The 121,896-nt window shown below is 37.1% G+C and overlaps 1 long non-coding RNA gene across 1 annotated transcript; it reads left to right on the forward strand.

Moving 5' to 3' along the window:
* The first annotated feature begins 50,483 nt into the window (after window positions 1-50,483).
* On the forward strand, window positions 50,484-121,595 carry LOC309806271. The gene is made up of 4 exons (XR_014294362.1): window positions 50,484-50,570; window positions 67,502-67,620; window positions 81,621-81,728; window positions 121,484-121,595. It is a non-coding gene; the product is annotated as an uncharacterized lncRNA (long non-coding RNA).
* The last annotated feature ends 301 nt before the right edge of the window (window positions 121,596-121,896 follow it).

Here is a 121,896-nt window from a genome sequence, read left to right on the forward strand (position 1 = left end):
ATACTGCTTTGGAATTAATGGATTTTAATATTCATATCTAAAGAATGTGATGACAGTTCTTTCATCTGACTTAAACCCACAAAATATTCTTTTGATGGTTTTTGTTTCTTGCAGGTTCTTTTCTTTCTGTGGTTTTTAATATTACATTGTGGCCAATCTGTGAACTGACCATATTAAACTCTCAGAGGACAGTTTAAATACAGATTTTACAATTAAATACAGTAAAAATTTATTTGAAAATTTGAGATAAGTGTGAGAATTAATACACATGGCCTACATGTTATTTGTAAAATAAATAAATGAATGAATAAATGCATGAGTAATTATACCTATGAAGAGTCTGTAACGCTTCTGAGTCTGGAGTATATACACCTTTATTATTAAGAATTTTATACACATTTTACTTTTCAGAGTCAAAGTTATTTTTAAAGAAAAATTTATGTTCCGTGTAGTCTGCCTTTGTGAAATTTAGGAGGTCTTCATGCTTGGGAATTTTAGTTAAAATAGGACATAAAGTTTTTTGAGTATTGAACTGCCTATTGGAATGTGACAATTCCCTTTAATATCTGTATTTATTTACACTTGATGCCTCAATTTACATACATAGTAGTGTTCTTTGGGAGTTCTGTAGCTTTTGGCTTTAAGAATTGATGACTATTTTTGCAAACTGGAAGTCATATTCTGGATGCCAGAATAACTGAAATTACTGCCCAGGACTTCTGGAAATTGTTAAAATACTTTAAAGATGCTTTTCATTGTGTTTATGAAACCATGAATATTAAAATGATAAAAATAAAATCTTACATAATTTAAAATTTTCAAAAAGTTTTCCTGCTTTGGTTTGCTCAGTCCTGGATCTTAGAAGCATTTTGGAACTTACACATATACACCACAATAAAGAGTAGAATTTAGCTTGAATAGAGCTTATGTTAACATTAAATCCCTAGATCATTTCTGACCTCAGGTATCTTCTTCTACTGACTCTTTATATGGCTTCATCAGCATTCAGATTCCTGCTACTTGTTATCAATCATTTCTCACTACTATGTCCACTTTAACTACTAACTTTCTCTATGCCCCTTGACCCAAGTATTGAAGCAAATCATTCTTTTTCATCAAGCACAGTATCTTAAAATGCTAGATTTTGCTAACGATTTAGGGAAAAAACACTTAAAATTCAATATCAGACCTCACGCCTCCTAAATTTCCTCAATCTTTAATCTTTTTTTAACCATTAATCTTGATTTGGAATTTTAAAAATATGATCACAATGCTGAGTGCATCATTTATCTTTCCCCAGCAGCAGAGGAAAGAAGATTTGTGAAATGACAGCTGTAATTTCTTTGACTTCCTTAGAAGAAAGCTTCAACTTAATTTAAAGGTACAATATAAATAATATTACCAGTGATCAATGAGTTATTTATCTGTAATTTATATGTCTCTGAGGCCTCCCGTGTCCTGAGGAGACTCTTTAGGGTTGCACTATTACTCACCTAAAGACAAATGTAATTATTTTTTCTTCTTCCTTTTCTTCCTCTTCCTCATTTTCTTCTTCTCTTCTTTCTTTTTAAAGCAACTTAATCTAAAGCTATTAGATATAGCTGATAAGTGTCTTCACAGGTGCCATGGGTGGGGATGAGGAATGCCCCAAAAAGGAGTATTCTGTTTGGGATACCTAAGCCCAAGCAGGGTAAGGAGGGCACCTTTCCCTGAGAAGAGCCAAGCATAAGGTGTCATAACTCAAGAAAGTAAAACAGTGTTCCACATAGGAGACAAGAGCCAAGCATAAGGTATCATAACTCAAGAAAGTAAAACAGTGTTCCACATAGGAGACAGTCTGGCATGAAAGGTCTAACAAGGTGAGGAGGGTATTTGTACAGAAGAAAAGAAGACAGTGGTGCTGGAAGATTGATGATATAAAGGGAGATTGATCAAATAATTAATATATTTAAGATAATAGGAGTCAGCTTCCTCATTGTCACAGAAGGCAGTTTAAATGCAGACAGGGAAAAAGTAGAATTATGGGAATTAGTGATATCAATACGAAATAATGGTTTTCAATATGTAAAGAGGGCTTCCCTGGTGGCGCAGTGGTTGAGAGTCCGCCTGCCGATGCAGGGGACACGGGTTCGTGCCCCGATCCCGGAAGATCCCACATGCCGCGGAGCGGCTGGGCCCGCGAGCCATGGCCGCGGAGCCTGTGTGTCCGGAGCCTGTGCTCCGCAACGGGAGAGGCCACAGCAGTGAGAGGCCCGCGTACAGCAAAACAAAAAAAAAAAAAAAAAAAAATATGTAAAGAAAGACAAGAATAAGTATAGATATAAACATGTGTATCACGTATATAGGTATTTTAAGCATGTGTATATATGTGTGTAAATACATATACACACATATATACTCTAGTTCTGTCCACTGAGAGGTCTGGGAGTAGTGACACACTAATAGTCATGAGCACACCTCACATGCAGATCTAAATACCATTTTCCTCTAACAGGAGATAGGGATTGTTGGAGTAAGGACTAATTTTTGGCCTGGGCCAGGGCAATAAAAGATATATGTAGACTATCCTTTTGGTCCAGAAAGTAAGGAAGTGCTCAAAGAATAATGAAGGTATGTCAAAAGAGCACAGTAGGAACCTTGAAGGGTATTTATTGACCAAACTAAGGAAAAGTTATGCTTTTGGCCAGTGGAACAAATAGAGAGTCCAGAAATACATACACATGGTGGATTGTTTTTAGACAATGGCACAAGATAATTCAGTGTGGAAAGTATAACCTTCTCAGTCAAGATGCCAGAACAATTTTATATATGCAAAAAAGGAAAAGAAAAAGAAAAAAAGAACCTCAACCCTTACTTCACACACTGTATTAAAAAGAAAATAATGCAAATGTACATAGACTTAAATGTAGGAGCAAAACCTATCAAACTTCTAGAAGAAAATATAAGATAAACTGTCAGTGAACTTCAGTTTAGTGAAGATTTTAAAAAATACAAAGCAAAGCACAGTAATCATTTAAAATTTTTGAAAAAGTTGGACTTCATAAAAAATTTTCTTCAACGTTTTGAATAGAACTTGTATCTAGAATATATAAAGCACTCCTACAACATAATAATAAGAAGACAACCCAAATGGGAAAAAATGTGGACAGACATTTCACCAATGAAGATATATGGATGGTGAATGAAAACCATAAATAAAAACTACTACAAGATAACACTACACACTCAATAGAATAGCTAAAATTTTAAATTTTAAATACTGACCATACTCAAGTATCAGTGAGTTTCAGAAGCAATCAGAACTTTTATACACTTCTGGTAGAAATGCAAATTGGTACAGTTACTTTGAAAATGAGTTTGGTATATTTTTTAAAGTTAATGGGATCCAGCCATTTCACTCCTAGGTATTTACTCCCCCAAAATAAAAGCATATATCCATACAAAGACCTGAATACAGATTTTCACAGCAGCTTTATTTGTAATTGCCTAAAACTGGGAACAACTCAAATATCCACCAGCAGGTGAATGGATAGACAAATTGGGTATAGCCATATAATGGAGCACTGTTCAATAATAAAAAGTAATGAATTAACAAAATATCTGCTTAAGTTCTTCTACTTGTACCATTCCTTCAAATAATTTGGTACTCCCTGCTAATAAAGTAATGGATTACTGATATATGCAACAAAATGGATAAATCTCAAAATTATTATGGTGAGTGAAAGAAGCCAGGCAAAGAAAGAATACATAATGCATAATTTCATTCATATAAAATCCTAGTAAATACTAATATCAAAGGATGCAATGAGAACGCAATATTATTTCAGTGATGTTCCTACCAAAAATACATAATCAGGTCCAATCATGGGAAGCTATCTGACAAACCCAAATAGAGAGGTATTCTATTTTTTAAAAATCCTATAGTCTTCAAAAGTGCATTGAAAGACAAAGAGAGACCAAGGAACTATTTGAAAGACACTGAACTGGGTATATTTTCTATAAAGGCATTATTGAGACAATTTGGAAATTTGAATGGGGAGTGAGGATTAGATTAGACTCAAGAATCTTAGAGTGTATTAGAACTGTTAGAACAATTGACAATACTTGAATGGAATCTGATTAGATGTAATAAGATGTCAAAAAAATATTTTCTGGTTTTAATCTTGTAGTTATGTTGAAAAATGTCCTGGTTTATAGGAAATGCTAAAATATTAGGGGTGATGGGGCCATCAGGTTGGCCACTTACTCTCAGATGCTTCAGGAAAAATGAAATTGTTCTTTGCACCATACTTGCTGTTTTCTATACATTTCAAAAGATGGATAGGTAGATATAGATATACAACAATTGTTTGTTTGTTATTTCTATACATTCTGTTCACTTTGATCCTATACAGCAATTCAGAGAGTCCTTTCATATAATTTTCAGATTCTTCTGGTAGAAATTCTCAGATTTCTACCATACTGCTCCTACTTGCTTCTCTCCAAGACTATATCTAGGTGTGTAAAAGGAGAAAGACTTAGGTAGTGTAACCACCAAATTAAAGTGTGCCCAGACAACAGACATCCTGAGTCATCCTGAGAAAACAAGGGAGGATGGTCAATTTAGGTTTGTGATGTTGGAGATTGATATCATTTCAAGCCTGTGTCCATCTTTTGTTCTCAAAGTCAGTGACACTCTTCTGCAGCTTGCAGTTGTGCTGGCAGTAACAACTGGGCAACCCATAATCGGCTCTCTCTGAATCATTTCAGGGCCTCATGTTCTCTCCTTTATTTGGATCCTGCCCTACTTTGGCTTTCACAGGCATTACAGAAACTCCTGAGATCTGCCTGGCTATGACTCCCATTTGGACCAGTATCATGAGGTTCCTCCTGAAATGACTCAGCCCTGACAAGCTCCCCAAACAATTTCTACCCCCTAGGGGTTCTGCCCATAACACAAGAGAACATGGAGTGGTCCAGAAAGCTAAATATTGGGTCCTTCTCTGCTTTCTTCTTCTCACAAAATCTCTGGACTTTTGTCACATCAGCGAAGACATAGTCTCTTTCTTTTGGACATCAGCCTCTCGGCTAAACTTTAATAACGCACATGGGTATTTTCTCGGTGTTAAGGGAGAAGATCTAAGATTTAATTATTGCACATGGTCTTTAATGTTGTTATATATGAACTAAAGGGATTTGGAGATTACTTCCTTTCAAAAAACCTCCCTTTTGTGATGTTTCAAAATCCTATTTTAAATGCCAGATGTTGAATATTAACCCTTGCTTTTTCATTGTAATCTTTCTGTAACAATCCTAATATGACTCTTCTCTTAAGCTGGTCTGAGGAAAGCACATTTCAGAAAGAAAAAAGAAAAAGACACAATAATATTTTTCTTTCTTTTTTTAAATTAATTTTTATTGGAGTATATTTGCTTTACAATGTTGTGTTAGTTTCTGCTGTACAGCAAAGTGAATCAGCTCTATGTATACATATATCTGCCCTTTTTTGGATTTCCTTCCCATTTAGGTAGAAAACACAATAATATTTTTCTAGTGTTTCTTTCATGATACATTTAAGTTATGTAACGTGTCTTGTGCCATGTAACTACTGGAAGTCCAGTAACCTCTTTTAACTTTCTGAGGATCCCAGGGATGTGTGAGGGATGGACATGCACTGTTGATATTCATGTCATGTCTATGAATAAACATTTCTGTTACTGATTCAATTATCAACCTTCCTTACCATCTTGTCTTCTAAACATTGTACTTTCTCTATACTCCACCGCAAGCACTGGCCCTGACCATTCTCTTTCATTATGCAAAACATCTCATATGATTGTTGTGTGTAATAGATGCTTTCTGTACCTATCTGTGGTTCCATAGTTGCTCCCCTTCTAGCTTTCCAACACTTGTTTGGGAAACCCTTAGCCCTTCTAGCCCCTTTCCCACTGTATCCAAGAACTCAAAATCTTTGTGATTCTTGTTACTTTGTTATTCAAAGAAACTCCTCCCTCTTTTTGCATCAAAAATTTCCCAATCAAAATGGATAACTAATAAGAACCTGCTATGTTAAAAAAATTAAATTAAATTAAAAAAATTCTCAATCAAACAGGCTCTCGAGACTTCCCTTACATAACAACATGTCTTATTAAGATCTCCGCTCCTCCCACCACCAAATGTACAAATTTCTCCCTAGAGGAACCCTACCATCCTCCTCCAGCAGAGGTCTACAACCAGGTAGCCCAAGACTTTAATCTGGCCAAGAGACATATTTTATTCATCTGCAGAATTTGTGTCTTCATTTTACTTCTATACCTGTTTCACCATTGAATTTTGGAAGCAGACAGTTTACTTTATAGTTTGATAGGTCCAGAGATGGAAAGAGGTTTTGCTCCATGATGGATCATACACAGAGTCACATTCATATATGATTTAGATGATTTAGATGATGATACCTGGGATTTGAGGGCTCATGAGATTTAGATGAGATTTTAGCCTTGAGCTGATGCTAATAGGCTGTGAACTTGGGGGATGCTGGGATGGGGTAAATGTCCACGTGGGATGAATGTGAGCCTTTGGGGCCAGAGGGCGGACTGTGGTAGTCTGAAAAATGACCCTCCCCACCTCAAAAAAAAAGATATTTACATAAAGTCCCTGGAAACTACAAATGTTACCGTATTTGAAAAAAGAGGCTTGTCAGATGTGATTAACTTAAGGATCTTGAAATGAGGAGGTAATCCTGAATTATCTCGGTGGGCCCTAAATCCAGTGTCAAGTTTCCTTTTCAGGGAAAGGCAGAGAGATATTTGAGACAGACAGAAGGGGAGAAGATACCAACACAGAGTAGAGAATGCAATGTAAAGACAGATTCAGAGATGGAGTGATATGGCCACAGCTCAGGAATGCCAGGATAGCTAATAGAAGCTGGAAGAGAAAAGAGACATGTTGTCCCTTAAAGCTCCCAGAGGAAGTATAGCCCTAGAGATTTCAGACTTCCAGACTCCAGAACTGTGAGAGGATACAAAAAAAAAAAAAAAGCAAATCCTTGTTATTCCAGCTGTAAGAACATCTCTGGAGAAAGACTTTAAATTAACAGGAGAATGGGTATATGGTGTTTTAGACTATCTTACCATGCTACATGAAAATATTTCTACAAAAAGAAAAAAAGCCATTATCATAACATGGTGAAATATAATAAAAGTAGAGTTTATTATTGGAAATGGCTCTATTATGGACCAAACTAATTCTCTAAAATTTGAGCAGTCTGCTTTTTGCCTTTCATTCAGTTTATTCTATAATAGCTTTAGGAGAGGTTGTTGACCAAAAGGATATCAGATATAGCTAAAATTAATAATTTAAAATCTTTGGCAGTATAAGTGATTAAGAGCACTTCTTTTTTTTCTTTTTAGTTAGTAGCATCTGGTTTTAAATCCTGAGTGAATACTTACTAGCTGTGTGACCTCAGACAAATTGCCTAATCACTATAAGTCTGTATAAAATATTTAATAAGAAGACAACAAAGAAAATTTGAGGCTATTGCTAGACTTCTTTGATGTATAAAAGTGAGTAGTAGAGGGAGAACCAAACTAGTCACCTGTAACCAGTATCCTCCAAGGACTACCCGGAAGACATGTATAATATCACTCTAAGATGTAGTTTATTGTGGGCCCAGTGATTGGGCTTGCTTCATGAAGCCTCTAAGGTACAATTTAATAGAGTTTCACAAGTCTATTTTCTTGGGTAATTTCCACATTCTCTTGGGTTATTTTCACATTTCTCAGAAAACTCAGCTATAAATAAAATTGAGGGAGTTTCTTGACAAAACAGAAGAAAATCAAGGTCTAGACAACTAGCTTTTAAAGAAATAAAGAAACCCTAGGCTAAGAAATTATGCCAATAGTTAAGAATGGTGCCACTTGAAACCAAAAAATTGAGACTAAACTTGAAGTTTCCAGATTTCCCAAGGAACAAAAAGTTAAGGAAAGGCCAGGGAACTTTTGTTATGACTATGGGAAAAGATAGAAGGCAGAATCCTAGATGTAAGACATGAGAGAAGAAACAATGTTTACTCCACACAGCAGGCAATTAGAGCCATCAATGGACCATCATGGATGACAGAATACACTGAAGGAAGAAGAGGACAGAAATGAATGCTTATTTAATGTCTAATGTGGGCCTCAAAACTTTGCATTTAAGATTTAGAGAAGCACTTTTATTTAATCCTCACAATACTTCTTTAAATAACTAATATTATCTGTGAAGTCATGCTAATCTATCTCACTTCCAAATCCATGACCTTTCTAGACAATTTAAAAGGAGAGTGGGTATCATATGGTCCCTAGACATGAGCTGTGAACTGCACCCAGAAGGTTAGGAACAAACTCCTGAAGAATTTGCAAAAGAGCATCAGGATGAGAAAGGTCTTCTAACACTATGGCTACCAGCTCTGGTCATTTCAATTATTTGAAAGCAAGGAAGGAAATATCGATTGCTTTAACCCCTCTAAGAGTATCTTCATGATTAGGATAAAACTTCATAATATTCCACAAAACAAAGAAAATAATAATGTCTTAACAGATGACCAAGTCAATTTCATATTCCAGAAACTGCATGAGAGAGGTCCTGCTAAGTGACCATGTTAGAATCCTGGTTCTCAAGAAAGGTGAAGTGGTGAAAACTTTGAAGCCAGAGGTAATTTCAGAGGAAATAATGATTGTGAAAATATGCTCCACTTTGGTTTGGTTTGGTTTGGTTTTGAAGTGAAATTACTGCAACAAAGAATCTGGTGTAAACCACAAAAGAAACCTTAATTTTTAAATTTAGGTGGACTGTTTGTGTAATATAGATATGCATCTTGGTTTTTGGCTTGGTTTGTTTTGTTTCCGCTTTTTAGTCAAAGGTGTACTACTGACATTTACAAATAATAGGTCTTTGGGATATGTTTGATTGTTTGGAAATTTAAAAGTGACTGTATTTGGGGCTTTTGTTATTGCTGGTTTTCTGTTTTTTGTTTGTTTGTTTTTTGCTATTTTTCATCACTGATAAATGCATACAGAAAAATGAGTGACATCAAGGTCTAAATATCCTTTGGTAAAATTTCTTCAACTGTGTCCAATAACAATATATCAGTTATCTCAACAAGCACAATGGAGCAAAGGGAAGTGGTTTCTTTTCAGACATTTTGTCTGCGAAATTTCTCTGATGGGTTTTCTTTGTATTTTAGTCTGGCAATAAATTTCCTGATGACATAAATTTTATCACCTTATTTTACTTTGTAGTGGTCCGGGCCAGCCTCATATTCATATGTTAATTGAATTTAGAAAAACAAAAGGTGATTATTTGGATTTCTATTAACCAAAAACAAAAGAAAGAAAGAAACAGCTTTTATAGGTTAAACTGTATAAAATTACTGATATTAAACTTTTTTGCTTCTAAATTGTAATTTTTCATATGCTTCAATCTAATGTATTCTTAGTACTTTTACTGGGAATAAGTGATTCCCTTACTAATATCTCTATATAGCTCAGTAGGATTCTGGAATATATTCTTGATTATAAGAGAGATAAGATACAATTATGGTCTGAGAGACTATCATCTAAATTTTTAGAAGTGGTAGTATTTGTAAAGCATAGCATTCTATTAACCACATACTTTATTAATTTTTGTTTGTTTCTTCAACAACATGTAATATGGTGGTTTTAACATATAGGTGTCAAAATTCATGGATTTCAATCCTGGTAGTCCCCATATTTTAGTGTGTAACACTCTCCATATTCATGAATATCTTCAAGTCAAATGTTTCTTTTCTATAAATGGGGAGAAGAATGATGACATCTGGCTCACAGAATTGTATGAATTAAGTGAAATAATAACTGTGCTTCACAGTACCTGGCTCATAATAACCACTCAGTACAAGGGAGAAAAATAGGTAATCCTGTTGTCATGGAGCTTACAATCTAGTAAGGGATACAGACATAAATTATCACAACTGTCATAAGTTTTATAAAGGAGAAGTACATAGTCCTACACAGGTGTGAGTAAGAGTACTCTGTGCCAATCAGGGAAAGCTTTCTTTGGAAAATCAGAATTGAGCTGAGATCTGAAGATAAACACTAATAAATCAGGTAAAATTTTGATGGAAAGCATTCCAGGCAGAGGAAAATCCATGCCCTATATTTTGCAAGAGTATGGCATTTTGGGGGAACTGAATAAGGCCAGCAAGGCTGAGGTGTCAAACTTCTGCAGGTGAGGCAGAAGTGGGAGCCCAGTCTCATGGGGTCTGTTAAGCCATGTAAATTCCTTTAAATAGAGAAGTGAAGTCATTGCCCAACTTTGCTGCTTAATAGAAACCTTATTCTTTTTTAAATATCTGGTGTGACTCACTTTTTTTGTAGTATTTATAAAAAATAATTTGATGTGCCCTGGCTTCCTGTAATCATTACAATTATTTTTAAATGATATACATGTGGACAGATTTTTGGGGGGTCCATTTTTCTCTATTTTAAATACAGATATAATTTCCAAAATTCCCTAAAATGTGAGGTTTGAGGGCACAGTCCTCTGGGCTATCAAGTTTTCCCAAGACTTCTGACACCAAGTACAAGTTGGGCGGGGGAGGGGAGAGTCCCAAAACCACCCTCAGTTTTGATAATTCACTAGAAGGACTCACAGGACTCACTGAGAGCTATTATACATGTGTACATGAGAGCCATGGTTTATTATAGGGAAAGGATAATGAAAATCAGCCAAGGATGAGATGCATAGGGCAGAGTCTGGGAAAATTCTACAGTGAAACATCTGCTGTCCTCAAGATGCATTACTCTCCCCACAATGGTGTATGACATTATACACTGAGTATTGCCAACCTGGGAAAATCATCCGAGCTTTCATGTCCAGAGTTTTTATTGGGGCTTCATTACATGGACATAATTGATTGATTGCCCATGTGGTTGTACTCAGTCTCTAGCCCCCTACTTCTTAGAGGTTAGGCTGAAACCATGAAGCCCAGGGGGCCCACCATAAGTCCCCTCATTAGCATAAAGTATCAGATGTGGTCCAGGAGGCCCACCATGAATAACAAAGACACGTCTATCACTCAAGAATTTCAAAGAGTTTAGAAGTTACCTCCCAGTTGCTGTGGACAAAGACCACATCTTTCGTTTGACCAGGTCAAATGATTTACTACAAAGGCTACCCTCTGGCTTTGGGGCAAGTCTCTCTTACAGCAAAACTTAATCATATTTGTCTGGGCATCTACTTTTAGTATAGCTTTTATATGATAGACACAGCAACGGTATCATTAGGAATTTTGGAAGAGCCACGGTGGGGTAGAGATACGTTTTAAAAAGCCTACTAATCTGTCCCATAAAGTTATTACAACATTTTCACATTCTTGTTTCTTGATTTACCATTATTTCTAGCTTAGGATAAACTTGTGCAGTTATTTAGCATGGAAATTAGTTGATTATTGACTAAATCCAGTTCTTCTTCCTCAGGTCAATTATTTTCCATCAGTATTACATCTTAAGGAGGCTTTAACTAGTTTTCCCAATTTGACCACCAATATTAGCATTATAACCTCACCAACAGTGTCTGTGTTATACCATCACAGTATGGCAGTAGAAGTGACTTTTTTTTATTAGTTTCTGCTTTATAACAAAGTGAATCAGTCATACATATACATCTGTTCCCCCATCCCTTCCCTCTTGCGTCTCCCTCCCTCCCACCCTCCCCATCCCACCCCTCCAGGCGGTCACAAAGCACCGAGCTGATCTCCCTGTGCTATGCAGCTGCTTCCCAATATCTATCTACCTTACGTTTGGTAGTGTATATATGTCCATGCCTCTCTTTCGCTTTGTCACAGCTTACCCTTCCCCCTCCCCATATCCTCAAGTCCATTCTCAAGTAGGTCTGTGTCTTTATTCCTGCTTTACCCCTAGGTTCTTCATGACATTTTTTTTTCTTAAATTCCATATATATGTGTTAGCATACGGTATTTGTCTTTCGCTTTCTGAGTTACTTCACTCTGTATGACAGACTCTAGGTCTATCCACCTAATTACAAATAGCTCAGTTTCGTTTCTTTTTATGACTGAGTAATATTCCATTGTATATATGTGCCACATCTTCTTTATCCATTCATCCGATGATGGACACTTAGGTTGTTTCCATCTCCAGGCTATTGTGAATAGAGCTGCAATGAACATTTTGGTACATGTCTCTTTTTGAATTACGGTTTTCTCAGGGTATATGCCTAGTAGTGGGATTGCTGGGTCATATGGTAGTTCTATTTTTAGTTTTTTAAGGAACCTCCATACTGTTCTCCATAGTGGCTGTATCAATTTACATTCCCACCAGCAGTGCAAGAGTGTTCCCTTTTCTCCACACCCTCTCCAGCATTTATTGTTTCTAGATTTCTTGATGATGGCCATTCTGACTGGTGTGAGATGATATCTCATTGTAGTTTTGATTTGCATTTCTCTAATGATTAATGATGTTGAGCATTCTTTCATGTGTTTGCTGGCAGTCTGTATATCTTCTTTGGAGAAATGCCTATTTAAGTCTTCTGCCCATTTTTGGATTGGGTTGTTTGTTTTTTTGCTATTGAGCTGCATGAGCTGCTTATAAATTTTGGAGATTAATCCTTTGTCAGTTGCTTCATTTGCAAATATTTTCTCCCATTCTGAGGGTTGTCTTTTCATCTTGTTTATGGTTTCCTTTGCTGTGCAAAAGCTTTGAAGTTTCATTAGGTCCCATTTGTTTATCTTTGTTTTTATTTCCATTTCTCTAGGAGGTGGGTCCAAAAGGATCTTGCTGTGATTTATGTCAAAGAGTGTTCTGCCTATGTTTTCCTCTAAGAGCTTGATAGTTTCTGGCCTTACATTTAGGTCTTTAATCCATTTTGAGCTTATTTTTGTGTATGGTGTTGGGGAATGATCTAATCTCATACTTTTACATGTCCCTGTCCAGTTTTCCCAGCACCACTTATTGAAGAGGCTGTCCTTTCTCCACTGTACATTCCTGCCTCCTTTATCAAAGATAAGTTGACCATATGTGCGTGGGTTTATCTCTGGGCTTTCTATCCTGTTCCATTAATCTACCTTTCTGTTTTTGTGCCAGTACCACACTGTCTTGATTACTGTAGCTTTGCAGTATAGTCTGAAGTCAGGGAGCCTGATTCCTCCAGCTCCGTTTTTCGTTCTCAAGATTGCTTTGGCTATTCGGGGTCTTTTGTTTTTCCAAATTTTGAAATTTTTTGTTCTAGTTCTGTGAAAAATGCCAGTGGTAGTTTGATAGGGATTGCATTGAATCTGTAGATTTCTTTGGGTAGTAGAGTCATTTTCACAATATTGATTCTTCCAATCCAGGAGCATGGTATATCTCTCCATCTATTTGTATCATCTTTAATTTCTTTCATCAGTGTCTTATAATTTTCTGCATACAGGTCTTTTGTCTCCTTAGGTAGGTTTATTCCTAGATATTTTATTCTTTTTGTTGCAATGGTAAATGGGAGTGTTTTCTTGATTTCACTTTCAGATTTTTCATCATTAGTGTACAGGAATGCCAGAGATTTCTGTGCATTAATTTTGTATCCTGCTACTTTACCAAATTCATTGATTAGCTCTAGTAGTTTTCTGGTAGCATCTTTAGGATTCTCTATGTATAGTATCATGTCATCTGCAAACAGTGACAGTTTTACTTCTTCTTTTCCAATTTGGATTCCTTTTATTTCCTTTTCTTCTCTGATTGCTGTGCCTAAAACTTCCAAAACTATGTTGAATAAGAATGGTGAGAGTGGGCAGCCTTGTCTTGTTCCTGATCTTAGCGGAAATGGTTTCAGTTTTTCACCATTGAGGACAATGTTGGCTGTGGGGTTGTCATATATGGCCTCTATTTTGTTGAGGAAAGTTCCCTCTATGCCTACTTTCTGGAGGGTTTTTATCATAAATGGGTGTTGAATTTTGTCGAAAGCTTTCTCTGCATCTATTGAGATGATCATATGGTTTTTCTTCTTCCATTTGTTAATATGGTGTATCACATTGATTGATTTGCGTATATTGAAGAATCCTTGCATTCCTGGAATAAACCCCACTTGATCATGGTGTATGATCCTTTTAATGTGCTGTTGGATTCTGTTTGCTAGTATTTGGTTGAGGATTTTTGCATCTATGTTCACCAGTGATATTGGCCTGTAGTTTTCTTTCTTTGTGACATCCTTGCCTGGTTTTGGTATCAAGGTGATGGTGGCCTCGTAGAATGAGTTTGGGAGTGTTCCTCCCTCTGCTATATTTTGGAAGAGTTTGAGAAGGATAGGTGTTAGCTCTTCTCTAAATGTTTGATAGAATTCGCCCGTGAAGCCATCTGGTCCTGGGCTCTTGTTTGTTGGAAGATTTTTAATCACAGTTTCCATTTCAGTGCTTGTGATTGGTCTATTCATATTTTCTATTTCTTCCTGATTCAGTCTTGGCAGGTTGTGCATTTCTAAGAATTTGTCCATTTCTTCCAGGTTGTCCATTTTATTGGCATAGAGTTGCTTGTAGTAATCTCTCATGATCTTTTGTATTTCTGCAGTGTCAGTTGTTACTTCTCCTTTTTCATTTGTAATTCTATTGATTTGAGTCTTCTCCCTTTTTTTCTTGATGAGTCTGGCTAATGGTTTATCAATTTTGTTTATCTTCTCAAACAACCAGCTTTTAGTTTTATTGATCTTTGCTATCGTTTCCTTCATTTCTTTTTCATTTATTTCTGATCTGATCTTTATGATTTCTTTCCTTCTGCTAATTTTGGGGGATTTTTGTTCTTCTTTCTCTAATTGCTGTAGGTGCAGGGTCAGGTTGTTTACTCGAGATGTTTCCTGTTTCTTAAGGTGGGATTGTATTGCTATAAACTTCCCCCTTAGAACTGCTTTTGCTGCGTCCCATAGGTTTTGGGTTGTCATGTCTCCATTGTCATTTGTTTCTAGGTATTTTTTAATTTCCTCTTTGATTTCTTCAGTGATCACCTCGTTATTGAGTAGTGTATTGTTTAGCCTCCATGTGTTTGTATTTTTTACAGATCTTTTCCTGTAATTGATGTCTAGTCTCATAGCGTTGTGGTCAGAAAAGATACTTGATACAATTTCAATTTTCTTAAATTTACCAAGGCTTGATTTGTGACCCAAGATATGATCTATCCTGGAGAATGTTCCATGAGCACTGGAGAAAAATGTGTATTCTGTTGTTTTTGGATGGAATGTCCTATAAATATCAATTAAGTCCATCTTGTTTAATGTATCATTTAAAGCTTGTGTTTCCTTATTTATTTTCATTTTGGATGATCTGTCCATTGGTGAAAGTGGGGTGTTAAAGTCACCTACTATGAGTGTGTTACTGTCGATTTTCCCTTTTGTGGCTGTTAGTATTTGCCTTATGTATTGAGGTGCTCCTATGTTGGGTGCATAAATATTTACAATTGTTATATCTTGTTCTTGGATCGATCCCTTTATCATTATGTAGTGTCCTTCTTTGTCTCTTCTAATAGTCTTTATTTTAAAGTCTATTTTGTCTGATATAAGAATTGCTACTCCAGCTTTCTTTTGCTTTCCATTTGCATGGAATATCTTTTTCCATCCCCTTACTTTCAATCTGTATGTGTCTCTAGATCTGAAGTGGGTCTCTTGTAGACAGCATATATATGGGTCTTGTTTTTGTATCCATTCAGCCAATCTGTGTCTTTTGGTGGGAGCATTTAGTCCATTTACATTTAAGGTAATTATTGATATGTATGTTCCTATTCCCATTTCCTTAATTGATTTGGGTTCGTTATTGTAGGTATTTTCCTTCTGTTGTGTTTCTTGCCTAGAGAAGTTCCTTTAGCATTTGTTGTAAAGCTGGTTTGGTGGTGCTGAACTCTCTCAGCTTTTGCTTGTCTGTAAACGTTTTAATTTCTCCATCAAATCTGAATGAGATCCTTGCTGGGTAGAGTAGTCTTGGTTGCAGGTTTTTCTCCTTCATCACTTTAATTATGTCCTGCCACTCCCTTCTGGCTTGTAGAGTTTCTGCTGAGAGATCAGCTGTTAACCTGATGGGGATTCCCTTGTGTGTTATTTGTTGTTTTTCCCTTGCTGCTTTTAATATGATTTCTTTGTGTTTAATTTTTGACAGTTTGATTAATATGTGTCTTGGCATATTTCTCCTTGGATTTATTCTGTATGGACTCTCTTTGCATCCTGGACTTGATTAACTATTTCCTTTCCTATATTAGGGAAGTTTTCAACTATAATCTCTTCAAATATTTTCTCAGTCCCTTTCTTTTTCTCTTTTTCTTCTGGAACTCCTATAATTCGAATGTTGGTGCATTTAATGTTGTCCCAGAGGTCTCTGAGACTGTCCTCTGTTCTTTTCATTCTGTTTTCTTTATTTTGCTCTGCATCAGTTATTTCCACTATTTTATCTTCCACCTCACTTATCCGTTCTTCTGCCTCAGTTATTCTGCTATTGATCCCATCTAGAGTATTTTTCATTTCATTTATTGTGTTTTTAATCGATGCTTGATTCATCTTTAGTTCTTCTAGGTCCTTGTTAACTGTTTCTTGCATTTTTTCTATTCTTTTTCCAAGATTTTGGATCTTGGAAATAGAATCTTGGATCATCTTTACTATCATTATTCTGAATTCTTTTTCAGGTAGACTGCCTATTACCTCTTCATTTGTTAGGTCTGGTGGGTTTTTATCTTGCTCCTTCTCCTACTGTGTGTTTTTCTGTCTTCGCATTTTGCTTATCTTACTGTGTTTGGGGGTCTCCTTTTTGCAGGCTGCAGGTTCGTAGTTCCCGTTGTTTTTGGTGTCTGTCCCCAGTGGCTAAGGTTGGTTCAGTGGGTTGTGTAGGCTTCCTGGTGGAGGGGACTAGTGCCTGTGTTCTGGTGGATGATGCTGGATCTTGTCTTTCTGGTGGACAGGTCAACGTCTGGTGGTGTATTTTGGGGTGTCTGTGGACTTTTTATGATTTTAGGCAGCCTCTCTGCTAATGGGTGGGGTTGTGTTCCTGTCTTGCTAGTTGTTTGGCATAGGGTGTCCAGCACTGTAGCTTGCTGGTAGTTGAGTGAAGCTGGGTGCTGGTATTGAGATGGAGATCTCTGGAAGATTTTCGCCATTTGATATTATGTGGAGCTGGGAGGTCTCTTGTGGACCAGTGTCTTGAAGTTGGCTCTCCCACCTCAGAGGCACAGCACTGACTCCTGGCTCCTCAATTTGGGATGATGTGTTGTCTATTCATGTATTCCACAGATGCAGGGTACATCAAGTTGATTGTGGAGCTTTAATCCACTGCTTCTGAGGCTGCTGGGAGAGATTTCCCTTTCTCTTCTTTGTTCTCACAGCTCCTGGGTCTCAGCTTTGGATTTGGCCCCACCTCTCCATGTAGGTCACCGGAGGGCGTCTGTTCTTCGCTCAGACAGGACAGGGTTAAAGGAGCAGCCGCTTCGGGGACTGTGGCTCACTCAGGCCGGGGAGGAGGGAGGGGCACGGAGTGCGGGTGGAGCCTGCAGCGGCAGAGGCCTGCGTGACGTTGCACCAGCCTGAGGCGCGCCGTGCGTTCTCCCAGGGAAGCCGTCCCTGGATCCCGGGACCCCGGCAGTGACAGGCTGCACAGGCTCCCCGGAAGGGGGGCGTGGACCATGACCTGCGCTTGCACACAGGCCTCACAGCGGCAGCAGCAGCCCCAGCGTCCCACGCCCGTCTCTGGGATCCGCGCTTTCAGCTGTGGCTCGTACCCGTCTCTGGAGCTCCTCCAAGCAGCGCTCTTAATCCCCTGTCCTCGCACACCAGGAAACAAAGAGGGAAGAAAAAGTCTCTTGCCTCTTCGGCAGGTCCAAACTTTTTCCCAGACTCCCTCCCGGCTAGCTGTGGCGCATTAGCCCCTTCAGGCTGTGCTCACGCCGCCAACCCCAGTCCTCTCCCTGCGCTCCGACTGAAGCCCAAGCCTCAGCTCCCAGCGCCGCCCGCCCCGGCCGGCGAGCAGACAAGCCTCTCGGGCTGGTGAGTGCTGGTTGGCACCGATCCTCTGTTCGGGAATCTCTCCGCTTTGCCCTACCCAGGTACGTGGGGAGTTTTTTGCCTTTTGGGAGGTCTGAGGTCTTCTGCCAGCGTACAGTAGGTGTTGTGTAGGAGTTGTTCCACGTGTAGCTGTATTTCTGGTGTATCTGTGGGGAGGAATGTGATCTCCACATCTTACTCTTCCGCCATCTTCCCCGGAAGTCCTTCCCTAGTAGATGTGACTTTAAAAATAAGAACAAAAGATACAGGCACATTACTAGAGTCCCAGTAAGTCATCAACAATTAGTCCAGTCCACCATCATATTGTAGAACCAAAGCGTCTCCTAGAGTGATGACACTCAGGTTTGCAGTTTTCCATACAACCATGTCAGTTTGCAAAAGCAGAAGCGATCTTCACCCTTTCAAGCATCTGGTAAAATTGAGTTAAGAGACAATATCATCTCTTCTTCTGAGTCTTCCTCAAAGTATTAATGTAATATTTGATTTCCCTCATTACATAACCCATTTATTCATTCCCTTACCTTCAGCTGCTATTCCTGCCCTAGCTGTATTAACTGTTTAGCTTTACCCAAACTTTCCACCTTTGGAAAAGGTATGATGTTTGGCCACTGAGCAGGTCCAGGTTGCTGGTAGTAATACTGGTCTAGCGAGCACTTCCCCCTCAGTCCACTCCCATTACACTGGGCAGAAGTATATAGTGCATAACTAGTAGGCTATCTCAAGCACTAGGCAACTAATTTTACATTTTCCATGAACCCCAATTATGCCAGATTAAGTAAAGGCACAATACGACCCATCAGCCCCTTGGGAATCCTGATGTAAAGGTTTAAAGATACAACTACAGTTTTTTGTTTAGGGATTATGCGTGCTTCTGGCACCAACAGTTGCAAGCCTGGTCCTTGGACCACTGCAGTAAGTAAGAAAAGAAAAAGGTTGAGGTGATATGAGAAAAAAAGAAAACAATATAGTTATACCACCATCCTCCCTCTGTGGGAAAAAAATTGTATAGTCCTACCAGAATACTCCCCTATTTCCTTCTCCCCAGATTACCCAGAAAAGTGAAGGAACCTGTCTAGTCATCACCCTCCCTTGGCCCCCCTCATGTTGAATGTGAGAACACACACATGGAGGTGTATAAACCAACCCTTCTTGCTTCTATCTCCCCCATTTTAAACAACAAATGTACTAATTGTCCATTGTAATTCTCTATCAAACCATTCCTCTGAGGACAGGACCTCCCTGCCCATTGTTGGGCATGTGACCTATAAAGTACTTTCCTTGGTCTGATGGAATGTGACTTGGTAGTCCAAACGAGTGTTTCTGAAAACCACCTCAGTTTCCATAATTTCCTAGAAGGACTCATAGACCTCTCTGAGAGCCATTATAATCACAGTCATGATTTATTACAGGGAAATGACACATTAAAATCAGCCCAAAGAAGAGACAGTGCAAAGTCTGGGAGGGATCCAAACACAAGATTTCCATTGTCCTCAGGACACATTACCCTCCTAGCGTCCATGTGTGACAGTATGTGTGGAGTATTGGCAACCGAGGGAGCTCATCTGAGCTTCAGTGTCAAGACTCTTCACCAGAGTTTCATTACTTGGGTATGACTGGTTGATTGATTGCCCCTGTGGTGGTCTCAGTCTCTTGCCCCTACTCTCCAGAACTCAGGCTGATGACACATGGTCCAAGAGGCCCACCATGGGTCATCTTGTTAGCATAAACTCTCAGACATGATCAGGGGGACCCACCATGAGCCATTTCTCTAGTATAGCTGGCAGATGTGGTTCACAAGACCTACCATGAACAACGAAGACACTCCTGTCACTGGGGATGTTCCTTAGAGTTTAGAGATTACCTTCCTGGAGCCAGGGACAAGGCTAGACCCCTCTTTTGTCAAGGCCAAATTCTTTGCTACAAAATATATCATTTAAAAATAAATAATGCCTAGAATTTCCCTTTGGAAGTTGTACTTTTATGAAATTTTGCACTTTTCCTTAGCTCTCTAGGGAACATAAGTGCAGTTTCCAGGTGGGTGTGGGACATGCTGCTAGCTGACCATGAGATATACCTTCTACCATTCATCCTTACTAACAGATTAGGAAATGGGGGAAATAAAATAGAAAACAAAGGGGTCAGCAAAGTTCAAATGAATTACCATTTCTTTGAAAACATGATGGCAAGGTTGATGAAGAAGGAGGAGAGAAAGACGGAGGGGGTAGTGAGGAGATAGAAATAGGGGCGCTTAAAGAATTAACATTAGAAATATAAGGGAGACATGACAGATGCAAATTGTTAAACAGCTAATATAAGGATATTATGAACAACTTTATGCCAATAAATTTGAATACATACATAAGATGGTCAAATCCCTAGAAAACAAATCAAAAAGAAAAATACCATAGCTCCATAAACATTAAAGTGTTTGAATTGTGAGTGAAAAAATCTTCCCACAAACCAAAAACAAAAGTAAAACAGAGCCAGGTATGGCTTTTCCTAAAGTCCTACCAAACACTCAAAAAACAAACAAACAAAAGAACACACACACACTTCAATCTTCCATACACTATTCCAAAGTATATAGAACAAGAGGAAAGATTTCACTAAAGCCAGCCCAGATTCAAAGCCAGGGCAATTAGACTCTCTTGTGAAGGAATAGCAAAGAATTTGCAGCTCATCTTTAATCTACCACAAAGTGGTTTTCTAAAATATTGTAATAAGGAGGAGAGTGTCACTGGATCTCTGCATTTCTTTCTAAGAAAACAGCAAAGTAGAAGTAAGCTTACACAGAGTAGTAGTAATATAAGCTAAACTTGTAGTAAAATTTATTTTATTTGCGGTGTTTTAAAATGAAATATTCAAACAAGTGAAATTGCTAATACTACTGTATAGATCATGGAGAGTAAGGGGCAAACTGCATGTGTATTAGAGGGAATTAGCTCTTTCATATTATATGTCTTAACTTGTACTGGCATAAATTCTTTTTTTTTTTCCTTTTGGCCATGCCATGTGGCTTGTGGGACTTTAGCTCCCTGACCAGGGATTGAAACCAGGCCCTCGGCAGTGAGAGTGCAGAGTCCTAACCACTGGACCACCAGGGAATTCCCTAAATTGATTCTTTCTGTGCTTTGCAATCTTTGCCTTTCTACATTTGGGGAATGTAGCAAATTCTTTCTACAAAAAAAATGAATGTGTTTCCACTTAAGTGTACTTTTTATTTGTGTCTTTAATACATTTACACATATTTTTATCATCTCTTATAGACATTGTCTTGCACACAATAGGCATTCAGTATTGAAATTCTTGAAAAGAAAGATGAGCATAAAAAGCTCTGAAAGACAATAATCTGCTTTGTAACTTATAGGAAGGAATTATGTCAAACAGTTATAACGAAAATGAGGAAGAACAATACCTAAGCTTGCCTAAAACCTTATGAAGGCTACTTACCAGTTTCCCTTGCTACTTCTACAGCATTTGATCTCTAGAGAATTATTTCACTGCAACTACCTATTATGTTTCATCTGCTATATTTTAGTCAAAGTTTAAAAAAATTACAAGACCATTTTGCCTTAAATTCTGCTTTTAGTTCTATGGTGTGAATATGATTTTTGTTACTTCTTGTATGTAGGAACCAGGAGGGTCGAAACTATGTTAATGACAGAAGTCTAGTATAATATTTTTGTCAATAACTCTGTCAAAGTCTTTTATATATGAGCTTGATGAATTGTTCCTTGTTTCTTAAATTTTATTTTAAGAAATTCTGGGAGGGGACTTCCCTGGTGGAGCAGTGGTTAAGAATCTGCCTGGCAATGCAGGGGACACGGGTTTGAGCCCTGGTCCGGGAAGATCCCACGTGCCGTGGAGCAACTAAGCCCGTGCCCCATAACTACTGAGCCTGCGCTCTAGAGCCCACGTACCACAACTCCTGAAACCCGTGCACCTAGAGCCCGTGCTCTGCAACAAGAGAAGCCACTGCAGTGAGAAGCTCACTCGCCGCAACTAGAGAAAGCCCGCGCTCAGCAATGAAGACCCAATGCAGCCAAAAATAAATTAATTAATTAATTTTTTTCAAAAAGATATTTTGGGCAGGGGTTGGATTTAAGTATACAAATAACGCATTCTTATATATTGGCAGCTATCTAAAATTTTATGGTACTTTTCTGCCTTCCTACAATCTTTCATTCACCCATTCAAGAAATTTTAATTGAACTCTGATGATGTTCCTAACACTATGATAGGTATTGAAGGTCAAACTGTGACTAGAGAACATTGCCAGATAAAAGGCAGGATTCCCAGTTAAACTTGAATGTTAGATAAACAACATACTTATACTAAAAATTATTGTTTATCTGAAATTCAAATATAACTTGGTGTCCTGTAATCTTTTTAAATTTTATTTATTTATGCATGCATGTTATATATGACAGCCCTAGTAAAAACAAAGACTGTTCTTGATCTGTTATAACTTAAAGTCCATTGGGCAAGGCAGATACTAATCATATAATCTTGCAGGTAAACAAAAATTATAACTGAGATAAGTGTTGCCAAGGATAGGTATAGGGTTATAGAAGGAGAAAATAGGGCTTCCCTGGTGGCGCAGTGGTTGAGAGTCCGCCTGCCAATGCAGGGAACACGGGTTCGTGCCCCGGTCCGGGAGGATCCCACATGCCGCGGAGCGGCTGGGCCCGTGAGCCATGGCCGCTGGGCCTGCGCGTCCGGAGCCTGTGCTCCGCAACGGGAGAGGCCACAACAGTGAGAGGCCCACGTAACGCCAAAAAAAAAAAAAAAAAAAAAAAAAAAAAAGAAGGAGAAAATAATTGAGTGAGAAACAAGGTCAGGAAGGGGACACCAGGGAAGACTTCACTGTGACAGAGGCAATGGACCAGAGACCCTATGGGGAAGGAAACAGAGATGCTCTAACACTGCTACTTTACATGAAAATTTTATATTAAAAAGGGGTGTGTCTAACTTTTATGGTACAGCAGTAGAAAGCCTGACTGCACACTCTGATGCAGAAACAAAGCCTTGTTTTTTAGGGGTGACCCAGTGTCTTTCCTATCTGGCATCTGACTGATAACAAAGCCAGAGACTACAAGTTTTAGCCCTGTGTGTAAAGGTGGTACAGGAGAGTTCAATTTCGATATTCAACCCCTGAAACTATGGGCATTTTCTTGGATCAGAGAAGACAAGTTGCTTGTCCCATCAGGCCTCTGGCTCTTGCTCCTGCCAGAAGTGAGCGAGAAACATGCCTGGTTGTAACTAGGAGGGGAGACTATTCAGCACAGGCTGGTGGGAAAGACAAATCTGTGATGCACTCACATGGGAGCTGCCAGGCAGGAGTGTTGCAAGTGAGCACACCCAGCAGTGCCTCTGGCAGGATTTAGGCTCTCAGACTTTCCCAGCAGCCCAGCTTGAGATTCCTCCCCACCTTCCAAGTTTCTCTTTGCATGCAGTGTAAAAAAAAATGGTCTTGTGTAATTTGTATTAATTATTCAGCTTTTGAATATGATCATTGTTCATCATGATCATAATAACGAGAACAATCCTGCCTCAGATCTATATATTTATTCCCATACGTTCAAGTTCCTTTAATTATATTATTTATCTTTATGATGTGTGCTAAATCAGCGGTCCCCAGCATTTTTGGCACCAGGGACCGGTTTCGTGAAAGACAATTTTTCCACGGACCGGGCGGGGTGTGGAGGGGGTTCAGGTGGTAATGTGAGCGATGATTCAGGTAGTAATGCGAGCGATGGGGTCCATGACTCAGGGGGTAATGCGAGCGCTGGGGAGCGGCAGAAGAAGCTTTGTGCTCGCTTGCCCGCAGCTCACCTCCTGCTGTGCGGCCCGGGTCCTAACAGGCCATGGACCTGGGGTTGGAGAACCCTGTGCTAAATAAAAGGAGTGACTGTTGTTTACATCCATTTTTAGGGATGGGGGAACCTGAGTGTAGTCTCTCTAGGTGAGTTGCCCAAGTTCTTTTTCTGACACAATCCACAGCAGCCTCCACTGTTGACCTCTTCTCCTCACTTTGTCTGGAGCTATATCAAGCTAGTTAGAAGGGCAAAGCACAAATCAACTGACTGAAAAATGATTATCTTGAAAAAAATTAGTAAATATAATGTTAAATCACAAAGTACTTAGGTGATTTGTTAAAACTTATCAAAAATAAACTGACATATATAACAATGTCAAAAATGCCACCTGTTAAATTATACAATGATATACATGATTTTATTATCATGGCAAACAGCATTGTTAGTGATTGCAACATTTTAAATTCCCAAAGTAGCAAATGCTCTAAATTTCTCTAATAAATTAGCATAGGGCTTCCCTGGTGGTGCAGTGTTTGAGAGTCCGCCTACCGATGCAGGGGACACGGGTTCGTGCCCCGGTCCGGGAAGATCCCACATGCCGTGGAGCGGCTGGGCCCGTGAGCCATGGCCACTGAGCCTGCGCGTCCGGAGCCTGTGCTCTGCAACGGGAGAGGCCACAACAGTGAGAGGCCCGCATACCGCAAAAAATAAATAAATTAGCATATTAGAAAGCTGTAAATGTGGGAATATTTAAGCTTTTTCTCTAAAATTATGAAGTATTTTTGAATTATAATAGAATAATGTATCCCTTTATAAAAACCAGGGCTTTTGGGGGGAAATTGAAGAAATCTGTTTTTTTAATATCTCAACCTCTTTGTATAGCACTTGTTTTCTGAATAACAATATTTTTCATAATTAGTCTATATCTTAATTTTATGTACATTTGACTCTAAATGGGTATAAATATGAAATGTATAAACGATCTATGGGTTCTGTAGTTATATAATGCTTTTTTTTTCATGCAAAGACTTTATTTTCCTAGGAAAGTTTTAGAAACCAGAATACATGTATTTTTTTTGAAAGAGCCAGTTTTTGTTTACTCAACTTTTAAAAACTAGAGCATTCCCTGCATAAAACTAGAAACTCTACTATTGAAATCCTGCCTTTTTGTGTTGGTTTCTGTCTTGTTTCTGTGAAAAGTGGACAGGTAGATTTCAAAAAAGAATGACTATTTCCAGATCAGACCTCAAAAATGATTTTATTTTATTTTTTCATTTTTATTTTTTGATAGGCAAAGAGTGAGTTTATTAGCATAGGATGCTTGTGAGAGCTACAAGGGGACAGGCAAGGGACCACAGCCCCGAGAACAAAGAGGGCTACATTTTTATAATCAAAGAAAAAGTGGGGAGGGAAGAAGACCATCTTCTTCCTCATTTTTGGGTAGACACCAAGGCTTACATCATTAGTTCCTCCTTTGACCCTGTATGGTCTAATGGAGATGGTCATGATGCTATTTAAATATGTATATTAGCAGAAGGGTGGTGACATATACTAATATATGATAATTCATCTCAGGTTTTAGTATAATGTCCCCTTTCACCTATTTCTTTCCCTTTTCACCTATATTTCTGTCTTGCAGAAATGCTACTCTTCAAGGACTATTAACTCCCTGACTTCATGTAACAAGATTCAGACTGCATATCTATTGTGTTTTTTGGTTTTTTTAACATCTTTATTGGAGTATAATTGCTTTACAATGGTGTGTTAGTTTCTGCTTTATAGCAAAGTGAATCAGTTATACATATACATATGTTCCCATATCTCTTCCCTCTTGCATCTCCCTCCCTCCCACGCTCCCTATCCCACCCCTCTAGGTGGACACAAAGCACCGAGCTGATCTCCCTGTGCTATGTGGCTGCTTCCCACTAGCTATCTATTTTACGTTTGGTAGTGTATATATGTCCATGCCACTCTGTCACTTTGTCACAGCTTACCCTTCCCCCTTCCCATATCCACAAGTCCATTCTCTAGTAAGTCTGTGTCTTTATTCCTGTCTTGCCCCTAGGTTCTTCATGACCTTTTTTTTTTCTTCTTAGATTCCATATATATGTGTTAGCATACGGTATTTGTTTTTCTCCTTCTGACTTACTTCACTCTGTATGACAGACTCTAGGTCCAACCACCTCACGACAAGTAACTCAATTTCGTTTCTTTTTATGGCTGAGTAGTATTCCATTGTATATATGTGCCACATCTTCTTTATCCATTCATCTGTTGATGGACACTTAGATTGCTTCCATGTCCTGGCTGTTGTAAATAGAGCTGCTATGAACATTTTGGTACATGACTCTTTTTGAATTATGGTTTTCTCAGGGTATATGCCCAGTAGCGGGATTGCTGGGTCGTATGGTAGTTCTATTTTTAGTTTTTTTAAGGAACCTCCATACTGTTCTCCATAGTGGCTGTATCAATTTACATTCCCACCAACAGTGCAAGAGGGTTCCCTTTTCTCCACACCCTCTCCAGCATTTATTGTTTGTAGATTTTTTGATGATGCCCATTCTGACCAGTGAGAGATGATATCTCATTGTAGTATTTTTTTTTTTTTTTTTTTTTTTTTGCGGTACACGGGCCTCTCACTGTCGTGACCTCTCCCGTTGTGGAGCACAGGCTCCGGATGCGCAGGCTCAGCAGCCATGGCTCACGGGCCCAGCCGCTCCACGGCATGTGGGATCCTTCTGGACCAGGGCACGAACCCGTGTCCCCTGCATCGGCAGGCGGACTCAACCACTGCGCCACCAGGGAAGCCCCTCATTGTAGTTTTGATTTGCATTTCTCTAATGATTAATGATGTTGAGCATTCTTTCATGTGTTTTTTGGCAATCTGTATATCTTCTTTGGAGAAATATCTATTTAGGTCTTCTGCCCATTTTTGGAATGGGTTGTTTGTTTTTTTGTTATTTAGCTGCATGAACTGCTTGTAAATTTTGGAGATTAATCCTTTGTCAGTTGCTTCATTTGCAAATATTTTCTCCCATTCTGAGGGTTGTTTTTTGGTCTCGTTTATGGCTTCCTTTGCTGTTCAAAAGCTTTTAAGTTTCATTAGGTCCCATTTGTTTATTTTTGTTTTTATTTTCATTTCTCTAGGAGGTGGGTCAAGAAGGATCTTGCTGTGATTTATGTCATAGAGTGTTCTGCCTATGTTTTCCTCTAAGAGTTTGATAGTTTCTGGCCTTACATTTAGGTCGTTAATCCATTTTGAGTTTATTTTTGTGTATGGTGTTAGGGAGTGTTCTAATTTCATTCTTTTACATGTAGCTGTCCTGTTTTCCCAGCACCACTTATTGAAGAGGCTGTCTGTTCTCCACTTTATATTCTTGCCTCCTTTATCAAAGATAAGTTGACCATATGTGCGTGGGTTTACCTCTGGGCTTTCTATCCTGTTCCATTGATCTATCTTTCTGTTTTTGTGCCAGTACCATACTGTCTTGATTATTGTGTTTTAACAATCAGAGTTTGTGGCTTGAGTGTGCCTGGTGCTTAGATGCACCTGGTCTTTCATCAAGGTAGTGTAGATTGTTGCTAGGTTACTAGATTCTTTTCTTGAGTGGTCAATAGTTTACAACAGTCTCCCCAAACTCCCTTAAAATTCCCTTTCTGTCTTTAATCCCCTAGTGGGATTTCTAAACTAACTAATTATCCTACTCTATCCCTATCAGAATGATCTTTTTAAGAACACAATCTAATCACATTCTCCCTGCTCAAAGCCCTCCAATGGATTTGCCTTGCTCTTAAGATAAAGACGAAAATCTTTATGTAATGATTTGCCCTGAGGCCTACCTCTATTTGTCTACATCAAAAACAAACAAACAAACAAACAACACTTCACCTCCAGCAGCCTTGAAGAATAATATAGATGTTTATATCGTCTTGGCCTGCTGGTGAATTCTAACTACAAACTCAAGTCTCTAAAGTGAGTCACATCCAAACAATTCTACTTCTACCACCTGGTAGATTAGCGTTTCTCAGTCTTGAATGAACATTAACATAGTCTGGTATACCTTTTATTTTTATTTTTGGCTGTGTTGGGTCTTCGTTGCTGCACGCGGGCTTTCTCTAGTTGCGGTGAACAGGGCTACTTTTTGTTGCAGTGCACCAGCTTCTTATTGCGGTGGCTTCTCTTGTTGCAGAGCACAGGCTCTAGGCGCATGGCACCTATTCGTGGTAGTCGTGGCACGCGTGCTCAGTAGTTGTGGCTCACGGGCTCTAGAGTGCAGGCTCAGTAGCTGTGGCGCACGGGCTTCATTGCTCCGAGGCACGTGGGATCTTCCTAGACCAGGGCTCAAACCCGTGTCCCCTGCATTGGCAGGTGGATTCTTTTTTTTTTTAACATCTTTATTAGAGTATAATTGCTTTACAGTGTTGTGCTAGTTTCTGCTGTATAACAAAGCAAAAATGATTTTATACTTTTTTCAAATTGCATATGTTCTTTGACATGGCCTTGGATACTGTAGAGCAGAAGAGGCTCCAGATTCTCCTTAGTCCCTCTCTCTGCAGTCAAAGTAACCCCACTTTTATCTGTATTGGGGAAGGTTTCAAATAAAAAGTGTTCCTGCTTAAGCAGTGACATTAGGAATTGCAGAGCAGAAGTACATCTCGTAGATGTACCAGACCAGCTGTATGGCTTTTCGATCTGCATGTGAGATATTCCCACCAGGTTTTGAAATTAGTTACCTGAACTTTGAGGATTATTTTATAGTGAACTACATGTGACTGATGAGAATGTGGTGTATTTCAGATGGACTAGGATTTTTAAAAGGAAGGAAGGAAGGAGGGAGGGAGGGAGGAAAGCTACTTCACACCAGCTGGCAGACTGTACAGGATTCCCTTCTTAGTAGCACTATGTGGAAGATGAAGGGCACCCCAGCCCAAATTTTGTGCCAAGTTCTGGGGTGCCAGAAACTCTATTTCCAGTGAATCCTTATCACAATCCAGTGACATTGGTATATTAGTTCTACTTTACTGATGACAAGTCTAAAACTCAGAGAGAAACTGAAAGAAAGGGATCTTCCAGCTAAGCCAAAACAAAGGCTTTATAATGCTTTCCTATTTCCCACACAGATCTATCAGACAGATTTCAGACTGAGAAATGTTGAGGGGGTTGGGGAGTGGTATTTAGTTGAGAAGGACAACGAAAAGTCTTTGGAAGCAAAAGTTGACCTAATGGCAGTCTTCTGGGTTGAGGTACATGGAATGGATACTTAGTTGAATGGTGGTGGCTAAGGAAAAGTGCCCAAAGCAGAAAATTTTAAAGGAATTTGAGAAACTGCCATACTCTTTTCCTTTTACCCAATTCAACGCTATCCCAGTCCCCACCCACCAAATGTAGGAATGAAAAACAATTGGTCAGTGCCAAAGCCAGAATCTACCTACTTCGCAATTTCATGTAAAGCTGGCACTGTAGTGCTCTTGAACTCTGGTTTATCTGGAGCACACCAGTACTGGATTTCCAAACCCTGCCTAATTTCATTACTTTCATATGCTTTCATTTCCCAAATTTCTAAGGACTCAAAAAAGTCCTTCTGTGATTTGTCCTGTTGCTATTTGGTTTCTTACTGTTGTCATTGCTTCACTTGAATATTTTCTCAGAGTCTTAGCAAAGTTAAATTTTTATTATGCTCCTTTTTGCATTGCAAGAAGGAAAGATCACCTAAATGATATGAGTGCAGACTCACTGTTGACTCTTTATAATAATTACATTCTCAGCAATCAGCAGTAGTGCCACATTTCAAAAGCCTTGGAATTATTCTGCTTGTTATGATTCAGATTCATTTTTTTTGGAATCTTATCTAAAGTTAAACCACTTCCATGATAGTACGGTCTTATAATCTGTCATAATTAACACTACCTTCTCTCTTTATATCATTTAAACTTACTACAACTAACTAACAGAGAGAGTGACTAGATTCTGAATAATTAGTTCCTTATAAGACGTCATCATCTGGGAAGAAAAATATTTTAGACATTCTTACTAGTCCTTAAGATGTTATTTCTAAATGGAAGTACTGGAGTAATACTGCTTACCAAATTCCTATTTTGTTTTACCTGAAGAAAGTAATTTGATCTTTTAATTTTTTAATCATCCATGACAGGTGTCTCAGTTTTTCTTCCTAAAGGCTGTCATTATAGCACTTACATTCCGAGAATATTTTAACCAATAGAATGTAAAGGGAAAAAAATGGCTTTTAACAGAGCATCACCTGACAGTCAATAAAGATGTTTTGAAACATTAATTCCTACAATGGAACAGAACCCAATGCAGCACTACGGATTGCTATCTGGAATAATTCTTTCCACCAGACCTGCAGGTCACCAAGAGTAGAAGTCTGTCTCACACCCAAACCTCTTTTCAGCTAGCTTAGTTTTTTATCTCCTTTTACCAATGCCAACAGATTTCGTAGGAATTTGTTGTGTATCACACTTCATCTCATAAGCAAAGTGTTGTTGTATCTTTGGATAAACAGCAAAGAGACTATAAGAACATATGAAATAGCTTCTATCAAGAAATGTGCTTTGTAATTATGAATCGTTTTGATATATTGTATGCTATAAACATCTGAACACATTCTAAGGTTGTAAGATACGAATTTCTTGTCAGGTATATGATGCTACCATACACCCTATAACAATAATCCTGTAAATGTTAATATTTTACTCTATTGCATTGACAATTACTTTTATCATGGGTGTGTTTTCTGTCTGAGAACAAACCAAATTAACAAAATAAATACTTTCATTTCACATAAAATCATAATGTTAAAGTGAATCAATCAAGATATTATTTATAAAACTTCTGATTTGTTCAGATGAATGGATCCCAAATAATAAGACTTGTCATGAAAATAATTAATATTAATAAATTAATATTCTGAGGCCCAAAGAGAATTGACTCAGATGTTTAAAAAAATTAAACTAAAACAATGCTCTTTGTTACATTTCTGTGTCTGTTGGGTTCAGTTTTTGCCAAAAGTATCTATCAGAGGCAACTCTTTATCCTCTTAGTTTAGTGACTTGGAGCAGGAAGGAGGTGAAAGTAGTGGGAGATGAGAACAACACTGGTAAGAAATTCTGAAATCTAATAGATAGAAACCTAATAGTTTTTGAAAATCATGCCCAAGACCAAAACGTTTTCATTGTGAAAGAAAGAAACAACTTTAGTCAAGCTTCGTGTAGTATTCAAAATATTTCCATGATGCAGTTTGTTTCATGGCATTTTTTTTTTACTTTTTTTTTTAGTTAATTTTTGAACCTAGGATTATATGTTGAATCTCAACAATGGTAAACCACGTGATTTGGAGAGCCATGTCAAGAGCCATCTGGTTCAGCTAACTTCTAAGATGTTTGCCTCTTTGCTAATAGACTTCCAGACACTGAAGTTTAACCTAATTCCAATTATGCAAATAGAAATCATTCTTAGCCTAAGAATTACATCTTGATGTCATGTCATACTGGAGGTAAACATACAAACTTCAAATTGTCAAAGAGATTGGAAACCTTTAGCTAAAAATAACCATTATACATTCCAATGTAGAAAGATAAGCTTGGATATTGAAATATTCAATAGTGGGGGAACATCAAAAACACCCCAAACAGCCCCTAAAACAGACCACTATTTCCAGTTTCTCAATTTCCCTGTCATTGCTGTCAATATTCCACCAGTTAGCCAGGATCACAAAATGAAGGGTTAATTCCATCCTTTGCTCGGCCTCCTAAGCCAGCAGGCACCTTTCTTTTTCAGCTGTTTCCAAACTAGCCTGATCTTTATCACTTCTTTCTAAGGGTATTTGAATAGGTTAATTGTGTTCCCTGTATACATTCCTTTTCGCCAAGGCAAAAATGTTACTGGTTGATGCTACATTGATATTTCTAAAAGATAGATAGATAGATGGATAGATGGATAGGTGATAGATGATAGTAATGGGGTTCAGGCAGAAGGCCCCAAGATGTGCCACTCTGACATGTGGATTATTTTGAGCTGAAAACAATCAAGGCCCAAAAGACTCAGAAAGAACCTTTGACCTTCCTCCTTACTGCCTAAAAGAATTTAAGATAGGAGGCCTGCCCCAGGAAGGAGCTATCACCTTAGATGACTAAGTATGAATTAGGTGTGGTAGACAGGGAGGAACCTAGCAAGGCCCATCTGATCAAAGTCCTCTCTCTGTCCCACTGTCTTTGAATGCCCCCCCGCCCCCACAAACATTTATTTACCAAACATTAACTCTTTTTATCTTCCTGTGAATTACCTTTCTTCCCTTTGAAGTCTCAGAACCCTATCTCCTTCTCCTTGGTACAGAATAACGTATATACCTCACTTTGCCCTGCCATCTTTGGAATTCATACTGATGTGGATTCCATGTGCACATGCAATAAATTTGATTTTCTCCTGTTAATCTGCCTTATGTCATTTTAATTGCTAGTCAAAAAAACCAAGAAGAAGAGGGAAAATTTCCCTTTCCCCACAGCTGATTAGAGAGAGAGAGATGATAGATAGATAGATATCTATCTATCAGGGAGATAGACATTTGTATTTTGCACCCAAATGTAAAATGTATTTTTACTGTGGATCATAAATGTTTTATAAAATTTACCAAAATCACATTTATACTCATTCAAATGTAGAGTTATTCATTTATTCAACATGTTAAGTACACTGATAATATATAAAACAATAATAAAATGATCTTTATCTTAGAGGACTTCGCATTCTCTTAAGAGAAATTGATATGTATAAAAACAATTTGACATACATAAATTCTGGAATGTAGAATACAGATAATTCTCTGGGAACATAGAGGAGGAAGTAGTAGCAGTTCCTTAAGACTCTCTTGTTGATTCACATTCTTCATTCTTCTAGTGAGAAATCAGCCTGCTAAGGTTTAATTAAAATATTTTTAAGCTGCTAGTTCCATGCTCGTTTATTCTCTTCTTTTAGTAGCATATGGTTATTGGCAAATAATGGAGCTATAATATAAAATTCTGTGTGGTGAGGTTGTAAAATTAATAAATTCTTTCAACAAGCTTGAGCTATTTTCAAATGGTATTTAGCCTCATACTTCAGAAAAACTTTATCTTTTTAGAGGAAGAAATTGCTGGAAAAAAAATTTACCTACATAAATTCTCCTTTATATGAAATGAGAAAACGTGGTCACAGTAATCTTTTCTCATATTAATATTAAAATAATATGCAAATGTACTGCAGCATAATATAAAATTTTAACAGTAGTGTACACAAAAAATTTCATATTGATAAATATTTTTAAAAGGACAAGGAACTAATATTTATTAAGCACTTAATGTATACTAAATACCAACATTATACTTTAAATTTTTTAAATTTTATTATAGTAAGAACACAACATGAGATCTAACCTTTTAAATTTTGAGGCAATTTTTAAGTTGGACGTACTGTTCTTTTTTTTTTTTTAACATCTTTATTGGGGTATAATTGCTTTACAATGGTGTGTTAGTTTCTGTTGTATAGCAAAGTGAAATGGCTATACATAAACATATATCCCCGTATCTCCTCCCTCTTGCATCTCCCTCCCACCCTCCCTATCCCACTCCTCTAGGTGGACACAAAGCACCGAACTGATCTCCCTGTGCTGTGTGGCTGCTTCCCACTAGCTGTCTGTTTTACATTTGGTAGTGTATATATGTCCACGCCACTCTCTCCCTTTGTCCCAGCTTACCCTCCCCCTTCCCTATGTCCTCAAGTCCATTCTCTACATCTGAGTCTTTATTCCTGTCCTGACCTTAGGTTCTTCAGAACTTTTTTTTTTTTTTAGATTCCATATCTATATGTGTTAGCGTATGGTATTTGTTTTTCTCTTTCTGACTTACTTCACTCTGTATGACAGACTCTAGGTCCATCCACCTCACTACAAATAACTCAGTTTCGTTTCTTTTTATGGCTGAGTAATATTTCATTGTATATATGTGCCACATATGCTTTATCCATTCGTCTGTCAATGGACATTTAGGTTGCTTCTGTGTCCTGGCTATTGTAAATAGAGCTGCAATGAACATCTTTTTTTGAATTATGGTTTTCTCAGGGTATATGCCCAATAGTGGGATTGCTGGGTCATATGGTAGTTCTGTTTTTAGACTTTTAAGGAACCTCCATACTGTTCTCCATAGTGGCTGTATCAATTTACATTCCCACCAACAGTGCAAGAGGGTTCCCTTTTCTTCACACCCTCTCCAGCATTTATTGTTTCTAGATTTTTTGATGATGGCCATTCTGACCAGTGTGAGGTGATACCTCATTATAGTTTTGATTTGCATTTCTCTAATGATTAGTGATGTTGAGCGTCCTTTTATGTTGGCAATCTGTATATCTTCTTTGGAGAAATGTCTATTTAGATCTTCTGCCCATTTTTGGATTGGGTTGTTTGTTTTTTTGGTATTGAGCTGTATGAGCTGCCTGTATATTTTGGAGATTAATCCTTTGTCAGTTGCTTCATTTGCAAATATTTTCTCCCATCTGAGGGCTGTCTTCTCGTCTTGTTTATGGTTTTCTTTGCTGTGCAAAAGCTTTTAAGTTTCATTAGGTCCCATTTGTTTATTTTTGTTTTTATTTCCATTTCTCTAGGAGGTGGGTCCAAAAGGATCTTGCTGTGATTTATGTCATAGAGTGTTCTGCCTATGTTTTCCTCTAAGAGTTTTATAGTGTGTGGTCTTACATTTAGGTCTTTAATCCATTTTGAGTTTATTTTTGTGTATGGTGTTAGGGAGTGTTCTAATTTCATTCTTTTACATGTAGCTGTCCTGTTTTCCCAGCACCACTTACTGAAGAGGCTGTCTTTTCTCCATTGTATATTCTTGCCTCCTTTATCAAAAATAAGGTGACCATATGTGTGTGGGTTTATCTCTGAGCTTTCTATCCTGTTCCATTGAAATATTGATGCCTAAAAAATATATCAATAAGTGAAAAGTATTTGGTAAATATAGCAGATTTAAAATATTAGAGACTAGAACTAGGTTTTAATTTTTCTTTCCCCGAAATGCGATGTACTTTTGGTTGACTGGATCTACATTAAGTGCCAAATAGAGAAATATTTTTATAAGAGGATTTAAAAAACATTTGAGCGTCTCTTTGACATAGCAAAAATTAGAATTCCAGTCAGATTGAAAAAGAAAACAGCAGAGTGTCCTTCTTCAAGTGTAACCAAATCATGCTACCAATCTTTAAATAGAGTGCTTTCTTGAAACTTCATTAAACGTATCCTGAATGAGTAACGTATCTGTTTCCTTGGATTCTTAGTACATGCTTTTTGAAGAAATAGTACTTATTCTTTCTCCATCTCTAATTTCTGTCATTAGTCTTCTTTGGAGTCCATTAGAAGTTTCTATATGGTCTGGTTCCATGCATAATTTTAAAGTTAAGGAGCTTCTCTGGATAGTTAAATGTATATGCATGCTGTCCTTCCCTACACTGTTGCATCAACTAGAGCATGTTTGCTCTGCTGTGCTGCATGAAGCTTTTTGTGCAACCTATTTCCAATGGCTGAATCATGTTATAAAGTCATGGGAAACTTTGCTTTATTTTGAGGAATCAAGGTCCAAAGTCCAATCCTCTGAGGTTTATGTCCGTATTAGGAGGCTAACTGAATGACCTAAAAAAAGGGATTTTGTATTTTATTTAACTTTCTGAAACAGCTTAAAATTTTATTACTTAAAATTTCAATACATTACATTTATAGTAATAACAAGTATAAACCATGGTAATAAAATCTCCAGGTCACTAGTTTTTCTAGTGAAACAGTCTAGGATTTTTGCTGAGAAGCCCTGGGTTTCTCATAATGAAGAGAGTATGTTTGTGTGTGTGTGTGTGTGTGTGTGTGTGTGTGTGTGTTATAAATCTATGAGAATTTTTATATGGCCAACATAAACTGGTTTATATTTTGAAAATATCTATTTCCTTGAGAATTTTTCCCTTGAAGATTATGTAACATTTTAAAATATAATCAATTTGTCTTAATTCTTATATCTCCTTGGTGTATGATATATGGTTAATTTATCCAGACCAAGAAATAATAGCTAACAACATGTATAAGAATTTATACTTTCAAAGACGTATCTCATACACTAATTACATATGAATCTCTTAATAATCATTTGAACTAAACATAGCATAAAATATTTTTTTGCCAATTTACAGATGAGAAAACTGAGGCCTAAATAGGTGAAGATATTTGCTTAAGAATGTCGACCTTAGAAACAAAACGGTCAGTTTTTTTACTGACAAAAATGGGTTTGTTTAGGAATAGCAGAGAATAGTGGTTCATGACAAGCAAGCTAAGACAAAAAACAATGGGAAAGTCCAAGAAACAAAGAAGAGGAACATTATTTTATAAAGAAAAAGGAGGAAGTTGAGAGGGATTGTTTTGAACAAAATCCATTGGAGAAAAATGAGAGTTCAACATGATGACAGTTTCTCATTGGCAGAGTTGCTGAGGTAGTTGATTTCTCATAGGAGATGCAGTGTGCGTCTTTTCCTCTTGAGATGTAAAATTGATGATTCTTTCCTGATGATTCTTTTTTGGATCTGTAACTAACAATTCTTGCTATAATTGACTTCAAATGGTACTACATGAGAGCTCCCCCTTCTGGCTTCCCACCTCCATTTTAGTGAGTTTCCTTTCTTTATTAATTTTCACAAGAACATGGTAGTAAGAGGTGGAGGTAGAGCATAAATCCATATTTTCTGACTGTAAATTCTGTGTTTTGCATATAACCTGAATATAAAAAAAAAAAACCAAAAACCCAGCTGTGTTAGTCAGGATTCTCCAGAGAAACAGAACCAGTAACTGATAAATAGATATATATAAAAGAAGATGTATTATAAGAAAAGGTTCACGTGATTATAGAGGTTTAGAAATCCCATGATCTGCCATTTGTAAGCTGGAGAACCAGGAAAGCCAGTGACGATGTGATTCAGTTCTTTTCCAAAGGCCCGAGAATGGGAGGCTTATGGTACAAGACCTTGTCTGAGTCAGAAGGTCTAAGAACCAGGAGCACCAAAGTTTGAGGGCAGGAGAATGTGATTGTTTTCAGTTCAAAGAGAGAGAAAATTCACCCTTCCTTCTCTTTGTTCTATTCAGCCACTAAATGGATTGGAAGATGTCCACCCACATTGGAGAAGGCCATCTTTTTTACTCAGTCTGTTGATTCAAATACTTATCTCATCCTGAGACCGGTTTCTGTTCACCCAGGAAACCCTTAACCCAGTCAAGTTGACACGTAAAATTAACCATCACACCAGTATTCTTAGCATAGTCCATGATTGCTGACAGTATGCTGAGATTCATTTTTTGAAAGCTCCATGAAGCCCTATTTCTGCCCAGAGAGTTAAACCCTCCTTACCCCTCTATTTCTTCCCCACCCAGGCTGTCTGCCTTAGTGTTCCTCTGTCCTGAGTCCTATTTTAGTAGAATTTGAGAATGTACAGTAGTGGAAAAACCCTGTGAAACTCAGTGGTAAGTTAAAACCTAGGGAGGCTAATTTGGTCAGGGAATGACTTATCTAGAATTTAAGGGCCCGGCTATTGCTTGCACTGTGCCAGGTGCTTTCTATATTGTAATTCTCCTGTTACATATAACAATCTATGACTTGGCATTTGCAACCCCACTCTAGGATGAGCTGAGGTATGGAAGAGTTAAATTCATTGTTGCCAAAATTCCCTTGATAGGCAGGTGGGAGTCTGGGATTCAATCCAACATCCATGTGGCCTGAAGTCTAGGATCTTTCCATTATACCAGTCTCTAGGAATATGCTTGCAAAAGTGCTTTTTCTGAGATGTGAGTTTTCTGAAGAAAGTTGTTGAGTTGTTGTTAATTTGTTGTTTTATTGACCTTTGTTCAAAGACATAGGAACATCTGCTGTTTTTTAAACAAGGACTTTGCATCAGCTATTATTTTCACTTACCTAAATAGAAGACCTGACATATACAATGAGCCTAAAACTTCCTCACTCAGATCATAGGAAAGGATTTGCTCTGAGAAGCAATACAAACTATGATTATCAAACAGGACTGGATTGAAACCAAAAGCAATTTTTATGACAACTGTCAAAGAAAGTCAAGGTTAAGCTGCATTACATGATGTTGGTTTATAGATTAGCTATACTCCATAGGCAACATATTTAATTCATGACAGTGTTTGCAACCCAAGCAATAAGGAGAGAGCTTGCAAATCATGTACTGCTGGATAAGGGCAATCAGGAAAAAAAAAAAAAAAAAAAAAAAACAGAGTGAGAACTACTTGTTAAAATTTTAAATAGGTATCCATCCCTTGAAAGAAATTGTTCAGAATTTCACACATAGTCACCAAAATAATATAATTTCTAAGCTCACACTAACAGTTCATAATTCATCTTTTTTAAAAATGCAAATTATCTCACCGATCTAGTAAAATTCTTTAACTCTGTATTTATTTGTTTGTTTGTAGTACATGATAACTCAGTCAGATATGTTGAATCTAAAACAATGCAGATATTTTAGAAATAGACTAGTGTGAAATCAGGGAGATGGACTGGTCTGTAACCAGTAGTGTTCACAAAATAAATCAATATTCCCAAATTTACAGAGAAACATATACAAGTAAATCTCATCTTAAATGTTCAATTTACAAGATAGACCAATTATGCTTTTTTTCATTGTAGAAGGACCAATTGCAGTCCTTCTAATACAGCTAAAACAGATTTCAGTTTGTCAAGACAGCAGGAATATTTATAGTCAAATTTTCTGGGTTATAGTGTTAAATTTGAAGAACATTTATATTTGACTATTAATTTCATTTTTCCAATTGCTTTAAAAGAATCCCCCTTAATCCCTCTCTCCCAAAATGTCATTCTCCTGCCTAAATTTCTAAGTAAATTTGAAAGATATTTCTATATATGCAGCATTAAATTATGTGTTGATCAAACTTAAAGTATCAGAGAAAATGTTTTCTTCCACAGAGCAACTGGCTTAAAAAGCAGGCTAGGTTGAGTACCAATCTTCAGAATGCTTGGAACTTGTATAGGACCCCTGAGGAATTTCCCTGGGTCAGACAGCTCCTCTTGTTTAGTTAATTCCCTGGGAATTATAAACCTTCTTTTTTCTATAGTGGAAAATATTAACCTTTAATGGGATGCTCTTAAGTCAGGTAATAAAACTATGCTGACTCTTTGTGTTTTGTGATTAACCTTCATTTTTCAAGTGGCTAAAGGAATTGAATAAATCCTTGAGATAAAGTATTTTCCATCAAACATCTTAATCTGCTGACAGATAGGAAATAAAAATAACTCTGGCATAAAATTTCTAGTGGAAAAGCCAAATAGAGAGGCATGTTCACCAACCACTTGAGAATCCCCCAAAAGGCAATACACCTCCCATAAAGGAACAACCCTAATGTTTAAAACTACTGATGAAACAGAATTTTCCATAAACTAAGGAAAGAATACAAATATTTTAATGATAAAACTACCAAAATATGTTTTCCAGCTTCAGGTTTATATGTAAATGAAATATGATTGTAATGTTTTGGTGCAAAAAATCCTATAGTAAAAGATCATAAGAAATGTTTTATGTAGACAAAAAAAAATTATTTTTATATTTTGTTTAAAAAGTTATGGGGTTGACAACTTCAAAAATAATGTTGGGAAAATCAGTTAAATGTTTGTAAAAAATAAAGTTAGATTTCTGCCTCACATAATATATACAAAACAATTCCAAGGAGATAAAAGAACTAAATGTTAAACCCACATAATAACCACATATTAACAACCATAAAAGCAAAATGCACTGTAGTTATACACATCTATAACTTTGATTGGGGAAGATTTTTCTAAGAAAACATAAATGCAAGCATTCATCATAAAAATATTCAATATTTTCTGTAGAAAAGTTTCCTTAAAGTTAAGAGAAATTATAAATTGGGCAACAATAAATAAAGGAAATATGAAGAGGGATTAACACTCAGAATATATAGAGAGCCCTTATAATCAATATGAAAGGACAACCAAATAGAAAAATGAATGAAAGAACAAAAAATGCATATGGTAGATAAACGTATGAAAAGATAGTTTACTTCCTTGATAATAAGGGAGATAAAAATAAAACATATCTTTTTCTGACCCATTAGATTAGCAAAATATTTATAAGATTTTTAATATCCAGCATTGGAGAGAAAATGGATACATAAACTGTTGGTGAGAGTATTGTGTGGTAATGCCTTTTTAGAAGGCAATTTAGCTAGAACATTCTTATTTTAAACATTAATATCAGTATAAATTCCAGTAGTTACGATTCTAGGAATCTATTCTAAAAATCTAGTTTCTCATTATGCATAAAAGTATATGTGTTAAGAACTCAAATATGATATTACCCCTAATAGGGAGCAAAATGTTGAGGTAATTTAGATTCTGGGTTCTATAGTTGGACAGAACCCAAATCCACTTAGATGAGTAATGTTCAATAAATTCTAATTCCAAAGAATTATAATTAAAATATTTTAAAAATGAAACCTAAGTGTTCATCAGTAGGGGAGTGTTTTAAAGAAATAAGGTGATCCACATTATGAAATATTTTGCAGCCATTAAAGAAAAACATAAAGAATATACATAACAACTAACAAGTAAAAGTTTCTAAGAGCTATTGTGAAGTGAAAAAAATGAAGTTGCAGAAAACAGATGCATTTATTTTTGAATTATACATAAGTATGTATGCATACAAATGCGTTAAAGTTCTATGGGGATACAGAAGTGCATTATTTAAGCATTTAATAATAAATATATATTAATGCATTATAAATATAATAAAAAGGGAAATATATTTCGTGAAATTAGTCAAATTACCATCTTTCCTTGCAGATCTTTACAGTTTGTACACAACGCTTCAATTAAAATTTTTGAATTACAAAACTCAAACCATAACTTAAATCGCTAATTTACCAAAAAAAAAGACACCAATTTTACTATAAATACCCAAAGCTTTGACTTTGTTGGGGAAGATGCCACAGACCAATTTATAATAAGTACTTATGAACAAATTCATAATTCAAATTGGTTCTCTGTGAAGGGATAAATCTGCTTTCTGAAGAGTTTAACAAGTTATAAATGTTATATTAAAATTATATTTAAGGAGAATTCCACTTACAGTATGATAGTGTGAGGAGCATTGCTGACCCCATCTCCAGGGAACCTGGTAAAAAAATATTTTTAAAGAAACAACCATTTAAAGTCTTTGGAAATGGCCTTAAAGGCATACAGCAAATGAAGAAACACTTATTCAAGAAAATCTACTAAAACTCACTAAGAACAGTGAGAATCTGTGGCATTTGAAACAAGATGGGTTTCCTCTCCCCTCCCCCAAGTCAGTGAAAGAGAGATGCACCTGAGAATACAGGGCTTCCTTCCCTCCCCAGCTTCCAGTTAGAAGTTTATCTTCGTAACAGGGACAAGATGTCAGCATTTCACATCCTACCTCCACTTACCTGTTGCTGAGGCAATCTCTATCAAAACCCCAATGCCGGTTTTTTGCAGAAATGGACAAATGCTAAAATTCACATGGAATTCCAAGGGAACCCTGAATAGTAATAACATATTTGAAAAAGAACAAAGCTGAAGGACTTACACTTCCTGATTTCAAAATGTACTAAAAAGTTAAAGTAATCAAAACTTGTGGTTCTGGCATAAGAATAGACAAATAGACCAATAGAATAGAATTGAGAACATAAAAATAAACTCGCGGGCCTCCCTGGTGGCGCAGTGGTTGAGAGTCCGCCTGCCGATGCAGGGGATACGGGTTCGTGCCCCGGTCTGGGAGGATCCCATATGCCGCGGAGCGGCTGGGCCCGTGAGCCATGGCCGCTGGGCCTGCGCGTCCGGAGCCTGTGCTCCGCGACGGGAGAGGCCACAACAGTGAGAGGCCCGCGTACCGCAAAAAGAAAAAAAAAAATAATAATAAAAAAAAATAAACTCGCCTCTATGGTCAACTGATTTTTGACAAGGATGAGGAGACCATTCAATGGGGAAAGAACAGTCCTTGAACAAATTTTTCCAGAAAATGGTAAATCAACATGTAAAAGAATGAAACTGGACCCTTACCATGCACATATACAAAGATTTTTAAAAAAGAAAACAGAAACTGGACTTGATTAAAATTTAAACCTTTGGTTCATCAAAGGGCACTATCAAGAGAGTGAAAAGACAACCCATTCAACAAATAGTGCGGAAACAACTGGACAAACACATGGAAAATAATGAATCTAAACAAAGACCTTACACCCTTCACAAAACTTAACTCAAAATGGATCACAAACCTAAATGTAAAAAAATGCAAAACTATGTAAAATTCCTAGAAGATAACGTAGGAGAAAACCTAGATGACCTTTGTTATGGTAATGACTTTTTAAGTACGACACCAATGGTACCATCCATGAAAAAAATAATTGACAAGCCAAACTTCATTAAAATTAAAAACTTCTGCTCTTCAAAAGACAATGTCAAGAGAATAAGACAAGCCACACAGACTGGGAGAGAATAATTGCAAAAAAATATACCTGATAAAGGACTGTTATCCAAAACATACAAAACTCTTAAAACTCAACACTAATTAAACTCAGTAGTAAGAAAACAAACAACCCGATTTAAAAATGGACCTTAACAGTCCAAAGAAGAAATGCAGATAACATATAAGCATGTGAAAAGGTACTCCATATTATATGTCAACAGGGAAATGCAAATTAAAACAATGATATATCATTACACATCTATTAGAATGGTCAAAATCCAGAACACCGACTACAACAAATGCTGGCAAGAATGTAGAGCAATAAGAATTCTCATTCATTGCTAGTCGGATGCAAAATGTTACAGCCACTTTGAAAGACTGTTTGGTTGTCTCTTACAGAATTAAACATACTCTGACCAAATTATCCAGCCCTGCACTCCTAGGTTTTATCCAAACAAGTTGAAAACTTCTGTCTGCACAGAACCTGCATACAGATGCTTATATTCATAATTGACAAAACTTGAAAGCAATCAAATGTCCTCCAGTAGGTGAATGTACAGATAAACTGTTCCATCCAGAGAGTGGAATATTATCCAGCACTGCAAATAAGTGAGCTATCAAGCCATGAAAAGACATGGAGGAAGCTTGAATGCATATTACTAAGTGAAAGAAGTCAACCTGAAAAGGCTGTGTACTACATGGTTCCAACCATATTACATTCTGGAAAAGGCAAAGCTATGGAAACAAAAAGATCAGGGGGTGCCAGAGGTTATGGGGAGGGTGGGATGAATAGGTACAGCGTTAGGATTTTTAGGACAGTGAAAATACTTTGTATGATACCATAATGATGGATACGTGTTGTTATAGATTTGTCCAAATCCAAAGAAGGTACAACAAGAAGAGTGAATTGCAGAATAAACTATGATCTTTAGGTCTAGACTATGATGTATTAATGCAGGTTCACCCATTGTCACTAATGTACCACTCTCATGGGGGACATTGATAATGAGGGAGGCTGTGCATGTGTGGGGACAGGGAATACATGGAAAAATCTCTGTACCTTCCCCTCAATTTTGCTGTCAACCTAAAACTGCTCTAAAAAAAAGAAGGTCTAAATTAAAAAAAAAAAAAAAAGACAACCTACAGAATGGGAGAAAATATTTGTAAATCATACCTCTAATATGGGATTAATATCCAAAAGATGTGACAGCTGTGACAACTCAATAACAGAAAGACCAAAATAAATAGAAAGAGTTTGAGGGCTTGAATAAGATATTTTCCAAAAAGATATACAAACACACAAATGGCAAATAAGCACATGAAAAGATGCTCAATGTAATTAGTCTTGAGTAAAATGCAAGTCAAAACTACCATGAGATATATATCACACCCATTAGGATGTCTATTATTTTTTAAAAAACTAACAGCAAATAACAAATGTTGGTGAGAATCTGGAGAAATTGGAAACATCATGCACTGCTGGTGGGAATACATAATAAATGGTGCAGCCATTGTGGAAAACAGTGGTTTCTCCTCAAAAAGTTAAACCTAGAAGTACCATGTGACCTAGTAATTACACTTCCAGGTATATATCCAAAAGAATTGAAAACTGGGGCTGAAACAAAGACTTGTATGCCAATGTTCATAGCAATATTACTCACAAAAGCCAAAAGATGAAAACACAGTGCCCATCAACAGATGAATGGATAAACAAAATGTGGTATGTAGATACAATGGAATATGCTCAGCCATTAAGAGAAATTAAGCTCTGATACATGCGACAACCTTGGAAACATTTTGCTAAATGAAATAAGCCAGACACAAAAGGACAAATATTGTATTTGTATGACTCCATTTATATGAAATATCTTGAATAGGCAAATTTATAGAGACAGAAAGTGGATTCGAGTTTACCAGAGGTTGGGGGTAGGGCAGACTGAGGGGTGAGGTATTTCTTAATGGATACAATATTACTGTTTGGAGTGATGAAAATCTTTGGAAATTGAGTGGTGATGGTTGCACAATGTTGAGGATGTAATTCATGCCACTGACTTGTCCACTTAAAAGTGACTAAAATAGAAAATTTTGTTATAGATATTTTAGCATAATAAAAATAGTTTTTAAAAAATCAAAAACTGTACTATAGAAAACACTATTTAAAGAATGGAAAGACAACCCACAGGCTGGGAGAAATTCTTTGTAAAACATATATCTGGGCTTCCCTGGTGGCGCAGTGGTTGAGAGTCCACCTGCCGATGCAGGGGACACGGGTTCGTGCCCCGGTCCGGGAAGATCCCACATGCCACGGAGCGCTGGGCCCGTGAGCCATGCCGCTGAGCCTGGGCGTCCGGAGCCTGTGCTCCGCAACGGGAGAGGCCACAACAGTGAGAGGCCCGGGTACCGCAAAAAAACCCAAAAAACAAAAAACATATATCTGATAAATGATATATATCCAAAATACACAAGTAACACTTAAAACTCAACCAAAAGAAAACAAATAGCCAAATTTTAAAATAGACAAAAGATCTGAACAGACACTTCAACAAAGAAAGTATGCAAATGGAAAATAAGCAAGTGAAAAGATGATCAGCATTATTTATCACTAAGGAATTACAAATTAAAACAATAATGAAATATCACTATACACTTATTAAAATGGAAAAAATCCAAAACACTGACAACACGAAATGTTTGTGATGATGTGGAGCAACAGAAACTCTTATTCATTGCTGGTGGTAATGCAAAATGGTACAGCCACTTCAGATGATACTTTGACAGTTTCTTGCAAAGCTAAACATAGGCTTACCATGAGATTCACCAATTGCTCTCCTAGGTATTTCCTCAAATAACTTGAAAACATACTCACATAAAAACATACACACAAACATTTAGAAGGACTTTATTTATGGTCATCAAAAACTGAGCACAGGGCTTCCCTGGCGGCGCAGTGGTTGAGGGTCCACCAGCCGATGCAGGGGACACGGGTTCGTGCCCCCTTCTGGGAAGATCCCACATGCCGCGGAATGGTTAGGCCCGGGAGCCGTGGCCTCTGAGCCTGCGTGTCCGGAGCCTGTGCTCTGCAACGGGAGAAGGGAGAGGCCACAACAGTGAGAGGCCCGCGTACCACAAAAAAACCCAAAAAACTGAGCACAACCAAGATTTCCTTCAGTTGGTGACAGGATAAACAAACTTGGCACATCATTAAAAGGAATATTATCCAGCTATGAAAAGAAATGAGCTAATAAGCCATGAAAAGACATGGAGGAAACTTAAATGCCTATTGCTAAGTGAAAGAAGCCAGCGTGACAAAGCTTCATATTGTATGCTTCCATAAGAATATGACATTTGGAAAATGCAAAACTGTAATGATGGTAAGCAGATCAGTATGTTGCCAGGAGTTCTGTGGGTGGCAGAGGAGAGCTGGTTGAATAGGCAAAACATAGGAATTTTCAGGACAGTGAAACTAATTTTGTACGATACAGCAGTGGTGAATACAAGATGTTCAGCATCTGTCAAAATCCACAGACTTTTATAGCACAAAGGATAAATCTTAATGTATACAAATTTAAAAAAATCATTTAGGAGTTTGGGGGAATCCCAGAATGGAATGCAGAAACTGAGAAAAGAATTTAAATGTATTATAAATCCCAGTTGTGGGACATTCTGCAAAATGTCTGACCAATAATCTGCAAAACTGTCAAGGTCATCGAAAACAAGAGTCTGAGAGACTGTGAAAAACCAAGAGAAGCCTAAGGAAACATGACCATTAAATGTGATGTGGTATCACTGATGAGATCCTAGAACAGGGAAAGGAAATTAGAACACAGTTAAGAAAAATAAAAGACAAACCAAGAACTGGGAGAAAATATGTGCCAGACACATTTCTGATAAAGAACTTCTATCTAAAATTATACAAATAACTCTTAAAACTCAACAACAACAAACAAGAACTAAATTTAAAAACTGGGCAGGGGTACATTAAAACTCTCTGTACTATATTTGCAATAACTCTATAAATCTAAAACTGTTCTAAAATAAAAGTTTATTTTTAAAGAATTCTTAATAGTTTCATATCCACTTAAAAAACAATCCAAATATAAGGTTTCATTTCATGTTAGAATAGACAGGTTGGGACAAAGCAATGAAGTCCATTTATGTTGCATTATTCCCAAAGAATGAGTGATAGGCTCCTGCTTGTTTTATTTTTCCCTAAAGCCAAGGGATATGTGTGTGTTTGGGGGTGGGGAGAGGACAGTGGAGGAGATAATATATAACATTTTTTTCGATTTTATTATGCTGTTTTTTCACTTTTTAAAATTCTAAAGCCAGAATGTATTCTACAATAGATGGGAAGATTTAATATGGTAGAGTTTTTGTTTAGTTTGCTTTGTTTTCCTTTCTGAAAAGCAGTTACTAAATCAGTTGTGTATCTTAAACAATCCGTGCTATTTTATAATTGAAGAAAGATGGTATATGAACTCCATACAGGTGTAAAGAAAAATAATGTCCTTCCGAAAAGAATCTTTTGTTTCCTCTTTCAGTTCATATGACAGGCTAGCTCTTCCCCGAGGAGGAAGTTTCATTTGTTTATTTTTATACTCACAATGGTACTTTGTGAGTGCACAGGTCAAGGTTTGCTGAACACAGTTTTCCACTTTACCTTTAAATACTGTTTTACATGCATGTGCCCAAGGCCTTCTAACTGTCACCAGCCAAGTTAAAAATACTTCAACCTGGTGGTAGCTCAGTGGCTTATACTTTTTGGTTACATATCAATCCCGTAGATAACTGAGTGTGATAGTTGGATAATACCAATACTGAAACCTGTCCCAAACCTCAGCAAAAGTGCAAAATAGTTGAAATTTGCATTATTCGCTAGGCACACTCTCTTATACATGAAGATAACCATCCATTCTCTCCTCCTTAAAGCCCTTAGCTGTCCATGTGACTCCTTGAAGTGGGTAGCCTTCTACTCCCCTCAGGGAAAGATTTTAATCTTCAGATTTCCTCTCTGAGTTCTCTCATCTATAGTTATTCTTTTAGAGACTCCTCCATACCTTCAGAACTTACAGATATGATCGTTGACAATGTACTAATACTAATATATTAATATAGGGGTCAGCAAATTACTGCTATGGTCCAAACCAGCTTGCTGCCTGTTTTTTTAAATAAAGTTTTATTGGAATGCACCCACACTTATTTGTTTAACATTGTCTATGGTTGCTTTTGCTCTGCAGTGGCAAGCAAAGGTGAGTATTTGCAACAGAGACCACACAGCCCAAAAAGTCTCTCTGGCCTCTTACATAAAAAGTTTCCTGACTCATGTTTTAATCTATCATTTGTGTTGGGATATAGGAAAAGGGCCTTGTAGAAACAACCCATTAAGCAAAAGTTGTGATAATAATGTTGAGATAGAGTTTATGAAATGGAGAATCTGAAAGTAAAGTCAGCCAGTATTTTGACAAGATACCTTACCCAAATCATGCTATACTTAGGACTGAGATTGAGAAATATTGGTCAGATTGAAGCAAGATTCGGTGAATTTCATAAATGTTATTTTCTAAACAGTTCATGTGAATCCAGATAATGATCATTTAGTGGTGTACTTTTTTTTCTTTCTTTCACTTTTTTTTCATTTTTAATGACATTTATTTGTTTTCTTTCTAATTTTACAAAAAATGCATGTTCATTGCAGACAACTAGAAATACATAAAAGCATAAAGTAAAAATTAACAATCATCCATTATCCCCACCTGCCAGAGATAACTGTCATTAGTGTTTTGATGCATTTCCTCCCAGTATTTACGTTTTGGGGGGTGTTTTTTTGTTTTTTTGTTTTTGCGGTATGCGGGCCTCTCACTGTTGTGGCCTCTCCTGTTGCGGAGCACAGGCTTTGGATGCGCAGGCTCAGCGGCCATGGCTCCCGGGCCCAGCCGCTCCGCGGCATGTGGGATCTTCCCAGACCGGGGCACGAACCCGTGTCTCCTGCATCAGCAGGTGGACTCTCAACCACTGCGCCACCAGGGAAGCCCGTATTTTTTTAATTGCAGTATAATTGACCATGATATATCTAGTTACCATATGTCACAATACAAAAGTATTACAATATAACTGACTCTATCCCCCATGCTGTCCATTTCATCCCTGTGACTCCTTTATTTTGTAACTGGAAGTTTGTACCTCTTAATCTCCCTCACCTATTTCACTTATCCCCCCAATCCTCTTTCCTCTGGCAACCACCTGTTTGTTCTTTGCATCTATGAGTCTGTCCTGTTTTGTTATGTTTGTTAATTTGTTTTGTTTTTCAGATTCAACATACAAGTGAAATCATATGGTATTTGTTTTTCTCTGTCTGACTTATTTCACTTAGCATAATACCCTCTAGGTCCATCCATGTTGTCACAAATGGCAAGATTTCATTCTTTTTTATGGCTGAGTAGTATTCCATTGTATATATACCACATTTTCTTTATTCATTCATCTATTGACAGGCACTTAGCTGAATATAATATCCACATAGTGTGTTGTGCTGTGTTGTGCTGAATGTTGAACTTTCAGAGAAGCTCACAAATTGGAGCATGTCTAAAGGAAACCAACCAGAATGGTGAAGAGCTTGAAACTGTCACAAAAATAAAAGCAATAGGAAAGGGACTATTTAATCAGGTGTCTTCAAATGTTTGAAGGGATGACCTAAAGTTTTATCCTTGCCTGTAGCACTAGTCTTTGGTTCAAGATTAAATAAACAAGCAAACACACAAACAAAGGAATAAAGAAACAAACAAACCATTATAGTTGACTCAAAAGAGAATTAGCTGAATTAGGTGTACATTCATTATCATCAGGATGATAAAAGCAAGACAATGAACAGTCATTCAAGGGTTGGAAGTTAAACTAAGTTTTTCCTAAGATCCCTTCCCTAGAAAATTCTAAGATTCATAATTCTTTAGATTTCAGATGCTGTGCTGTTGATGTGGTTTAAAGAAAATGCCTCACTACAAGCATCTTTCCATAACATTCCCAATTCCTTCATAATCTGGCTCCTACCCACATATCTACCTTTGTCTTCTACTATACCAGACTTGCATCTCACAAAACTGGGGACACTTGATCATTTCTTACCTACAAAAATAACAATTTCATAGTGTTAAATCTAATAATATAAATTTTCTCCAAGCATGATATAAGTTTTCTCCAAGCATGCTTTGAATACTCTAGCAAATAGGCCTATATGGTTCCATTTCTTTAACATGAGGTAATTCTCCAAGACATTCTCTCTTCACTTCTGCTCATCTAAAGACTACCTTTCTTTTAAAGTTCTGTTTGTTCATTTATCCATGAAGACTTCTTTAGTGTCTCCAACAATCTGATTGTATCTACTTCTGCACAGCTTTAGGATTTTTCACCCAAGACAAATGATAGTATTCTATATGGTTATTTGCCTTTTCCTATAAAAGCCCTTGTTCTTATGAGTGTCGTAACCCAGCTTACACCTTGCTACTGTGTGCCTTCCCACACATTAGGGGATCAGCATATAGCTGCTGATGATAAAGCCAAAAAGTCCCAACCACAGTGCCTCTGAATCGAACTGATTCTGAATGAAACAATATAATGAGATAATTCCTCACAGATTCTCTGACCCATGGCTCACTATGAAATGTGATTATTATACAGTTCTCATACTTTGCAGTTACCAGAGACAAAGCTGAGCATTTGTAGGTACATGCATATTAGGAAGGCTTTTGGCAGTGCTGTTACTGAGGTTGTTTGTGCAGAATTATGAATTAAGTAGTTGTGCCAAGGCAGATCTAATATTCTTTTCTGTGCAATGAAGTAAATCTTCAGTTTCTACATTCACTTCCTTTTTCATCCCTTTCTCTCTCCGAAATTTGTTTTGCAAGAACACTTTAATGCATTTATCTTTTTCCCTCAGCTTGTGAAATTAGTCATCCCTGGGATGCATAATTGAGAGGTGTCCTATTACACCCATGGGATTACAGGCTTTATGAATCACTCTGACATGAGAAAAATGTTTGTATAAGGAACACTAGATTTATGTGAAAAGGGTACAAAGACTTTTTAATAACCCTGGCTCTCGGTTTGGGCAGGTCTACAAGGGAGAATTTTTATACATGCAGCCTGAAAATTACATATCGCTGGCAACATTTAAATGTGAAAATACCCTCATGCAGGTAGGTGCTTTTTAACTGAGAATTTACAATGTACATTTTCATTGGTTTCTCCCCTCAGAAACATAAGACTTTAACATGTTGGAAGAGAATGTCTTTAAATCTCAGATCAGTGCATGGCAGACCTTTAAAACTGGAATTACAATTTCCTCAAGCATAGGGACATATGTGGTGTAGAAAAGAAATAATTTTCTTTAAAGAAAAACTAGTAGGATGAGTTGCCCGAGAGTGAATATGAAATGCTCTGCACATCTTTCAGAATGCCACAGCAACTTTCTAAAACTTGGATGGTTAGCTATATTCTACTTGAAATCAGGGGTTTTGTTTTATTAGCCAGAAGTTCTAGAGTTCTAAATTCATTATGGTCAAGACATTATGTATGTGTGTATTTGTCTGTGTGTGTGGTGTTTATAATTTAATTTACATTCACTAAAATTAGTTTTAGTCTATTAAGAAAAAAATTTGAGAACACTGGCGGCTCCTTGTTAGTCAGGAACCACTGGAATTTCACTAAATGATTTTTAGTCTAGTGAGGTGCTTTCTTAAATGAAGTGGCCAATACTGGTGACTTGGAGTTTTGGACCTAAGAAAAGTGTGGTTTGTGGTTAAAAACCCTAAGACTTCTAGTTCTCTAAAAGGTCCTCTTTGGTGCTCCTTTTCTCTCCATCTTACTTTTGAAGTGTTCTAACATATTTACTTTTCAGAAACCGCTTTCATGAAAATATCTGAAGCTCTTTCACATAAATGGAAATGAATCATTGAATAAAATAACTGAGCTGCAATGGGGATTTGAATCCCATCAAATCCAACTCCTTTATAATTCTAGAGAAACAAGACATAGTCCAAAGAAGTTGTATGCAACCAAATTATTGAATATCTAGATTCATGAAAAGTATGTCATTCCTTCTCACCACTGCCCTCTTAACTCTGTTGTATCAAATACTTCTTCCCTGTTCTGGGATAAAATCTTAGGTTGAAAGTATTGCTTTTCCAGCTCCTATTAGATATTAATGATTAGTGTGAGTGAATAGTATAATTTTTCAGCCATTAAAAAGCTTAATGTTTGTTTCTCACAGTTCTGGAGGCTGAGACATCTAGGATCAGGGTGCCAGTCAATTTGGTTCCTGGGTAGGATACTCTTCCTGGCTTGCAGATCGGCACCTTCTTGATGTGTCTACACCTGGCAGAGAGAAAAAAAGAGAGAGCCCGCTCTGTCTCTTCCTCTTCTTGTAAGATCCCCAATCCAAATGAATTAAACGCCTCTCTATGACTTCATTTAACCTTAATACCTCCTAGAAGCCCTGTCTTCAAATAAGCCCCATTGTCACTTTGGGGGTTACTGCTTCAACAGGTGAATTTGTGGGCCTGCTGGGGATGGGAGGCATAATGCAGTTCATATCAATTCCAAAGCTTCACTCTTTTGTCTAATTCATCACTAAAGTTTTGGGAAGGGATCACCTTTGCTCAGGTCTATTTGATTATTCTTCCTGGTTTTTGCATTCCTCTCCCATCACAAAACTGTTCCTTTTATCTGGGGGAGGGGGTACAGATAGAAAAAAAAAAAAGAAGGGGAAGTGGTATCATGTAGTTCTCTCTTAGCTGTCCATGCATGTGGGCAGATCTTCAAAAGTTAGTCATTTTTAGGGTGTCTTTGAGGATTCTTCAAAGACACCTGCCATTATCAAGAGATCCCGCTGCAGACTCCATGTGGCATGATGTCTCCTCTAGTTGACTGTGTATGACACCTTCCTCAGTCCCTGCTTCCAGATGTCCCATAGAGACTCTCCCTGCTGTGTCCCTTGCCCCTCTAATGACCTTCTTATTCCTGCTCCCTTTTCAGATAACTCAAATCCAACTTTCTCTGTGTCCTCAGAAATATCTACCTAGCTTGTGAGAAAGAAACAATAATCCTGTTCCAAGCACTTAAGGAACTCCAATTTATTTTATTATCACACAACTTATTTGAATTATTTCCACAGAACCACAGAAAAATTAGTCACACACAATGAACACTCAGTAAGTGGTAGAGGTGAGATTTGATCTAAAGCAGAAGCACTTCAGAACATACATGCCTAACCGTCCTACCACGCTGAGGGAGCAACCAGGGGTGTTTCTTTCCCTCTAAGTCTGTCCTCACTCTGTCATCTGAGGCAGCTCTAGTCTCAGTTACCTTTCCAGGCATAAGTCAGGAAACCCAACCCAAGGAGCTATGCCACAATTCTAGGCTCTGCAAGGATTCCCTAGGAGCCTGCCTCACCAGATTTGTGTGAAAAGTACCACCTGCTCTCCCTTGTGAGGAAGAGGAGAAAACCAGGATCATAATGTCTCTGAAGAAATTCTCCTTGATGAATTCTCATAGGGTCCACATAGTTTTGCTGAGCTAAAGATCAAGGAAGAAATTTGAGAACCCCTCATTTGTAAATCCTATTCAGATGGCCTAGAACCTCCCATTAGAACATCAGGGTCCTTGGTACCTGACATTTTCAGCTTTGAGGTCTCAGCTGAAACTGCCAAGAGGGGAAACATCCCATTTTAACGTTCTATTTAGCAAATTGCTCAGTATCATACAAACAACTATTGCAAAGCCAGAAAGTTGTCACCTGTCTCGAAACACGTTAAATTATTAAATCTTTTTTATTAGAAAAAAATTTTTTTCAGGGATCAAACCTAAAGGGTAAAATAGCAATGTATGTGGGTATATTCCTGTGGGGTGTTTATGTGTATGTGTTTAATGTCTGCTATCGTTTCTCCCTTTTTCTAATAACAGAAGCCTGATTTTCTTCTAAGGAACTTCTCTGCCCATACCTTGGGCTATGTAATTCAGGCAAGGTTTTCCCACTTCCCATAGTTCTAGGGATGGATATGTGAACTCAGTCCAGCCAATCATCAAATTCTATTTCTCTGACAGCAATAACTGGCTGAGGGATTTACAAGTGACATGATTTAGTTCAGTGAGAACTTCCTTAGACTTATTCTGGAATTTTTGGAAAACAAGTGCTTTATTTATTCTGGGCTTACTAAACTGGTTGAATCTAATTGGTAGTCAATTTTACCACCAATGGAGATGACCTACCTAAGTACGAAGCCAAAACACAGAAAACAGTCCAAAAAGAGAAAAAGAATCATGATAGTGTAATCAGAAACACTAGATCCAGTCATGTCAGATGCAAAAGACCTGAAATTTTCAATTGTATTGAATTAATACATTCATTTATCAATCAACTCGCAGCTAAAAGATCATAATCAAGTATTGTTTTCAACATTAGTGAAAGATAAACAGTTTTCACAGGGGCTATCATTAAGTGTTGATTGATCTTCCTGACCCTCCTGAAATCACATTTCACGTGCAGTTGATTTCCCTATGCCTATGCCCCAGACACCATCAATGCCCTATCTACATCTCTTTGGTAATCTCATTTGTTCAGAACGATTGGCTTCCACCTTCAAGGGCCCAAGACTCTTTGCTTGAGGGTTTCAAGCCATGGAAGATTTTTCTGCTCATTTGTCGATACGTCAGGATTTCTGGGCAGTTTATGCCTCCTGGGAGCAGTCCCCAACAAATGACTGTCAGAAGGTAGTAGACAAATACCCTAGTTCCCTGAGATGACACACAGCCTACCAGAGGTCCCTAGCTAGATTGAGCCACTATACTCACAGAGGTAGCCTGCTCAATAATAAACTATTATTATTGGCTTCCTTTTTTATCCTAATTCACCAGTTGCCACTTCCATATTGGTTTCTTGAGATCACCTCCCAAATAAACTACATGCACTCAGGGTCTATTTGGGGGAAATTCAATCAGAGACACTTTGCCCTGGCTATATGTCCTCCAACACACATACATGTGTAGTGGTGATATTTCATACTATCACCGTACATAGACAGACATCACTACCCTTGGGTTTCAAAAGCACCTCAAGTACCACTTCATCCCTGATCTATCTCACTGGGGCAAGTGAAAGGCAGAGAGGATCTCTTTAGTTGTATCCTTTTCATTTTTGAGGCTCTTAACCACTCTATACATAGGAGGACCTTATCCCAAGACAACATCTTATCCTGTCTCCCATAATTGTCCTAACCTAGACAGACACTGAGACAGAGGAGTGAGACAGGTAGCCCTCTTAGAGAAAGGAATCACAGACTTTATCCTGAATCTCTGAAAATCAGAGACTCTTCCTTCCTACCTAAAGGAAATGGGACAAGAAGAGATTTTCCATACAATTTATCATGCATTCTGGGATAATTATTTTTAATTCTCCAGTTCTTTTTTTTAATTGAGATATAATTGACATGTAACACTGTGTAAGTTTAAGATGTACAATGTGTGGATTTGATACATTTATATATTGTAATATGATTAGCATCATAGCATTATTTAACACATCTTTCACATCGCATAATCATCATTTCCTTTTTTGTAGTGAGAACAATTAAGATCTAGTCTCTTAGCCACTTTGAAATTTATAATACAGTATGGTTGACTATTATCACTATGCTGTGCATTAGATCTCCAGGACTTATTCATCTACTAATTGCAAGTTTGTACCCTTTATATTTTTCAGGCTTTATCCCACTATTAAATTACCAGAAAGCAAGTTACCTAGGTCCTGACTAGATCCTATGATCAATTACATTCTAGGATAATTTTGAAAGTAAAATAAGAAAAAAAGCGAGTGTGATATCATAAGTAAACAACAAATCTCTCTTAAAACTTTGTCTAATATGACTGGTTTCATGGTGGGCCTCTGCTGACATTCATAGGTCATGTCCCATGCTAACATTCATGCCCAGTCCCTGATGTTCTGCTATCTAGATGTCTTGCTGGCTCCCAGGGCCAAAGCTTGTAGCTGTTGAACTCATGGTGCATTTTTTGGCTACAGTGAGGCATGCTATCTCTCTTCCTTCTTGATTCAGTTTCCTCTCAGTTCCTGATGGATATAGAACAGTATGCCATCTCTCCATCTTAAACATAACCTCCTACTTGGCAACCCACCAATCACCTGTGCTCTCAACTCACCGTCCACACTACATGGGACATCAAAGAGGCTCTGAAGTGACCCTAGAAATTCTGTGTCTGACCATGTCACTCTGTCCTCCTAAATGAACCAGGCTGCCCCATGGTGGTGTGGATATCTCACACAGCAATCTCCTCCTTGGTACACAGCTACAAAGAAGGGGAGTAGGGCAAGAATACACTGCCTTTGGTATTACCATCATTTACCAAGCATACTGCCTTTCTCTGGGTCAAAGCTGGAAGAGGAAAGTCTGGATATAGCATCTGACCTCTTGGAAACATTAATATATTTTCCATTTTTACCTTTCTAAATACATGAACTAATAATCTTGGCACTAATAGACTTAAAGTATCCATCTGCTGAAGGAAGATTAGAATTTATTACAAAAGGAAACCATTTATTACATTGAGAATAAAAGGAAGAATGAGATATTCTGCTTCTGATATGCAAATTAGATAATGCAGTAAGAAAAGTGCCTTGTAAGCCAGGACATTGTCTTGAAAAATGATCTCCTAAACTTTTTTCATCTGTTTTCTTCACACTTTTGCATTTCAATAACCAAGCCTGAAGGATCAGAGTTTCCATTCAGTGTAGAGAAAATACCCCTGTCTATTAAGATTTGAGAGGAGATCAGAGACACAAAAGAGGATGAGACAGAGGGGAAAGCTCCCAGCTGATGGCAAAAGAAGGGGAGGTGGGAAGATAACAGAAGAGGAGAGAGAAGAGATATTGATTGACTAGAGAGCAAGACTGTCAGACAAGTCTTGAGCTTTGATCATCCATACCAACCCATGATCTTGCCAGGCAGAAGGGGACCCTGAGATTAAGCTATTCTCATCACCTTTGGTTTCTATGTGGCATAAAAAGGACTTGGACATGATTGAGAATCTGGTATGGAGTTTGGCAGTTGGAATAGCTTGGACAGAGACAGATGGCTTTAAAGAAAGAGCTACAGAACAGACCACCAGATGGAGCCCAAGTGAGCATCACAACTTGACAGCAAAGGGGTCGATAGTACCATCAGGGACTGAGGTGAGGCTGGGCCCCCATTTCTTTATCCCACCCACTGGACTTTTTTTCCAAGCTCTCAGAAAGAACACCCCACCCCAGCTGCAGATTGGTACAAATTGCTAAGTGGATAAGCAGCAACAAGGTAGAAAGAGAACATTGCCCCAGACACAGGGGTGGAGGACATGAGGTGGGGTGGGAGCAGAGGTAGCTGTGTCCAAAGATAGCAATGCTTCCCTCTCTCACCCCTCACCCCAGAAACTTAGTCACCACTTTGGAATAAAAGCAAAGGAGAAGAGGTGACTCAAACTGAGCTTTTCTTTTTTCCAGAAAAACTGAGTATTGATTTACCTAAAGGAATTATATACATTATCTAATTGGGTTAAGTTTTAAATTGGATTGGGTATTTAGTAATTTCTTTTCCCAGTCTCTGGTGGATGAGGGTTATCTTTGCCCATATGAGTTATAGCAAGAATTCAATTTTTGAATCCTATTACATTAGGATTCTCTCTCATATGTATTAGACTCAAAATCCCATCCAATCACTTGCTCCTCCATTTCAACAGCCTAGATAAAGAAATAAAACAGGACACATACTGCAGTAAGTCTAGTTTGGGCTGTTTTTTAGGAATAACGAAATCTGCCTCCAAATCCTCATTAGCTGCTTGATGAGCTGAACCAAGCAATGGGGAAATCTTCACAGTTAAACATTTAGCCTGAGGCCCACAAGGCCAAGTTCTTCTTCTTTTTGTCCTGACAGCCTCCTCTTCCCTTACCCTATTGATATCTTTAAGTAGTGGGCTATATAAACCTTTATAAGACACATAGCACAATCCAATCCCTGTGTTGGAGGAAAGAAAAGAGAGGTACTCATATAGGTCTAATTATATCATATATCCTATTTATCCTTCCTATTAAAGATTCAGTCAATTTTGTCCCCCCAAGTCCTTATAACGAGTGAGGGCATGACATGTACACTAGGTAGCAGTGGCTCCGCTCCCTTCCTCTCCTTTCTGCTTTTTCTTTCAGACATAACCAAGAGTCCTCCCTGAAGATTTTGGTTGCTAGAGCAGTGTGGTAACACGATCCTCTGCTCACTACCTAAGAATATTTGCAGGCAAGTTGCATAAAAGTTGAGTCCTACATGTGATTTTACTTCAGTCGTGAAAGACTCCATGAAGCAAACTTTGTGCACACTTTTTTCCATGCTTCTCAACTGGGGTATGAGTTTTTTCATGTGTGAGAGTGAGCCAGCAAGGGTGAGAAATCACCAACTAACATTTTCCCAAAGAATCAATTATACTTAAAGACTTGAATAAAAATCATTATTAAATTCACATGAATTTATGCTGAAGCAGCACTTCCAAGTAATTTCAAACTTGAAGTGGGCAACTTCAAGCTAAAGTCCCAAGCCATCCCACACTCTCTCCCACCCCCTCCCACCGCCCTCCATTCCTCAGAGACACAGGCTGTGCCCATCCCCTGCCAAACGTGCTCATTTTGTAGAGATTAGAAGCTTTGGATTTCTTTGAATAGGCCCAGACTCAAGAGTGGACATATTTAGGAGTAGAGTTGCTTTAGAGAAATTTTCTACTACTATAGCCCAACAGTGAAGCTGTGTCAGAATTTGGGGCAGCATATTATTGTGTATACACTCAAGACAATCCGACGTGCAGGTTCTTGATACAAATTCTCAGAGGCAGACTTCTTGAATATTTAGATACAAATTATCCATATTCAGTGAGCTAAGCAATACCAATTAGGTTTTGAAAGGAAGAAGATTAGAAATTATACTCATATAAACTATGTTATTATTTGGGCCTGACTCTGTGTGTGTGTGTGTCCATTTTCTACTCCAGAGTGGAGTTTGTTCTTCAAGCTACCGGCTTGGTTAAAAAGCTTTGGAAACATGAGTGCAGCTCCAGTCATAACATTTAGACCTTCATTTCAATCCCATAATAGTTAGCTTAAGTAATGTCTAAATATTTCTTTAAGCCACAATATCCTATTTTCAGCAATGGACTCTAAATCATAATACACTGTATTTGACTATATTCTGACTTGGAATAAGGCCCTGTGTGGAATGGTTGTGAGCTCCTTTGAGATTTGTTAACTACACCAAGGTATAAAGTAAGACTGGCAAAAGGAAATATGTTTGAATCCTTGCTCTGACAGAATAATTTAGAAAAAAAAATGTTATCCGTATGCTCTGCATCTGATCTGGTTCTATCTTCATATCTGCTTCACAATGAGCAGAAGCACCTCTGTGCCTATTAAAAGGCCAAGAGCTATCTTTGAATTTACAATGATGTGCAATTAAGGAGAAGTTATTTCAGTTATCAAAAAAATACAGTAACTCAACTGGTCATAGTTAAGAAAGTGTATAAATTCCAAAGACATTCAAAACATATGGCTTTGGATGCTTCTCCCTTCCCATAATTGATGTGTTAGCTGTTCATGGGTGAAAGTACATACAGCACATCTTAGTAACATCTGTTTCAAGTTAGGGTTAATTGATTTCCATTTGTGTGTGTGTGTGTGTCTCTCTCCCCTTTTTTTTCCCCCCGAAATATATTAGAAGATACAGATCGGGGGAAAAAGTGTATTTGCAGACAAGATGTTCAATTTCTATGCATGCTTTAAAAGAGAAATATACAACAAATAAGAAACTTCCTGGAATTTTTCACTATACCATTACTCAGTTGTGAAAATTTTCTCTGAAATCATAACTGAGACTTAGTGAGTGATTAGTATGTTCTAGTCACTCTGTTAAGTACTTTGCACTCATTATCTTTATTAATCACAACAACAACAACCTCATAGGGTCAGCTTTTTTCATAGACGTGATTTTTGAATGTGAAAATAACTTGCCTAAGGGCAAAACTCTAGCCAAAAGAACAGCCAGGATTCTCACATAAGTGGTTGAAAGTGGTTGATACCAAAGCCTGCCTTGTATAATTGTACTAATGAATTATAAAATGCCATAGTGACCAAGCTATGGCCTTGATAGTGCTGTGTGTGGTGTCTTACACAAGGTACTTACAGGTTTAGAGAAAACTTACAAAACCAGCTGCCACAGTCCAAAGGCCGTCTCACAATATTTGACAACTTACTGGGACTGAATTTTTATTCCAGTAGTCTACGTGACTTTTCACAAGTCTCTAAAGCTCTCAGAATCTGGGTGTCCTAAGGTAAATTGGTTATACCTGGCTGACGTATCCAGTAGGATTGTTACAAAGGTCCAGGGAGTTAATCTGTATTGAAATGTTTTGCATACTCTAAAGGATAATTTTACAAAGTGTTAAGTCAAAAATTTGCTTTCCAGAAATGGTAACAGATGTTCTGAGTGGAAATGGTTCCCGGGCAAATTTGTTTGGGAAACTCGGCATACTGTGGTAAATATCCCCTGTGTAGAGGACATGTGTTGTCTTATTTAGAATCTCTGCCAATTCTTTTCTGGTCATGAGACCTATGCTATTGGGGCATTTCTCCCTCCTCCCAGTACATGGTGCTGGTGGAGTTGCTATTCACCCAGGGAAAACAGCAGGACACACAACCTTCATTTTTAGCCTCTGCAAGAATTGTGGCATAGCAAGGTCTAAGGATGTGAACCCAGAGCTGCTGGCAGCCATACCCTGCATGGTAGAATCAGCCTGCAGTATAGACAACACCATCCAACTGCCTTTTAAGCTACTTCAATTTGGAATTCTGCTTAATATACTGTTCATAGAAATTCACTATGAGAAATACTAGAAAATACTAGCAGATTTCAATGAAACATGGTTTGAAAATTCAAACATATGAAATGGATTTCTGTTTATTAATTTAAGTCATAGTCACCAAGGAGCCACAAAAAATGCTACTTATATACTAATAAATTGTGAAACTAAATAGGATACTTATTGGGCTGGAATTACTTGCAGTGTTGTTGAAGAGAGAAACTAAGCATTAATAAAGAAATTGACAAAGTACTTTAGAATATTCCTTTTAATTTTGATATTCTGAGGATTTTTTCCCCAAAATGCTCTAGCCAAGAGTTCTTTTTTTGATTCTCATGGCAATATTCTCAGAAGATCATTGATATATGACTACCAACTGCATTTTCTGTATATTCAGGGCCTAATAAAATGGTCAGAACTGTGTAAGTCCCCTAAAAATCTATAGTGTTGTTGGTACATTTTTCAGCCATCACATCATGATGATTTTGTTGTCTCAATATGATAATGGATCAAAATGTTTCAGATTCACTTTATAATAATCTATTGGGCAAAAACAAACAGAGAGAGAGAAAGGAAGTTTTCAAAATGTAAATGATGTTCTAAAGGTAAGGCCATAGCAGCTTAACTCTGTGACAATGTAATCTTAAATGTTAAAATATTTTCAAAAATGTAGATATTTGGAATTATGGAGCTTTAGCCTAAGCCTAACTTGGTCTTCATCTAATATCCTAAGTATCAAATTATAGACCTTAATTGGCTGAATCTGCACATTCAGTAAAAAATTATTGAATTAAATGGCATCTTCTGGTGTGAAATCATAGCCCCACTTCCAGGAGAAGCCATGAGTCTCCAAAAACCGTGACATATCTGTTAGCATGTTTTCAATAAGTAACAGAGCATGCTATTTAAAGTGGCTTAAAACATAAGACAACTTATTAATGCACAAAGATTTTATCATTGACCCAGGATCTGTCCATCTTTTCTTTCTAATTCCTTAGCTTCACCTTCAGGCTTATCTCTTCCACATAACTGCAAGTTGGCTATAGTAGCTGTAAATATTGCATCGTCACCCAGAAAGATTACAAAAGTCCATATATTTTCTTTGGGTCTCTTATTAATGAAAATAACAATTTTCCTAGTTGCTTCCAACAGACCTTCCCTTGGCTTGAATTGCATCATGGGACCGTCTTTCCACTGGAAAGATGAATAGTTGTCTTAAACTAACCAATATTTACCTTCCTATGGTAGAGAGAATGGTCTCCTGATATCGCAAAAAAAAAAAAAGTCATGCTTCTGTGTGAGCATGGAAGGATGGAGGAGAGGGACAGCAGTGTTTACCACAAGTCCCTTGAAAATAAAATTTTCTAGTACACAATTTAAAAAAGAAAAGAACAGTTAAAAAGAAGAAAATGTAAATTTAAAATAATCTGAGGAAAATTAAAATAAAATAGATATTACTTTTAAAATTGTCAATAAATAAATAATAGTGCATTTTATATTATGATTGGAAATTATGTTCAGAGAAAACTAGTGGAACCAAAATTAAAAGGAAAAACTTACTTGAAAAAAATAGCCTCCCACAACTAAATTAGGGCAAAAGAGAGCTATATAAATTATTACAATTTTGTTAACGTTCTTTTATCCTGCCCTATGAAATGTCTCCAATTGGCATCTAGACAATATACTTAATCAGGTTCACAGATTGAAGTTTTCTACTACAATTAATTTGACTGCTTTATAAGTAGATTTTTTAATATATGTGTACATATACTCTTTTTTTAAGAGCTGATACTGGTTCTGTAGAAGGAGAGAAGCAGAGCTCAACCTAGATTGCTATTGTTTACAAAAAACATTCTCTACAAGATGGCTTTTATATACACCTGTGAAATATTTATCTCTCTGTAAATGAATGTGTTGGCACTCTGCCCCACAGAATTTAACAAATTTGAAATGTAAGTGTAGAAATTAACCCTTCCTAATCCCTTTCATTAAATCAGATGTTTCTATCATCTGACAAAAAAATGTTTGATCGGGGCTCTAATTATGCTTCCCCATCCTCCCACTAGAGCCTATATTTTGGGGGCAGAAGTTAAAAATGAGTGCCTCCTTTCAGATGTTAGAACACCAGCCAAGCACTTCAGAGAGTAACTCACCCCAAAGGTGAGGATGTGGTTTACTGTGAGCAGAGGCATCAAAGCAGGCCTTGTGCTGCTTGCTCTCTTCTGAATGCTGCCTCCCTCTGCCACTTGAGCTAGACAGTCTTGCCTCCAGGATAGAAAGCACTCTGCTTTCCAGAGCTTCCTCTACCATTACACATGGGTACATTTTCATATGACCTTACAGCTTCTGGGCCTCGTGTAAATTTCCTATTGCTTCAGACTGTCTTTCATCAGCTTTATTGTTATCTAAGTGTCAGGACTAAGGAGATACAGATACCCATGGTATAACTGAAAAGAAGAGTAATCCACACATTCTTTCACTGTTCATTTAATAAGCATTTATTACCTGCCAGGAACTGTGGATAAAGATACCAAACTTATCCCTACACTCAAAGACTGGTCCCTACACTCAAGGAGCTTTCAGCTAGGATGGAAAAAGATTTCCATGAAAATGGAAATCAAAAGAAAGCTGGAGTAGGAATAATAATAACAGAGAAGATAGACCTTAAAATAAAGACTATTACAAGAGACAAGGAAGGACACTACATAATGATCAAGGGATCAATCCAAGAAGATATTACAGTTGTAAATATTTATGCACCCAACATAGGAGCACCTCAATACATGAGGCAAATGCTAATAGCCATAAAAGTGGAAATCAACAGTAACACAATAATAGTGTGGGACTTTTAACACCCCACTTACACAAATGGACAGATCATCCAGACAGAAAATAAACAGGGAAACACAAGCTTTAAATGACACAATAAGCCAAATAGACTTAACGGATATTTATAGGATATTCTACCTGAAAGTGGCAGAATACACTTTCTTCTCAAGTGCTCACGGAACATTCTCCAGGATAGATCACATGTTGGGTCACAAATCAAGCCTCGATAAATTTAAGAATATTGAAATTGTATCAAGCATCTTTTCTGACCACAGTGCTATGAGATTAGAAATCAATTAGAGGAAAAAAAATTGTAAAAAATACAAACACATGCAGGCTAAAGAATATGCTACTAAATAACCAAGAGATCACTGAAGAAATCAAAGAGGAAATCAAAAAATACCTAGAAACAAATGACAACGAAAACACGACAACCCAAAATCTATGGAATGCAACAAAAGCAGTTCTAAGAAGGAAGTTTATAGCAATACAATCCTACCTCAAGAAACAAGAAAAATCTCAAATAAACAACCTAACCTTACACAGAGAGAACAACAAACAAAACACAAAGTTAGTAGAAGGAAAGAAAGCATAGAGATCAGAGCAGAAATAAATGAAAGAGAAACAAAGAAAATAATAGCAAAGATCAAAAAAACTAAAAGCTGGTTCTCTGAGAAGATAAACAAAATCGATAAACCTTTAGCCAGACTCATCAAGAAAGAAAGGGAGAGGACTCAATAAAATAAGAAATGAAAAAAGAGAAGTTACAACTGACACCACAGAAATACAAAGGATCATAAGAGACTACTTCAAGCAACTATATGCCAATAAAATGGACAACCTGGAAGAAATGGACAAATTCTTAGAAAAGCACAACCTTCTGAGACTGAACCAGGAGGAAATAGAAAATATGATCAGACCAATCACAAGCAATGAAATTGAAACTGTGATTAAAAATCTTCCAGCAAACAAAAGCCCAGGACCAGATGGCTTCACAGATGAATTCTATCACACATTTAGAGAAGAGCTAACACCTATACTTCTCAAACTCTTCCAAAAAATTGCAGAGGGAGGAACACCCCCAAACTTGATCAACGAGGCCACCAACACCCTGATACCAAAACCAGACAAAGATATCACAAAAAAGTAAAATTACAGACCAATATCACTGATGAACATAGACGCAAAAATCCTCAACAAAATACTAGCAAACCTAATCCAACAACACATTAAACGGATCATACACCATGATCAAGTGGGATTTATACTGGGGATGCAAGGATTCTTCAATATATGCAAATCAATCAATGTGATACACCATATTAACAAATTGAAGAATAAAAACCATATGATTATCTCAATAGATTCAGAAAAAGCTTTTGACAAAATTCAACACCCACTTACAATAAAAACTCTCCAGAAAATGGGCACAGAGGGAACCTACCTTAACATAATAATGGCCATATATGACAAACCCACAGCAAACATTATTCTGAATGGTGAAAAACTGAAAGCATTTCCTCTAAAATCAGGAACAAGACAAGGGTGTCCACTCTTGCCACCATTATTCAACATAGTCTTGGAAGTCCTAGCCATGGCAATTAGAGAAGAAAAAGAAATAAAAGGAATCCAAATTGTAAAAGAAGTAAAACTGTCACTGTTTGCAGATGACATAATACTATACATAGAAAGTCCTAAAGATGCCAGCAAAAAACTGCTAGAGTTAATCAATGAATTTAACAAAGTTGCAGGATACAAAATTAATACACAGAAATCTCTTGCATACCTATACACTAACAATGAAAGACCAGAAAGAGAAATTAAGGAAACAATCCCATTTACCATTACAACAAAAAGAATAAAATACCTAGGAATAAACTTACCTAAGGAGGCAAAAGACCAGGACACAGAAAACTATAAGACACTGATGAAAGAAATCAAAGACAACACTAACAGATGGAGAGATATACCATGTTCTTGGTTTGGAAGAATCAATATTGTGAAAAAGACTCTATTACCCAAAGCAATCTACAGAGTCAATGCAATGCCTATCAAATTACCAATGGAATTTTTCACAGAACTAGAACAAAATATTTTACAATTTGTATGGAAACACAAAAAACCCCAAATAGCGAAAGCAATCTTGAGAAAGAAAAACAGAACTGGAGGAATCAGGCTCCCTGGCTTCAGACTATACTACAAAGCTACAGTAATCAAGACAATATGGTACTGGCACAAAACAGAAACATAGATCAGTGGAACTGGATAGAAAGCCCAGAGATAAACCCATGCACTTATGGTCACCTAATATATGACAAAGGAGGCAAGAATACACAATGGAGAAAAGACGGTCTTTTCAATAAGTGGTCTGGGAAAACTGGACAGCTACATGTAAAAGAATGAAATTGGAACACTCCGTAACATCATACACAATAATAAACTCAAAATGGATTAAAGACCTGAATTTAAGGCACTATAAAGCTTAGAGGAAAACATAGGCAGAACACACTTTGACAAAAATTGCAGCAGGATCTTTGTTGACCCACCTCCTAGAGTAATGAAAATAAAAACAAAAATAAACAAATGGGACCTAATTAAACTTAAAAGCTTTTGTGCAGCAAAGGAAACCATAAAGGAGACAAAAAGACAACCCTCAGAATGGGGGAAAATATTTTCAAATGAAGCAACTGATAACGGATTAGTCTCCAATTTATACAAGCAGCTCATGCAGCTCAATATCAAAAAAACAAACAACCCAATCCAAAACTGGGCAGAAGACCTAAATAGACATTTCTCCAAAGAAGACATGCAGATGGCCAAAAAACACATGAAAAGATGCTCAACATCACTAATTATTAGAGTAATGCAAATCAAAACTACAATGAGGTATCACCTCACACTGGTCAGAATGGCCATTACCAAAAAATGTACAAACAATAAATGCTAGAGAGGGTGTGGAGAAAAGGGAAGCCTCATGCACTGTTGGTTGGAGCGTAAATTGATGCAGCCACTATGGAGAACAGTATAGAGGTTCCTTATAAACTAAACATAGAACTACCATATGATCCAGCAATCCCACTACTGGGCATATACCCAGAGAAAACCATAATTCAAAAAGACACATGCACCCCAATGTTCACTGCAGCACTATTTACAATAGCCAGGACATGGAAGCAACCTAAATGTCCATCAACAGAGGAATGGATAAAGAAGATCTGGTACATATATACAATGGAATATTACTTGGCCATAAAAAGGAATGAAATTGGGTCACTTGTAGAGATGTGGTTGGACCTAGAGAATGTCATACAGAGTGAAGTAAGAAAGAGCAAAACAAATATTGTATATTAACACATATATGTGGAATCTAGAAAAATGGTATAGATGATCCTATTTGCCAAGCAGAAATAGAGACACAGACATAGAGAACAAACGTATGGATACCAAGGGGGTAGGAGGGGAGAGTGGGAGAAATTGGGAGATTGGGATTGACACATATACACTATTGATACTATGTATATAATAGATAGCTAATGAGAACATACTGTATAGCACAGGGGACTCTACTTAATACACTGTGGTGAACTGAATGGGAAGAAAGTCCAAAAGGGAGGGGATATATGTATATGTATGGCTAATTCATTTTACTGTACAGTAGAAACTAACACAACATAGTAAAGTAACTATACTCCAATAAAAATTAATTAAAAATAAAATAAAAAAGCTTTCAGCTAGAGAGAAAGAGATAAAATGATAAAAATCAATAAGTTGAGGGCTTCCCTGGTGGCGCAGTGGTTGAGAGTCCGCCTGCCGATGCAGGGGACACGGGTTCATGCCCTGGTCCGGGAAGATCCCACATGCCGCGGAGTGGCTAGGCCGGTGAGCCACAGCCGCTGAGCCTGGGCGTCCGGAGCCTGTGCTCCACAACGGGAGAGGCCACAGCAGTGAGAGGCCCGCATACCAAAAAAATAATAATAATAATAAGTTGAGGAAGATTAAGAAGTGACAGGAAAGATGTACAATGTACAAGTAGGCTACCAAGGAGGAACACTTCCTGAGGGATTCAGAAAAAAAAAAATGTAGAGGGATGATATTTTGTTCATATAAATAGATTCACTCTATTCCACCATTACAAAATGAATGCATTCTCTTAGCAAGTGGATAACTCCATGTCTCCAAATAATCACCAAGTAGACTTAATACTGGATTTACCCAGTCCTGCTTGGTGGCATAGGTTTAAATTTCACCTTCTCTCAAAACAATATTTATAGTCACTAATTTTACAATATGTTCTTCTGAAAGATGATAAAGTATGGCAATCATTATTGAAAATATTCACTGTCATTATTTGTTTAACAAACAGAGACAGCAACCTAAGCTTAAGCTCAGTACGTGCATGAGATTGCCCACTGGGATCCTTAAAATCTTACAAGAAATAGACTTGGAATCTGTACACCATGTCACCAGGCGATGAATTGAAAGGTATGTTGTTTAAGTTCTGTTTACTCTGCAGGCACTTTTTTGACTCACTGCTTAGAAGTAACTATAAAAACTCCTCATGAGCTAAGATAGTTTAAGTTGTCAACTTCACGAAAGAGGCCATAATCCATGGATCATTGACCAGACAGATAGTGAGAGGTAGCCTGTCATATCAAAGCTTAGTAATAATGTTGATTGTAGCTTGGTAAACTGGAGGATGAGCTAAAAATCCTTCAGTATTCTCCAAGGGGCTTCTCAACTGGAAAGAGCAATTCAGTCAGTTACTCAATATTTATCCCAGGTTCTCACAAATCCTTTCCAGCACTGTGCTTGTCTAGACTAAAAACTCAATTAGTTCCTTCAGGCCCCCAAACTTAACAAGCCTTCAGCTCTAAAATGTCCAGTCTCAGTCACTGCCAGGCACAAATAATGTGATTAATCCTTCCTAACTGAAGGTCTTTGCTGCTTCTGCTTTTTCTGAAAACTTCCATAGACTCATCAGCAGGGACCTGAATGACATAATATTTTTCCACATTGGTATCTCTCATTCGTACTTGTGATAGCTGAAGGGGAAAAAAAATTCACATAATGCAAAGAGATGAATGACCTCATAAACAACGCCTGGGACTTTGACTTACCCATCTCCTAGTGTAGATTCTAAAAGTGCTGATCATGAGAGAATATGCTTCAAGTGAGAGGGTTCTAGGAAGACCTAAATAAGTCACGGTGGCCAAGTCAATATGGAGTTCAATTTACTATTTAAGGAATAGCACCCTGGAGGATTAAGGACTTGCCCATTTCTTAGCCATCCATCACACAACCAAGAGTCATGTGGTGTTCCTGGAATAAGGTTGACCCTAAAAGAAAAAAATACCTTGCAGAATACTCCAATTAGATTCCTTTAACCCTTGAACAACTCAGCCACCCAGAACCTTTGTATTCATTCAAGACTGACTAAATAATATTGGGGGTTCAGTGAAAAATGAAAATGCAGGGCCCTTTCTTCAAAATGTATTGAGAGGGCTTCCCTGGTGGCGTAGTGATTAAGAATCCGCCTGCCAATGCAGGGGACACGGGTTCAAGCCCTGGTCCGGGAAGATCCCACATGCGGCAGAGCAACTAAGCCCCTGTGCCACAACTACTGAGCCTGCACTCTAGAGACCCCAAGCCACAACTACTGAGCCCACATGCCACAACTACTACCTGAGTGCCTAGAGCCTGTGCTCCGCAACAAGAGAAGCCACCACAGTGAGAAGCCCGTGCACCGCAATGAAGAGTAGCCCCTGCTCACCTCAACTAGAGAAAGCCCACGTGCAGCAACGAAGACCCAAAGCACCCAATAAATAAATAAAAATAAAAACAAAAAGTATTGAGAAATGGAAGATGGTGACAGCAGAGAATTAAAGCAACAGTGGGTCCTTCTCAGTCCTGCACTTAGGAAGTCAGCCTCATAGTCACTGCCCACGGGGCATTATGCATGATACAGAGGACAGAAATAGGAATAAGAAATAATTTTGCCTTCAAGGAGCTTGCAGTCTAGTAGGGGAGATAAGACATTTACAAAATCCATAAGTCAAGGATGGATAATTACATTAAAAATGTTCAATAGTCAGGTTAGAAGAAGGAATGGAGGAGCAGGTCTGCTTTTGCTACCTGGGAAGGGTGTTCCACCTAGGTACAATTCCCTCTCTCATGTTACTCAGTGGTCACGCTGGTCTTCTTCAGAAAGTTCTTCAACGCATATGAAAATTCTGTTCCTTCTGACTGAGCAGATTTCCACCTAATCTTTACTTAGCTAATCCTGCCTGTACTTTGGATCTCACAGTATTACTAACTGAGGGACCCCCAAATTTAAATTGGGTCTCTTTGATTTGCTCTTATGGCTCTCTGGATCTTTCCCTCCAAGTGTATTTTTTTTTTTTTTTTTTTTTTTTTTTTTGCTGTACGCGGGCCTCTCACCGTTGTGGCCTCTCCCGTTGCGGAGCACAGGCTCCGGACACACAGGCTCAGCGGCCATGGCTCACGGGCCCAGCCGCTCCGCGGCATATGGGATCCTCCCAGACCGGGGCACGAACCCGTATCCCCTGCATCGGCAGGCGGACTCTCAACCACTGCGCCACCAGGGAGGCCCCAAGTGTATTTTTTTAATAAACATTTAGTTTTATATTTAATTTGGTGATTTTGGTTTTATTTACTGTAAGCTCTGTAAGTGCAGGGACAATTCTTCAGTTGTTCACTGCCATCTTTCCACTTCCTAGCTTGGAGCCAGGGACATGGTGACACTTAGAAGGGATCTGTTAAGTAAATACCTATTAAATATAAATCCTGACAGAGGTGGATGTAGGGGATAGGAAGCTGAGAGGGAGATAACATAAATAAAAAGATTGAACAAACCTACAAGTTATAATTGGAAAATAATAAAGTGGGGTTTGATTCGTGGTAAGAAATAGAAGTAATCAACGTGCTTGAGGAGATGAATGGGATCCCGTTGTAGAAATTCATGAGACCCTAACTGAAGAGTTTATATGTAAGAGTAGAAAACGGGGAAGGGCTGAAGGTTATTGTTGGATTTTTTTTTAACCCAATACCTCTTTTTTTAAGCAGAATATAAGAAAATACAAAATAGAGTAGTATTTTAACAAAAGTGCTTCTAAGCAAGTTAAGGGTTTTTTTGGAACTGTTGATGGTCTAAAGAGCAGATTCAAAGAAAGTTAAGGCATGAATTTGAACAAAGGGAAAGGATTTGAGGAGGATACATGGAAACAAATATGAAGGCAAGAAAAAAACACAACATTTTGTTAATAGAGTGATTGAATTTAGTCATTTAACTTATCAATCTTGGGAAACACTTTTTAAATCATCCATTCTCCTTTTTTCTAATCCCTTGTTGAATTAATAGAGAAACTATTAACTACAGTACATTTGCCTAAAATAAGGAACTTAAGTTGAGAAACATGTGTAACTTCAGTCTACACTAACCACATACAAAGTTTCATTTTCAGTCATTTTAACTTACAGAACTACAGAGAGACTGAATCTTCAACACTGTTGCTTTTCTCAGAGTGATTCTTAAATGGATTGTGAAAAAAAATGCATCCACTAGAATTCATATTATTCAGAAGCATCTGAAGATGTTCTGAAATTTAAGTGTTAAAAGTGAAAAAAAAAATCTTCCCCCCAAATTCAGGACCTAACAAAAAAAAATTACAAAAATAAAATGTATCCATCCTTGGAAAAGACTTTTTATGTAAATTAGATTATGAAACAGAAACCAAATAAACCATTTATAACATACACAAAGAATGTTGCCTATTCAATCAGTATTTATCAAACATGTTTATTAAAGTGCTTTTAAATGTTGATGTAAGGCAAAAGTGCAACCACATACCTGTAGTAAAAGAAAACGAAACGCTAGATTAAAGTAGAAGAGAAACTATATCTCTGCACTCTCCATGATAGGCTGGTCATGGCACATCTTGACATATTGCTACTGAACATAGCATGTGAAGTTGGATGATAGTGAAAGAATTGTTGAAATTTAATGATTGCAACACATGCTTTAAAACTCAAAGCTTCTATTACTAGGTTTATGACTCAGATGTCATTCCTAATAGGGTTATTTTCTGTTGCTATTCAGCTTTTAAACTCCTACTAGTTAATCTATGAAGATGAATCATAGCCTGCTTTGTTCCTTCATCCATTTTGAGACTTTTTTTTCCCAACTACCCAAATTATTAATCAAGCCAATGAATATTAGTAATTATTCACTCATGATTTCAACATGCATTCATTGTCTATAATGTACGAGGAACTGTGCCAAGTGCTGATGATACAAAGAATAATAAGATAATGTACCCCCAAAATAGTAATTTTCAGTGTTCTACCTTTTACTTTGTTAATTGTCAAGGAGAATACTGAACATACATATGGTTGGTCTCACTATGTAAAGTAACAGTGATACAAAACTATTTTGTTTCTCACACCAAGAAGTTCATAGATTCTATTCCTGAGGTTTGAATAAAGCAAAATATGCACCACAGGTAATGTAAACAATATTCCTGGGTATCTTTTCATAGCTCTGGAGGGAAAAGATTGGCTTTGCTGCAAGCTAGTGAGGAGAGAGAGGAAGAATAAACCTCCTTCTGCAAAGAGATTCTCTGTCTGTCTTAGTAATTGCCTTGCATTCACTTTTTTATACTTAATTTTTGTTATTTATATAAAAAATCATTGTAAAATGTTCCTAAATTTCCCCCTCATTTTCTTTTTTTTCTCTCTTTTTTTTCTTTTTTTTTTTTTCTCTTGTAAATCCCCCTCATTTTCTGATAAAAGCATTGAGGCACAGAAAGCATATGGTCTGTTTGACCTTAGAATAATTATTCATGGTTAGGTAAAGGAGAAAGTCCATTGAAAGGGATTTCATTGTGTGCGAGGAGTAAGCACTCACAAATTGTAGCTGGCACAAACAATAGTACCATCAAACTGTAGACAAGGTGAGACAATTTAGTTTTTGACTGCCTAGTCCATGGTTTGACTACTGTTTCCCACATCTTGAAGGAGCACACAGGGTTTTTAAGCAGTAATGTTAGCAGCTTCCCTGACTTGATAAAAAATTGTGGAAGAAAAACAAAATCAAGTGAAACAAAGCAATATTTATCAATATAAATCAAAATGAAAGTTAGCTCTCTTTTCATTTTCTATTGTTTTATGGGCATATTCATATTTATTTCGCCTTCACAAGTTATGTCAGAAATTGAAGAAGCTCAGGCCCCACTTTGTACTTACGCTGATGTTATAAATAGGTGGAAGAGACAAAACTCTGCTCTGTAATCCAAAAAGTTGCCAACATCAAATATGCCTGTGTGATATCGGATGTCCTTCAACGATCTTAAGCGTTTACATACTGCTTAAATTTTCTGTTACTTTAAGGACTTGGTTTGGGGAGGTTTCTGTTTGTTTTGATTGTTTGGGTTATGTTTTTTGCTTTTGTTTTTGTTTTGTGTTTAGTTCTTCATCTATAAAGTGAGTCACAACTTCCTAAGAGAAGAAGATTACATTGTTAACGTTTAAAAAGAACACTAAAGTACCCTGCTCACCTCCATGGAAGTCTTAACAGTGTGGTAAACAGGGAATGGATTAGGGGAAGGTCAGAAATGCATAAGGACGTGCTTTGAGTGTCACATTGTGAGACTGTTGCAAAAATGAACCCTCCCTGCATAGGCTAACCTGAGACATTGCAAGGTTGCTGAAAGTGCCCCCAAAGAAAGCAAAGATGTCAAACATGCAGTGAACAAGAGCTGAGGCTGGGGGGTTGGACCTGAGTGCTAGTATTGATTCAGCTGTAACCATCTAGAACACAAATTTTCAAAATGGAGCAAGTATTCCTGGATAAACATTTTAGCATAGACTGCTGGGCCTCATCTACAGAGTCTCTTATTCAGCAGGTCTGGTGAGTCCCAAGAATTTCTAATGGATCTTCTAGTGATGCCAGTGCTTCTGACGAGACCATTGAAAGAGGGGTATGAATGAAATCCAGGACCACATAAGGAAAGTAAACGTGAGAAGCTACCGCAATAGAAAGTGACAGAGCTTGCAAGAGACAGAGAGATGTGCTGTCCGGAGCATTCAATTTGGAAAGAAAATAACAACAACGACGGCAGTAGTAGTAGTACTACTAGTAGTAGTAGTAACAGTAGTACTAGTAGTACTAGTAGTAGTAGTAACAGTAGTAGCAGCAGTAGTAGTAGTACTAGTAGTAGTAGTAACAGTAGTAACGGTAGTAGTAGTAGTAGTAGTAGTAGTAGTAGTAGTAACAGTAGTAACAGTAGTAGTAGTAGTAGTAGTAGTAGTAACAGTAGTAGTAGTAGTACTAGTAGTAGTAACAGTAGTAACAGTAGTAGTAGTAGTAGTACTACTAGTAGTAGTAACAGTAGTAACAGTAGTAGTAGTAGTAGTAGTAGTAGTAGTAGTAAAACTAAGACGCTCACACATCACAATGAAGATCCTACATGCTGCAACTAAGACCCAGCACAGCCTAAATAAATAAATAAATAAATAAAATTTTTAAAGATACACAGTTAAAAAAAAAAAAAGCTGTTCTAGCTAAAACTAAAAGAATATGAGCCTGATTCATCCTGTTTGCTTCTTGAACTTAAAGATCTCTTAGGGTCCTTCAGTATAATATTGAGATTGTAAATACTCCAAATACAAACTTGATTATCACTTTATTAAATTTAGTCTGTATATTTTGTTAGCAGAAAACTGAAGTTCATGGAGAAAATTAGAAAATGGTAATGGGAAAACCACAGTGAAACATCTCAAGACGTAGTATTTAAAAATAATTACATGCACTTAGGAATTTATAGGTAGGCTGCCACCTGCTAATGGAAGCTCAGGAACAACTAATAAATGTCTTGGGCAATGAGCACCTTGCTGTAATTTGTCTCCAATGGCTAGGATGCAAGGAAAACATAACCAGCATTTATTGGGTGTCTACTTTGTTCTATGATCTCTTCTAGGTACTCTTTGGATGCTTTTCTCATATATCCTTACAACCACTCTGTAAGATGGTATCACTTAATCATTTTACAGCTGAGAAATATGAGACTCAGAAAAATTAGGAAATTTGCCCAATGTCACATAAGGTCTGTCTTACTCTGATGGCCATTTTGTGTTTTATTTTATCACTGGCTTCCTCTCAGCTGGAGAATTGAGAACATTGAGAAGTTTGTCTCTACATTAAACCCCTCCCTGGTTGTACTTTCCTATGTGAAAGTAAAGTTACCAATTTCCCCTTTTTCTTACAGTCAAATACCACAGTCACTAACGTCCTAGAAAACAGACTATCCGTTTAGTTATTTCACCAAAATACTCTGGAGAAAGTGGGGTAAAATGCAAAGAGCAGAAGTTTTAGGGGCCAACTAACTTAGATTTAAATCCTGGTTTTCTTTTGTCATTCTGCTTTTCTGGGTAACACACCAGGGTGAGGTAAATTATATTTAATTTATATGAGAATCAGACCGATGGGACACAACTAAGAATTAAATGACAGAAACATAATTCCTGCCATAATGCAGATGTTACAGAAATATTAATTTCTTCTACTTTTCTCTGAGTAATGTTATAAGCCAAAACACTAAGCAAATGTTTTTACTACTTGTTACAGACTCTCTTGTTTTTCTCAGCAACCCCTTATCTTAACTCTTTTACTTTTGTTTCCTGTACCACTGGACTCTTCCGCTTTGCAAGGCTGCTAATCTTTTACTGAACAAAAAATGCCTTTTGTCTCATTACCTCCTTAGGGAATACATACTCACAAAGATCCTAACATTCTCTGGAGAAAAATGCTGTCTGAATGCAAACTTTAATCAGCCTGAATTGCACATACATAATTAAACTCCATAATTTAGTTTTTTATGTTTATATTCTTTTGAAATTAGTTCCTGATTATAAAAATAAATCAGCTAATTGTAGAAAATACTAAAAATACAGACATTTATTTTAAAAAGAAAACGTCCTCCAAAATCCTGCAATCCAAGGGAAAAAACCTACATTATTAATATTCTCAAATATTTTCTTACAGACTTGCACTGTGTGTGTGTGTTTATAAATGGGATTTTATGGCTTATTTCACTTAAATTTTATCACTTAAATTATTTCACTTAAATTATATATATTGTTTTCCTTTGCCATTATAAGATGATTTAATAACATAGTTTTTAAGGGTTGCATGTTTCATTTTATAGCTATCCCAGTCTTTTTTGTTTGTTTATAACCCCCCTATGAAAGGAGCCAAAATAAAAATTTCTATTCAAATTACCATTGCTTGAAAAGTGGGACTAATGAGAGAAGACAAGGTATAACGAATGTTAATCTTATAATGGTTTACTTAATAATTTGGAGAAAGTGTAGAGTGTACAGCTGGGATTTGGCAACAGAATAATTAATTATAATATCAAAATTTCAGTATTAATGAGGGACTCAGGTATGATTTTATAATTTCATGTTATATATTGCTATTATGAAAGTGTTCATAATATTTTGAATTGACATACCATTTTTGTGATTGTTTGGAAAGCAGTCATTTTCTATAAATATCTGTTGAAACAAATGGGAATAAAAATGACTTTGTGGGCTTCCCTGGTGGCGCAGTGGTTGAGAGTCCGCCTGCCGATGCAGGGGACACGGGTTCGTGCCCCGGTCCGGGAAGATGCCACATGCCGCGGAGCGGCTGGGCCCGTGAGCCATGGCAGCTGAGCCTGCACGTCCGGAGCCTGTGCTCCGCAACGGGAGGGGCCATGACAGTGAGAGGCCTGCGTACCGCAAAAAAAAAAAAAAAAAAAAAAAAAAAAAAAAAAAAGACTTTGTTATCTTTATATTTCTATGATATAAAGAGTATTTTTCAAAAAGGGAAATACTGGCTCCTAATCTTATGCAAAATGCATATGGTAGATGGATAGGGGTTTATATACTCACTAAAAGAAGAAAATTTCAGATTTTTAGATTGTAGTTATTTTATTTCATATTCAGATTGCTCCATCTACTCTTAATCACACCTGCTATATGAATCCAGGCAATTTTTTTCATTCAGTGACTCTTAAGTTTTCTAATCTGCAAAATGAAGGCAGTTGAACTGGAAAATTTCTAAGGTTCGTAACAGCCCTAAAGTCATGAATTTCTGTATTCTAAAAGGTTAACTAGCATGTTTTTTTAAGAAAATCAAAACCTAATCAAATCATATTAGTTGCCTTATTTCTGAGAATGGGAAAGAATGTGCTTAAAAAGCTTTATTCATTTTTTTGAGACATACTATTATGTAACAGTTATATTAAAACATAAGAAATTAGAAAATTTCATCAAATATCATGATTAATTATAGCCACTGATTACATAGAACTATACTGTGGGTGTTTCCATACTTCTTTATAATGATCATTATTAAATATTTGAGTTCTAACAAAAAGGTCTATAAAGAGTATAAATCCAACGGCCAGTGACCAAAGTCTAACTAAATAGACTAACAGTCTAACACACTGTTGTACAAACATGTGTAGGCACCAAACATGCATCAAAAAAAAAAAAAAAAAAGGAGAGAGAGAGAAAACCTGCTTAATTTAAAAAAAAATCCTATTATCAGAGTACTATTGGTTTTGACAAGACAGCCATTTCATTAAGGGATAATGAATGAAAATATTCGTTCATCTTGTAAGATAAAGGATTACATAAGAAAGGATGCATTATTCAGAATTTCAATAGTTTAAAATATTTGATAGTATAGATTATTTTGGTTGGCCCAATAAATACATTCCATCAAAAGTTATTTTTCAGGAGTGTTTTAGGAGTTACAGTCTTATCATATGAAAGCACATTATAATGTGCATTCTTGTTAGCAGTGCCTCTTTGGCTTCTTTTTGACCCTTTTACCCAAATCAATTTTCACATTCTTTAGTTATATCTAAACAACGCCAATATATTTGGTCACAACCTAGGAGAAAAGTGGTCAGAGGTTTTGTTGGGATCCTGTAGATGAGGACGTCACTTACTGCTTCCATTTGTCACATATGCACACAGCTGGGGCCTCGGGGCGTGGTCAGGGTGGCCACAGAGATCACCAGAGGGTCACTTCAAACATGACTGTGACCCATATGGCTTCTACTCTTCACTCCTATTTTTAAAATTGCTCAGACTTTTTCAAGAAATGTGTAGGAACATGTTTGAGGCGTAGCTTCACTTATTTTACTGATAAAGAGTCTCTGGCATTAGCCAAACAGACTTCTTGGAACAGTAACTGTTTTTAATGGCAAGCTACCACGTCCTCTAACAAAAACCTCTTCCCTTCACATTTTTCTGTAAGCAGTTTGCTTATTTCCACGTTAGTGTTTACATCTTTCTTCTAAAAGCCTAAAATGCCTTGCATTTTGGCCAAGTGAACTATTATCATTTTTTTGGCTTCTAAATTATTTTAAACAAACAAAAATATTGATTGCATGAACTTTCATTTTCAGTCAATATTCCAGATCTGTTAATAGGAACTAATGTTTCTGAAGGTGTAAAGAGGCCACCATTAGAGCACTAAAAATAAATAAGACAAAAGCATGGTCATTGACTGTTTTCAACTACCAAAATTTGTGGCAAAGAATCAAAATGTGGGTATTTCAACCTGCAAAATAGCTGTAGTTAAAATATAAGCTGTTTAACATTAACTTTAATGTTAGCAACCTCGCAAATGCCTTCTCTACAAGCCAGGACCTTGTAGAAAGCCATAAAAGGGAAGGAATATAATTTCGTTTGCTGGCACTTACTGAAAGGCTAAAATAGAAGAGTAACAGAAATCATATTTGCCAGCTCTAACTGAAGGAGTTGTGAAACATCATCTCAGAAGATTGTAAGTTATTGTAAAAATGTTGTCATTACCATGTTATGAACTATGTTTTATAGGAGTTGAAACTTTTATTTAGCTGAAAATTATTTGAAGCAACAAGCAGCAATTAAGTAACAGAAAGATCTAACTATGTTTTTCAAAATGTATTCGATACAGTGATATGGAACATTTTAAAATTAGTTTTGAGTTGAAATATGGTAATTTTTTACTCCCTGGTGAGAATTGGAATTTTCCTGGTGATAGTTTCCAACTATGATAATATAGTTTTCAAGTAATGTCTTTGAAGTAATTCACTTCTTTTTCTAGTTGATGGACTAGAAAAAACAATAAGACTATGTTGTTTATTTCATAAATTCTGAATATTTTTTGCCTTGATTTTTAAAATTTTATTGAAGTTGATTTTATATTTTAAATATAAATTATATATATATTTATATAAGTATATATTTTATATATAGTTGATTAACAGCATTGTGTTAATTTCTGCTGTATAGCACAGTGATTCAGTTATATATATATATATTCTTTTTCATATTCTTTTCCATTATGGTTTACACAGGATATTGAATATAGTTCCCTGTGCTGTACAGTAGGACCTTGTTGTTTATCCATCCTATATATAATAGTTTGCACATGCTAGTCCCAAACTCCCAATCCATCCCCCTCCCACCCCCTCCCCTTGGCAATCACAAGTCTGTTCTGTCTGTGAGTCTGTTTCTGTTTCATGGATGTGTTCATTTGTGTCGTATTTTAGATTCCACATACAAGTGATGTCATATGGTATTTGTCTTTCTCTTTCTGACTTACTTTGCTTAGTATGATAATCTCTAGGTCCATCCATGTTGCTGTAAATGGCATTATTTCATTTTTCTTTTATGGCTGAATAGTATTCCATTGCATATATATACCACATCTTCTTTATCCATTTATCTGTCGATGGACATTTAGGTTGTTTCCATGTCTTGGTTATTGTGAATAGTGCTGCTGTGAACATAGAGGTGCATGTATCTTTTTGAATTATAGTTTTGTCTGGATACATGCCCAGGAGTGGGATTGCTGGGTCATATGGCAACTCTATTTTTTGTTTTTTGAGGAACAACCATACTGTTTTCCATAGTGGCTGCACCAATTTACATTCTCACCAACAGTCTATAAGAGTTTCCTTTGCTCCACACCCTCTCCAGCATTTATTATTTGTAGACTTTTTCATGATCACCCTTCTGGCTGGTGTGAGGTGATATCTCATTGCAGTTTTGATTTGCATTTCTCTAATAATTAACGATGATGAGCATTTTTCATGTGCCTATTAGCCATCTGTCTGTCTTCTTTGGAGAAATGTTGATAAATTCTGAATTTTTTAAAGCAAATTTTGGCATATGAAAGTTAGCTAAAGCACACTTATTGTAAGAACTGGCTTGATTCTTACAGTGAGTTATTGCTCTCTTTTAAAATGGCTTATTGTCTATGGCTTAAGTAACATAACCCTTACAAGTATGTGTATGTTTCTATAGAGATTGCACAGATTTTGCAAAATTCATAAGTTTAGAATTACACATATGTATATGGAATTGTGAGTTACATAGAGAAAGTTTGAATAACATGCCACTCTATCAGAACTCCCCCAAATAAGTGTCAGCTATGGAGTCTTTTTGCTGTTGCTGCAATAATGCACACTTCAGTTCACCTGAAAAAATGACTCCCTATATTGACTGCTGAAATATGCCATTACATTCTCCTGGATTTTCAAATGTAAGTGTGAATGCTTTATGGAATTATTTTTCATTCCTTTTCTAATTACAGTTTTTCAATCTATGTAATACCCAAGGGAATATAACAGGAACATATATCAATTTATATCTCTGTGGGGTTTTTTTTGAATAAAAAGAAAATAAACTTTTCTGACTTTTTTTCTGAGATTGCTTTTTTATACTGTCTGAAAAACAAATTTATCTTAAAATTTATATTCAATATAAAGCCCCTTGCCAAATATGGATTTAGCTTTTTTTTTTTCTTTCAGAGAACTTTGTTCCCTTTAAGAACAATTTCTACTCTTGAGGCTCTAAGTCCCAAAATAGTTTTAAAGTGGAAAAAGTGTTTTTTAAGGAACCTAAATACTCATTTGCTATCTTAACTGAATTTACGAATGACTCTCTCCTTCCCTGCCTGCCTTCACTCACATAGACTTCAATAAGCCCACCACACACTATTTCCTCCCTGGATCAAGTGCTTTGCCGGTGCCTTATGTGCTGTCCATGGCCAAGGCAATGCAAATGTTATGCAAATGAGCCCCTGGGATACATGTTAATAAAAGGTAAACAATGCAATACTATGAACTGGCTGGCTTCTTTGTCTCCAAATACTGAGCTATTACATATTTGCAGAACAGATTGAGGCAATGGATGAATTTACATACAGCTTCATGCTCTGTACAGAAATATAGTTGCTTCAGTATCAGATCAGCAAAACATGACTCCTCTGAACCTAGAAGAGAAAATCTTGACTTTGCCTCCTTCCTTATTTTAGTGGTTTGGCTCACCAAAGACAAAGACCCTTAAACTATTTGGGGAAGTAGGTTCTTTCATCGGTTTGGGGACTTCTCTAGACTTCTGTTTTATATGCTCTCCAGCTCTGGCTGTGATATTTCCTGGTGTCTTCAAACACTTGAAAAGACAAAATCTCTGCTTTCAATTCTGCATTTGCTTCTTATCACACTAGGAATTCTCTCCCAATCTCAGCTGCCTATGCATTTTTTTTTCTTTTCTTGGCTTTCTACCCATGATATTCCTTAACCTAATTTACTGCTTTGAATTTCTATGTTGAGGGCCATCCATTTTCTGTTTACTTCCCTCCTCACTCTTCACTGCATCTATCAGTGCTCTGATGCCCACTCTTCTTAAAAAGATGAGAGAATAAAATATAAGTAGAAATTGAGGGGTTGTTTTAAATCTCAAACAAGAAAATTATTGATGTTACACCTAGTTGGTATGAATTATGGTATTACACCTCGCTGGTATAAACACGCAAGCATTCAAGAAATTGCATATTCTTTTACAACAATAATTTTTACAATGTAATTCTGACCCTGAGACCCCTTCCCATTGGGATGACAGGAAGTTCAACCCCAGGCATCTTCAGTCCTCCCTCCCTCCCTTCCCCTCACCCCATCCCAGCCCCAGAATTATGTTAGGGGAAAGAAATCAAGTGAGATGCAAAAGCAATAGCAAGTGGTACCGATATAAGCATTTGTTTCTCCTCTACTTAGGACTGATTGTTGATTCTGCTTTGACAGATTGTGTTTTCAACAGAAACCATAAATTTTTATTTTTGTGTGAATTGTCCCAAATTGTAAATGTTTATTTAAATGCTGCAGTTTATATAAAATACAGCTTTGAGCCAATTCAGCCCAATGGCCACCATTTTACGATTCCTGCCTTGGACTTGATAAATACCATAGGGCACTTGCCAGTAGGATGCTTCTGCTTTCTGCCCTGCCTAACGGCAAGAGGTCAGCACAATGCCTCTGAGATAGCAGGTGCTCAACAAAGGTTTAGTAAAAGGAAAGAAAGCCTTCTCATATCAGATAGACCTGGAAAAAGTATTTGACATATTGGTTTATTCTTTGCAGACATTCCATAACGCCAATACTATGGGGAGTATATTAGTAAAAGGAGAGACCTAGAGGCTGGGACTCCAGTGCATGATGTGCTTCAAAAGTCCAGGCAAGAGCTAACAGGTGAGGTTTGAATCTGGACATGGAGGATGGGAGGAATGGAAATCCAAGGTGCAAGAGATGATGTAGAGTAAAATGGATAGAGTTTGGTATCAAAGATACAGAGAGTGATTGGGGGAGGGCAGACTAGACATAGATGTCTAAGTTTTAAAGAGTGAATGGTTAGAAGGGTGAAGTTTCCCTTAATCAAAATTTTGGTAAATGAAGAGTTAGTTTCAGAGGCTCTGTAATCTGTTCTGTTTTGGATAAATCACATCACAAAGCTCTACATCTTAAAAGTCTCCATTGGCTCCCTAGTACCAATGGGACAGATTTTAACTTCTCCTACCTGGTCTAAAAAGGCCTTTAACATATGACCTCAAACTGCTTCACTAAGCCCTATATAGCACCCTGAATGCTTGATGTTCTACATCTACTCGCATACACTAAATTTTTCCAAAACATGCCAGGCAAGTGCCTCAGGCATGTTGTCTCTGTCTTCAATGCCTGCTTTCCTCTTCTCCACCCAGAAAACACATCCTAGTCCTAGCACCAGCACTGAAGATGTCACATTGGTGAAGCTGTTCCCAGCTCTCCCTGGCAGAGCCGATCACTCTTGTTTTTCTCTGTCATGATAGCTCTTGTTCATAACTTCAGTAGTGTGTTCCATCTCTAGTCTATGGGCTTCTAGTCTATGGAAAGGGACCGTATAATATTTATCTTTGTATTGCATTACTGCATGTAGTTGCAATTTAAATATTTGTTAGAAAGATGATTTAAACGTGTGAGAAGAAGAATGGGCTGCAGTGTTAGATTAAGAGTATTTTAGGGAGAGACACTGGATATGGGGGATTTGTATGGTAATCTGGGAGAAAACTGTTCCAATAGACCAGGGCGAGGAAGTCTAGACTCTCAGTTGCTAAAGACAATGCCAAGGAAGGAAGAGGGAGCAGAAAGAACAGACTACCTTTTAAAGAAGTCTAGTTATGAAGTAAGTGAAAAAGAGGATGGCTTTTTTAAAGTTGAAAGCAATAATGAGAAAAGCTTAACTTAAGTTTGGTAACAACTTGGGCCTTGATTTACCAAGGAAAAGAGGGATTAACTGAAAAAAAAAAACAAATGAGGGAAAATTAAAGGAACTAGAAGAAGGTGTGTTCAGAGGATGGGAAAATTTTGGAGAGATCTCTCTAAAACAAGAGCAAGAAAGGAAAGGATAGTTTAGATGAGTTATGAAGAGAAGGAGTGAAGTGGGGAATTCATATTAAATGGCCTAAATCTTCTCCCTGTTGAGAGGGAGACAATCAGAAGTAAGTTTTAGATAGATAACAAATAATAGTGAAGTCAACAGAAAATAAACCAATAAAATCAGAAAAATATTGTTGAGAAACACTGAAAACCCAGCTGAGGTCAGGGACCATAAATTTATGGTCCCTGTAATACACATCACTTTGCAACATCTTTCAGCAATATGCAGCCATGGAATAGGAGTGGAGAAAATAGATTGTGTCCAGGATTGGGGAATAGAGTGAAGGTGCTAATGAAAGGAAAGTCTAATTGATTCAACATGGGATCTTTAAGTAGGTAATGAGGCCAAGGAGGTAGTCGGTCTTTCTCATACCTGAGGACAGTACAAAGGGGTTAAAAACCAAGAGTCACGATGGGCACAAACAACAGATTCCATAGAGGCATGGGAGCTCATGATGTGAGGAGAAGGATGCTGTGGACTGAGAAACGGATTTCAGACTTTGATATCTTGAAGGACCAGTTCTAGGTAATGACCAGGATGTCTCTGCCTGAGTTGGACAGTTGGGCCGAGGGGGTTGGAAGGATCACTGATGATCGTGGTGGTGGGGCATGGAATGAAGAGACAGAGTTGGATCCAGGTGTTGAAGTTGTAGACACTGAATCTCCTGGAAGTCAGTAAATAGAAGCTTTAAAGAAAGCAATAACAAATAAGAGTTACAAAGGAGAAGGGCTTGATGAGCAATGGTTGCAGATCCTTGGAGCCTGAAGGAGAGTGGGCAGTAAGAATAATCTCATCCCCTTGTTCTGCTTTGGGGGAGCAGGACAAGTAGACATGTCCTTTTGAGAAGGCAGAAGGGAAGTGGTATCATGAAGGGAAACCAGAAAAGATAAAAAGAAGGAGGGAATGTCCTAGGCAAAGAATGAATTTGTTCACAATAGACATGTTAAATATGTACTAAGGTAAATATAACTAACACTAAAATAAATTGCCATTCAGAGGTTATCAGTTTAAGACATAAAATGTTTAGCAACCAAAGGATTTTGTAGCTAAATGTATTGCTGCTATTCATGAAATACTTTAAAATAAACTTACATCTCAAAATATCCTATAACCAATAGACCCTAGCCTAGGATTAATTTCATTATTGATTTACACTTTATTTTAGATCATAATTTTTGGATGCTTAAAATTTCCTGGATTTCCTCCAATATACAATATAAAATTTTAAAAGATAATAAAATAATTCACAGTAGTTCACTAAATTTTGTAGTTTACTAAAGTTTACTGAGTATAAAATATATACCAGTTATTGTGCTATGAACCAAAAATGCTCAGAGGGGTCATCAAAGAGTATTTCCGTTTTTAAGAATGCTGAGATTTCAAATGATTTTTCATTTAGTATAAGTATGCAAATAATATTTAAATATAATCAGAAAATTGGGTGGCATTTTAAAAATAGATTATTTTGAACTTTAACCTTATTATTAATAGATATATTTAAATGGTTCAAACATGAAAACAATTCTAAAAGATTATAATGCTGTTTTAGAACATTAAATATAATGAAACTAGGTTGTTTATGACTTCTTACACATAAGTCTTACACCTAAAACACTTCATCTTAATGTAAGTATTTATACTCTGAGAAGATTTGGAAAATGTAGGTTTGTGTCTGTCATGTCTGCAATTATATCTGTTTTATAAACTAAATAAATATTCAGAAATTAGTTCCTTTGGGTAGAAAGTAGAGCATAACTCTAATGTCTTATGTGAAACTTCTAAGTTTTGTGGTTTTTATATTATCTGAAGATTTACTTTATTAAAAGTAAAGTAAATTAAAAAACAAAGTCATTGAACCATCAAAGAGAAATGGTTTTGAAATATAGTCCTTCGTTGTGGTGTATATGAAAAGCAATTTTTGCTTATCATATAATTTTCCTATTGGGTAAAAAGCAGGAAAACTGTTTCATGATTAAACAGTAACCAAACTGCTCATTTACCCTTTCTGCCTTTTTGTAAAGTCACAGGTATATGGCTGCCAAATCAAAAGGAGCCAAGAAAGGGTATAGGACTCCATGAACTGAGTCACTGTAAATTGAATCCACCATGTCTAAAGATTCTGTTTTATAAACCAATATTTCTCCACACACTGAAAGAAAATTGCTAAACTAAAATGCTAATATTTTACTTTCTCTAATTATTTTACTACCAAAGCTCCTCTAGTTCCAGGTATTTATTTTCAAATTGGTATAATAAGTCTATTCAAATCAGTTTATATGTCCCCAAAACAGCTCTAAGTTTTAACTCTAGCCTATACTTCCCCTACCTTTGAAAATAACTTGAGGGAGTGTACAGAATTAGTATCATTCAGTAAGGTTTTTTTTAAGCTGATGATTTATTTCAGAGAAAACGAAAACTCTCTACTATTTTAACTAGTGACTTTGAACAAGTGGCTAAAAATCTTTTAAAAAAATATTGGAATGCTTATTGTGAGCATTAAATTAGACCATGTTTGTACTCAATAAATATTAGATTCAAATTAACTGACTGATATTTGGCCGAAAGAAAGAAAGAAAGAAAGGGAGGGAGGGAGGAAGGAAGGAAGGGAGGGAGGGAGGGAGGAAAGAAAATACAGAAAGTTGCATCCCACCAACCAAATTCCTTCAGATGCCTTTTACTCAGAGAATTAAATAGGCTCTTCCCAGAATATTTTAAATGTATGTTTGTTAATTTAGAAAGTGCTAGGAATATATCTATTTATTTAATAAAATACTACTTCAGTGGCAGAATTTGGATAGCCCTATGGATGCATTATAAGATTTGAGTCTCATATTCCATTGTGTTGGAAATCTTTAAAAGAAGTATTTTTCCATGTCAAAATCACACCTAATGCTGTATTTTTGCATAAAAATATTTTTTTATTCCTGACAACAGATGGGGGTGTAATAAACATGCTTGAATTTCTGTGCTTCCCGAAAGACTTCTCAAAGGTGAACTGTGAATGAGGACCATTTTTTCCATTGGCTGTGAACTGGGGTTTGAGAAAACAGGAGGGAATAAGCTTGGCCAGGAAAATGAGCCCTATACCTCTAATACCCTGGAAGGAAGGAAAAAAGGAAGGAAGGAAGGAGGAAGGGAGGGAGGGGAGAAATCTGGATTTGTCAGGATTTTCAGCCACAATTCCAGCCTTATATTTGCTAACCACCTGTTTCTTGTCCTCCAGCTTAGTTCTTTTGCTGTCCTGACCATGTATGGCTAGATACATCTTGATTCTCACGTACATCTCTGCCTTCAAACTTGACTCGAACCTGCCCTACTCTATTCTCTTTTCCCCAAAGGTATTATGTGCTCACTTCCAGCCAATGATTGTTTTGTGCCCAAGGTCATCCACCTACTGAAGCTTCCCCACCTCAACTCGAGAAAGTTCAATTCACACATCCTCCCACTTACACCTTTATCACTACTGCACAACCCCTCATTCTTTCCGTAAAACTGCACACTCATAAGGAGAGTATCTTTAGGAAAGGTTCTCGATGGCTATGGAAAGTTCAGAGCTCTCTCTCTGCCTCAAAGCAGGAGTTAATTTAAATCATCTCAAACAGATTAAGTCTCTCTCTCTCCCTCTCTATCTCTCTTTCCCCACCCCACACTCCTGAAAAATCATGTCTAAAAGTGATTTGTGATTCAGCTCTTGAAGCAAGGTGGGCAGTTTTAGTTGCAAGTTAGGTTAATCAGTTGTCTTTGTTTTAAAAACCTTGGGATGAGGAGGTGCTTCCACTGACAGACCAGTCAAGATAAGCTCTTCAAAGGGTCTGTCAGGAGGAGACAAATTACAGTGGAGATTACTAATGAGGGTAGTTAATTTGTTCCTGCTCTTCTCCTGTCCTATGACTTTCCAGAAAGGTTCAGAGAGAAAAAGTCACACAGCTTTACTGCAATTCATTCCAGTGGCTCTCCTAGGCTTGTGGCTAAAAAGTTTAACTATTTTAGGGCTTCCCTGGTGGCGCAGTGGTTGAGAGTCTGCCTGCCAATACAGGGGACACAGGTTCGTGCCCCGGTCCGGGAAGATCCCACATGCCGCAGAGCGGCTGGGCCTGTGAGCCATGGCCTGTGAGCCATGGCCGCTGAGCCTGTGCTTCCGGAGCCTGTGCTTCCGGAGCCTGTGCTCCGCAACGGGAGAGGCCACAACAGTGAGAGGCCCGCGTACCGCAAAAAAAAAAAAAAAAGTTTAACTATTTTAAATATCCATCTCCTTTCTTCCTATAGCTATTTATGTCCACTTACCTTTTTGCTGAATTCATGGCAGCTGTTCAGTCTCCCAGAGCTCCTGCCTAATGGTCTCTCATAGTATTTGATGTATTCATGATGTCTAACTTATATCAACCCTGTTTCTTCTGCCTTGCTGCCTTACACACAGTCTCAAGGTTTCCATCATTATTCAGTGTTTAAGATTTTCACCATAGTTACCTGTGTCCTTGTCTGTATAAGTTAAGGACTGAGACCACATAACAATCTTAACAGAGGCATAGAAAAAAATAATGTTTTTTTTTTCTCTTTCTCATGAAACAAAAAATCTGGAGAGAGTTACTGATGCTGGTTCATCAGCTCAAAAAATGTTAGGACTTAGGTCTTTCTGATCTTCTTGACATTTGTGATCACAGGGTGTCTGTTGTAGCTTCAGTCCTCAGGTCCAAATTCCAGGCAAGACGAAGGAGAATGGGGAAAAGGCCAAGGGACCACATACCAGCTAAATCAGCTCATCTCTTTAAAGAGATTTCCCAAAACTACACCCAGTCACCTTTCCTTACATTTCACTGGTCAAAAATAACTCTAGGAAAAATTACAAAGTTTAATATTCTAGGTAGGCTCATTGGCCTTCACACAAAAATTTTAGGTTTTGTTAGGAAGGGGAAGAGGAGAATGAGTGTTAGATAAGCAACAGGCAGCATATGCTACACTGTCCTTTCTCTTCTGTTGGATCGTAAACCGTTACTCATAATGAAAAGAGCATACAGTTTTGAACTAAGGACCTTGAGTGTGACGGTTAATTTTATGTGTCGACTTGGCTAGGCCACGATACCCACATATTTGGTCAAACACCAGTCTGGATGTCACTGTGAAGGTACTTTTTAGATGTGATTAACATTTAAATCAGAAGACTTTGAGTGGATACTTTCCATAATGTGGGTGGACTTCCTTCAATCAGTTGAAGGCCTTAATAGAAAAAGATTGAAGTCCCCCGAGGAAGAGGGAATTCTGCCTCCAGATAGCCTTCAGACTTGAGCTGCAAAAGCAGCTCTTCCCTGGGTCTCCAGTTTACTGACCTGCCTTGCAAATTTCAGACGTGCCAGTCCCCCCAGTTAATACACACACGCATACGTACATATATACACACACATCCTATCGTTTTTGTTTCTCTTGAGAACCTTGACTAATACACTGGTTTTGAGTTTTAGGTCCTAGACTTACTAGTTGGTTACTAGTTGGGTGACTTCAGACAAGATGCCTAGGACTCAGGATTAGTTGGACTAAATCAGGAATGTTAAGGCTGTGCTCTAAACATCTTGAGTAGGTGGGTTTATGGTGGGTGAGGAGGGAGGAATCTTGGACCTTCTCATTTCTGTACTCTTATTTCAACTGCACCTTGAGTTCTGTTTAGTTGTTTTTTTAATTGAGCTTCTCCATTAAATTCCACTTGAAGAAGTGGATCTATTGATTAAAATAAAACACCAAATGTAAATCAACTATACTTCAATTAAAAAAAAAAACACCAAGGGATCTTTAAGTCTCATTCCAGCTCTAACAAATGTGTCATAATTAAATGGATTCAGCTTGAGACATGCTGGCATCTCTGACTGGTGGGACCAGTTGGGATTGTGGCTAAGGGAACTGATCCTCAAAGTAGATGAGCTGCCCCCAAATATCAATGCCCCAAATGACCATGCCCTAAGAAGAGTTGTGAACCTAGACTAGATTAGTGTAGATATACAGGAGGTTCAGTCTAGTGTATAGGGAACAGCAGTAGGCATTTGCAGATGGTGATGATAGTTGAAGTCAGGTAGATTACGGTGTCATAGGTTAAAACCATTGTTTAGTTTGATCTGAGGCTACCCAAGTAATTGTCTGCTTCTCCACCTGAGGTGAGGGAGATGCTCCTGGTATACTCACTCCTGATCAGCTTGCTTCAAGAACAGAGGGGTTGGGGCTTCCCTGGTGGCACAGTGGTTAAGCATCCACCTGCCAATTCAGGGGACACAGGTTCAAGCCCTGGTCCGGGAAGATCCCACATGCCGCGGAGCAGCTAAGCCCGTGCACCACAACTACTGAGCCTGCACGCCTAGAGCCGGTGCTCCGCAAAAAGAGAAGCCACTGCAATGAGAATTCCACGCACCACAACAAAGAGTAGCCCCCGCTCGCTGCAACTAGAGAAAGCCCGCGCGCAGCCAAAAATAATATATAAATAAAATAAATTTTAAAAAGAACAGAGGGGTTTATCTTGATATGCGAATCTCTTTTATCATGGTGAGCCTGGCTCCTGCAAGTAAGGTCTAACACCGGTAGCCTTTTTATTGTCTGAGATGCTTTTTTCACAGGAGATACTCAATAAAACTATGTTAAATAAGTAAATCCTCTGTAACACTGCAGCTCCAAATATGAGCCCAAAGGTTGGCACAGTACTGTATGTAAAAACATCATTTCCGGGCTTCCCTGGTGGCGCAGTGGTTGAGAGTCCGCCTGCCGATGCAGGGGACACGAGTTCGTGCCCTGGTCCGGGAAGATCCCACATGCCACGGAGCGGCTGGGCCCGTGAGCCATGGCCGCTGAGCCTGCGCGTCTGGAGCCTGTGCTCCGCAACGGGAGAGGCCACAACAGCGAGAGGCCCACGTACCGCAAAAAAAAAAAAAAAAAAAAAAAAAAAAAAATCATTTCCACGTTCTTAAGGACATGTCCTCATTAAAGTTTATACCCCACCAAAAAAAATAAAAGCAAATCTTTGTTATCCAGTTGCAAGAACATTTCTGGCGAAAGACTTAAATTAACAGGAGAATTGACATATGTTGTTATAGACCATCTCACCATGCTATCTGAAAATACTTCTACAAAAAGAAAAAAAAGGCATTTTTATCATAATATGGTGAAATATAATACAAGTGGAGTTTATTGTTGGAACTCTTTTATTGACCCAAACTAATTCTCTGTGAAATTTGACCAGTCTGCTTTTTGCCTTTCATTCATTATATTCTATAACAGCTTTAGGAAAGGTGGTTTTGACCAAAAGGGTATCAGATATAGCTTAAAATTAATAATTTAAAATCTTTGGCAGTATAAGTGATTGAGAGCACTTATTTTTTTCTTTTTAATTAGTAGTATCTGGTTTCAAATCCTGAGTCTAAATACTTACTAGCTGTGTGACCTTGAACAAACTGCTTAATCTCTGTAAGTCTCAATTCCCTCACTTGTTAAGTAGGGATAATATTAGTACCTATTGCTTGATAGGGATTGATTTTAAAGATTTTATGAGAAAGTTTGTAGAGAATACTTAGTTAATACTTATCCCTGGCACATAATGAGAATTTGATAAATGTTAGCTATAATTATTCCACTTTGAAACAAAATGATGGCTGCATTTAATAGATATAAATCACCTTTAATTTCTAAATAGAAGTGGCATCTTGTAAGTGGCAGCAATTACAGTGCTCTTCTATTTACAGAGTTTCTTGTTTGCACATTAAAAATATTATCTTGATAGTATCATGGTCTAAAATGGCTCTGCTCACTCTGACTTTGGAGAAAGGTTCTCACGAAATGAAAAGTCATACTTTAGATCATCAGTATAGGATCAGAGAGGAGATGAGGTCAGGAAAATCAGTGATGAAGGATGAGGAGGGAGGAGAGGGATGGAGGAGCAAGGGAGGGAGGCAGGTGGAAAAAGAAGGAGGGAGAGGGAGGCTTTGTAAACAGCTTAGGGCAACTGGCTTCTGGGTAATTGGAGCTGAACCCTCAGGCACTGGGGCTGATTAACTACTGAACCTCGGCTCTCCCCTCCTTAGAGACCACCTCCACTGAGCACCCCTGCTGTTCACACTTTTTTCTTCCTAGTAATAATCTCAGGGTTGTCTCAAGGTGATAGTCTCAGGAGCTACTCTCAAAATACCTGCAGCTAGTGTTAATAAATTGCAGCTAGTGTTATTTTACTACTTATAATTTAGGAATTCGAACACTGTAAGATCACAATTAAGGAAAAACTATGGGGAAAGTTATGAAAGATACTAAGTTTACTTAGGAATCACCAACGTAAAATTTAGCTCAATGACCTAAGGATAAGTTTGGAATTGCTGAGTATTGTGAAATGAGGAAACTAGTTTTTAGCCAGTCAATGGGCTTAAAGCTAAGACTGAAATCAGAAAGACTGGCAACTGGCAAGAGAAGTTAAAAACAGGGCTGACTGAGGATACCTGGTTGCATTAGTGAGAAGGCAGTTGGTCTCTCACGGAGACTGGCACCGTTGACATTTATTCTAGCTAAGAGTCAAGCTGGGGAACAAGCTGGAAGCCTGAAACTCCCACACACTTCAAGAGCATCTTGATCAATACCTCCAATCCATTCTGCTATGATAGCAAGTCTGCCTCTGTTTATTTAGCTTTAATCGCTACTCAATTAGCAATACCAGAGTTGCTCACAAATCCATATTTAACTAACATATGCTGTACACGTTTTCTCTTCATTCTTATTCTACTATCAAAAGCAGCATACGTTTTAAGTTCACATCTGTAACTAAGGATATCACATTTCTATTTTTCAGTTTTTTTCTTTTGTTGTCACTTGTTCTGGTGCAAGGTCTTCATCTTAGCCAAGAAGAGTGAAATGCTCAGTAACTGAGGAAGACAGTTTTCAGACCAAGTGGGTGTGTTATCTTGGGAAACCCTTAACCTAGAATTTTGTAACAGACGTAAAAAAGTCTCAAACTCCAAGTATTGAATAATAATATTCAAAGCTTCTTGCATGAAGAATTCACACATATGCCAGTATCATTATTATTTTCCTTATTTACACTGAGTGATAATGTGATGAACTGGAAAGAACATTCACTCTTGGGCCACACAAACAATATTTGAATCCTGACTCTCCCACTTACTGTAGTTGTAACCTTGAGCAAATGACTTGACCTCTTGGAGTATCCATTTTCTCTTCTATAAAAGTGAGATGCTGGGCTTCCCTGGTGGTGCAGTGGTTGAGAGTCCGCCTGCCGGTACAGGGGACACGGGTTCGTGCCCCGGTCCGGGAAGATCCCACATGCCGCAGAGCGGCTAGGCCCGTGAGCCATGGCCACTGAGCCTGCGCGTCCGGAGCCTGTGCTCCGCAACGGGAGAGGCCACAACAGTGAGAGGCCCGCATACCACAAAAAAAAAAAAAAAGTGAGATGCTGCCCATTTTGGAGAACTGTTAGAATGAGAAGAGAAGATGTATGGACAGATATAGCACATGATAAGCATTCAGTAAACTATTATTTTCATTATCCTTGTTATCACTAATCATATTTTCTCATATTGTCAAATCACTCTAAAATATTGTTGATTTTGCATATGTTCTATGAAGGTATCATATTTCATACATTTTACTAATTAGAGAACATCTGTCATTGGACAAGGCTCTTGAAAAGATAATGCTCTTAAAGCAGAGAATTTATAGAATTTATATGGTGGTAACAGTGGTGGTGGTAGTCATATTTACTTTCAGAATCTTGGTGTTCAATTCTTTTTTAAGAAATATTGATCACTTAATAAATGCAAAGTAAGACAATTCCTACTGTCAAGAAAAATAAACTTAGTGTGGGGTATGGACAAAACACAGGGAAGAAAATCCAATGGGTGCGGTAAACATGACACAAAGTGAAGAGAAAGTTGGATAGATGGACCAGTAAAGGCTTTGATGGTCATGGAAAAATTTAACCTGAGGACATGAGGAATGAGATGAAGAGGAGGGAATTTCCAGTCAAAGAACCAGCATCATAGTAGATACAGGGAACTGGGACATGTTGGGAGATAAAATGATAGCATGCTATAAAACATTTCCCCAACTCTTTAAATAGGTCAAAAATTTTTTCAAATAAAATTTTATGCAGAGCCCTAATACGTAAAATATTTCAAAGTAGTAATTATTCTATCAGTTCAAATTTAGCACAATTATTCCTATAATGTTCTGGTCTAATGACATGTAGACATTTGAACCCCAAGGCAATAGACAATAGTTGCAGCCTCAGCATCCATTGCACTGGACGAAAATTTCATGTAACTTCTGAAACACATCTTGGAATTATTAGGATTCCAGATAATTCATTTGAAAAATCACTGGGATAGAGGGATTTGGAGTACAGCCTGATGGGTTTGTCTTAACACAATTAAAAATGGGAGTCTTTGAAGGTTCCTTAGTGTGGGAATGATACAGAACAGCACTGCTCTAGAAAGATTAATCTTATCAATGAATAGGATAAACTGGAAGAAAAAAGATTAGAGATAAGGAGATCTTTTAATTATCAGACTGTTGAAATAGTACAAAGGGCTGAACCAGGGCCTGGAACTAAGATGGCGGGAATGAGGTATTCATTTGTATTCTACTTTAAATTGGAACTTTGTTTTCTAATAAGAGAACCCTGTTTTATGGGGGGGTTTTGAACATCTTTATTGGAGTATAATTGCTTTACAATGGTGTGTTAGTTTCTGCTTTGTAACAGTGCAAGAGAAGAGAACCCTGTTTCAATTTCACAGTCTTTAAGGTACTATTGCTATTATTACTTCTATGTCGAGCACATAAATTTTGTTGGTCTTTAAAATTTTCAGTTCTTTGGAAATTAACTGTTACATAAGAAATGAAAGGGGCTTCCCTGGTGGCGCAGTGGTTGAGAGTCCGCCTGCCGATGCAGGGGACACGGGTTCGTGCCTCGGTCCGGGAAGATCCCGCATGCCGTGGAGCAGCTGGGCCCGTGAGCCATGGCCTCTGAGCCTGCGCGTCCGGAGCCTGTGCTCCGCAACGGGAGAGGCCACAACAGTGAGAGGCCCGTTGTACCGCAAAAAAAAAAAAAAAAAAAAAAAAAAAGAAATGAAACCTTTTGGTTGGAAATGTTGATCTGAAGATTTTTCCTTTTTTTTTTTTTCTTTAGAGTTTTAGTTATTTAGCTCTTGGTTCATAAAGACTCTTAGGTTACTTTTCCTGATTACTCTTAAGGTACTTAACTAAATATAAATCACATGTCACTATTTAAGTGTATAAAATTTTTAATAACTTGGTTTAAATAAGTCCAGACCCTTTAATTTCTACAGTATTTCTATTTTTTGTTACATAAACTTAAGACAGGATGTTAATTTTCCTTAACATCTTTCCTAAAGCGTAGGCTTTTCTGACACTGGAACCAGAGTGTAGAGAGAAAAGATTTTAATAGCTTTGTTGCAAGGCTTCAGAAATCAGAGGCAAATATTTTGAAGACATAAATACTATGTCTAAAGGTTTTATAACACCTTATTTATCAATCATCACCAATAAAAATAATATTCCATATAAGTAAAAATTCCAAACAGTGGAAGCTTATTACTTTAGATGCCTTCTTTTTCCATTTTGATCACTTTGAAGGAAATCTTTTAAAATGCACTCCCCATTGGCTTGCTGTTGGAATGGCAGTATTATTCAAATCTTAATGCCTTTTTTTCAAAATTCAGATATCTTTCTGATTCATATCTTGCCACTTCTATTTCCAGAGTGCATGATTTCTTCAGATTTCTCATTTGTTATCACTAGTCAGCCTGTGTGGACCACCAAAACAAACAAGAAAGGAACACAAAAAAATGTGTTACAATTGCATATAAAATAAAAGTCAGTATAAATCATGATCTTCAAGACTACTTTGTGGCAGCCATGTAGCCATCAGAAGTATTTTATTGGTATCCTTTATATTGACTCCCAATGGGTAAGGTTATTGAATAAGGATTTCTGATTAAGTTGACTATTACTGTAATTTTCTGGGACATTCATAAACTTAAATATTTCCATTTGATTCTAGGTGATTTATGTTAAAAGGTATGATAGGAAGGACATAGAGAAAATATCCCAAAACATAAATAAACTGTTGTTTTTTTTGAGAGTCATGGCTGCAGGAAATGACATCCACTTGGTGTTTGGTTTTGCTAGCTATTACAGGGAAAGTTTATTTTTCTGAGCAGATACCCCTGCACTCCCACTGTACCCTGCGCTGCCCTATATCATGGTTCATGTCATGTTGTCTTATAGAAATTTTTGTTTAAAATCTATCTGCCCCTCTAGGCTTAAAAACAACTCCTAAACGGAAGGATATGCCTATTTTATAGACACAAATATGTACCCAATATGCACTTATTAATACTTTCTGGTTGTAACTGAAAAGAATATTTAAGATCAGTATAAAACCAGACAGATGCAAGAAACTGAGACAATTAGGAATAATTTACACTTTCTGGTTCCAGTCCTTGAGGGAATCTTCTATGTAAAAACAAAAACAAAAAAACAACTTCTGCCAAGCCTTACATCTTATCTCTATCCCAGCCTTCCAATCTCCTTTTCCAGCACTTCTGGATAATGATTTAATGATTCTCTGCTCCAGGCAAGCCATTTCTTTGTGTTCATCACATGCTCCATGGAAGTTCCCTTCTATACCTTCTTTGAAATCTTTTGGAGTCAGTTCCTGGCTCTGACTGACTCTCAAGTACTTAAGGCAGAGAGGAAAGGACATTGAATATGGTCATCATTTTTAGTTCGAAATCAAAGGTTTATAAACTTTAAAAGTGACAAGGGTGGCAGGTAATTCCAACAGTAGCTCCTTTTTGTCACTTCCAATATGCACTTTATACAGAACTAGGCCTTGTGTACACATCATTTATTATCCTGATAAGTTACTTTTAGACCCATTTTTAAGGACATAAAACTGAAGGTCAGAGAGGGTAAGAAGTATGTCCAATGGCACAAGAGAACATTACAGATTCAGGATCAAAGCCAGGTTTATCCCATAGCGCTGCAAACAGCATCCTCATGTTTTCTGGTCTCCTTTCTTTGTAAGGAAGTCTACGTTTTCAGAACCAACCTGGCATTTTCGTGAAAACTTCCCCTGACAAACTGCTCTCTTTAGTTGCCAAAGCCCTTTTCCTTCCAGGTTCTAAACCTAGGAGAATTAACCTGTTGGGTTACAAATAGCTACATATGGAAACCAGATTGATACACAGCAGCCAGGAATTTGCATTTTAGTAATAAACTTTGGACAAACTAAAATTTTTCTGGAACATGCTGGGATTTCAGGCGCTGTGACCAGATTCTTGGAAGGTATTTTGAGGCAGAGATATTTACTGGAGATCCATCAAAGGCATAAAGCTGTTTCCTTAAGTTTGTACAATCTAATCTTTTCTAGTTGCAGGATAACAATTTATAGTTAATATTAGTGATAGTGGAAGAGTTGCTTTATTTAACAGAGAAGGCTATGGATGGTAATGGTTAATGTCTCTGTGTTTAACGTGTGGACTGAACAGGAAAGATGAACCCTTAGAAGTAAAAGGCATACAGGGGGACATGACAATTGAAAGAAATGTCAGAAGGAAAGCAAATGCACTAGGTATTCTTTTCAGAGTAACAGTTTCCTTACCATGACAAGAAACAGAGGGAAGGAAAGATTTCATGCTTATAGATGACAAGCAATTTTCTTCAATTACAGTATTTCTCTAGTACAGTGCTGTCCAACAGAATTTCTGTAATGATGGAAATTTGTTTATATCTCAGCTGTCTAGTGAAGTACCTGCTAGCCACTTGAAATATAACTGGTATTACTGAGAAAATTATTTTTTTTAATTTCAATTAAATTTAAATAGCTTGATGTGGCCAGTGGCTACCATATCGGACAGTGCAGCAGGCAAAATAGAAACTGAAACCATTTCTCCAATTTTCATTCCCGTCAAATTAAACACGATGATTTTTTGTTAAGTTTTTCGTTTTTCTAAGTATTCTGAAGGATTCGGAGTTATATTACTGGTAGTACCACTTAGCTTTTACCTGTGAGAAATCTAAAGCGAGTGAGATGCATCAGACTTCCAAGCCTGGATCCATCACTTCAGCTATCACAAATAGTGTTATTAAAATAAAAATAATTTCACAAACATACATTAATGATGCCTGTCCACAGAGCATGCAACTCATTTACATAAAATTGTTTAGGCTATTCATAAGTTAAAGTAAAAATTATTTAAGGTGATGGTTCCCTTTGTGCCAGGGGAAAATGTGCTCTCTAGGAAAACATCAGCCAGTGACATGAACCTCATTCCTTAGTGATTAGACATTGAGTGGAAAGAAAGAATGAGTAAAAAGAAAGAGAAGGATATAATGTAGGCTTTGCAAACTCAGATGTCTACAGGATCAGGGCATATGATGTAAATATGTGACTTGCAAAGTCAGGCTGAGTGTGAAGCAGAGGGCGCTGCCCGACCCCCACCCCTGCCCCAGGGATTTTACTGCTCTGGTTATTCCAGGGGCCACCTGCTCAGCCAGTCTGTCCCCAGCAGCATGCCACTCCTCCAACCTGCTTGAGGCAGCCACCTGGCCTCTTTCAAGCAAGTTCAAGCACCACAGTACTACAGGATTTCTACACGATTTCTACAGTTTCCTTCAGTTCCAGTACCCTTTGAATCTAGGATTGTCAATCCAATAAAAGTTTTGTTTTAACCAAAATACTATATTTGGGAGTTTTGATGCATAAGGATAAGTTTATAAGTAGTACAAGTATTTATGGGGTGGGAATTTGGAGATTATTACATGCAAATTTTTCTCCTATGTAAACTACTATTCAGTGTTTATTTGCATACCAGCTCATAGCCTCTAAGTTAGGTGGCTGCCATGGGCATAACCTAACTAGTAATATGTGTGCCTTATATATTTGCATAAATACTAACATATAGTCAAGGAACTAGTCAAGGAACATGGTGCTCAATGAATGTTTAATGAGTGAATGGTGCAGAGATGCCTATTATGAATGTAATTAAGCTTTTGCACAGTAAGAATAATTACCCAACATCTTCATGATGAAAAAAATTATAAATCTTTTGATTGTGACAGTGCCTGACATGGTAGTACTCCTTTCATTTTGTGCTTTTGATGTAGTTTATGGCTCATTATGTAGTGGCTTAACTATTCCTTTTACAATAGGTTACTAGGGTTCCTATTTGAAAGCACTAAAAAAAGTGATATTTTTTAAAAATTAAAAATCTTCATGAGCTAAGAAAACATACTAATTACTTTTAAAAGATGTCTCTTTAGTGGTCCACAATTAACAGATATCACTAGGAATTAATGGTGTGTATGGGGGAGTGGTAGGCATTACTACATCTTTTTAAAAATAAATATTCCTTATGAATCACATAATTGTCACTAATATCTTAGAACTACTGAGTTTATTAGACGCTTTCTTCTAAGAGGAGAGAGAAAATGGATAAAATAGGTTATTCTGTAAATGTAAATTTAGGGAAGAACCTCTGAAAAGAAAAAAAAAAATTGCAGCTGGGTGGAAGTTAGGGAGAGGCCGCAGATGACTTCTAGTTTTCGGAGGGATAGTGCCACATACCTGCAAAGAAGAAATCGGGATAAAAAAGAAATTAGAGATGGGTGAGTTATAAAGTGGGACAAAATAAAGTCAGATTTTGTGTCTTCCTTGGACAATCTTCACAAGTAATATTACCATTAGTATTTATAATAATACCACCAGAAGAATGAGTGATTGATTTACTTTTAAACTCCAGATTATTTGTACTGATGGTTGGTTGTTATATTCAATGCAAGTACATCTGGTATTTTATGTTTCATTTTAATACAGTGAGAAGAATTCTAGGTCAATGGAGAAGGGCATAGATTTTTAGATAAAGAGTACAAATAAATGATATGTTAAAAACTCTCATTTTGTTCATATTTACTTTTGGCTGCGTTGGGTCTTCATTAGGTTGCAAGGGCTTCTCACTGCAGTGGCTTCTCTTGTTGCGGAGCACGGGCTCTAGACTCGAGGGCTTTAGTAGTTGTGGCTCTCAGGCTCTAGAGCACAGGCTCAGTTATAGCACATGGGCTTAGTTGCTCCCCGGCATGTGGGATCTTCCCGGACCAGGGCTTGAACCCGTGTCCACCGCATTGGCAGGCGGATTCTTAACCACTGCGCCACCCGGGAAGCCCTGTTAATTCTTAAATATCATCATGTTTTGAAAGTTTTGAACCTTGGTATTGATGGTATGGTTTTCTAGGTTTATGAAATTAGAAATTATTTTTAAAGTTCAAAAAATATTAGAGCTGACAAAGATCTTAGAAATAATTAGTCCCGACCCCAACCTTTTATAAGTAGAAGAACTAAGCCTCAGTTTGAAGGTGACATGGCTGGTTGATGGCTGAAACCAGTGCAGAGGTCACTACACCCAGCTCCCCCATTCAGAGCTCTCTCCACTCCATCTGACACCTCAGCCACAATTAATACTCCAAGCGATCTCATCAGAGTCTGAGATGACAAGACTCATATACTTATGTGGATAATGAGACCAGAGGTTGGACACCTGGCAATGTGATGCATCACATGATCTTTCCAAGTTTCCATGTTGAAATATGTCCTATCTTAAATACACTGCCCAGCTCCCAGCTGTCTGTCTCTTTAGAAAACATGCCCTACCCGCTACCAAGAAGTAAGCATCTCCCACCAAGTTTGAGCCAGGTGGAAGTGCTACATAAAAATAGAAGAAATGACATATGTTAGTGATACACTTTCTAAAATGAATGCATTTTCTTAAAATCTTTCTGTATTTCTTTTAGTTTTTTTTAAAATCATGTTACAAAATATTTTAGATAAAATAGTTTTCTATAACTAGTTGAAACTTATAGTTAATTTATGGTTATATCAAAAAAAATTTTCTCAAAGATGTGTTGAGCCACTTAAAACCCCTAGAATATAGATTATTTCAGGCATTATTTTATTCATCTAATTAAAATATTTTGAGGGTCAACCATGTAGAAACAATCAACTTCCTTTTTTTCTTTAAACACACCTGGCTGTTAGGATCCTGTTGATAGCTTCTGCTTAGTTCATGGCTAGTGAACTACTAGTCTTTTCTCTTAATGTTGTCAGGGCCCTGTGGCCCTCCCTTGCTGACATAAGCCCATCTTTCCCGGTCCTCATCACAATAGCCCCCTAAGTCCTGTGACCTCCACACCCAACCTCTAGTCTATCCATTCACTATGATGGTATATTCCTACCTCAGCTCTCACCAGTGTCCTCATGACCAGTATCTCATCACCCCAAAGAGAATGCAAGAACCTTGGGATTCGTGTCTGCCACTTGTCATTGAGAAAAAGTTGGCAACTATAACTCAAGATATTTCTGCTCAACTACACCACAGGCCCACAGTATGAACCTAAGTGGACCAAGGTATCCTTTGGTGGCCTGTGGCCCTTCTCATAAACTCTGGGAATCAGGCTACAGCCCTTTATCTTGTGAGATCTTTCCAACTACTCATGCATTTTCATCTTTTCATCAAATTATTATCCCCAACTCTGGGGCCCAGTGGGTGTCTAGACCCTGGGTTCTCCTCTTCATTTCCCTCTCTGACTCTTTTATATTCCCTAGAAGTTCTGTTAGTTGTCCTTCTGTTTGGGTAGAATTTCGTATTCTCCATTTTATTTTCTCCAATATCATGCTATATCCTTAATAAAGAGCAGATGAAGAGAGAGGAAGGTGGAGGAGGAGAGAATTTACAGAATAAAATATCACAGTGAGAGGGCTTGAATACAAATGTAATACTAAAGAAACATAGCATTATTCCACATATACAAGGAAGACACTTCTGATGGGGTAGCTAAAAATTAAAATAAATGACAAATGATCCATAGCTTCCCTTTACCCCATTCTCTGCTATCACCCACACCCCCCATATATCTCCAATTAATATCTTTGGCTATGTGTAGGGTGTATATTTTTCTCAGCTTTGGATTAAGTATTCTTGATTTTGTTCACTTTTAATGTCAGACTAAAAAAAAATTATGCCAGTATTTAAAGTCAATGTTAAGTATTTATACCTGCTTGTTGTGAGTCCTCAAGGAGAGGTCAATGGAATGCTTCAGTTATCTGGGGCTTACCTCAGTCATAACCCTAACTCCATCTCCATCCTTCCCTTTCCCTATACCCATCTCCATTCTCAAACAGCAGTTTTCAGCAATTTGCTTGTGTTATGTTTTGGGATAGTTTTCATTGTGTTTATTTTGCTTTGGGATTGTAAGCTTCATGGAATTGAAGAATTTTATCTATTATTTCTGTCCCCTGCTCTCCCTCCTTTCATTCTGGGTCTTCTGTAAACTAGACTGCTTTATATTGTCCCTCAGGTCACTGAAGCTTTGTTTATATTTTTTAGTCTTTGATCTTTCTATATTTTGCTTTAGGTAGCTTCTTTTTCTATGTCTTTACATTTACTGATCTTTTCTTCTGAAATGAATATAGTGCTGTTAATTTTATCTAGTAAATTTCTTATTTCAGGTATTTTAACTTTCATCTCTAAGAGTTCCAGTTTTTCTCTTTTATATCTTCTACTTGTATCCTCATTATGTTCATGTTTTCCTTTACGTCTTTGAGGATGTGGAACGTATTTATATTGATATCTTAAAGTCCTTGTCACCAATTTTATCATCCCTTTTATTTCTAGGATTGTTTCCTCTGACTGATTTTTCTTTGGGTTAGGGGTCAAATTTTTATCTTTCTTCATATAGCTAGTAATTTTTTATCAGTTGCCGAACATTGTGAATTTTAGGTTGCTGAGTGCTGGATTTTGTTATATTCCTTTAAAGATTGTTAGACTGGGTGCACATTTTAGAACTTTGATGTTTCAAGGCTTTTTTTTTTTTTTTTCCCACACTGCACAGCTTGCAGGATCTCAGTTCCCTGACCAGGGATTGAACCCAGGCCATGGCAGTGAAAGTGCCATATCCTAACAATGAAACCACCAAAGAACTCCCTAGGCTCTTTTTAAACTCATTTTAGGGAAAGTCTAGAATAAAATTTTCTCTTGGCTATTTTGGTCCCACTTTTAAGATACAGGTTCTTCTGTGTACTCTACTGAACATCCAACAAGGCATCTCTACTCTGGTTGATGGGAACTCAAATAATTCCCAGCTCTGTGTGAGTTTTGGGAATTGTTCATCTTACAGCTCCAATATAATTATTCTTTCCCTGGAAGATGTTACCAGTCTGGACTCATGAGTCTTCATGGTATTCATGTATATTTGATACTTAGCCAAAGACTCATAGGAATCCCTAGTCAGATTGTTAGAGTTCTTTCTCTACACACTTCCTTTATCTCAGATACTTTGTCCTACAAGTTCTAACTGCTGCAGCCTCCTCAAACTGGGACATCTATCACCCAACTCAATGAGATTTCCAGGCTCATTTTGGTTTCCCTATGTCTATACTGCAGCCCAGAAATTACCTCCAAGCAAGAAGCTCAACTCATTTGCTTCTTCTCTCAGGGACCATTAGGTATACTGCCTATGGTCCAGTTTCTGAAAATAGATGTATTCTATATTTTGCCCAGTTTTCTAGTTGTTTATGGATGAAAGGCAATTCTAGACTCTGTGACTCCCTTATGGCCAGAAGCAGAAATATCCTGCTTTTCAAACACGACTTCCTTTTAGGCTTGTGATTTTACTTCAGTTGCTTTTTAACACACAATATCCTCTCTCACCACTGTGCTTATATATGTACAAAATAAAATATCCCTGCATAAGTGATTGCTTTCTCTTACGTTGTTGCTCTTCTCTCCTCTCAAGAAATTCTAAATATTTTTTCACCTAAATTCTTGACTGAATATGTGATACCACTTTAGGAAAAAGAGACATTTGTAGTATAGATGGAGAAACAGGTGGAGATGTATGAGAAGATAGAACTAGGTCCTGTTTGCTCTCAGTTCCAGTTATCATGGGTGGTACCTGGAGTTGCAAGCCACCATAAGGATGAATTTTAGGGCTTCCCTGGTGGTGCAGTGGTTGAGAGTCCGCCTGCTGATGCAGGGGACACGGGTTCGTGACCCGGTCTGGGAAGATCCCACATGCCGCAGAGTGGCTGGGCCTGTGAGCCATGGCCGCTGAGCCTGCGCATCCGGAGCCTGTGCTCTGCAACGGGAGAGGCCACAGCAGTGACAGGCCCGCGTACCACAAAAAAAAAAAAAAAAAAAGTGAATTTTAAACATTAGTGAAAATGAAAATTACATAGATTTTTATCACAATTAATTAATAAAAGGTAATTGAAAGAAGACATTTTCTCTTCATGGTTGACTTTTGTTTCCTATTCTAGGTGTTATATGCACCTCTAGGTTTTCAGTAAAACTCAAGATGATGTGACAGAAAGGTTTTGTATTAAAATTTTTTGAAATCTGGTCTTAAATGTAACTATGAAGTTAGGCAATTACTATTCATTCCAAATCCAGAAAAGGAAGTAGCTGCAGATCAAGTTAGGCAGAAATTGTCATATTTTTTTACCCTAGAAGATGAGAAATATAGAACTATTACCAAAATTGTTCTTAATATAACCATCATCATGAAGCATTAGCGAACATATAACTGAATAACTTTGTTCTGTTTGAATAAAAAAATTCACAGATTTTATGGGATGCAAATGGTGCAAAGATTATATTGTACCAGTGTTTTTTATCATTATTCATATCTCTATAACACATTTCAACTGAAAAAATGATTTTTAAGTGCATAATTAAGATGTACTATGGGCCCTAGAGGGAGAATAATACTCAATTGATTTTTTTGTTATTGACATAAATCTTTATTCAAGGACATTCATAGTTTAATAATAGTGTTGGGTAGTGTAAATCTTATGAGTACATAGAATTACATTTTTAAAAAAATACTCATTTATGCATAAAAGTCATCCTAAGTAAAATTACTAACTTATTCAGGTAAATAGCAAAGGCCTTTATGCAACATATTTAAGTGCAATAGCCCTGTGACTTTTTTTAAACTTCAAATGTTCAGTAGCATAAACAGTGGTGAGTTTGCCTTAGATAATTTGGAAAATTGCCTGAAAAGAGTCAGGGTGCTGCAAATTATTTAATCCAACATGAAATCTATAAATTGGAGAGCTGTAAAGCACTGTGCACATAGGTTTCAAGATGTTTTCTTATAGTTATAGGACTATAGTCCCTTATAGTTATAGGACTTCTTTCTAACAATATCCCTTTCAAATATAACTGTTGTAATGGATGGTGATTCATTGATTCAGTCACATTTCTGGTCTTTTGTAATACAGTTCAAGACTGTATTGTTTTCTTGACCAAGCTAAAATAAAACAGATGCAAGTAAATCAGACAAAGATGTGAATCTGGCATATGAGTAGACAGGGGGTAGAATTAATGTTTCTTCCTCGTTTAGTTAAGCAATGCTAAATATATTCTGTTATGGTGAACAAGGGGTAATGCTTTAGTAGTAAGAACTGTTATGTTTTGCCAATTCTGAAATTTGTAATAAATTAAGCATTAAAAAAAGTAGAAGAGGAATGGGCAGAAATATGATACCAAAGTCTGGGAAATCTACTAAACAATAGGAAGACCTACAGATCTCAAAGTGTTAAGAGCAAATGCTCATATTAATTTTAAAAACAATTATTTATTACATGGGAACCTTATCCTATAGCCTTAAGCACCTTCTTAGTTACCAGGGTAGTCCGTTCATCGAACCACTCATTCAGCAAATATCTACTGAATATGTGTGTGTGTGTTTATATATATATATATATATATATATATATATATATCTGTAAATAATGTTGTATTAAGTGACGTGGGGGATGCAAATTACATCTGATCAAAATGCAGCCATCTTAATACTCACTGTTAGCTGAGAGCAAGACTCCATCAGTACACAACAAAGCAGAATTTATTTTTAACCCAATACATTTACATTTGCGTTTTACAAGAAAAAAGAATCACTTAAAAATGTACCAACATGACCAAGGTTTATAAAATTAATTTACCCATCAGTTTGGATTTTACCAAGGGAGACAAAACAAAGTTTTAGTCAAAGACAAAATAGCCAGTTGATGCATAGGTGCATGGTCTGTGATGTTCTTGCTGGCAAGAAAATCTAGATATAATATGAAGACACACTGGAAAGATGCTCAGATTAGTTAACAGGAACCTGTAATGTTTAAATAGGAAGCATGTGTTTAAAAAAACATATTCTGGACAAATCTTTTAATATTGATACTTTGTTGAAAACTTTACCAGGATATATCATATCCTATTATATCAGTTTTGCTTTTATTCTTAACTACACATTATATGTAGTAAAATAAAGAGTAAAAAAATCTCAACTTTAGATTAATTTTCTTCATTTTTTCCCTTTGAACACAGTTTTAAACAGAAATTATGATAGATTTAGATGTATAATAATTTTTAATAAAATACTCCAATGTAAATAAACCATTAGAGGAAAGACAATGTCAAAAATTATTCATAAAAATTGATTATATTTACAGTATAGGCAAGGAATCATCTAAGAAACATTATTTATTTACAGTTTTCTTTCTAACTGAAGGAGAAGCTTCATCCTTCTTATCTTTTCAAATAATATTTTATGTCACTATGGAGAAAGAATATGATTCATCAACAATTCAGTATATTTTATTTAGGCTCTCTGTGTAACATTTTTGGAATTTTCAAGTGAAACAGCTAAAATTCTTACATTTAGAGTATATTTTAACATATTTCTGTCCTTTAGTATTGCTACCTAATTGTAAATGTGACATAACAAGATATAATTTTTAATTGATGCTCACCAACTGAGAATTGTTAATTTTTCTAATTTGCTAGCTGCTAAAGAACGTAGATATTTAGTCTGCTGAATGAAAAATTAAAATTACTTCCTTAACTTTATTTTAAAGGAAAAAATATTTTATAGCCTGATTATTTTTCTAAGGCATTAAAGTAAAGAGAGAAGGAGCATATTGATATGAGTAACTTTTAAAAGTAAATAAATAAATAAAATAGGAAATGGTAAAAAGAGAAAACTCAAAAACTATAGTAGTAAGAGGCCTGAAGAGGCAAGATGCCTAATGTCAGGACCTGAAGGACGAGGAAAAAGGAGGGGAGGGTAGAAGGAAGACAAAGAATACAGAAAGAGAGTAAAGGGAGAAAGGAGGGAGTGGAGATAGACAATAACTTGTCCAAGCCCACTAGCCAAAGAGTGCCAGTGTGATTCTATAGAGGGTTGATGTGGAAGCCAGTTATGTAATGAGTGGTGTCAGGAAGTGGGGACAACTGGGTTAACTTCATACTTTTCATCTAGAAGGTGGGAGGAGAGTTGTCATTAGTAAAGACGTACTAATCATTCATGTTAGAAGAGGACTTTCAGTTGTGTGATTGTTTGTGTGTTGATAGTGTTCTTGTCTCTCTTATACACAAGGTTACAGAATAATCATGTCTCTGTATTGTTCTACCACAGTCATATTGTCTGAGCATTGTTTATACTCTGAAAGTTAATCATTTGGGAATACTATGGCCTAGCCACCAGAATAAATGTAGATCTGAAAATGTCCTGATGATCAAAGTATTACCTACATAAAATAAATTCCTTAATTTTGAAAATAAAATAAAATTACTTCCTTAAGAACTAATAGTAGAAAAGAATGTTTAGTACTTGAATAATATATCATACATACAAAGTTTCTATGGTTTTAAAAATTTCTCCACTATATTTGACCGATAATTACTAATGAATTTCTATTTTTCTCAAAAAATATATTCTGGATATGAAATAAATAGAAGTCCTTATATATATCAACCACATAACTGTTATTCTCAAAATGGAAATAATTTGGGCCTTTTACTATATTTAATATTTTGAAAGAATCAATGTGTAGTGTAATTCCATTAACAAATTAAAACACCATAACTAATTATGTGCAGGGCAGTAGACAACATGCTATTTTTTTTTTTTTTTTTTTTTGCGGTACGTGGGCCTCTCACTGTTGTGGCCTCTTCCGTTGCGGAGCACAGGCTCCGGATGCGCAGGCTCAGCGGCCATGGCTCATGGGCCCAGCCACTCCGTGGCATGTGGGATCTTCCTGGACCGGGGCACAAACCCGTGTCCTCTGCATCGGCAGGCAGACTCTCAACCACTGCGCCACCAGGGAGGCCCAATGCTATTTTAAAAATTGTTTTAAATTAACTGCCCATGTCATCAGCATCACGTTTCTTATCATTCTAGTCTGTTTTATTAAATTCTTTTTTTTTTGGGGGGGGTGGGTACGCGGGCCTCTCACTGTTGTGGCCTCTCCCGTTGTGGAGCACAGGCTCCGGACACGCAGGCTCAGCGGCCATGGCTCACGGGCCTAGCCGCTGCGTGGCACGTGGGATCTTCCCGGACTGGGGCACGAACCCGTGTCCCCTGAATTGGCAGGCGGACTCTCAACCACTGCGCCACCAGGGAAGCCCTGTTTTATTAAATTCTTGAATAATTCAGCTGCTGCTTTGTCCTTTGTTTCAATTTACATTTAATCAAAGAATAGTCAAGAACTTAGAGATTATTTATTCAAACCCCCTCATTTTACAGATGTAGATAGAAACTAAAGTCAAGCAAGGTTGTATGAGGGGCTTCCCTGGTGGCACAGTGGTTAAGAATCCGCCTGCCAATGCAGAGGACACGGTTGGAGCTCTGGTCTGGGAAGATCCCACATGCCGCGGAGCAACTAAGCCCGTGCTCCACAACTACTGAGCCTGTGCTCTAGAGCCTGCAAGCCACAACTACTGAGCCCGTGTGCTGCAACTACTGAAGCCTGTGCACCTAGAGTCCATGCTCCGCAACAAGAGAAGCCACCACAATGAGAAGCCTGTGCATGGCAACAAAGAGTAGCTCCCACTCGCCACAACTAGAGAAAGCCTGCACACAACAATGAAGACCCAATGCAGCCAAAAATAAATAAATAAAATAAATAACTATTTTTAAAAATTATTTTTTAAAAGGTTGTATGATTTTTTCCTTTATATTTGAAAGTTTAAACCTATAGAAAAGTTGAAAAAATAGTACAATAAAGCCTATATAATCTTCACTAATTGTTAACATTTGACAAATTTGTTTCTTCCCTCTATCTTCACACTACACATATGTACATGTGTGTATGTATATTAAACTTGCTGTTAAAGATCATAATACTTCATCTCTAAATATTTTAGAACATATCTCCTGATTAGGACATTTTCCTACGAAAGCACAATACTGTTATTACCCTCAACATTATCTACAGTAAATCAATTATAGCATCTAATGTTCTATTCACATTCAAATTTTTTTCTCCAGTATGTCCTCATAAACATTTTCTTCAAAGCAGGATCCAGTCAAAGCTCATTTACGGCATTTGGTTAAGTCTCACTGGAGTATTTTAATCTAAAACAATCCCTATGCTTTTAGTTTTTGTTTTTAATGACACTGAATTTTGTAAGAGTTCAGGCCAGTTGTCTAGTAAAATACTCCATGCTTTAGATTGGATAATTATTTTCTTATGACTGTATTCAAGTTAAAAATTTTGGGCAGAAATGTTGCATAAGTGATAGCAATTAACTCTCATTGCATTAATCAGGAATCATAAAATGACATTGTCTCACTATTGGTTATCTTAAATTAGACAGCTCTATTAAGGTAGTAATTGCATGATTGATCCATTATAAAGATCCATTTTCCCTTTGTAATTTTTTTTAAAAAAGCTATTCACAGGGTGATATTTTAAAACTGAATATTTTGTTCTCTTACAAACTTTCACCAATTGATTTTCATATCTCTGATATCCTTGTCTAAATTTCCTGTTACATCACAGATTGCATAATGGTAATTTGCTAATTCTATCATTTCTTCTACATTTATTGCTAACATTTGTATGGAAGACAGTTCTTCTTTTTCAGGCCTCCTTATTTCCTTACCCCTTCCAACCAGTGTAAGGTTGATCACAATTTTCCCTCGGCCAGAGATCTCTGTCTCACACATATTCCTCACCTTCAGCATAGCAAATGCTCTGGTCCTTATCCATGCACTAACATTTACCGTCCTGGCCATCCTAGGTATGCCCAGGGATGCACTCGGTCCCAATTTCTTTCATGGATTTAAAATGCTGAGGAATGATTGGACAAGGGATTCAGAAGAAAGGAAGGAATCAGGCTCTGAGTTTAAACTCAACAAGATTACAGTTCAATGGCATCAAAGTTTATTTATTTATTTACTTACTTAAAATTTTAGTGGATATTTTCAAATGTAATAGAAGCAGAAAGAATAGTAAAATAAACCCCTAAATACCCATCATTCCATTTCAACAACTCAATATTTTGACAATTTTATTTCATCTATTTCTCACTTTATTTTTTTTCTTGTTGTTCGATTATTTCAATGCAAATCCCATGCATCATGTCATTCCATCCTTCATATGTCAGTATGTATCTCTAACTGACAGGGTTAGTGGTAGGCGGAATTCTAAGGTGGTGCCCCTAGATTCTTGGGCCCTGATATGTACATATTTTCTCCTAGTTATTCAATCAAACACTAACCTAGGCACTGTTTTAAAGGATTTTGCAAAAGTCATTAAGATTCTAAATCAATTGACCTTAAAATAGGAAGATTTTTCTAGGTGGGCCTGGCCTGATCATATGAGCCCTTTAAAACTAGGCCTAGAGATCAGAGACAGAGAAAGTCAGAGATTCAACACATGAGAGGGATATGATATGCAAGATACCCTCCATTACTAGCTTGAAGACAGATGGGACCAGGTGGCAAAGAATGTGGTCTGTAGGAGCAGAGAGCAGCCTCTGGTCAACAGCAAGTAAGAAAATGGGGACATCAGTCCTAAAGCCACAGGGAACTGAATTCTGTCCACAACCTATTTGACCTTGGACCCTAGGCCTCATATGAGAATAGCAACCCTGAATGTCGCCTTGGTTTCAGCAGTTTGAGATTCTGATCAAAGAACTCAGCCATGCTGTATGAGATTCCTGACCCACAGAAACTGTGAGATAGTAAATTCATATTATTTTAAGCTGGTAAGTTTGTGATAATTTGTTACACAGCCATAGAAAACTAATCTTTTTTTTTCTAAATATAACCACCCTACTATTATCAGACCTAACAATCACTGCTTCTTATATGTGATGTATGAGGGGTCCTAAAGGAGCTGGTAATATTGGCTGACATGTTAAATAGACATTTATGAACCAGTCAGGAGAGTTAACAACAGAATATAACCTTGTAACTATGGGGGAGCAAATTCAAACAACTAAGACACAAATTAACTTTTGGATCACAGCCCAGTTAAACTTGGAGTCTGTCTGTATTTCTGAAGTTAATCAGTTAGAGTTATAATCAAATGACTGTGGAAACTAAGGAACTTAGAACATGTTAAATCATGTCATAGTTAACCTCCCATCTTTGATGAGTCTCTGCAATTTTAAGTAATTCCAGTGAGTCATTTTTCTAAAAGTTTTTTGAGTGTGTGTCATGTACATTATGAGCTATGTCTCCCAAAGGTGCTTTTTCCTTTCCATTTTCTTTTATAATATCCCCAACACTTTATCAACCACTCCTTGTACTTCAAGGTTTGATTTTTAAATGAGCTATGTAAAGAAAAATTACCTAACAAAAAGATACCTAGGCATTAATAGCTTTTTATTCTGATAGTGGTTACACAGTTGTTCATCATATTATTTTCTGAGCTTACCTTTATTTTGAATTTTGTTCCCAAATTAAAAAGAAATTTGTCATGTTCTAAGTATGACTTCTGCTGCTTCTAACATAAATCCTTTGTGAATTTTGATCTCTTGATCATCCTCAGTACAATACTCACTGGATATTTCTTTTGGATTTTGACTGTACATCTCCCTGAAAGCTTCATTTGCCCAACTAACTTCCTCAAGTATTATAACTCCTTCTTTAAAGACCTCTTCCGGATCTTCTTTCTTTTTAGAAGTCTTACCAGGTTTTGTGGAAAGAAATTATTGATGCATCTCACTCACCTTTAGCCTAAGAACCATTAATGATTAATTCCTGAAGTCATATAATTACATAATCAGACAGGCTGATTCCTAAGCCTCTCTCTTACAAGTTGAGGCCTATTCTGGTTTGTAGCAAATATTCCATGTGTGTTTCTTGACAACAACAGAAGCTATGTCAAGTGAACTTGCTTTGGATGTAGAGCAATCAGCACAGCCACACAAGATGGGCTTGTTGTGAAAAAATTTCAATCAGTGGTTCTAAATATGAAAGACATATTTTTTTTTGTTTGTTTGGTTTTTTTTGTTTTTTTTGTGGTATGTGGGCCTCTCACTGTTGTGGCCTCTCCTGTTGCGAAGCACAGGCTCCGGACGCGCAGGCTCAGCAGCCATGGTTCACGGGCCCAGCCGCTCCGCGGCATGTGGGATCTTCCCAGACCGGGGCACGAACCCGTGTCCCCTGAATCGGCAGGCGGACTCTCAACCACTGCGCCACCAGGGAAGCCCGAAAGACATATTTTTTATGAAAGATTTCCAAACCATACATCCACAGTTATTTCAGTAGCCTGGATATATATGTTCTATAAGAATATGTTCAAAGGGATGGAGGTGATGGTGTGAATAAGAAGTGTTATTGAATGTATAGTAGCTTTGTCATTAAGTATTTTCCCAGTCTGTGAATAATAAATATAGAAATGCAGTTATATAGGAGTCTGCTATATTTTTATGTAATCCATTTCTGAAAAATTTATATATATATATATATATATATATATATATATATATATATATATGAATCTGGAAGGCTGTATATAAAAATTGAATTGTAATAATCCCCAGTTGATTGAAACAAAAATGATTTTTATAGTTTTATTACCCTTATAGTTTTATGATGATCACTTATTACTTCTATAACTCCCATTCACCAAAAAAATCCATTTATATACATAGCATGTATATATACATATATACATATATCTACATCTCTATCTAGCTATTTATCTATCAAAAAAGAAAAGGCAGTATTTCCAGGAATCAAAAGTGCTTCATGTCCTGACACTCAGAAAACATTGGGAACCACTGATTCAGTTGAGAACACAGAATAAAGGATTTGAGCTTTGATATTTTTGTAAATTTTCAGCCACTATGAAACATAAGTGACTTCATTTGAAGCCTTCTAAAAGCTGAGTAACTGCTGGTAATTGGCTTTTGGGAAGAACAGAATGCATTAAGCCTCATATAAATGTTTTGTAACAAAAGGCACATTGTAAAGCTTTATAATATGACCACCAGGGGCTCAGTCAGTAGTGGCCAAATGGATATCCATACTTGCCATCAAGTGTCAGAACTAGTCTCCAAAAGTAAAAAATATTTAACTGTATTGACAAAGACAGCCACCTCCAAAGAGCAGAGATTAAATCCCACTAAGAAATACCTCTTCTCTTTTGATGCTTACAGTCCCACAAACTGAATCCCCACGACATTCTCAAATATATATCTCATCATTGCTCAAAACAAACAAACAAAAAGCAAGTAAATGACACCAATGTATCATTTTACAAGAGCTTCCACCATTATATAACACCATTGTTCCCTGGAAGTCTTGTTATAAAGGGGACAGAGCCATCTCACAGGGGCTATGATTTGCTGCAGTCACCACCAATGGCTGTTGCACTGTTTTCTCTAGTTTTAGGTGTGGCCAGTCCCCAGCAGTTTTCCTCTGGGGACTTCTTTTCCTGACCTGACCCCCATTTTGAAACATGTTCCTCTGTTGTAGCGGTTTTGTGCCACTGAAGAAGAACATATCCTTTCTTTGTTTCACCACAGAAATAACAAACATAGCCCTTTCCCAGTTGGCAGAAACAAAGTGTTTCACTAACCATGTAAAATGCCTCTGCTCAGGAATTTGAAATGTTCGTACAGAAAAAGAGTGTTTCTGACAAGAAAGTTTTTTGTTAATGTAATTCATCTGCTAGCAAATGAAGACTCTTAGAATTCATATAATCATTTGATTAAAATCATAATGAATGTTCCAGGAAAGAAAAGTATTATATCTTTAAATCATTTTGTTTATGAAAAATGGAAAGAAAATGGAATGTTGATCAGAAAATTTTAATCAAGAAGTTATTCAAATATGTTAAATAGATTAAAAATTGAAAAATGTTTTCAAAGTTCTCTGTTTTATATTACTTATCCAAGAAAACTTGAAAGACTATTATTTGTATTTTATAATTCACTAGTTCCAAATGCATTTTTTTGAGAAACTGTTATGGGCAAGAACCTGGGATGGGATGAAAGCAAAGTAAAGCAACTTTTTCCCACTTTGGAGCTGACAATATATAGTATATTTGCTTGACTCTAAGACTCTTATTGTTTTCCTATTTGAATACGTCTCAAATCAAGATTGACCTTTAAGTTAATGCATAAATTAGGAAAAAAGTTTTAATTATTTGTTCATCATACATTTGATTCCATCAATCCACTGTACCTGATTGTCTAGAAGCAGGATTCAGAAGTTCGCACACCACGTAATGCCATGGGAATGTTCCAAATCTCATTAGGGACAAAGGAAGGCATAGCAAGGTCTTGAAAGAATCCTGCTGAACACCAGATTATTTTCCTGGCTACTTCACTCTAAGAGAATAAGTATTTCTGCCCATAGAGAATCTGACATATGTCCTTATAACTCCATACAAGAGGATTATAGAAAAAGGCATCATTAATTTGACTGGGAAATCAGGAAAGCTTTAAGGATGCTGTAGGTGCCAGATTATTTTTCCTGAAGCATTGTTTTGCTTACATCATTTCCCTGTTCAAAAATGTTAACTATCTCCCTATTCTAAGACCCTGAACTTTGACTAAGGACTCAGTTTCAACTGGACTTCTGTTGACTCCTCCTGTACTCTAGGATCTGGTCTAGGGCTGTGCTGTCCAATGTTACTGAGCACTTGAAATGTGGCTAGTGTGACTGAATTTTTAATTGTTATTTAATTTTAATTGTTAAATTTAAATTTAAAATGATACAATTTCTATATTGATTACATTCTGAAATGGTAATATTTCTATACATTGAGTTAAATAAAATACCTTATTAAAATTCTTTTTACCTGTTCCTCTTTAATGTAATAACTAGAAAATTTTAAGTGATAGATGTGGCTTGTATTACATTTCTGTTGAACAGTCCTGGTCTAGGAATAATGAAAAAGCTTTCTTTTACTGATGATATTCTATGCTTCAAGAAAACATGCTTCCTCCTCCAGAGTTTCCCTCCTGATGTAAAAGGCTCTGTAGCTGCAAGTGAGAGAAATCTAAGAATTTGTTGGCTCAGTAAGTGAAAAGAACAGAGATAAGAGTTCAGGCATAGCTGGAGTCAGGGACTCAGAGGATGTCATCAGAGCTCAGTCTCTTCGATAGCCAATCTCAGCAAAAGCAGAGTTTAAAATGTCCAGAAATAAATCTCATTGGCTTGCTTGAGTTACATGCCCATCTTTGAACCAGTCACTGTAGCAAAGGAAAAGGATTAAACTTGCTTGCCAGACCTTGGTCACATTACACCAATGTCAGAGTGTGAGGACAGTCAATGCCATTTACTTTACATGGGCTGATACCAAGGGTGAGCCTGTTCGTCAGAGAAAAACCACGAAAATTGTTTCCAGAAGAAAAAGAATCAGTAATGTGGGTAAAAAAAAGTACAGCTACCTGCAAGACTTGATTGCCATGCTAAAAAAGTGTTTTTTTTTTCCTTCTTCGGGAGTCATATTTCAACACACCATTACTTATGGTGCCCTTTGTCATCTTTTGATGCCTTTTCTCTGGCTTCTTCTATTATAGTCCTTCACCATCCCTTTCCCAGCCCTTCCAGCTCACATCTCTTCCTCTGACTTCCATGCCTTTTCCATTTGCAACCTCTCATTTAAATACCCATAAAGTCCTACTCTTCTTTCCAGTTTCAGTCCAGTTATCACTTCCTGTGAGCTGTGATTCTCGATTCCCCTAGCCTAGGACATCTTCTATAATTTTCCACTTTTGTGTTCCCTCTGAAACTGTACACCTTGTAATATGTCACTCTCAAATTAACATGTATAATCTGTTTGCACGACAGAACTAATGTAGATGTTGAGAGTAAGGTCTGCCTGAGATGGTGCATTTTAAAGGATCAATTTCAGGTGATTTAATGAAGGAATGATTGAGAGGTGTTGGAATAATTAGGAACCAATCAGGTACAATAAAGCACCTATAGGTTGGTGATGGTAGGAAGCCATTGCCACCTCTAGACCTGAAAGGCAAGAAGAACCGTGTTACTGGAACTTGGTCAGTGCTATGTCTGAAGAAGAAAGACAGGCAGAGAGGATCTGCAGCTGCAGGGAGAGGAATCCTGTTACTTCCTAAACTGTGCCCTGACAGGATGAAGGGGATAAAATAAATACTCCAAATTCTCTCTTCTCTATCTTATGCTGGTACATCCATTGGCTGAATTCAACCAGAAGGAAGAGGGCAAGGGAGCCTAGTAATGTGGTGAGTAGAGATCAGCTTCTCGGCAAAGAAGCAGGGCAGGAAAGAGTGAAACAGAGAATAACCTGCAGAGTCCAGTTGTTCTTTTTGTGTTCCCAGCTCCTAATATAAATCCTTACATATAGCAGATAATAAATCTTAAACAGAAGAATGAATGAATGACTCTCCAGAAATCTCCTATATTCCTGGCTCTCTTCATTCATTTTTCTTAATGAATACAATAAGTGTAATATAAATGTGGAACTAGATGTGATTTACTTTGTAAACCTTTTGCAATGTTTTCAAATAAATAAATACATTCACAAATTAGAAGAAAAATTTTTGTCCAACTGTGTGTTCTCAAATTAGATTTGGAAATTATCAGCATCATACTTATCAGGAAACTTATTCAGCTTTGCCCTTTACCTGGATATCCAATTAAATCTTCCAGCACCCCAGTGAAGTTGATATTCTCATCCCCTTTTTCAGATAAGGAACTGAGCATTAAAGGTACTTGAGAATGATCAGACATTGCTTTCCTCTTCGATTCTCTAGCTGCACGAAAACAAAACAGAAAATTACATGAATGCTTAAATATTAAGGGCATTTCTATAGGAAGTTAAAAATAATATCAGTGAATCAGAAGTACTTCTCTCACCATTAAGATATGCAGAGAGAAATTGAAATATTGCTACTTCTGTAGTTTTCAAGTGACCATGAAAATATATCTTCAGAAAAAATAGTGGCTAAAAGCATGAATATATTTTATTTTAATTGAAATCTGTTTTCAGGGACATATGCACAGATGCTTGCTTACTTTTAAGTGGTAAATGCATAATAGCAGGAAAAAATGAAGGGAACAGAGATTGAGAATCATAATGATAAATGTGGATGAAAATAATGGAAAATATGAAAGCTGTGTAATATTTTTCCAATCTAGATGATTTTTGAAATTTCTTTGGAAGGGTATTTTGAACATTCTGAATGCAAACTATGACAATTACTATGCTATTGCCTTTCTTTATCAAAATATCCTTTCATAAGAAAATAACGCCCAATTTTTATTTAAAAAAGGTATTTTCTTAGATATATTATTCCTATATTATTCTTAATGCAAAATATGTAATATTAACACATAAACTTCTAACACATATTTAAATATATCTTGCAGTTAAGTGCTACTTGGCATGTAGAAAGAGCTAACATTTTATTCACTAACTCTAATGCTTGTGATAACTCGGTACCAATGAACACGATTAAGGTCTAAACTGTAGTCTCAAAAAACCCTGTCCTACTAAAAAGGAACCAGGGTCCTTTAGAGAAATGACTAAGTTCACGCCTATGGTAGGAAATATACAAAATAAACCTCGGTCATCTTGCTGTTCCAAAAAGCAAGTGTATTATCAAAGAATATTGGAGTCATCTCAAAAAGTTAGAGTAGCCAATTACTGGAGCATTGAAAAAGAATGATGACAATGCAGTGAAACAAGATAAATTTAACCCTACAAATCAATAAGATGTTGACATTTATCCAATAAACAAATGTCTAGAATGAAAGAACATACAATTTACAAACGGGAAGTAAAAAGTGAGATACAAATATTACAATATGTTCAGTCTCCACAATAATCAGAGAATATAAATTAAAAACATTAAGACACCATTTTCTTGTCCATTAGATTGGCAAATCTTTAAAAGTTTCAGTCTATTAAATACTGACAAAAGAGCCAAAAACCAGGAGATGTTGGAAGCCAAAAGGGTAAATCTTTTCTTGACTGGGCAATTTGGCAGTGACAATTAATATTTTAAATGTATATACACTCTGGAGCAACAATTCTGCTTTCCTGTATCTACCTTAAAGAAAGACTTGCACATATTTTTAAAGAGACATTTATAATGTTGCTGACTGGCTCTATTTTTGTGAAGAAGTTACACAAATTCTGTCAACAGAGGAATTAGATATATATGAATCAGTTCAAAAGAATAACTTGGAGGGCTTCCCTGGTGGCGCAGTGGTTAAGAATCCACCTGCCAGTGCAGGGGACACGGGTTCGAGCCCTAGTCCGCAAAGATCCCACATGCTGCGGAGAAACTAAGCCCGTGCACCACAACTACTGAGCCTGCGCTCTAGAGCCCGCATGCCACAACTACTGAAGCCCACGCACCTAGAGCCTGTGCTCCACAACAAGAGAAGCCACCGCAATGAGAAGCCCGCGCACAGCAACGAAGAGTAGCCCCCGCTCTCCGCAGTTAGAGAAAGCCTGCCCACAGCAACAAAGACACAACGCAGCCAAAAATAAATACATAAATAAATAAATAAATGTATTTTTTTTAAAAAGAATAACTTGGAGATACCTTCAAGCTATGTTTTAAAGTTAAAAAAAGCCACAGTGAAAAACATACAGTATGATGTTATGTATATTTTAAAAACCCCAAAACAGGCTTCCCTGGTGGCGCAGTAGTTGAGAGCCCGCCTGCCGATGCAGGGGACACGGGTTCGTGCCCCGGTCTGGGAAGATCCCATATGCCGCGGAGTGGCTGGGCCCGTGAGCCATGGCCGCTGAGCCTGCGCGTCCGGAGCCTGTGCTCCACAATGGGAGAGGCCACAACAGTGAGAGGCCCACGTACTGCAAAAAAAAAAAAAAAAAAAAAAAAAAAAACCCAAAATTATTTAGTTCCATATGTGCTATAATATATGTATACGTATATTATATATACATATATAACTGCACAGGAAAGAGGTCTGAAAAGATATGCATCAAACTGATATCATTTGTTACCTTAGGGGAGGAGAATCATGTTAGAAGGAAATAGAATAGACTTCTGCTTTATCTGTATTTTTATACTATAAACACAATAAAATATTTAAGTATTCTTTATTTCATGATTTTTTGAATGTTAAGAAAATCATCTTCCAATGATTCTCTAAGGAGGGCATTTAAGGCCCCATTCTATGGATGAGGAAAGAGGGCTCAGAAATAATGGCTGACATGTGCAAAGCTAAACAATAGTAGAGGTGAAAATTAATTCAGGCTGGTCTTGGGGTTTCCAGGCAAAATCTTTTTCTCTAGATGACAAGTAAAAATGATCTTGTATTTTGCACTGGTCAAAACTTCTTTAGAGAGATATTTAGGTTGGAGACAGATTTGGGAGCAGTAAGTATTTGCCTACTGAAACCATGGAAATATATTGAGGAGATTGTGGGTAAGAAAGAAGGGCAGGCCCAGAACAGAATCCTGAGAAATGGCAACCTTCAGTGGATGAACACAGTTAAGGAACCCTATCAGAAAGTCAAAGAAGCAATTGCTCCATAATCAGAAGGAGAGGGTGAAGTCAAGAATTCAAGCACAAAGAGCACGTCTAGGAGGAGGAAGTGGTCAACAGTGGCAAATGTTGCCAAGAGGTCAAGTACGAGGGCTTTGACGTGTCGTTTGGATTTGGTAACAAGGTCATTCAGTGACTTTGTCAAGAGTCTTGGTGTATAGGAGAGACAGAAACCAGAATGCGGAGGGATGAAGCATGAGGAAGATAGGAGGATTTAACAGTAGGGTAGGTCCTCAAAAATTTAAACAGAATAATCACATGATCCAGCAATTTTACTTCTGGGTGTATACTCAAAAGAATTGAAAGCAGAGACTCAGATATTTGTACGCTCATGTTCATAGCAGCATTATTCACAACAGCCAAAAGGTGGAGCAACACAAGTATCCATTAAAGGATGAATGGATAAATAAAATATGGTATATACATATAATGGAATAGAAACAAACTATGGTATATACATATAATGGAATAGAAACAAACTATGGTATATACATATAATGGAAGAAAATTCTGACACATGCTATAACTTGAATGAACTTAAGTGAAATAAACAGCCACAAGGACAAGTGTTCTATGAGGTACCCAGACTAGTCAGTTCATAGAGACAGAAAGTAGAATGGTGGTTGCCAGGGAATGGGCAGCAGAAGGAGAAACTGGGATTTATTTTTCAATGAGTGCAGAGTTTCAATTTGGGAGGATGAAAAAGATCTGGAGATGGATGGTGGTGATGGTTGTACAACAGTGTGCAAATGCTTCATTCCTCTGGACTATATGCTTAAAAAATGACAATAATGGTCAATTTATTTTATATATATTCTAACACACACACAAACACATATGCACATACAGAGGGTATGAGGAATTGAAGGAAGTCAATGGTGACAACTTTCTCAAAAAGGAAAGTAATAGGGCAGTTTAGTCAGAGGAGATTTTTTAAGATGGAGGAACCTTGAGCATATTCACCAGCCTGGAAAGGATTATTAGAGAAAGAGAGATACACATCCACCACCTGGTAAAAGGGACACAAATACTGAGCTAGCACATTAAAATCATCCACAGATATTGAACACTATGCTTCCAGGAGTGATCCTGGGTCTCTGGGGAGTAGATGGGCTTAATGTTTTATAATAATACTCATATACAGTAATATTGAACATTTCTCAAAAAACACATAGCATCTAAGCAATGTTAATTACATCAATAATAACTTTTTCTTCAAAAGTTTTTCTACAATTATCTCACTAGAGAATTCAAATCAGATTTTATATTGGTGACGCTATGGAGGGGTTTTTGTTTGGTTGGTTTGGTTTTATGGTTTTTGTGTGGGAGTGGAGGCAGCTTTCTTAGTATTGTTTATTCATTTATTTTTACTGCAAATTCACATTAAGTATGACTTTAGGTGAAATGGAAAATGTTTCCATTTTTTAATCATCCCCTAATTACTTTTTATTGCCTCTTTGAAAATATGGTTAACTAAAAAGCAGAGTGTGATACCCTGAGAGCGTGGTAGTTTCTAAAGTCCAGAAAGTAATTCTTGCAATCTGTGGAGGTTTACATAATTACTTAATTATTCTTGCAATCCACCCCCTTCCTCTTCCCCAACGACCAAGGGAGGTTGGGAGAGACCGCCACATACAAATTGCAGCTACCCATTTGCTTCTATTATCCAGTAACCTGGGAGAAGTACATACATGAGTATTTCTTTTTTTTTTTTTTTTTTTTTTTGCGGTACGCGGGCTTCTCACTGTTGTGGCCTCTCCCGTTGCGGAGCACAGGCTCCGGACGCGCAGGCTCAGCGGCCATGGCTCACAGGCCCAGCCGCTCTGCGGCATGTGGGATCTTCCCGGACTGGGGCACGAACCCGTGTCCCCTGCATCGGCAGGCGGACTCTCAACCACTGCGCCACCAGGGAAGCCCCTGAGTATTTCTTTTTATTTGAAGTTGGCAATAGTATTTGTGTTGCTCAACTGTTTTTATGTCCTTTTTCAAACATTGTCCCTACTGTCCTATAGATATTTTTAATTAATGCCCCATCTTGTTAGAAACTTAACCAGTTAAATGTTCAACATTGCAGGATCTGCACCTGTTTTTTATTCTTGTGGCTGAAGTTGAGAGAGACCATAGCTCATGAATAAGCAACAGTTTCAGTTTTGCAATGCTTTATCTATATGTAACAGGCAACTATTCATGGGAAAGGAAGTTTAAGACTTGTAGGTAAAAAACCACTACTCAGATTCCAGGAAAATGCCCGTTTATTGAAGTTTTTTTTTCTTTTTCTTTTTACAAAATATTTGTAGTCAGATTAGGATTTAGGTCATACTCTAAAGACTTTACATTAATTAGCCTTATAAAAACAAGTTTATTTCTCATGTATCAGCTTGATAATTTTCTTCCACACAGAGAAGTATTTTCTGTTCCTCTATGATTATCATTTAGCCACACAGGAAATGTTTCCTCATGTAAATGAGCATTACTTAAGTATAGATTTCAATAACTTTTCTAAAATTTGCTTACACATATAAATATGTGTATACATTAATTATGTATGTATACACATAAATTATAGCCTGTTACCATGATTTCAAGTGTACGCTTTGTGAATAATTTTCTGTTCTCCATAGAATTTATAAAGCATAATGACTCTGGTGTTTCACAACTTCCTCTTCTGGTAGACTATCCTTTTGCAGAGGGAAAAAAAATGTGTCTAGAGAAGAGAGCGGAGCAGAGAACAGAGCTCTTAACTCAACTATTTAAGCAGCTCAACAAGCAACTGTAAATAAGACATAGAGGTAAGAAGAAAGTTTTACTTGTTATTTTTCATTTTATTTGGATTGCTACTTATAGAATAACAGTTTAAATTGCTGGCCAGATTACAAAGTAGGTTAGATAAAACCGATACCTCTCTCAAGTAAGTAGTCAATATTTCAAATGAAAAAGTTTAGTAAATTTACGTTTCAACTTCATACAACATTTAAAAAGCTGGAAATTTTAAAAGTTCTTATCAATCGCTGAATTATTTTAACTGCAAAGTAAAACATTCTCTTTTTTTCATAATTTTGTACACAGTTTAGTGCTAAAAGTGCTA

The sequence above is a fragment of the Mesoplodon mirus genome (genome assembly GCF_964341445.2).
Source record: "Mesoplodon mirus genome assembly, chromosome: 6".
Lineage (NCBI taxonomy): Eukaryota > Metazoa > Chordata > Mammalia > Artiodactyla > Ziphiidae > Mesoplodon > Mesoplodon mirus.